This window comes from Hydra vulgaris, chromosome 14, assembly GCF_038396675.1.
Source record: "Hydra vulgaris chromosome 14, alternate assembly HydraT2T_AEP".
Taxonomy (NCBI): Eukaryota; Metazoa; Cnidaria; class Hydrozoa; order Anthoathecata; family Hydridae; genus Hydra; species Hydra vulgaris.
Genome location: NC_088933.1, coordinates 38,748,330 through 38,867,058, shown reverse-complemented (window position 1 = coordinate 38,867,058; position 118,729 = coordinate 38,748,330). Strand labels below are relative to the sequence as shown.

Below are 118,729 nucleotides of genomic sequence, written 5' to 3'. Positions count from 1 at the left end.
AATTTAGTGCATTATTATTGCAGATAATTAATCTTCCAGGTTTGTTACGTATTACTCCTTTCTTTTTACTCTGTGTTTATAATCGATCTATTATTTTTTGTCTGCAAAGAACATTTGTATGCTTTTTTAAGACGAGGAAGATGCATTGATGCAATATTTCGATCTGTTTGGCAACTTTTCAATGATTAAAAATGATCTTACAACAGCTAAAAACACAACTTAGTAAAAGAAGATTTAAATATTTTCATAGCATAAGCAACTCAGTTATTATAGCTTACTTTATAACTAATTCAATTAAAACTGCATATGCAAGAAACATTTATTCATATATAAATAAATATTTAAGTTTCAAGAACTTTACAGGAAGAAATACTAGAGATTCCTAGTTACCAAAATGAGGACAATAATAATTTACCAAGCTGTTGGAATGCAAATCAGTTGAAGGAGTTTAAAATTAAATATGATGGGCTATTTGTCAGTAATCAGAAATTGGGATGTGTGTATTGTTTAAAAATGGAATTAAAACTAATATCTCAGGAATGGAAAAAATGTAACGTTACGACATCGGGGAAAGACAAAATAGTGCAACAAGCATCTTTAAAAAAAAAAAATGAGTGAACATTTTGTATCAAAAGCACACAAACTAGCTGTTGAACATGCCAAGATACTTAAAAAACAAACTTTTACAGCATGCATTGATAAGATGAACGAAAAATTTATTAGTTCTACTACAAGAATCTTCAACACTGTTTACAGTCTAGCGAAAAGAAATCGTCCGTTTTCAGACATAGAAAGTGTAATAGAGCTTCAAGTAAAAAACGGGTTGGACATGGGAACCGGACTTCATTCTCGACATAGTGCAAGTAAGATAGTAGAGCATATCGCGCAAGAAACTAAAAAAGAATTGTTTATATCAATTATTAATAATAATTTAAAAATTTGTACTGTTATTGATGAAACTTCCACCATTTCCAGTAAATCAACGCTTATAGTTTTCATCAAAAGTAGAATTTTCTACAGTAGCATCTTCTGAAATATTCCCAATAAAATTCGTAGATATTGTGGAACTTGACGCACAAGATGCGAATACTATTTTTCAAAGTTTGTTGGGTGTATTACTTGCTGTTGGATTTGATACAAATTATTTAAAACTGAATTTAATAGGATTCTGTTCTGACGGTGCTAGCGTCTGAGTCTGTCTAGCTATCTGGAGTCAGCGTACGAATAAAAGAGATGTTTCCAAATGTTATTATTTGGCACTGTCTCAATCACCGCCTACAACTTGTTTTAGATGATTCCATAAAAGATATCAAACAGGTTAATCATTTTAAAGTTTTCATGGACAAAATATATTGCATTTTTCATCAATCTAATAAAAACCATGATCGGTTGTAAATCTGGAGTCAGCGTACGAATAAAAGAGATGTTTCCAAATGTTATTATTTGGCACTGTCTCAATCACCGCCTACAACTTGTTTTAGATGATTCCATAAAAGATATCAAACAGGTTAATCATTTTAAAGTTTTCATGGACAAAATGTATTGCATTTTTCATCAATCTAATAAAAACCAAAAAGAACTGAATGATATTTCCCAGGAGCTTAGTTTGGATATAATTAAGATTAGAAGAGTGTTAGGACCAAGATGGGCTGCCTAAGATCTGCACCTGCTGTATGGCGGAGCTACCCTGCTTTGTATACGTTGTTCTCTTCTAACCAAAAAATATCTGGAATGGCAAAACGACTACAAAGCAAATGTTTTCTAGTAGATTTAGCTCTAATGATTGACATCCTACAGGAGTGCTCTCTACTATCTAATGCCCTTCAAGCTAGAAATATAAATGTTGCCAGGGGAGATCAACTGATTAGAAGAACAATTAACGCTTTTCAAATGCTCAAAGATTGTCGCGGTCATTACGAAAAAAAAGTGGATGAAGTTATAACTCTGAAGCATTCAAAAACATTATCTTCGTCGAAAACAGAATTTATGGAAATCTTCCCAGAGATTCCCTTATTGACAGCATCATAAAAAATATGAAATTAAGATTGATGGATTGTTCTCATCTAGGATCAAATAGTAACAAAAAAAATATTGATAGATAAATATTTGCTAGAGCCGAGCACATGGAAAATTGAAGATATTGTAGTTCCGTGGATAGAGGCCGAAAATAATTTTGATAAATTTCGAAAATTTTTTAATTTTGATATCGATAAGAATGATTTCCGTGATTATGTAGAAAATTTAATAAACAATGGCCATCAACAAATTAGTAAAATTGCAGAAAACATTCAAAAAGCGAAAAATATGGTTAATACGGTTGCCGTTAGCAGTGCTGAAGCAGAACGAGGATTTTCATTGATGAACATCATAATTACTGATATAAGAGCCAGATTAACAGTGCAGACAGTATCAAATTTGATGACATTAAACTTAGTTGGAAAATTGGAACGCAATTCCCTATGTAAAAACTTGGTTGAGGAACCATAACTCGGCAGATGATACAAGGGTTAAAAAATCTAAACCGAACGATTATACTGAAAATCAATTAGCTATTTGGAAATATTTTAAATAATATAATTACTTTATAACAATATTTACTAATATATGAAATTTCACAATTTTTTGTTATGTTCAGTTTCTTTTTGTGTAAATTTTGTATCTCTTGAAATGAATGAATAAAATAAAAGTGATTTTCACCTCCTTGAATAATTTTTTTATTCTCTTTTATCCTATTACATTATTGTTGCAAAGAATATGAACGATAGTTAAATATTCTTGACTTAGTCTGCCACTCTGACAACCATAATATTTTGATGGAAATATTAATATTAAAAAAATAAAAAAATTTGTAAGAAAATATCACTGCGAACCGGTTGATAAATTTCGGGAAAGCATCTCTGTATATACATATATATATATATATATATATATATATATATATATATATATATATATATATATATATATATATATATATATATGACGTTTCTTTTATATATATATATATATATATATATATATATATATATATATATATATATATATATATATATATATATATATATATATATATAAGGTCTTACCACAAAACACCGAAACGAGGTCGGCAATTTTTTGCCGACCCCAAACACTTTAAGGTTGCCGACCTTAAAGTGTTTGGGGTCGGCAAAAAATTGCCGACCTCGTTTCGATGTTTTGTGGTAAGACCTTATATATATATATATATATATATATATATATATATATATATATATATATATATATATATATATATATATATATATATAAATGAAAGAAACATCATATATATGTATATATGCAGTTAGGTCAGTTAGGTCGACATTGCCGAATGCCGACCCTAATATATATATATATATTAAAATATTTTAAATGAGAAAATACAACTTTATAATGGAACTTGAAGTTTCATGCTATTCGGCAATCATCAGCCATATTATACAAATATAGAATAAAAACCGTTATAAAAAATGCAAATTTAGCGTTGCAACGGCATCTGACGTCAAGTGTACGTGATCCGATATTTGCTAATCGCCAGAATCAAAGTTAGAAAGTAAAAATTTTTTCCTATGCCTACAAGCAGAAACCAATTCACTTTTTTTACTAAGTAGTAAACCACTATCAAAATTCATAATAAAATATTTTTCACTAATGCAAAGGTTATACTTTTTTGTAGATGGATTATAAGATTGGCATCTTTTAATTATGTTCCACTTAATTATAGGCATGTTACCTGCGTCTATAATATATATATATATATATATATATATATATATATATATATATATATATATATATATATATATATATATATATATATATATATATATATATATATATATATACATATATATATAAGAATATAATAAATATATTCGTATGCATATATATAATATATATATATATATATATATATATATATATATATATATATATATATATATATATATATATATATATATATATATATATATATATATATATATATATATATATATATATATATAAGAATATAATAAATATATTCGTATGCATATATTGTTATATATATATATATATATATATATATATATATATATATATATATATATATATATAAAATATATGCATACGAATATATTTAATATATATATATAAACTGCGTATATATATATATATATATATATATATATATATATATATATATATATATATATATAAGAATATAATAAATATATTCTTATAATATATATATATATTATATATTATTATAATATGTATTATATATATATATTATATATATGATAAAAAAAGTACATATAAAAAAAAAGTGCAAAATAAAATTGAGTGCTAAGGTCTGAAAAGAGAATAAAATACAGAGAAAATTTATCTAACTATTTTTTAAAAAATTAAATAATTTCTACGCTCAGATATTGAGATAACTTGTTTTTAAAAGTTTAAACAAATGACGCCATTTCGCGACGTTAGAATTATCTTGTTCTAAGTCCATGTTTTTGCAAACTGAGAAAATCGATGTCAAAGTTTGAGTTTGTTTGCTGCTAAGTTGAAAAAATTATTTGGGAATTAAAGATTTTCTTTAGATTTATGATTGTTCCGTTGTTTATTTATTTCCGTTGGTATTTTGTAAAATACAAAAATGTTATTTTGTTACATCTTATATATTAAATATATTAACTACATTTTTTAACAAAGACATGTTGAAAATCGATGAAATTTTGTTCTAGGTAGTCATTTTTCTTACGCAGTGCTGTTGCACCCCCACGCCCCTAAATTAGGGTTGGTTGGGACCCGGCGAATCTATGGGAACTCTTTTTAAAGTAAAAGGAGTTTTTTTTTTGTAATGCCTAAAAATAGAATTTTTTTAAATTTATTTTGGGAGGGGCTCCGACCCACTAGCTATTGCACTGTTCTTACAAGTTTGTTTAATACCTGTTCGCGCCGGCTCTGAACAAGACTAAGACATCTAATTTAAAACAGAACACTTCGCTACATAATAAAAAAAGGGTCATATATAGCGTATAGGAAAGGGATGAAAAATATTTATCAAAGAAATAGCTTTTTTAAAATTTTCTATCAATTATTTAAGTCTTACAGATATTAACACAACAATTAAACAAATCTAATTACAAACAACATGCAAGATGAACTTGATTTTATTTTTCGTATACCTGTGATTCAATTACAAGAGTTTAAGTATTTATTAAAAACTATTATAAATAATAAGCTAAATAAGGAATTTTATTAAGATTTCTAAATAATAATAATTATATGTTTTATATATCAATACTAAATAAATAACAGAGAAAGTCATATATAAAATCACTTCATTAATGCTTTGTAAAATGCAATATCAATAGCAGGCATATATGAATACATGGAAATGATATCATTGGCTTTTTCAGGAGATAGAGACTGATAAGGAGCACGTAAGCAAGCTGCCATTGGTATATTTGTCTTTAATGGTTTGGTAATAATGCTTGATGCTGCTCGCTTGACAAACTTATTAATACGAGCTTGTGAATAATTGTCTGAAAATGAGGTTTTAAAAAAAACTTGGTATGGCAGTCCGTTTCGATAAACAAGATTTTTAACTCTTGTATAAGGCACTAACGTATAACTTGAAAAACCAGCAACAACTGAAAAATTCTTCACATCTATTAATTGCATTTGGTAAACAGAGAATGGTTTTTCACGGTTTACATTTTTAATAGCTCTTTCTAGTCCAAGCGGACTAAATATTTCTGCAACAAAGAGAGATTTTTCAATTTGACTATGAATGTTATCACATTCTTGAATGCTGGAGTGACCTGGCTCGCAAAACTTTTGCTCAATGACTTTAATTTGTGGGTATCGTATAATAAATTCACATAAAGCTGCTGACATGAAACTATTGCGGTTTTGTGGTACACATGAATCGAACCAAAGTATGAACTTATTTATGTCAAGGTCATCCATGATTTTCAGAAGCAGACATGTTACAGCACTGGCAAGATCATTTACTCCACGACCAGCCATACCTTCATGCCAAAGGACGCAATAACCTTTCTTGTTTAGCGAACAATGACCAGTTAAGTTATAATTTGAAAGTTTCCGTTTGTAACAAAAGTTTACAACATTAGCCCAAGGCTAACTTAAAACATTTTCAAGATCAATGCAAACAACTGCAGTTTTAGGCATTTTGACGATCTTTTTCACGTTCAGTTTTGGTATCATTCCTTGATGTTATGTGCTTATTATAACCATCTGTCTGCTCATTGCTTGCATTAACAATGTTGCAATATTCATAGCATGTGTCACATAAATCTTTCTTTAATTTTTGAAATTCTATGTTGAACTCGTGATTGAAGATATAACGATACATATGTTCTTTTACTGGTATATAGTCATTTTCATCACAATGTATTTTAAAAAGATCATACAGTTTACCTATATTGAGTGATCCTTCCATATACTCTTTAAATGTCTTTTTCCTGCAATAATGGGCCTCAATTCTTGGGAAAAGATTTATATGGTCTCGTACAACTTTTTTAGAATCTTCCGGTAAGCTTTTTTTTACATGTCTTCCAAATTTTGATTGCATTGGCGTTCCAGTAGTTAAGCATTTATTAAATTTGTGAAAGTAAAATATTCTTTGGCTACTAATATTCAATGTTGAAAGATAGTAGGATTTACAAACTCTATATTGTGTATTAGAAACAAAGAAGCTATAAAAATAAGACATTTTTCTTCTCGAATTTTCACCAGCAGCTGTCCGACAGCGTTTTTTCTCTAGTTTTTCGGTAGTTTTTGAATAAAAATGTTTTTTACCGTCATCATCTAAGGTCCAAACTTTATCAAATATAACTTGACGCTCGATCTCAGTTATATTAGTAGAGCATTTGAACTTACAATTTCTGCAACTTTTTAGCGTTGCGATAGATCTTTCAGGCACTTGTTTACCTTTTGAATTTTTAAAAGCTTTACCCATTTTTCTTATATTTTGTTTCCATTTACTCGTATCAGCTTTACGTTTTCTAGATATTCCACCATGGGGTGACTTACGAGAAGGTGTAATACCAAGCGACTCTAAAGATTAGACAAAACTCCATTACCTTTTTTACTTGATTATCTAAATGCATAAATAATAAATTATTTTGTTTTTTATGCATTCTGGATAATAAAAATAAAAAATTAACAAAATTATAACGCTAATTAAGTGAAAAAATACCTTCGTTTTGATTTAGAGCATGTTCCATTTTTTGATCAATATTTTTAGTTGCCATTTTGAAAATTACAATAACAACAAAATTATTCCGTGCAAATATGTAATTGTAAATATATGATTGGTTGATCGGAGTTAAAATAAGATAACATTTTCAAATTTGCTTATTTAGGAGATAGAACAATGCAATATGGCATGCAACACCGTATTAAAAGTTTTATATGTTTTCAATATAAATATAATAGAAAAACATAGTGCAAAACTATTCAAAAACTATAAAAACTCGATTTTTTCAAAAAGTGGAGATAGAACAAGATAATTCTAACGTCGCGATATCTAGAATGGTAATATTCTTAGAAAAGCACAACTTTAAATATTTTGATATACTCTTGGTCTTATTTCAGTTATAGAAAAATTTAAAAATGTTTATTTAAATGGAAAAGAAGATCAATAAAGAGTACCACAACTAAAAATACTTTGTAGCTACGATCCGTAGCCATTGTTAATATCCTAATTTTTTCTTACTTCTATTGCGTTTACGTATAATAACTTGTTGCTTCTAAACGACCGTGAACAGGAATCAGTATAATTAGCTTAAATTTATATGCAGTAGATAGCGGCTATCATCTAATTAAAACGCTGTTAAATTTTTTTACGTTGTTAAAATAATATCGTCACGCATGAATAAATCTGTGGCGCGAAATTTTGGTACTAAAATAATGAAATTATTTTCTCATAAATAAAATGTTAGCTAAAAATCTAATCCATTTTTGTTTAAAAAACAGTGAATAGAAACATTTAGTTTTGACTTCATTTAAAGACGCCATTTTTGTGTTATATGAGCATGCTTAAATTACCCAGAGTTTTTTATTGAAATTACCTAGTTTAAAGTCCTAAAATAGCAGTGGTTTTAATTGCTTTTTGAATAAAAAAATAACATAGTAAAAAATTTTAATATTTCAACAGTACTAAATATTTTTCTGTCATTTAAATTCAAAAAATTTGAAAAAATAATGAACTAATTTTTTTTTTCTTTTTGCGGAAAACATAGTAGTATTGTTTCAACAAAAAGTGACTTAAAATTTGATCTTTTAATTATAAGTTTTGTAAAAAACGAATCATTATAATTCAAAAATTAATTCTAATTGTTAGGTTGGTATTTTTTTACTTAAATAATGTTATTTTTTGAGCTAATTTAAAGTACTCATATTACCAAGTGGTCTGGTTAATATGAGCACTTTTGGCAAAAGTGCTCATATTAACCCAAATAGTAGGCAAAAGTGCTCATATTGCCCAAAATATTTTTTGTTTAGTTTTAAATTTAGTAGTAGATAGGGTAGATTAGGGTAATATGAGCACCTTAAGTGAAACTTGGAATATTTTTAAAAATAGTTATGCTGGATCAAAAGTTTTTGCAAATAAACGATTTTTAGGGATTCAAACTCATGATCCACTTTGATATTTGGGCACCCGAAATTTTTTGTAAAAGTACAAAAAACTAAACAAAATATATTTTGGATCACATAAATCACACATAAAATATCCTGAAACTATTTGGCAACATTTTTAATTAGCTGGCTTATTACCAATATGCCAATGTAGAGCAAATTCTAATATGCCATATATGACATATTATAAAAAAGATCAATCATATATAAGAAAGATCAACCATCCAAAATAGGATGAAGCGCACTTTTAGCAGCTTTTTGAATTCTTAGTTCCTTTTTACTCACAGCTAAAACTGCGTTTCATCCTATTTTGGATGGTTGATCTTTCTTATATAATTTCTTACCATCGATGTTTACACTAAACACAATAATCGAAGTTAAGTTATAAAAATAACAATTTCTTTGAATTTATCACTAATATAGCTTTTCTAAATAAAGAAAATAGTATTTTAGATTAAAAATAAAATCATCAAACTGTAAACAGCATCACGAAATGGTAGTTTTACCATATTGTTACGATATGCCCTACAAAAGTCATTTTAGTGATTTGGAGTTTATCGCGAATCACTTAACCTGGAAAATAGCAGAAACAGTGCTAGCTTTATAGACTTATTTAAGTTGTTATCCAAATATGATCTGACGCTAAATGAGCACTTGCAAAAAGTTAATGAAAAACAAATTGCTCAAAATTATCTGAGCCACGACATTCAAAATGAATTAATTACCGTAAACCGGGGTTACTTTAAACGTTTTTGAGATATTTTTACTTGCTCTTCCTTCACTATTGACAATATTTGAAATTTAACAAAATGAATATAGGGGCTAAGATTGACTCTTACATAATTCAAAACCAAAATAATATTTAAATAAAAGGATTTTGTATAATATTAATTTAAATAGTCTTTCAAAGTTACATACTTGCACCTCTTTTGTTTTTAATATACATAAACGATCTTCCTAAAGCCTCAAGTAAATTAGATTTCATAATGTTCGCGGACGACACCAATTTATTTTATGCATCCTCATCAATTACAGAACTTTATGAAACTACAAATACTAAACTTGAAAAAATAAACAATTGGTTAAAATCTAACAAATTATCGTTAAACACAGAAAAAACCAAATACATTCTTTTTCATTCTAACCTTAAAAAAATTCCACCCGATTTACCTTCGCTAAATATAGATACTAAAGAAATAGAGAGAACCCAAGCAACTAAATTTCTTGGGATACTTATTGATGAGAACATCTCATGGAAATCACATATAGATATATTAAATACCAAAATATCAAAAAACATTGGTATCCTCTACAAAACTAGTTCTATACTGTCTCCTGATAATTTAAAGTTTCTATACTTCTCGTTTATACAAAGCTACTACATATACACTAATGCTGCGTGGGCGAGCACTCATAGATCCAAACTAACCACACTATATCGAAAACAAAAACATGCTGCAAGAATAGTTTTTGATAAGGATAGACTCTCGCATGCTGAGCCACTTTTAAAAAATTTGAAAGCATTAAATGTATATCAAATCAATATATTCCAAAATTTGTTATTTATGCTCAAATATAAACTTGGACTTGTTCGTTCTCATTTTTCAAAGAATTTTTTCCAAAGTAGCAAAAATAGATACCATACCAGAGGAACGGGAAATTTCAACGTACCTTTTAAAAAAACTAATCTCTCGCGCTTTTCCATTTCGTACCGTGGTCCTTGTATACATAACAAAATAATATCCAAAAATCCTCAACTAGAAAAATCGAATAACATAAATACTCTGAAAACGTTATTAAAAGATCTCATTTTAAACACTAACAACTTTATGAACTTTTATTAACCCAAAAACATTTAAAACTATGTATAAAACTAACCTTGTTCCGAAACCAATGTAAACTCTAATAACTCAAAAAACTCTAAATAACTCAAAAACAACAGCAATAACAAAAACACAAAAGCAAATAATAGGCTTATTTATCAACACTCAAACGACTATATTTTACCTATTTAGCAAATCGTGTACCTACTTATATTAATGTGTATTGAAATAAAATTAAAAAATTAAAAACTACTTTTTGTTTGCTTTCTTTGTTTTTTATGCATTTTGGATTTTTATTCTCATTCTGCCGAAAACCGATAACATTTTTTTTTTTTTTTTATAAAAAAAAATTTATATAAACTTATTTTAAATAAAAGCATCCATAAATATTAGTGACGCATAGCGGTTTCTTGATGACAAGACCGTCGGTCTTCTGCAAGTTTTCCGCGTTCTTTGAAGTAATTTCTAATACTTTACAGTTTTACATTATATATTTTTTTGTATAACGTAACTTTGTAATTATTATTACTATTATTTTTTTTTTTAAATTTTACTTATTCTGTAAAGATTCTATTATATTTTACGAATTTGTAAGGATTAAAGAACAAAAAAATTGAATAAAAAAAAAAATATATATATATATTGTTTCTCACACAAACTTTAAATCAATATTGTGTAAAAGTAAAATATAAATGAGTGATGACAAAACTGGGTACAATTAAAAGTATATAAAAATATTTTCAATTGAGAAAGTTACTTTTTTTAGTTTTCTTTTGAACATATAATAATTCCATTCATGAGAAAAATTAAAATTTTTTAAAATTATTTGGTTCCATAAAAAAGCTCCACGAAAAGAAATGCAAAATTTACAAAAGTTTGTTTGAAATTTTGGTTGTTTAATAAAATTATCATTTCTTAAAGAATATTTATTTTTTTCTTTTAAAGAATATAAATCAAAAAAGGAAGCTGGAGATGAGTTGGTTTTACATTTAAACATAAAACAAAGAACATTATAAACATTTATTTGATATATATTAAAAACATTCATGTTAAATAAGAGTGGCCTTGAGTAAGTAAAACGATTTTTGAAATTTATAAGACGTGCAATATGCTTCTGCTGACAATAAAGTGGCTTTAATTTACTTTTATGGGTACTACCCCATGCAATATTAGCATAATTAATATGACAGTGTATAAAAGAGTAATATAGTTGAGTTAATGAATGTTTGTTTAAAACACTTCTTGCTTTATATAAAACTTCTTTTTGCAATTTTGTTGCATAAATGTCCGATGTGATTCTTCCATGATAGATTTTCATCTACAATGATACCTAAGAAATTTGTGAAAACTACTCTTTTTATTTGAATATTATCAATATGAAGAAGAGGCATATTACTTGGAAGTAAATGTTTTTTAAATTGTGGATGAAAGAAAATCCATTTAGTTTTATCAATGTTGAGTGAAAGTTTATTTGACTTGAACCAGTCTGATATTTTTGATAGCTCAATGTTCATATCATAAAAAAGTTCATTGATGGTATTATTAGATAGGAATAGGTTTGTATCATCAGCAAACATTATAGTTGTTAATTTTGAGACTTCATGGAGATCGTTAACATAAATCAGAAATAATAAGGGCCCTAATATAGATCCCTGTGGAACTCCATAGGTTATATTTAGATAATCTATATTTAGATAATCTTGTGAAGAAGATCCGTCGACATAGACAAATTGTTTGCGATGTTTTAAATAGCTTTTTAGTAGTTTTAAAGCATTACCGGTAATACCATAATGTTCAAGTTTCTTAAACAGTATTTCATGGTCAATTGTGTCGAAAGCCTTAGATAGGTCTATAAAGACGCCTAAAGAAAACTCTGACTTTTTGAATGAATCAGTTATACTACGAGTAAGATGAATTATTGCATGTTCAGTAGAGTTACTTCTTTTAAAACCGTATTGATTTTTGTAAAGTATATTATTAGCAGCAAAATGATTAGATATTTGGTTGAACAGAATTCTTTCTAAAATTTTTGAAAAAACAGAGAGGATAGATATTGGTAGATAATTACTGACATTTGATGGTTCACCTCCTTTAAATATAGGCTTTATTTTGGCTATTTTCAATTGATCGGGGAAAATTCCTTGATTTATAGAACATTTAAAAACTTTAAAAAGAATACGTTTTATGGTATCGCGTGAATCTATGACTATATTACAATTTATACCATCAGGACAAACTGCTTTATTAGTTTTAAGCATTTTAATTTATTAGTTTTAAGCATTATATATTTTATGTTGTTGTGGATGAAATTTTTTTTCATTTTATTATAAAAACGACAATACGAGGCAATATGTATATATATGTATGTGTGTATGTGTCATGTGCGTAAGCATATACACATATCTATTTATACATTTTATATCTTTCTTAACTTAAGTTTACTTTTAATTTTTTAGTACTTTTTTGTTTCTTAACTTCTTATACTTGACGTTTGTAAAGATTTTTTAATATTTTACGGACTTGTAAAATACGATTGTAATGGGGCTCGGGGATAAGGCTAATTGCAAATATAAATATTTCAATCTAAATTTTTAAACTTATAATTAAACCTAATATTTAAATATTAGGAACAAATAAGTGTAAATACCTATATCAAAATTAAGTGTAAAATAAATGTTTAAAATAATTAACAATAACAGCTCTGACTTGTGTTTATAACTTGAAATAAAATATAGTGCTCAATAACAATTCAAGCGCGGAGATTCGGTCAAATCAAGGTTTGTTTTCATTAGTTAGTTTTCATTTTTTTTTACATAAAGGGGCCTCGCAAAGATAATTTCACTGACGCTCACGATTTACCTAGCGCCGCCACTGACTGCAGGATTTTCATGCATTGTTATTTTAAAGTACATAATAGTAGCTATAGGGTTTTGCAATGAGCATTTACCGTTTGACAGCAAGATCTAACCTTAATAAATTGACTTGAAGAATACCAAGGTATTAGCTGACATTTACAAACAAAAGTTTGTAATTGTTCCATATTTTGTGTGAAATACATGTGTTTTAATAAGTTTATAATTTAGAACTACAAACTTAAGTATTAGAGAAGAATTCTCCGGGATTTTTTGAAAAAATGTAAGTGGTCTAAAACTTATTCACAGCACTGTATACATATACATGTCATATATATATACCTGACATATATATATACTTGACATATATATATACCTGACATATATATATATATATATATATATATATATATATATATATATATATATATATATATATATATATATATATATATATATATATATATATATATATATATATTTAATAACAATATTACCTAAATTATACAAGCGTAAAAAAAGCAATAATATTTTTAATTAAAAAAAAAAAAAAGTGTTTAACACTTTAAAAATCTGTAAAACCATTAATGAGAAACCATTAAATAGCAGCCTATCGTATGAAGAAATATATTTCTCCAAGTCGCTTATTTTATGATTATATGCGAATATATTATTGTTTGTATTTAGATGACTATTTCAAGGTTATTTATTTATAAATTATAAATCGTTTATTTTCGGCAATCCACAATTCATCTTGGTAATAATTTATTTTATTACTATGCTATATGTTATTACTTTTGCTTTAGTACTATGAAATAAAAAGTTTATTATTTGTTTTAATTAAATCATAGGCATTGTTTTTAAAGAAACAAATGTAAAGGATTGGAAAACTGTAACGCTTTACATTTGTTTATTTTAAAGTCCATATGCTTATAAATCGATAATCATATGGACTTTTATTTTGCATTTTTGAATTGATTTTTTTTAATTATTATGCGTTGTTAGTTTTTTATATCATAAAAAACAAACAATGAAAGAAGGTTTGCTAAAATTTATAATTATCTTTCGTTAGTTTTTCACGATATAATTATTGGCATGAAAAAAAGTGTAAAGTGATGCCACTAAGAGAAGAGAGAAAGCTGCAACCAGGCAGAAAATCACAAATTACCCCAAACTAACACATTTTTTAAACCAGTAGTTCAGCCTGAAAGTGTTTCGATACTAACAGAAACTACAAATAATTCTGATTGTCATTATTTGAATACTAGAGTATAGTCAGATAGGTTGATATGTGAGTCTTCGTCAAATGGCATAACAATTCCACCTATTTTTCTCAGTGATGATCCTTCTGAGTGACCTGATAATGTTTCTGACGCACAGAGGTGTGACATTGTTAAACGTGGTTTCAAAAAGATTAAAATTGATTTTCCATACAATTTAGAAAAAAGACGATTTGACTGAATTATAATAAATGCAAGATGAAAAATGGAGAAACCTTTGAACGCACATGGCTTATATATTCTTTGAATAGCAACAAAGTGTTTTGTTTCTGTTGCAAACTTTTTTGGACAACTTCTTCACCATTCCGACAAGGAATGAACACTTGGGAAGGCTTATTAAAAAACTTAAAAAACACGAAACATGCAGTGCATATTTCAAGTGCTTTGAACAATGGATGACTTTACGAAAAGGTTAACTGATACTTCTTTTAATTTATTGCTTTGTTACTTTTTTTTTCTTAATTAATTTTTTTTCCCTCAATTTTGGTAATGCAGGCATTGCAAATCAAACTACCATAGACAAGCAACAACAAAAGTTGCTTCATAAAGAGCGGATATTTTGAAGGGCTGTATTAGAAAGGATACTGGACACTACCTTATTTCTTTCTGCAAGAAATCTTAAATTCCACGGTTCAGACATAGTCATTGGTTCAAAGAGTAATGGAAACTTTTTTGGGGTGTTTGAATTACTGGCTAAGTACGATACCGTTCTTAAAGAGCTTATGCAAAGAATTCAGAACAAAGAAACCAAGGAACACTATTTGACTCACAGAAAGAGTTCATAAAACTTTTAGCCAAGGAGATTGAATCCAAAAACCTTTCTAGGGTAAAAAAGGCGACATACTATTCTATTATTTTATATTGTACGCAAGACGTTTTGCACAAAGAACAAATGGGCATTATTCTGCGATCAGTAATATGTACATCTGGAGTAGGTATCGACATATCCAAAAATTTCTTGGGATATCTCACAGTAAATGATACCACTTGAAAAGGGCTTTTTGATGCATTTTTAAATCAGGCAAAAAATTGAAATCTAAATATTTTAGATTGTCGAGATCAATCTTATGATAATGGTGCTAATATGAAAATAAAAATAAAAGGTGTTTAAGCTAGGCTTCTGGAAATGAATCCTAAGGTCTTATATGTTCCATATGCTAACCATTCACTCAATCTTGTTATTGTTGATGGTGCACTGTCATCCATCAGTGCAATTACTTTTTTTGGTGTTCCTTCAAGGTTATATACACTCTTTTCATCGTCTCTTCCTCGATGGGAAATTTTAAGATTGTGCGTGGCAATTTCTGTCAAACCAATCAGATACCAGATGGGAAAGTAGAACAAACTGTGTTAAACCACTTCGCTATTATTTAAAAGAAATCTTAGAGGCACTCGAAATATTGGAAGAACATGCCTTAGAAAAGAGAGATAGGGCAACAGTCACAAAAGTACGATCGCTGACAGAATATATTAGAACATGGCTTTTTTTATTATCAATCATTATTTGGTATGGCGTTTTATTTCAAATCAACAAATCAAGTAAGCTTCTTCAGTCTTCAGCAACCTCTTTTGACATATTAGCTAGTGAAATAAAGGCAACAAAGGCATTTCTTTTTGAGCATCGCGAAAACGGGTTCTTCAACGCACGTATAAAGGCATCAGAAGTATTGGGCATTGAAAAGGTTTTTCCGATAGTGCGTTCACGAAAAAAAAAAGTCGATTTGCTCATACAAGTGTGTTGATCACATTCGGCAACTTGAAAATCAGTATAAAGCAGATTTTTTTTGCCACTAATTGATATGTCAATTGCATCAGTAAAAGAGCGCTTTGAACATTTTTTTTAAACGCAGATTTTGATTTATATTATTATAAGTCTTTCTTTTAAAAATAGATCAGATATATAATTTAAAAACTGAAAAACAAGTTAATTATTCGTATTTTCGTAATTATTCGGAAGAAAAAAAAAAAAAAAAAAAAAGGTTAAAATTTTTTGACAATAATCATTATCAAAAATCACATTTTCTCGCTTTTTATTTTACTTTTTGTGCGGATTTATATATATAAAGTTATTATATATTCACTTTTACTTTTACCTAATCTAGTTATGATATTTTACTTTATCTTTTATATATTTTACTTAAAATATATATAAAGTTTTATATACTACTGTGATCAAAAAGTAAGGTGAATTTTTTTATAAAATGAAAAATCTTTATTTATTCTTCCAAATCTGTATAGTCCCCCTCAAAATAATCCCCCCCCCGGCCCCAATGCACTTTTGCCAACGTTTTTTCCAGTCTTCGAAGCATGCCGAAAAGTTCTCGGTAGGGATAGCCTTCAATGCGCGTGCCGATTCACGTTGGATCTCTTCAATGGACTCAAAACGATTTCCCCGAAGTGGTCTCTTGAGCTTTGCGAACAGCCAGAAGTCACACGGTGCTAAGTCGGGCGAATACGGTGGTTGTGGAGCAACATGGGTAGAGTTTTTGGCGAAAAACTCACGAAGAACCAGTGTTGTGTGCGAAGGCGTATTATCGTGGTGCAAAGTCCAAGAGTTATTGGCCCATAATTCCGGTCTCTTTTTACGAATAGCTTCACGCAAACGTCGCATAACGCTTAAATAATATTCCTTGTTGACAGTTTGGCCAGTTGGAAGGAATTCGTAGTGCACGACACCACAATAATCAAATAAAACAGTCAACATGACCTTGATTTTTGAGCGACTTTGACGTGGTTGCTTCGGTCTCGGCTCGCCTTTTTCACGGTATTCACTCGATTGGTCGGTTGTTTCAGGGTCGTATGCGTAGACCCAAGTCTCATCGCCAGTAATAATTTGTTTGTAGACGTCTTGATAGTCAGAAAGCATTGCTTCACACGTTTTAACGCGACGCTCTTTTTCAAAGAAATTGAGAAATTTCGGCACCAAACGTGATTTGAGTCTTCTGAGGCCCAAATGATCCTTCAAAATCGCTTGCACCAACCCAAATGATATTCCAACCATGTCAACAAGGTCTCGAATGGTTAACCGACAATTTTCAAGCACCAATTCTTTGATTTTGTTGATGTGGCGATCATCAATCGAAGTCGATGGTCGTCCGGAGCGTTCCAAGTCATCAACACGTTCTCGGCCTTCTTTGATGTCTTTGTACCACTTGTAAACATTTTTTTGAGACATAGTCTCTTCACCGAAGGCCTTTTGCAACATTCGATACGTCTCAGCAGCAGAAATATCATTCCGCAAACAAAATTTAATAGCACTTCTTTGCTCAACAAAATTAGACATCGTGAAAATCGCCGAATGCACTTTTGGTACTTCAGAAAAAATGCTTAAACAAAAAAAAATAATTATGAGTTTGACATGTAATTTGGCGCAAATGTTAATGACATTCCTACCAACTTAAAAATAAAAAAGATTGGACGATTCGAATAAGGCGGGAAGTTTAAATTAAAAATTCACCTTACTTTTTTATCACAGTAGTATTAACACTTACTTTTACTCAATCTATTTATGATATTATGTATTAAACGATATTTTACTTTATTTACTATATATCTTTTGTAAACATTCATTTAACTTTTCTTTTATGTTATATATTCTTGAAGCAACTTTGTAAAAATTGTAAATTGTAACACGGTGCTTGGCGATAAGGCAAATTATGCCTTCTTCTTGCTCCGGCCATTAACTTAATTGTAAATTTATGGAAACTGTTAAATTTGTTAAACGGCAAAATAAAATAAAATAATAATAATAAATGAAATTAAACAAAAAATTTATATTAAATATTTAAACTCAAAAACAATTGAGAGAAAGACCATTTATAAAAATTACGCAAGACTATTTAAATGCCAAAGGAAGATTTCAAAATCAATATGCTACACTAATTTACTTGTAAAATACAAGTTAAACTCAAAACGCACTTGACAACTAATAAACAAAGTTAATGGTAACACTAAAAAAATATTGCTATCTTTGCCCTCAGTTATTAAAATAGATGATATTTTTTTCTTGATCAAAAAACAATTGCTCCCGAATTTAATAAATATTTTGTATCTGTAGGACTAAACCTTGCCGAAAAAATTCGAAACCCTGAAAAATTAATAAAGGCAACATATGACCCTCTAAACTCGTATCAAAGTTTTTTTGATTTGTCTACTATTTACCTTAGTTAATTAAGTTTTGCTTTTAACAATATTATAGGAATTTAATATTGTAAAAAACATAACTAGTACAACGGTTCTTGATGATAAGACTTAATGGTCTTCTGCAAATTTCCCGCGTTTTTATATATTTTTGTATAACTATCTCTTATTATTTTGTCTTTGATTTTTTTTTTATATTTATAACTGGATTATTTTTGAAAGAATAAGAGTATCTTGTATTATATTACGGAATTTAATTGTAACAAAAACGGAAAATTTAAAAAAAAAAAAAAAAGCATTGTCACAAAGCTTTATGACTTTCTTTACCGATCTGAGAGTCTTATCAAAACCTGTTATGGAAATTCTTTGTCTGTATATTGCAAAAGTTTGCAGATGAAGCTTGATGATATAGGTTTTAAAGATTTGGAAATGGAGTTAAAACAATTTTTCATAGTTATAAAGTAGGAAAAAAATACTCTCCTAAGTTAAGAATCATTCTTACTTTACCAGTTACTGTTGCAAGTGCAGAACGTAGCTTCAGCAAGTTAAAACTAATTGAAACTTTTCATGGGTTAGTAGAAATAATCTTGCTTCATTAAACATAAATACATGTAGCTATAGTTCTTTGTATCTTCAAATAGGTCAACAATGGTCGATGAACGTTTGTCTTCCTTAGCAATCCTGTCGATTGATAACGAGGTTGCAAGTAAATTAAACACGTCGCAAATCCTTTTTTGATGGTTTACGACGTACTTATATTGTAATTGTGTAATACATTTACAGTAGTTAAAGAAACTCTTCACTAGTAAACTCTATATCAATTTAACAATTATAAAATATATTTAATTGAATTTGATTGTTTTTAGTCTTACGTAAAAATATATCAGGTACCTAGAGGTTTCGGGGTAATCTGCAAATTTTATCCACTTTTTTAGAAAAAAAAAAGAAATTGGGGCCATAATCGCTAGTTTTGGTGGGAGGGGCCTAGACCCACTCGCCACGGTACTGTATGTATATATATATATATATATATATATATATATATATATATATATATATATATATATATATATATATATACATACAGTGCCGTGGCAAGTGGGTCATATCTACCTATCAGCTAACATTTACACAGAGTTTATTTAGCTACTTGGCAATTTTGCAAATAACTGTTGTTTATTGTTATTATTTTTCTATTTGATATCCTTTGAAACTGCTTTAAAAGAGCACTTGACAGGTTTAAATAACGTTTTTTGTATTCGTAAATTTCTCCCTACCGTTGAAGTATTATAGGAACTGAAGAAATTTACGAATACAAAACTGCACTGTTTTTCAAAGTGGCCTTACAATATTCAATCATCTTCAATTCAACACTAAACGTTTCGCACGCAGATCAACTCATTTTTGTTGTTCGATAAGTAATGATGAAATCAGTGGAACGTTTTTTTGTCATTCAATCCAATGAAAGGTCACGGGCAGCTGGTATGCTTAATCGCGTCTAGAAGGCATAGGAGATGCACAGCATTAACATTATTGATTGATGTAGGAAGTTGTATGACAATGCCTCCATTATGTCTATTTTTTACACTGGTTTGCAAGCCCATATCATGGAGCTAAATCAACTAGCTGAAAATGTTAGGGTCGAAAGAAAAATGCTTCGGGTATTCTTTGAGTTTGATTGGTTTTGCAGCAGCTAAATCTTGTGTGATGGCTGCATTTTCACACATATAAACACACACACAAACAGATTTAAAAATATTCAAACATTACAATACAATATATATACTTTTAAACCTATATAACTTTTTTATTTTTAAGAAAAAGATATACATTTTTAAGATCTATTGCAAAAGTAACTAATTTTTTATGCAATTTAAGTTCTATTTTTAATTTGAAAATAATAATTTTTTTCACAGACTTTCTTTTTTAAACAAGGTTTTTTATGGACTCTGCTGTTTTTTCCCCGGTAAAATGTGTTTTATTATTTTTTTTGTTTTTAGATATATTAAAAAGCTAAAACATCAATTATTTTATATTAGCTTATAAATAAAATTAGGCTGAAGCTATTTTTACCAAACATCCTCCTCACTGTGACCTAATATTGACAATGTAATAGTCTTTGGGATCAAACTAAAAATATTTTTTAGTGTTGACAAAGTTCAATTTGTTATTCATTCTAAGGTTAAAAAAATACCTATATAACTTTACCTATACAGACAGTGTTAGATTAAGGGGTGCTAGGGGGCTAAAGCCTTGGGCCCCGCAAATTTAGAGGCCCCATATATATTATAGAGGGCCTTTTTTTTTTGAAGTCACTTATAGGCACTGGAACATTAAAAAGGCCTCTAATATATATATATATATATATATATATATATATATATATATATATATATATATATATATATATATATATATATATATATATATATATATATATGTATATATACCCTTGGGTTCCGAAAAGTCTTAATCCGTCACAGTATACAGGTGACAAAAAGCTGTAAGCAAAAACAATTATTTAATGCAAAGTTTCTTACCTGACAATAAAGGGGCTTTAAAATTTAATGAATTACAAACAATAGAGAATTTTTTATAAATTTTATTCTCATATCTTGACTAATAGTCACAAGATATATTCAATATCTTGTGATTATTATTATATAAATTGTTGTAAATTAAGTTTGAAATAAGAAACATATTACAAGATTATAAATCTTTCAAGAAACAATAAGAAAAAACAAATTGAAAACAAACTTTAAATCAAATAAGAAGTCTATTTATTCTTCATCTTCAGAATCAATATTTTCATGGAATGTCTCAACAACTGCCTCCTTGTATGACAAAGAATCATAAAACTGAGTATTGGATGAAAATCTTTTTAATACTTGTTGGTCTCTGTACTTCCCCTCAGAGATGCTAAGTTTTGCATTATATAAAATAGGGATCTCACTATTGATAGTGTACTTCCTATTATTTTTTAAATTTGTTTTTAACAATAATCCATTCCATGAATCACGATGAAATATAATGCCACCGGAGTCTCCTCTGAAACACATTTCACGAAGTGGACGAGTTGGAATTGGACATTTATTCTTATAAATTGGTCTCATAAAATCAGTTACACTTTTAACCATTTCTTGCATTAATTCTATAACATGAAATGGAGTCGGTCTTTTACAAGCATTTTTGAATGTTTCAATCCAATCTGATGGCATACTAGCGGGTGTTTTGCAATTAATTAACCCCATTTCTTTATCACATTCCATATAAGAATGGCCACGTTCAGGAAATGTAACTTTAATAAAGTCAAACCTTTTTTTTTCATGAATAAGAAAATCCATAAAATGAATTAATGTATAATTTTTGTTTTAGCCAGCGCATGAATCACAAAATAGCTCTACAGATCGAATGTCTTTGTCTAAATGTTTTAAAAAAAAATCATATAACATGGAAGTTACCTCGTCAGCCCCTTTTTAAGCTATAGTTTCATCATAACAATACAAATAAACCTCATTGCTTGAAAGCACATGAATTTAAATGAATTAAACGAAATTAAACATGACTTAAACGAAAAAAATGCTAATTTTCGTTTGTAGTAAAAGTTGTTGGTTGATTGATTTGGTAGGTTAAGATTTTTTTGGAAATCAAAAGCAATTGCTTCAAATTTGTTCTCCCTTTGTGCTTTAAACCGAGCATTTCTTTTCCTAACATAAAATGTTTCTGCATCCTTGTGGTGCTGTTCTTTCTGTAGTTCTAGCTCATGCAGTTGTTGTCCAAGCTTTGTACATTCTGAATTAAAAGATAGTTCAATTTTTATTGCATCAATTTTAATTTTAAACTCATCACATTTAAAACACGTGTCAGTCCTTAAGTACCCAAATGAAATGTTAAAACTAGTGTTAAATATGTTGCGATAAGATTCATATGACAATTTATCATTCGCATATTTGATTTTAAACAGGTCGTACATCTTGGTAATATTTAATTCTTGAGGAAGATATAGTTGTCTAGTTTTTTTTTTAAAAATAGTGGGACTCTTGACCTCTGAAAGAAGAAATGTGATCACATATTTTATTTTTTAGTTCAGGAGTAAAAGTATTATACTGATTCTTGTGTTGACCTCTACTATCCTGGGGAGAGTGACCTGTAATGAGAAAAAACATAACTTTTATATATATGAAAACTTCCAATAAAAAAATTATTTTATATTCAAAGAAAATATAAAATTTACCTGTAGTCAAAAGGCTTCTTTTAATGGTCTCCAGTCTTCCCTTCTTTATACCAAAAATTGAAATAAATGCAGAAAAGCAAACATGAACAAACGAACTCTTACTCGTAAGTATTTCGAGATTTGTAATAAAAATTTTATATTTGTAACTGCTATTGTAACCTTTTGAATTAATGTTTCGTGGTCTTCTTCTTAAAACGTTATTTAAAATTATTAAGCTAGCAAGATACGAATCTTGAGCATCCTTGCTTGATAGAGAGTTAAAATATCTCAATAAAACTTTTCTATCTTCTTCTTTAACAATTTCGAAGCATTTTAATCTTTTACAATTACATTCAAGTCCTGTTTTATGCGATGCAAGTCTTTTTTTTTTTTATACTTTCACGCAATCTTTCCTTACTTTTTCTTTTCTTGGATTTCTTTTGCACTAATGGTATTCCAAGTGTCGCCATTTTTATTATTTTATTTACATTAACCAAATCACCAGCGATATTTTTAAAAAACAAAGACTTAAAATATTATGAATGAGTCTTGATAATTCAAAAAATAAATACGGTAAACTTGGTTTATGTCTAGTAAGTTGCGAATATTATTTGAGTTCATAAAAACATGCCTTTTCGGGGAGATATGTCTTGTATAATAAAAGAAAAGGATTTAGTTCAATCAAACTTTAAAAGTACATTCAATCGTTTATTTGATTTGAATTCAAATAAAAAGTATAGTAATATTGTTTATAAAGTTGGAAAGTGTAAAATGTCAAAATTTTCAAAATGTGACCCTGCCGTTTCTTCCCGTGGAGTCTTCATATATATATATATATATATATATATATATATATATATATATATATATATATATATATATATATATATATATATATATATATATATATATATATATATATATATATATATATATATATATATATATATATATATATATATATATATATATATATATATATATATATATATATATATATATATATATATATATATATATATATATATATATATATATATATATATACTTAAATTTTAGAAAAAACAACTTTTAATGGAACTTAAAGTTTCATGCCTATCGGCAATCATCAGCCATGAAGTACAAAATCAAAAATATAAAAAACCGTTTAAAAATTACAAACTACGGTAGAATGAGTTCTGACGTTATAGTACAAGAAGACGTAATGGAAAACTAATCTCCGCTATCAAATAATGAAAGGAGGAATTTATTTTTGTGTCTGCATTTAGAGACTAATTCGCCTCTTTTGTTTATTAGATTGTTTCCATTGTAAAATAATATTTTGAACTTCTCATTTAAACAAAGCTTACAAATTTTTGACGCAGGATTGTATGATTTACAGCGTTTAATAATACTCCATTTGATTGAAGTTGTGAAATTGTTTTCTTTTAATCCCCATACTTCCTTAGACAACTCAGTGTCGTTTTTGTATTTTTTTATGTTAAAAGATTTTTGATGGTTCGCATAACGTAGCTTAAATGAGGCTTCGCTTATCCCAATGTACACTTTATCATTGTTATGAGGTTTATTTGAGCTTACGGTGGCTTGGTAAACAATGTTGTTAGACAAGCAATCGTTGTTCAGTGGACAAAGAGATTTTTTAATGCAGTTGCAGGCTTTTTCTGATAATTTTACATCACCACATAAAATATTTTTGCCGTGCGAGTTAATGATAGACTTGACGTTTGGCATACAGGAGTAGCCTATCCCAACCGTGTCTCTGTTAAATATTTCGTGCACTCCGCGGTTTTTAGGAAAATGCTTGTCAACCAGGGTCAAAAAGCGTTGACCAATTTTGGCCGTAACATTTTTACTAAATGGAGGATTGTACCAGATAATGTTTCGTTTGTGGTTATTTTTTGGAACTTTTTTTGTGCTTGATTTATATGTCAACTTATAAGTGTATCCCGATTGCTTTAATGCGTCTTCACAAAGGTTTATTAAAAATAACTTCACTTGATGAGTTGGCAGACAATCTTAGCTCGATATTTTTTGGAAGATTATTTATTATGCTAGGTCGATGGTTAGAATCAGCATGCAGATAATTTAGGTTATTTTCAGGCTTGCAGTATGGTTGAAAAGAATTTTGAGTAAGATTAAAAGTTAAATCAAGGTAGTTAACAATTTTAAGATTGCAATTGATAGAGATGTTGAGATTGTTACGTTTGAAAACTTGAACAACATGCTTTTTTATTTTTTCCATTTGATGGCCATTTTTGTTCTTAAAAACAGCTAACCCGTCATCTCGATGTAAACCAAAATCATTTTTGTTGTAAAACTGCAAAAGTTGATCTAAAAGAAAAATCCCAACTAGTTCCCAAACTTCTTATATATATATATATATATATATATATATATATATATATATATATATATATATATATATATATATATATATATATATATATATATATATATATATATATATATATATATATATATATATATAAACACTAAACTCTTGATCGTTGTAGAGTGCTCAATATTTAAGAAAATATATATTTTTTCAAAAACAAACAAATTTTTTCAAAAGCTGTTTAAACACTGTTTATACTTTAAATTTTATGAAACAAAAAATATTTATACATAATATGATGTAAATAATTCCACTAAATTAATTAGGTTTAACCTATTTAGATGCAAGCTTTGGGTTCATAATTGTCGTTGTCAAGATCTCGATACAAAATCATGTGAAGAACTTAATCTCAACTATATTATTTGTAGTGAACATCTTAATTCTTCCCAATACTGAGTTGTCTAAGGAAGTATGGGGATTAAAAGAAAACAATTTCACAACTTCAATCAAATGGAGTATTATTAAACGCTGTAAATCATACAATCCTGCGTCAAAAATTTGTAAGCTTTGTTTAAATGAGAAGTTCGAAATATTATTTTACAAAGGAAACAATCTGCTAAACAAAAGAGGCGAATTAGTCTCTAAATGCAGACACAAAAATAAATTCCTCCTTTCATTATTTGATGGCGGAGATTAGTTTTCCATTACGTCTTCTTGTACTATAACGTCAGAACTCATTCTACCGTAGTTTGTAATTTTTAAACGGTTTTTAATATTTTTGATTTTGTACTTCATGGCTGATGATTGCCGATAGGCATGAAACTTTAAGTTCCATTAAAAGTTGTTTTTTTCTAAAATTTAAGTATAAAATGCTCTGTTTTTGAAAAAATATATATTTTCTTGAATATTGAGCACTCTACAACGATCAAGAGTTTAGTGTTTTTAACACTAAATCATACAACAACAATATATATATATATATATATATATATATATATATATATATATATATATATATATATATATATATATATATATATATATATATATATATATATATATATATATATATATATATATATATATATATATATATAATTTAAGCGACATCTTTAATAGTATGTGTAATAATATTATAAGCATTAAAACATCATATACGGTATCATACTATTTATTTATTTTTTAAGTAATATTTCAGCTCATATAGTGAGAGCCATTATCAAACTGGTTAGCGATCTTTAGTACGCTTCAAAAGGAGGTCTCGCAAATTTTGAAAATTGCAGACTCCGGAATGCTTTTTCGCAAATATTCGCAACCTACTTTTGAAGCATAATAAAATGTTGTTTACTGAATGTCTCTTTTATTATCGTATATTTTGGAGTATGGTAATTCAATTAACTTTAATATTTAATTAAATTATCTTATAATGAAAAGTTTTAGTTTTATTGTGAGTATACTAATAGTTTTTTTGTTTTTATAAAGAACTTTGTACAAAGAAATTATTAGTTTTTTTATAAAAAAGTTGCTGTATACATATGTGGTGTATATCATAAAGTAAATAATATAACCAATTATATTATATAAAGACATCATAGCATTACAAAATTTAGCAGTACGGTTTAGATAAGTATAGATAATTATTAGAGATTAGAGAATTTATATAAAAGAACAAAGACTTTATCCTTTTGCATAACACTGCAAACTCTAATAACTTTAACAACCTCTAATAATCTCTCTACTAACTACCTATACAATATAAGTTTTTTTCTTTTTATTAGGTATACTATTCTAAGTAACTTATCCTCTAATACTACTGTGCTCAAAAACAGTTTTAGAATAATTTAAGGCTCAACAATATGCTTATCTATACTTATATTAAGTATAGATAAGCTATACTTATATTAAGTACAGATAAGTCTTTTTTTTCAATACAAAATCTGAGCTTCTTTTTTGTTATTAGAAAAATATTTATATATCTAAAAAAACGTTTATTGTGCTTATAAACACGAATCCAAAGACTGTCCAAATGGAAACTTTAAAAAACTGCATTCATTGCTGCAGAAGAATTAAATTTATTAATAAATCTTATTATAGCTATTAAATCACTATTAATAGTAGTATTACAATTATTATAATTAAACCATTATTATTAATACAACTGTAATTATTATTATAACTACTGTTATGAATAATATCATTACTTTATTATTATTAGTATAATTATTGTTGTTTTTATTTTTATTATAATTATTTTACAATAATTGTTTTACACAATTGTAGGTCTTTATGCATCATCAGTCTGAAACTGTTTGTAAATGTTCCTCACTATTGTTTATATATTATTAAAAATGAAAATATGTTGATTGATTAATTGAGCTGAGTGAAAAAGTTCAATATGTTAATGTGGTAATGGATGAATCGTAAAATTATAATTGTAGAAGATATACAGCAAAGAAAAGCTAAATATAATGTTTTCTATGTAAAATAGCTAGAAATACTCCTAAATTAACTAAAATACTAGTTACACTTGAAGATCTGTATTAGTTAGAACCCATAACTCAGAATTAAGTTAACTCCACTGATCACAAAATTGTTGAAAAAAATTAACCTCTGGATTAAAAGATGATCCAAAACAAGTTTGGTATACATGGGATGAAATCACTCTATGAGCATGGTGTGGACATAGTGTGGACACAATCTATCATCAAAAAAACTTTTTCTGGTCTGGTTTAGTAGCGTTTACTACTGTGATCAAAAAGTAAGGTGAATTTTTAATTTAAACTTCCCGCCTTATTCGAATCGTCCAATCTTTTTTATTTTTAAGTTGGTAGGAATGTCATTAACATTTGCGCCAAATTACATGTCAAACTCATAATTATTTTTTTTTGTTTAAGCATTTTTTCTGAAGTACCAAAAGTGCATTCGGCGATTTTCACGATGTCTAATTTTGTTGAGCAAAGAAGTGCTATTAAATTTTGTTTGCGGAATGATATTTCTGCTGCTGAGACGTATCGAATGTTGCAAAAGGCCTTCGGTGAAGAGACTATGTCTCAAAAAAATGTTTACAAGTGGTACAAAGACATCAAAGAAGGCCGAGAACGTGTTGATGACTTGGAACGCTCCGGACGACCATCGACTTCGATTGATGATCGCCACATCAACAAAATCAAAGAATTGGTGCTTGAAAATTGTCGGTTAACCATTCGAGACCTTGTTGACATGGTTGGAATATCATTTGGGTTGGTGCAAGCGATTTTGAAGGATCATTTGGGCCTCAGAAGACTCAAATCACGTTTGGTGCCGAAATTTCTCAATTTCTTTGAAAAAGAGCGTCGCGTTAAAACGTGTGAAGCAATGCTTTCTGACTATCAAGACGTCTACAAACAAATTATTACTGGCGATGAGACTTGGGTCTACGCATACGACCCTGAAACAACCGACCAATCGAGTGAATACCGTGAAAAAGGCGAGCCGAGACCGAAGCAACCACGTCAAAGTCGCTCAAAAATCAAGGTCATGTTGACTGTTTTATTTGATTATTGTGGTGTCGTGCACTACGAATTCCTTCCAACTGGCCAAACTTTCAACAAGGAATATTATTTAAGCGTTATGCGACGTTTGCGTGAAGCTATTCGCAAAAAGAGACCGGAATTATGGGCCAATAACTCTTGGATTTTGCACCACAATAATGCGCCTTCGCACACAGCACTGGTTCTTCGTGAGTTTTTCGCCAAAAACTCTACCCATGTTGCTCCACAACCACCGTATTCGCCCAACTTTGCACCGTGTGACTTCTGGCTGTTCCCAAAGCTCAAAAGACCACTCCGGGGAAATCGTTTTGAGTCCATTGAAGAGATCCAACGTGAATCGGCATGCACATTGAAGGCTATCCCTACCGAGGACTTTTCGGCATGCTTCGAAGACTGGAAAAAACGTTGGCAAAAGTGCATTAGGGCCGGGGGGGATTATTTTGAGAGGGACGATACAGATTTGGAAGAATAAATAAAGATTTTTCATTTTATAAAAAAATTCACCTTACTTTTTGATCACAGTAGTAATTTAAAACTACAGTTTATGGAAGAAACTTTTTGACTATTTATATATATATATATATATATATATATATATATATATATATATATATATATATATATATGTATATATATATATATGTATATACATATATCTATATACATATATTTATATATATATATATATATATATATATATATATATATATATATATATATATATATATATATATATATATATATAATGTATAAATACAAATGAGTATATATATATAATTATATATATATATATATATATCTATATATATATACATATATATATATACTGTAAACTCCAGGTTATTCAAACCTCCAAGGGGAACAAGAATTTACTTAGAATAACCGAAAGTTCGAATAACTGAAAATCTTCTTTAAAATGACCAATTTCAAGTTACTATTAAATTTTAACAGCAGTAGTATTCCTGACATAGTTGACAGTGTTAAAATCACTGTTGCAACAAGGTAGAAATCAGCCTGAAGGTAGACAATGTTTTCTGTTAATTTGTCAATTTCAATTTTTTAGGTTGATTGATTCCATTGGTATATATATATATATATATATATATATATATATATATATATATATATATATATATATATATATATATATATATATATATATATATATATATAATATATATATATATATGCATATATATGTATATATCTTCTCGTTCTAGAGCTGATTTGCTAACAATAATAACTGATCGATTTTTTCATGCATTAGATAGATCTGGAGAGGTTTAGGCTATCACTATTGACATTTCTAAAACTTTTGATAAAGTTTGACATACTGGTCTTCTCAATAGGCTTTCTTCTTATGGTGAATCAGGTAACATCTTTAAGATTTTTGAATTCTTCCTTTCCAATCATAGTATAAAAGTTGCCTTTGATGGAAAGCATTCTTCTTCATATCCTGTAACTTCAGGGATTCCTAAAGGTTCTATCCTTGGCCCTATACTCTTTTTAATTTACATTAACAATCTTCCAGATATTCTCATATCTAAGGTGGCATTGTTCGCTGATTATACTACCATTTATTCTTGTCTTGATAAGAAGCCAATACTCTCTGATTGCTTGGAGGGGAATTTGAGTTTGAAAAGGATTTCACTTCTGCTACAGCATGGGGCTCACAGTGGTTGGTGAACTATAACTCTAATAAAACCCAATTTTTCAGCCAATCGTTATCGCAATAATCTAGATTTTCCTATATTTGATTTAGATTTTCCTATATTTATAATGGTAATGTACTTGATGAGTCATCTACCCTTCATCTTCTAAGATTAACTCTTACATCCGATATTTCTCAGAAACTATATATCTAATCCATTGCAAAATTAGCATCTGCTAAGGTTACATCTCTTTATTGTGCTCGACACTTTCTTTCTCCGGATTCTATTCTTTATCTCTGTAAATCTCAAATCCGCCTTTGTATGGAATTCTGTTGCCATATCTGGGACAGATCAATGATGCCCTTTCTCTTTCAAACAAGGTGCAAAAACGCATAGTAAACATAGTTGAACCTGCTGTTGCAGCCAACCTCCAACCATTATAACATTGTTATAATGTTGCTTCTCTTTTTCTTTTTTACAAATTCTATAATGGGCACTGCTCTAATAAGCTAGCGCCTCTTGTGTCATCTACAAAAATTCATTCTTGTGTTACTCGTCATTCAGTTAAGTCTCATCCTTTTACTGTGGCTATTCCTAAGTGCTCCAAAATTTCTTATTTGTCTAGTTTTTTCCCTCGAACATCAGTTCTTTGGAATTTGTGTCCTTCATCTTGCTTTCCTGATACATATAATTTGCAATCTTTCAAGTCGTCTGTCAATCGTTATCTTGCTCTATAAATTACATTTTTTCTCTTCCAGTAATTTCCAACTCTAATAGTTGCTTGCAACCTTGTTGGAAGTGAAGATGTTGAAAAAAAAAATTTTTTTAATAAAAAAAATCATTTGTCTTGTAAATGTAAATGATTATTGAATAATGATTAATCATTTGTTTTGTTAAATCTTCGTGAGTAGCGTTCACAGATAGGGGACCAAAAGGATATGATGTCCCAGATAAAATTAAATGTTCTAAAGGAATTAATAAAATTTAAAATAGTGTTATTAACAATTAGTCTTGAAAAAAATAGTTTTTTAAAAAGTAACATTAGTATTTTTTTATAAAGCATATTTATTTAAGTATATTTTTAATAAAGTTTTTTTATAATTTAAAATGTTAGCCATTTCTTCTTCTTGTTGCAGTTTGATTTTTATAAGCATATTTAATTATCATTATTGCAATCCTAGGACAAGTTGCAGCCATTAACAAAATCAAAATCAACTGTGAGTTGCAACCATTAGTTAATTTGTTTGTATTTTAGCCTTTTATACTCACTTAATTTAGCCATTACTAATTTAAAACGTTTTTTTTTTGTTTGTTTGATGTAAATGAGTAGGTTCTTTTACATTTTTTTGGAAGAAATTTATTAATGAAAATATAATATAAAACGTAAATTCAGGTGTATTTTCATTACGTATTTTCAGGTGCAACTGGTGGAATCAAATTTTTTCAAAAATTAAAAAAAAAAATCCGTTCAAAAGCGATGTAGTTGTTGGATATAAATCTAATGTGATTTTTGATAGAAATCTAAGATTTAGGTATGAAATTTTAATTAGTCTTATATGTGAATTTTGTGTTTGAAGATATGCATCTAAAATATAGAATATGAATCTAGAATGAATATGTTTAAATCTTTCAAAAGTGTCTTCTCATGCAATCATTCTCAAATTTTCTTATAATTAATAAATCTACATTTATTTTTGTTTATACAGGTACAGATGAGTGTCCCTTAAAAGTCACTTTTCTGTAAAAGAACGTGTAGGCAGGTATATACTTGCCCGAATGGACCACAACCTTCCTCATCAAATTTTTTTGTCTTAACATTTGTTACATCAAATTGGATGCTTAGGCCATTACAATTCGTAATTCAGTTTACTTTTATAATGAGAGTTTTAGTTAAAATATTTTTATGCATTTAATTTAACGACAAAAGCGAAAAAATAGCTATCCAAGCGAAAAAAATTCCCTAACAAGGCTTAAAAATGAAAGGACTGTTTGATGCATATGAAATTTTTATTTTACAATTTATGTAAAAGACTGATAAAATATAGTTGTTATTTTTTGCTTATTTATTCGTGTTTTTATTCTTTTGATATTTTGTCGCATTGATATTATATTAATAGGACTATCGAAATTCAACCCACAGATTTCAGAAATATAGCTAACATCCATTAACTCTGTATTTGCTCGGCGCATGCTTTTATTAAATTTCAGTTTAAAATTGATTTGATAGAAGTCTAATGCGCTGCATTTTGATTAATACTGCCATTATACAACTATCTATTGCCAGTTTTATTCTCGACTAAAATGTCGATATAATACTTAGTCTGTGTAAACCTTTTGTAATCAAGACCATAATTTTACCCGCAAAACAAACGAAGATGATATTTTGCTTCTTTGGCAAAATGCATAAACGCATAAAAGATAAGTTTGCAAAAGAAAGTATTTAAAAATATTTTGCTTTTGAACCAAACAAAAAAAAAAATCATGGTAAAGTGCATAAACTATTTACAGTTTAAAAATAGATTTAAATGAGTACTATAATTTTGAAGCTGTTGAACCACTAAGTCTCTGTGGCCCGCACAGAGACTTAGTGGTGTCTGATAAAATTTTTGGTTAGTACATCGTGAAATCTTACATAAATCAAATCTACCGTGTACTTTGCAATTGTTCTTGAAATCAAGTAATTATTATTATATTATTAACAAACGATTATAAAACGAAACAAAATGTATTAAATTATACATGGATTACTTGATTTGAAGGAACAATGGCTCTCTTGGACTCAAGAGTTCATCACTGTTGGTGGCGTAAACCTTTTTCAAATAATTTTAACAAGTAAGGGAACCAACTCAAAGCTCGTTTGTGTGTAGTGGGTGATTCCTAGCCGCAATCCTTGAACTGTTATTCCGTGGCCACGGTTTCTTTGAATAATAAAAAGCAAAGTTATGAAAGAAAATTTATTCTGGGATAAGTATTAGTCGGCTTTAAACCCACTTCAACTCAACCCCAAAAAATGCATCTTTTATTAGGTACTTATGAAGGGGTTGAACATAAAATGTTTCATTTGGAAACTCTAAGTAAGTGTTTATTTCTATAAACAATCTTTATAATTCATTCATCTCGGTTTTGCATTTATGTTATGTAAATTATGTTAGTATATTTTACAAATAGAGTGCTCAATGTTCTTAAAGAACAGAGCAATAATAAATTAGTAAAAAACACTTATCTAACTTTGTTCTTCAACTTTAAGTTTCACCATTGCTGGATCATCAGGAAGAGTTACTAAATCTCAAAAAATTCAATTAATAGAAAAAAATATTTCACAGGAAGTTATGAATTATTATAATTAGAAATAAAAATACATTTTTATAATTACTATATTTTTTTGGTAAACAGGAAGTTACAGAAAGTAATTACTAAATAAATTTCTTTAGTATGGGGATAATTTAATTTGGTCATTTGTTTTTATAATTTTTTAAGAGGTAAATTACTGCGCGATAATATTTCTAATAATTATGCAAAAGCACCAAAAAAATTGGAAAACGCCATTAATTTAGAAGCTCAAAACATTGCCAAAAAAATTAATTTAGATGCGAGAATTGAATCAGTTGCACCAGCGCAAGCGTTTGTTTCACTAATAGATCACAAACCAAATTTTCAAAATAAACTCCCTTGAAGGCTGCTAGTTCCTTCAAAAAGTGAACTAGGGCACGTTAGTAAAATAAAACTAGACAAAATTAATAACTCTATTCGGAAAAAATTAGGTTTACATCAGTGGAAAAATACCACTGATGTTATAGATTGGTTTTCTAAAATTAACAATAAAAATGAATGCACATTTATACAATTTGATATTAATGATTTTTACCCCTCAATTACACCAGAAATTTTAGATAAAACAATAGAATTTGGAAAATCCCATTTAGAAATTACTGAGGATACTACTCGTATAATAAGGCACTGCAGAAAAACTTTACTCTATTTTAATAAGGAAACGTGAAAGAAAAAAACCACGCACGAATGCTTTGATGTAACAATGGGAAGTTACGACGGAGCAGAAATTTGCGAATTTGTAGGTTTATATATTTTAAATACCCTAGCTAAAATAATCCAAATTAATCAATTAGGTCTTCATCGCGACGACGGTTTAATAATAATGCATAAAAAATCAGGGCCACAACTCGAAAAAATTAGAAAAGATATTATTAAAGTTTTTAAAAACATTGGCTTCCAAATTGAAATAAACATAAATTTAAAAATAGTGAATTTTCTTGATGTCACATTTAACCTCTTATAAAGTTCCTATAAACCCTACAAAAAGCCTAATGATAAATTACTGTATATTAATGTGAATTCGAACCAACCCCCTCAAATTCTAAAACAAATTCCAATTTCAATTAACAATAGGCTAAACCAAAACTCTTCTAATGAAAATATTTTTAACTCCTCTAAACGTGTTTATGAAGATGCCCTTAAAAAAAGTGGCTTTCGAAATTTCGAGCTAAAATTTGAAAAGAAACTACTTTTACATTTCTCATCTTACTCGTATCATAGATTTTATACTATGTAAAATTAATACAAAATTAGTATATATTAAACTTTGAAAAACTTTAACAGTAGGGCAAACAAAAACAAAATAATGGCAGAGGTAGAACTTAAAAAAGAGAATAATTTAATAAAAAAAGACAAACTTAATTTTTAAAATTTTTCCAGCCTTTCAACAAAAATATTTTCTTAACAAAAAATCCTGACCTAAATAAATAAAACAAAAGTTGAAACAAATAAAAATAATAACAATATTAAAAAAAACCTTAATACAAGAATAAATCTTACTAATCGATTGTTTATAGCACAGACAATCATTAGAAGTAACTACTAAATGCTCTTGTTTTTAAACATAGCATCGTGAAATCAAACGTCGGCTCTTGCTGATCGTCATTGAATATGCTAATCGGACAGGAAACTGACATTTTAGTATCAAGGAGCAATAGGGATCTCATGTAGCAAATAAATTTTATAAACCACCAGAAACATCCCTCAAAAAGTCTGCATCAATGTAATTATTTTGAAGAGCACTAACTTCCATTTAAATGCCATTAAACAGCTTTTAATGTTTTCACGCAACCATTTTTCAATATTAAACAATAAGAAAACGTGAAGGAGTAAAGCTGTTTAAAAAAAAAGTCAATTTTAAATAACCTTAAATTTTACCAAAAATTAAATGTTATATAACATTATCTATCATACCATTTTCCATATATCATAATTCTTACCATTTTTGTCGTTCTATAGTAACGACAAAAAATGGTAAGAATTATGATATATACGTATCAAAATTATGAGATTAAAAATAAGTCCTTTAACTTGGATATGCTTTGATGTGCCATATCATGCGCCTTAGTTGAAAAGTCTCCAATGCTCAAATAACATGTTTTTAAAATTTTATGTGGCTATGAAAATAACCGTTTTTAGAAGTGGTGTCATCACAACTTGTACTAGTAGTCGATCAAGCTCTTTAGTTTCTTTTCTAAATAAAATTTATCAAGTGTTGAAAAGTTAATAGCTGATATGTTGTGATTTTAATACTTAATTTGTTAAAAACTATTCCGAAATGCTTTCCTTGCAGTCCTAAAACAAAAGCAAACAAACTTAAAACATAAATTATATGTGTATTAATTTTTTTTAATGATGTGAAGGCAATTAGAGGTAATAAAAAATTATATATAAAGAAAAGGTAGTGGAAAAAATACCTAATAGGAATACCTAATTAACAAAACAAAAATATATAACTTGTCGTACAAATATCGCAAATTTAATTGTGCTAAACTTTTTTTATACAGCTATTAAAGTTTTTTTCTTACCTTATAATACATCCAAGCAATCTTGACAATTCCAAAGCTCGTCTTTTTTCTCAAATGCACTCTGAGGGATTCTTTGACATTCGCGGTGAAACCATTTTTTACAAGTGCAACATTAAGCCATTTGCCTAGAAAAAATAAAGATAACTTTTTTTAATTGCTTCACTTGTCTCAGTATATTTCTAACCATTGTTAATTTACAATGCACAAGCATGTCAACTTTTGAAAAACTTCTGCATACAAAACAGACAGTTTGTAATAAATAAACTTAAGTCCTTAAATATGATAATTAGATTATCTACCTGTTAATGATGTGTTCGTCTTCATGGGTCCAAAACATACGACATGAACAATATAAAAGAATGCGAAATGTTTTTGGTGCACATCTTCGATACAAAGAAGGATTGACAGTGAGCGGAAAAACATCTAAATGGTTGTTAAATACACATTTTAGGAGATGCTTTCTCATTTCACTTAGTTCAAACATCGTGGTAGTTGAAGGTATAATATTTTTTTCAAGAATCTGTCTCGCCCATGCTATGGCATATAGTCCACAATCAACACCATTAGTTTGTTGTTGAATAGGCAATACTTTTACAGAAACAAAGTTTTTCCTGCAGTGTAGAATAGAGCAAATTTGCCTTTTTGTCTCAACAGTAATAGTTCCATGAAAAAGACTGTCAAACATAAAAATCTCCCCTGTTTCACAACCATGTGTGCTGACACAAACCCAATGAAGATTTCCATCGTGAAGAACTTGAACAAATGGAACGAACTGATGGATATGAAAAGCATTGATTTTTCCTTTTATGGGATCTTGCAGTCCGACATCAATCTCCAGCTGAATCTTCATCACATGTTGGCAAAAGTGAATAACCTTGTCATTAAGCATTTCACAATGTTTAATTGCAAAGAGTTCATCACCTCCAATGAAGGAGGAACTAAGACTTTGAGTTTGCTTTCACCAGCTATAACTTCTTCAATTAACCGATTGTCAAATTGAACATCATTGGTAACCAAAAAACTTGTACAATTTTCATCAATTGAGTGATCTGTAATAATTTCAGAATAACAAGACTCCTTCTTATCAAGCTTTACACAGATTTCTGTGGCAGCTTTACTTTGTTCATATTTAGCACCAAATCGCTTGATCAATTTTCTTTTTCGTCTAACAGGTAGATTAAAAGGTTTTGGTGACTTTATTATGGTTTTGCTCCAAGTTTCTGGTTGAATGGTTGGATGTAAAAGAATACCTTTTTCAGATGGAAGACTTTCAACTAAGGTAGTTTTCACTTTAAGCAGCTCTTCAAATAAATTATCTAATGTATTTTGAGAGTTACATAGATATGTCAACTGTCTAATGTCATTCAACAGTTCTCTACATGCTTCTGGTGAATGTTGGCTATCTTTTAATACCTGACTATTACTTCTTGGGATTGTATGACATATTTTGGTTAACTCAGTATTTGTTTTTAATAGTGTTTCAGCAGAATCATTTTCAGCAGAATTACCCATTGATGTAGTAAACTCTGGAGAATTAACAGTAATAGATGGACCACTTTCTTCTGAAAACAAATCTAGAGCAAAATAGGGAGAATCTCTATAAGCTGCACCCAAATCAAACCAAGAAAGATTTTCTTTAAGGAAGATAGCAAAAAAGTGCTTGCATGGATATGCACTAGTAAACCAAGCTGGGCAAGAACAAGTTGGTAAATGTTCTGCATCACCAAGATAACACTGGTATATAAGCCTACTGTTAAACTGGAATGATGGAACATTGTATAGTCTGTTTGTCAAAGCAGTAACTCCTGATAAATCAACACCATACAATTTGTCAATTATTCTCATGCAATGATTAACCAAAGGTCTTGGACGATTTGTCAAATAATTTGGTATTTTCTCATGATCTTTTTATATGATGAACTTGCTCTTCTGTTTTCATCAACATAGCTAAAAACATTATTAACATTAGTTTTTTAAAATACACAAAATAAAAACTGTTACTATAACAAACTCACAACAATAGTCAATTACTATTATAGTTAGTGTTACTATAAGTACTTTTTTCAGCAATTATATACTCATTAACTAAATATTCTTAAAAGATTTTACAGATTTTAAAGCTCATTACTGAAGGACCAAGATAATAAAAATTTTAAGGAGAAAAGTGAATCACATTATATAAAGATTTACAAAAAATGTCAATTATTTAATACTTTATGGTAGGCTATATTTATTACTGTTATCTAATAATATTAATAATATTTATACTAATACTAATAATATTATTATCCTAGAAATACTATTAACTTAATCAGAATAACTATAAATATTATTATTACTATTATTATCAATAGCAGAATTAAAAGCAGAATTAAATTTTTTTTTCAGTAGACTAATCTGTCATACTTGTGTGGAAGGAACTCTTCAATGCAAACACTAAGCATAGTAGTAAGGGAAGATGTCTTTCTTCTTTCCAAAAATTTGTATTTAAAAGATTGATTTTGACGTTTAATTCCATTGTTGGTATTAATATTCAACAATAGTCTATCTTCTCGGTAGGCAAATAACCATCTCTAAGAATATTTAAAATAGGATATAACTTTGAAAAGTATTAAAAATAATAAAAATTTTAATTGATTTTTAAACATTTAATTAATAAAAAAATCTTGGGTCTTAATAATGACACAACAAGTTATTTAAATCTAACTTATTCTATTTAATAAGTTATTGCCAATTCTTATAAAGAAGATTAAAAAAAATTAAAATTAAGTTTTTTATTTCAAACATAGTTAAAACATTTAACCCTTCTTCCTCATCTTTAACTGTGTTGATAAACTCTTGTTTACAAATCAATGATTTGCAAACTGTTGCAAAATGAAAGTGGATAAATAGGTTTTAAAAATTAGGAAAAATAGGAAAATAATCATCAAATCAACTTCATGTTGCATGATTGCTAAACATGCAAACGCACAAAATTATACTGTCATAGATAAATATTATAAATAAGTTTTAGGCTACTCAAAGCATTAAAAGAAAACTCGGAAGTGAAAGAAAGAAAACTTTCCATAAAACTCAACACTTCACATACCTGTCCAAAAAAAGCTTGATCTAAAGCATTACAAAAACATATTTCATAACAAAAATGTATCTAAAAGAAGTTTAGATGGAGAAATTGAAGGAGTTTTGCACACAAAAAATTTGGTAGAAATACTACGTCTATAATTGAATACAAAGAAACATATTGCACATAAGTTTTCTCACAACTTCCAAGTCAACAATTTTACTTTAGGACAGGATAAGATACAGATGTTCAAAATATTTAACAAAATACCTAGACAGAATATATTATAATTATAATATATTATAATTAATCATACAAATCATCCCCATTTATTTCAATATCGTTTGAAAGCATTTTGAAAAATGTTTGAAATGTTGAAATCCAAAATTTTAGAAACTGGTTAAAAATAAAAAATCATTTACCAAGCTACTGTTAAAATTTATTTTATCGAAACCACGCTTTTCTAAAAATTTTTCGGCTGATATGGAAACGACCTTTACGTCATTTTTTATTTTACAAAATTTTCTGTAGTCTGCAATTTTCAAAATTTGCAAGACCTCCTTTTGGAGCATACTAAAGATCGCTAACCTATCAAACTAATAAAACCGTTAAAAAAAAAAAAAAAAAAAAAAAAAAAAGTTTAAAAATTAAAATAAACGTAACCAAATGATATCATTGCAGCGTCAGATATTCAACATTTTTTAATTTTACAAAAAATGGTTTCCAATGGTGAGTCATCGCCAAATTGCCATTGTCACGATTTAAAACGTTTTCTTTAGGTTTTGAACATTGTACACGTTGTATTTCAATGGCCTCCCAAATTTTTCTTGTGTAGTTGTTTGAAATAACAGAAAGCGCTTTAGGGTTCTCCCAGTTTGTTTTACCATTGCAATGTTGTGAATGTTCTACTATTCCAGATGTATCCCAGTTGGCTTTTGTAACATTATTTTTATGTTCTTGAATTCGTGTGGAAATCTTTTTTCTTGTTTCACCAATATAACATGCACCACATGTGCAATTAAGTTTTTACTGAAAATGGACATTCATATAAACAGTATTCAGATATTGCTAAAAGTTTTAATACTCCACAAATAAATCTAGTTCTCAAAAAATTGATACCAAAAATCTTGTTATTTTACCATGGGTCCCAAAATTAAGCCTTGTTCTAAGAAGAGAGTTTCGTAAAGTCGGTGTTAAAACAGTCTTCCGTTTTGGTAATCTCTTGATAAATATACTCTGCCGAAACGAGTCTAAACTGCCTCCGAACAGTCATCCAGGAGTGTACCAACTTAATTGCACATGTGGTGCATGTTATATTGGTGAAACAAGAAAAAAGATTTCCACACGAATTCATATATATATATATGTGTATATATATATATATATATATATATATATATATATATATATATATATATATATATATATATATACATATATATATATATATATATGTATATATATATATATATATATATATATATACATAGCACTATCTATTATCTAAAATTTACTAATATACATATAATACTCTTCAACTAAGTTTTCGATCGCAATCAAAATTATGGAAGACGCTATTGAATAATGAGTTAAAAAATAATTCTTCCCTTGACTAATTTCAGAACAAAGTCAAACAAAAACTATTGATGAAACTATAAATGAAAGTGAACTAAATTTTTTCTGAAATTTTAAAATAGGAGAAATCGCTTTTATTTTACAACATTTTGATCCTTTTTTTTTTTTTAATCATCTGAAATATATCGAATTGAAATAATATGTGTTATAAAATATGTGTTAAGAAATGTGTAAATAAATGAGTACGTATATATTTCTTTTATGTTCTTTTTATATTGTTATTCAATTTTTAAACTATCTTTTTGTGTTTTGTATTATAGACTAAAATAGTTTTATTAGTCCAAAAAATTGTTCTACATGAAAGTATATATTATAAACATTGTTCATAATGTTAGCTGCAAACTTTTTACAAATTTTTTTGTTCATGTTTTATCTGATTTTATATTTTTATTCGCAAAATAATAATTTCGAAATCTTAATAAATTAAAGATAAAAAAAAATATATATGTATATATAAAGTCCTCTTGTATTTGGCTTTTTCTATGTATATTTTGCATATATTACATTGTGATGTTCGACATAACGTTTCTGATTTTTTATTTTTACGCGGATTTTTCAGGGTTTGGCAATAGGGTGCAGTGATTTTTAATTCTTTTTTAAATTAATTTAGCTTGGATCTTACAAAATTTGTCCATTCTTATCAGAAATACTCTGAAAAATATCAATGTTCTAGGAAATTCATTTTCAAGGGGATTCATTTTGTTTTAATGCGTACGTGCGTAGAAAGAGGGGAGGGTCTAAAATCAGATGCGTAAAATGGGGGTGGAGAGTCATAAATCAGTTGTTTTACTGCGTACGTACTTTATAGATGCCCATAAGGCATGTACGCAGACACATTGTCTGCAAGCTATTAGCAGATGGTAATAAACTAATTGCCATAATCAAGAACTATAAGATCGAGAAATTTCTTTTTGGTAAAATAGCCTGAAATCTTTTCTAAAATACATATTGTAAATTATCTCTCTATATCACAAACAAAAAAACAAAAAATTATCTCTCTAAAAAAACATAAACAAAAAATATAAGAAAATTTTTCAACATTTTTGATCTAATGCTAGAAAATTTAGTACAAAGTTTGGAAAACAGATGTTCACATTAAAATGTCTTGATAGCAAAATGATAGAGGAAGAATAAAAAACCTAGGCTGTATTAAAGCATTTTGCTTCTACTTTTCAAGGAAACTAGAAGGTTGAAAACTATAAATTTATTGATAAGGCTGTCGACGGGTACCCAGGTACCTTCCTGTTGCTTACTGCCCGGGAAGCATATACCTAAACTCGTATGTATAGAAAATGTTTTGGATATCCGGAAAAACTAAAATTTGAAAAAATATCCGGAATTTCGGAAATATCCGGAAAAGGATAATCTAATTAAACTAAATTAAAAGAGGTAAGAGGGGGAGAAAAATGGTGTTTTTTTGTACTTGAAAAAATGGCACTCTGTAATTAGGTTTCATGATAGTCTTTATATATAACTTTTTCTAGCAAGTTTAAATTTTCTCATAAAAAAGCGAGCATGTAAAACTAAAGTTCAACTAGCAGTACAGCAATGCATGTAACGTGAACTACTTCAAAAGACCTCGGTCATATGAAGAAATGTTTTTCATAATTAAAAAAATAAGCTCTACAGGTGCAGATGCTCCTGGTAAACAATAAAGGTATTCAATAACTTTGACCAGATTAGGTACACCAATGTCTTTTTATTGAAAATGCTTGAATAATTGAATCCATTTGTCAACATAAGCGGTTTGGATTTTCAATGAAATCCATTCTTCATTTTTTGATGCAAAAAATGTTTTTGCACTTGACATCTCATCAAAAAGACATGTCAATATTAATTTTTTGTTGATCATCTGAACCATGAATATTGTTTATAGCTTCAGCAGATTGTTCAATATCCTCCCACTTTTGTACGTGATCAAGTCCAATCCATGCAAATATCTCAGCCCCTCCAAAAATATTTTCCCACAGTTCCATATAAAAGATGCATTGATTATAAAAGGAGTTTATCTCTATATATTTATAGTTATAAATGTATTAACAACCTGAGCACTAAATTTTCTAAGCAACTGTTTTTCTTTTTTTTTGTAGAAAAGTTTTTATATAATACATGCAAAATATTATATATACAATATATAATACATAATAATATAAAATAATATATTGTAAATAGAAAAATTTTATTTAATATATACGATTTTCTTTTGACTTGCAACGTTAGCGTGGCCGAGTGGATTTCGCTTCAGGCTACTAAACCAAGGTTCGGTTCTCGGTACAAGAGTTTTTTTTTTTTTTAGTTTGTGCACAAAGGTTGTTTTTTTTTGTTGATGCCCATTTTTGTGCACCAAATAAATAAAGTTCTGCACTTGGACCATATAAAATCAAAGCGCAAAGAGTGCACTGCACATAGACTGTTACAGCCGTAACAGGATGTAACTACTCCGTTAACAGAGTGTACACATCGACTAAGTAAGATTTAGGCGTAGTTGATTTTCTAATCAACATGTAGATACATTAACTGAAGGTTTGGTCAGAAACTCTTTTAATTAAAAAAGTCTTGATCTGAATTTAAAACCAAAAAAAAGAGGTTGCGTCTCAAAGTTAAAACCCCTCCCTTCCCTACCTAGCAAATTGTCACAAAATCGCCTACACCATCCCCCCACCCCACCCCTCCTACAGCGTGACGTACCTAGTTGACAACCTCAAAGCAGAAATCCTTCAAAAAGTAGTTTTCGTTGGTAAAGACCAGCAACAAGGTCTTGAGTATATTGAGCTTACTGCATAGGTGAAATTCAAACAATAGTAAAACCATGAGGTGTTTGGTGGTGGCGTCAGCATCTCTTAACCGAGGTCACAATATAAAAACGGTAAAAAGTATTCAAAAACAAAGGGAGGTCAGAAAAGATGTAAAAACGGGATTGAATAAAAGCTAAAATCCTTCTGAAAGCAGTTTTTGTTGATTAAGACCAGCAACAAGGTCTTGAGTTGTAAATTTCACCAGGCTCCTGGTTAATTTTTGATATTCCAGAACATAGTTTGAAAAAATGCTTACGGAAGAGACTACTCCCTCAGACTTTTTCCATACAATGAATTCCAAAACTATTAAAATGGTTTAAAGTTGCTAACAACTCATCAGAACTCACATCAAAATCATAAATCTAAAGACCATAGATTAAGAAATTCATATCTTAAAACAAGTAATATACTTCTAGTTCTTTTAAAAAAAATTGCAGAGTAGGATATATATATTTCTTAAAACAAGAAACGTACTTCTTGATTTAAGAAAAAAATCTCGTTATACAAATTCAATTTTGCTGTGCTAACAGAAAAAATTTATTCAAGATAATGTAGAGCATGTGATAAGCTTCAAAAGCTACTACAGAGGTTCATATAAAAAATCATTAAAAAAGAATAGTGGATTCAAGGAGCAACTCTGAACCTTAAAAGTACATTTAAAAATTATATTTTACGCATTTTCTTTGAGATGTCTTAAGCTGAAAATTTGTGTATATTTATTGTACATTTGCAGCGTTTAAACACTGAATTCTTAAGCAAACTTGCTTCAGAAAGAAGAGGTCTGTAGCAGTAACGGATTCAGCAATTTTTTAGTTTGATTGGAGGCTGGGAACAAGTTCTAAAATTTAATCCCCTCTGCCCCAACGCGAGGGCAACAAGTTGACGAATTAGATTTTTGCTCATCTCAACTAAATTTATATTCATCGATAAATTATAAGTGTTGTTTTACAAACTCGAAGCGTTTAAAAGTTGAGCATATGAAATTTGTGAAACCCTTAAATTTAAGGAATGAAGGGGGAAAAGTTTTAAATTTTTATGGCCATAATTTACGAACGCTGAGAGATAATACCGTGATAGTTAGGCCTGCAAATATCATGACCTACCGAGTTGTTTTACACAAAAAGAACATCTACTAAAAAACGGAACTAATTTTCAAATTAACCTACCGAGGCAAAAACTGTTTACAACCGATTATTGTCTTTTTATTTTCAACCGATTTATAACTTTTTTTTAATTAATCGCTGTATCAATTAAATGCAAAAATTACTTTTAGTTTAAAAATTAAGTTTATGCTTTACATAAATGTAGTTTACAAGATTTTAACATTACATAACATACACGATTTTAACATAACAAAACAAATTCACCAATAAAAAACCCATAGGATTTGAATAAGTTAAGCTAAAGAGTCATTATTACTATTATTACGCTCAAAAGTTATCGAGATAGCAATTAAATTATTTAGATTATTTGAAAGCTTTTTAGATATTTTGTATTACTTTATTGATTTATAAATTAGATGTAATAAGGTACATTAACTCAAAAGAGAAAATATGTAAACACTTACCGCATAAATTTTGACTTGTAATAGTTGTGTTAACTTAATGGTTTGCGGTTTCATACATGCTTTGGACACATGATTTGAAAGGTAAACACACACCTTGTGGTTTAACTATCAAAATCATTTCTAAAAGCATACAGCAAAGCCCTTGGCTGAATGTCCCTAAGAAAAAATCAAGTAGCTATTTAATTTTAATTTATAGTACATAAAAACTTCAATTTATAAAATGTATTATAAAAAGTAATACTACATACGATGTATTATAGAAAATAAACACAAATTAACATAACCATATTAGATAAATTTTGAAACATAGACATGCACATAACGTGAGACTTTAAGTTTTTAAGAAATCATTAACTAAAGTTGCCTAATTTAATAAAAATTAAAGTTAGACACACTATTACACGCTACATACATAATACTGTAAAACATCAGTTAAGACATTCAGCAAATTACTATAAATAGCAACTCAGCCCGCCCGTCTTAGTTGTCATCAGATGTTTTAGTATGTATAAAAAAATTACAATTAATTTTGTAGCTTCAGTTTCTTAATTTTGTTTCAGAGACAAGGTCTCAAACGAAAGATGGTAATAAAATTATTCATCAAAAGCTACTGTAATTAAACATGAAAATAAAATTACACTAGTTACATCAGTTTATGGGTGATGGTGGAGATAGTAATCATAAATCAGAAACCATTTTCACATCAGTTATAACTAGCTAACAAAAACACTAATTACTGTTAAATTCACGAAAATTGAAATAAATTATCAGATAGGGGCGAAATAAAGCTCAACATCTTTATTCTGATGAACTATGCTTTAATTCAATCATCATTTAATACTAATTTTGTTTATAATTTAAAAAATGTTTCTTGTATGGTTTTTCTCCCCAGTAATTGCTACATAGTAGCTGTGGGAAGCAGATGGAATATACAGTAATTAATGCTAACTTAATAGCATAAAATTAATGTTTGACACTGCAAATGAAATATACTTCACTAAAAAGAAGCTCCAGCTTGCACGAACAGAGCTATCAAAATCGCTAATTTTGATAGTTATTCTGTGTCAACATAACGATAATACATCAATGAAAGAAAACACTAAAAACAATAATTCAGCACAATAAAAGATATAGTAAAACTACACTTCATAGCCATGGAAGTTTAGCAATTCATCATTATTTTTATGAACTGCGCTTAGTACTAATCACTAGCATAATTTATGAAACTATTTTATTACTTGTATTTTAACATTTATCAGAGTAACTATTTGACTACATAAGCTTTTCAGAGCGATGCGGTAAGTTATCATCAAGTAAACATGATATTGAAAATTCTTCATTAGGAAGGCAGCAATATTTTCAACATTATATTTTGCATATTGCATTAATCATTAGAAGGTTATTAAAGTTACATTAATATAAAACACCACCTACAATCCTTATGATTAAATAAGATAATACTTATACCCATCAAATGTATAACCTTAAAACATGTCGCTCAATCTATTCCATTGCATCATTACCTAAAGGAAATATAAAATTTTGAAAGATAATTTGATTAAATCTTTGTATTCAGCTTAAATAAATAATCATTTATTCAAAGAACTCATCTGTCCCTATTCTTATGTCATCATCATACAAAGAAAATAGTTTGTAAAATGTTCATGATCGAACGAACACACAGTAATATCTTAAGGCTGAATGCTTGAGGACCAAAATTTATTATTGGAAATCAAGACGACACCCTATTGCTAGAGATTTGGATGCTTGATATCCAAGTATTCAAGTGCATGCTTATAAAAATATATTTAAAATAGTTAATGCTCAGTTGTAAGCCTATCATCACTCCACAGTTAGACTGGGGCGGCATCATTTATCATCACAGCATTACTTTCAAGGAGTACGAACAACATTCCTGTTTTAAAAATGAATAAAATAAGACTTTTTTCAGACAAATGCCTCAATATAATCTCGGTAATCAAATAAAAAGAAAACCTTTATAGATGATATTTCATATCGTCATCGGTGTCATCAATAAGTCTTTAGTATTTGCACTATAATTCTCAAAACATCTCCGCTAAGTAACACGTACTTTGAAGTTAACTGGCGCATCACCTCAGTAAAATTATTTCATCAGTAGTCAGCCCCGAAAGATGCAATGTTATAAATGGGATAAAGTTAATAAAAACCACGTATTTAAGATTATCCGTAAAATCTAAAGAACCGTAAAAAACATTGAAGATGTGTATACTCATAAAAATGTATAAATATATATAAGTAATAAATTTATTTAAATTTTTTATTTGAAATAATCATATAAATAATCAATCATTAGATAATAAAATTATAATAAGAAGTTTTATATTTTTTTAATTATTTTTAAAAATCATACTTGCTTTTTTAATCAATTTAAACATATTTGCTTTTATTAGACCAGTTAGGTACTATACCTCATGCTAAAAGTATTTAAACTGCGAATGAACAACACCATCCTCTCAACGCTTCTAGGAGTAGCTGTGCTAATATATGCCTGTCACTGCATTCAGGCGTAGAGTGCTTAAATGTGAAAGACAACTAGTGCGTAAGTTGATTTCTTAGATATGTTTACGTTATGTTAATATTGTGTCTACTAATTAAATTTTGTCAACCACCAATGATGAATTATTTATCATCTTTCGGGGCTGACTACTGATGAAATAATTTTACTGAGGTGATGCGCCAGTTAACTTCAAAGTACGTGTTACTTAGCGGAGATGTTTTGAGAATTATAGTGCAAATACTAAAGACTTATTGATGACACCGATGACGATATGAAATATCATCTATAAAGGTTTTCTTTTTATTTGATTACCGAGATTATATTGAGGCATTTGTCTGAAAAAAGTCTTATTTTATTCATTTTTAAAACAGGAATGTTGTTCGTACTCCTTGAAAGTAATGCTGTGATGATAAATGATGCCGCCCCAGTCTAACTGTGGAGTGATGATAGGCTTACAACTGAGCATTAACTATTTTAAATATATTTTTATAAGCATGCACTTGAATACTTGGATATCAAGCATCCAAATCTCTAGCAATAGGGTGTCGTCTTGATTTCCAATAATAAATTTTGGTCCTCAAGCATTCAGCCTTAAGATATTACTGTGTGTTCGTTCGATCATGAACATTTTACAAACTATTTTCTTTGTATGATGATGACATAAGAATAGGGACAGATGAGTTCTTTGAATAAATGATTATTTATTTAAGCTGAATACAAAGATTTAATCAAATTATCTTTCAAAATTTTATATTTCCTTTAGGTAATGATGCAATGGAATAGATTGAGCGACATGTTTTAAGGTTATACATTTGATGGGTATAAGTATTATCTTATTTAATCATAAGGATTGTAGGTGGTGTTTTATATTAATGTAACTTTAATAACCTTCTAATGATTAATGCAATATGCAAAATATAATGTTGAAAATATTGCTGCCTTCCTAATGAAGAATTTTCAATATCATGTTTACTTGATGATAACTTACCGCATCGCTCTGAAAAGCTTATGTAGTCAAATAGTTACTCTGATAAATGTTAAAATACAAGTAATAAAATAGTTTCATAAATTATGCTAGTGATTAGTACTAAGCGCAGTTCATAAAAATAATGATGAATTGCTAAACTTCCATGGCTATGAAGTGTAGTTTTACTATATCTTTTATTGTGCTGAATTATTGTTTTTAGTGTTTTCTTTCATTGATGTATTATCGTTATGTTGACACAGAATAACTATCAAAATTAGCGATTTTGATAGCTCTGTTCGTGCAAGCTGGAGCTTCTTTTTAGTGAAGTATATTTCATTTGCAGTGTCAAACATTAATTTTATGCTATTAAGTTAGCATTAATTACTGTATATTCCATCTGCTTCCCACAGCTACTATGTAGCAATTACTGGGGAGAAAAACCATACAAGAAACATTTTTTAAATTATAAACAAAATTAGTATTAAATGATGATTGAATTAAAGCATAGTTCATCAGAATAAAGATGTTGAGCTTTATTTCGCCCCTATCTGATAATTTATTTCAATTTTCGTGAATTTAACAGTAATTAGTGTTTTTGTTAGCTAGTTATAACTGATGTGAAAATGGTTTCTGATTTATGATTACTATCTCCACCATCACCCATAAACTGATGTAACTAGTGTAATTTTATTTTCATGTTTAATTACAGTAGCTTTTGATGAATAATTTTATTACCATCTTTCGTTTGAGACCTTGTCTCTGAAACAAAATTAAGAAACTGAAGCTACAAAATTAATTGTAATTTTTTTATACATACTAAAACATCTGATGACAACTAAGACGGGCGGGCTGAGTTGCTATTTATAGTAATTTGCTGAATGTCTTAACTGATGTTTTACAGTATTATGTATGTAGCGTGTAATAGTGTGTCTAACTTTAATTTTTATTAAATTAGGCAACTTTAGTTAATGATTTCTTAAAAACTTAAAGTCTCACGTTATGTGCATGTCTATGTTTCAAAATTTATCTAATATGGTTATGTTAATTTGTGTTTATTTTCTATAATACATCGTATGTAGTATTACTTTTTATAATACATTTTATAAATTGAAGTTTTTATGTACTATAAATTAAAATTAAATAGCTACTTGATTTTTTCTTAGGGACATTCAGCCAAGGGCTTTGCTGTATGCTTTTAGAAATGATTTTGATAGTTAAACCACAAGGTGTGTGTTTACCTTTCAAATCATGTGTCCAAAGCATGTATGAAACCGCAAACCATTAAGTTAACACAACTATTACAAGTCAAAATTTATGCGGTAAGTGTTTACATATTTTCTCTTTTGAGTTAATGTACCTTATTACATCTAATTTATAAATCAATAAAGTAATACAAAATATCTAAAAAGCTTTCAAATAATCTAAATAATTTAATTGCTATCTCGATAACTTTTGAGCGTAATAATAGTAATAATGACTCTTTAGCTTAACTTATTCAAATCCTATGGGTTTTTTATTGGTGAATTTGTTTTGTTATGTTAAAATCGTGTATGTTATGTAATGTTAAAATCTTGTAAACTACATTTATGTAAAGCATAAACTTAATTTTTAAACTAAAAGTAATTTTTGCATTTAATTGATACAGCGATTAATTAAAAAAAAGTTATAAATCGGTTGAAAATAAAAAGACAATAATCGGTTGTAAACAGTTTTTGCCTCGGTAGGTTAATTTGAAAATTAGTTCCGTTTTTTAGTAGATGTTCTTTTTGTGTAAAACAACTCGGTAGGTCATGATATTTGCAGGCCTAACTATCACGGTATTATCTCTCAGCGTTCGTAAATTATGGCCATAAAAATTTAAAACTTTTCCCCCTTCATTCCTTAAATTTAAGGGTTTCACAAATTTCATATGCTCAACTTTTAAACGCTTCGAGTTTGTAAAACAACACTTATAATTTATCGATGAATATAAATTTAGTTGAGATGAGCAAAAATCTAATTCGTCAACTTGTTGCCCTCGCGTTGGGGCAGAGGGGATTAAATTTTAGAACTTGTTCCCAGCCTCCAATCAAACTAAAAAATTGCTGAATCCGTTACTGCTACAGACCTCTTCTTTCTGAAGCAAGTTTGCTTAAGAATTCAGTGTTTAAACGCTGCAAATGTACAATAAATATACACAAATTTTCAGCTTAAGACATCTCAAAGAAAATGCGTAAAATATAATTTTTAAATGTACTTTTAAGGTTCAGAGTTGCTCCTTGAATCCACTATTCTTTTTTAATGATTTTTTATATGAACCTCTGTAGTAGCTTTTGAAGCTTATCACATGCTCTACATTATCTTGAATAAATTTTTTCTGTTAGCACAGCAAAATTGAATTTGTATAACGAGATTTTTTTCTTAAATCAAGAAGTACGTTTCTTGTTTTAAGAAATATATATATCCTACTCTGCAATTTTTTTTAAAAGAACTAGAAGTATATTACTTGTTTTAAGATATGAATTTCTTAATCTATGGTCTTTAGATTTATGATTTTGATGTGAGTTCTGATGAGTTGTTAGCAACTTTAAACCATTTTAATAGTTTTGGAATTCATTGTATGGAAAAAGTCTGAGGGAGTAGTCTCTTCCGTAAGCATTTTTTCAAACTATGTTCTGGAATATCAAAAATTAACCAGGAGCCTGGTGAAATTTACAACTCAAGACCTTGTTGCTGGTCTTAATCAACAAAAACTGCTTTCAGAAGGATTTTAGCTTTTATTCAATCCCGTTTTTACATCTTTTCTGACCTCCCTTTGTTTTTGAATACTTTTTACCGTTTTTATATTGTGACCTCGGTTAAGAGATGCTGACGCCACCACCAAACACCTCATGGTTTTACTATTGTTTGAATTTCACCTATGCAGTAAGCTCAATATACTCAACTCAAGACCTTGATGATCTGAAAAGTGCGAGTTAAAAATAATGCAATGTAGTTAAATTAAGGTTTAAAATAACACTGCTAAAAACTTATTACATTTAATTTTGACAAGATAAAATTTAAGTGATATTTCTATTGATTTCAATTTTATTATATTTCTACTGATTTTAAGAAAAGTCTGTCATTGGAAAAAAAATTGGTTTAGAGCGAGGACTACTATACGGAAGGACGCGCAAAGGCCATTATTTTTATCAAAGTTGTAGTGTTCTTTTACGTTCCAGTAATAATTTTTGAAAATCTTTTACTTTTATTAAGGTGAACAAATGTGGCGTTGTAAATTGTGAAGGGAATTATAATAAATTTTGATAAGTGTCGTGTTTTTAAATTACCTAAAGATGAAGTTGAGAAACAGAGATGGATTAACGCGCTTCCTTCACGTAAAAATTTTATTATGGAGCCATCTAAATTCTTTATATGTGAAAAACATTGGCCTGAAAATACAGAAATGATCAAGGTGCCTGGTGGCTATACTCGACCAGCATGTGCACCAAGTATTTTTAATGTTCCTTTTTCTTGTTTACCAACACCAAAGCCTGTGCTTCGCCAATCTAAGCCTGAGGATCAGCAATTGAAATATTTCATCAAAAAAGATAGAATAAATTCGTTTTCTGATTTTTATCCTGACACTGAATTACACAAAAAGTATGAAAAGATAGTAACATCTCGACAAGAGGATAAATTCTTATGCATTTTTATGTCAGAAGATTTCAAAGAGAGTTTTATGACAATTATTGTTTATGATAAGTGTACCTTGTGTTCACCACTAACTTTTTCTGCTTTTAAACGTGGAATTAGTGTTTCATTAGGTAATATATTGAATCCAAACAATGGCTTAATCTTCTACTCTCAATTTTTCGAAGCAATTAATTTAGTTCATAATTATAAACTCCATGTTAATGATGTTATTGAAAAGGTGTCAAATACTCATTCAGAAAATGAATTTGAATTAGATGATGATATTAAGCAAAAGAAATTGAATTTCATTACAAGACAACTTAGACTCTTGCGTAACAAAAGTTTCTCTATAGCTGATTATTGCTTTGCAATCGCGTCTTTTTATAACTGCAACTACCGTCAACTTCGTGATTTTTTAGTCCTTCCAAGTAAAAGAAAGCTGCAGTCTATAATTTCTGCCACTAACATTGATCAGGTTTCACAAAAAACATTTGAAAAAGTAAAGAATAATTACCAGAAAAATGTTATTTTGATAGTTGACGAGGTAAAGATTAGACCAACAGTTGCTTATTCATGCGGAGTTTTAAATGGGATGGCAAAAAATGATCCAGAATCCAAACCAACCTCTATGCTATGTGTTATGATGAAATGCTTACATGGCGGACCTAGTTTAATGATTTCTGTTACTCCTGTTCGAAAATTAACATCATTGTATCAGTTCATTGTTGTGAAAGAAGCTGCTATTATAATTGAAAAACAGGGTGGAATAGTTTTAAGATCTTTAACTGATAATCATAAAATCAATCAGCAATACTGCAAAATATTTAACAGAATTACTGACTATCAGGCCATTCATCCATTAGACGATCATCGTGTTTGGTTTCTTTTGTTTGACACAGTTCATCTACTTAAATGCTTACGAAATAACTGGATTTCTAAAAAGTGTCAAAAGATATCTTTAGATAATAAAACCATAGCTTCATTTTGCAGATGTGAAAGGTCTATATCAATATGAGAAAGAGAACATTTTAAAATCAGTTCCTTTATCCTATGTCGCTGTTTATCCTTCGAGTCTTCAACTACAGAATGTGCAGCATGTTTTAAGAGTATTTAATGAGAAAGTAGTAGCTGCCCTAAAAATAAAATGGAGCTTATGAAACCTCCTCTTTTATTCGGAATATTTTAGATTGGTGGAACATTGTTAATGTTTCTGCAAAAGGACAAGATATTAGGCTGAGAGATCACAACCGATCTGTGCAAGATAAAGATTCAAATAATCTTCAATTGTTTATAGACATATTTAAATGTATGAAATCAGGACATGGACCTAAACGAGTTCAGTGTGTTACCCATGATACCAAAAAAGCCCTTGTGCAAACCACTGAAGGGTTGATAGCTATCTGCAAGCATTTGTTTTCAGTTGGTTTTGATTATGTTTTGCTTCGTGAGCTAGAAAGTGACAGAATAGAAAGAGAATTTTCTGTTTATAGACAATCAACAGGGGCAAATGCTTTTATGGCAGCTGGTGATGTTTTCTCTGCTTTTAAAAAGCGTTTAGCTCGATTTGCTGCATCATTTTTAGAATCAGTGGAAGTAGGGCAACCCAATAGAAAAGGTCACATATGCGAGGGTCCAATTAGTATTGAAGTTGCAATCTCAATTGAAACATGCATTTATGATGTGAGTCTTTCTGAAACTGAAGAGAACTCTGCCTATGTGGCAGGGTGGCTTGAGAAAAAATGTGAAGGTGAACTAGTTTATCCAGATGATGAATCTAAACTAACAAATGAAGCTAAAGACTTTATTGAGGAAGTTTCAAGGGGATATTTGACAGTCCCACATGAGTGTACCTATCAGCTAGTTAAAATTGGTTTATGCTTTGTAAAAGAAAAAAAACACAGAGCATGTTGTAGAAAAAGACTTATAAACATTCTTTCTGTAATGAACACATACTATGATTTAGGTTTATCTTCAAAAAGCCTTTTCAGACGTTTGGCAAATGTTCTCCTGCATGGAATGCAGAATTCGGATAAAGACCAAACGAAAAATGCATGTCTTTATCAGACATCAATTAAGAAGGCACGCCTAGCTGAATAATGTCATTTTGATATATATATATATATATATATATATATATATATATATATATATATATATATATATATATATATATATATATATATATATATATAATATTTTGTTGTTTCTTTTTTTAAGAAGTTTATTATATTAAATTCATGTTGTTTTTTTTAAAGTTTTCACTTTGTTAAAAAGTCTCTAGAGGATAAAATGTTTACGTTTTTTCATAGAGGAATTTTTTTATATTGATCTTTTATGCTTTTTTAAATAAGTTTTTAATTTGTTATTAATTTTTCTTAACAATAACGCAAAATTATTTTAATAATATTTCAGTAATTTGATTTTATAAAACATTATTTCGGCCAAATTTAGTTAAATAAGAGTTTAGTTAGAAATATTGAATGGCCTTCGCTAGCGGAGTCAGGAAATCGACTTAGCGCGTCCTTTTGTATTCCTTAGTCCTTGTTTAGAGTTATTTTTTTCGTATTTTACATCTGAATCCAAACCATCACGCTGGTAAATTTGAGTTAAAAATCTCCCACATCATAGTCCAAAAGAACGTATTTTCCGCAAAAATTTGCCTGAATTTAGTAAAAACAAGTACACTTCAAAACATTAATTATGCAAAAATATAACTTATTTTGTTGTGGATTTTTGAGAAGATTTTCAGGAAAGAGATAAAGAAAAACATTTTAATTAAAAAACACATAACAATAAGTGTTTTTAGGCGTAAATTTTACTTTTCCATTGTGTTGTATTAATTTTGGAATCAAAAGTGGTATTCGTTAAGGAGATTGCTTTAACGAAAAAGTTAAAAAACTAGATATTGCAATAATTGCTATAAAATTACGTGTTTTGAGTTTGCAACTTTTGTTTTAAAATGTTAGTAAGATGCTAAAAGTTTCGTAAATGTGTCAAAAAACATGTATTTTTTGAGCTTTTAATGTTACAATATGCAATTTGAAAGCAATAAAAAAGTTGTAAAGACAAAATGTAGTTTTAAGTATATACAAGTCATTCCCAATGTATTTCAGGAAATGGTTGAAAACCTATCTACTACGAATATGTATTTTGATTCTCACTATTTGTGTTTCATGTTAATTTGACTTTGCGCCCATTATGGATTTTTGTATCTTTTTATATAAACAATAACAACGATTTTTTTTAACAAATCATAATATAATTTTTAGAATAATATACAAATTGAAAAATGTTGCATGCTTAGCAATATATCTTTTTAACATATGTTTATTTATTTATACTTGTATTCTATACTTGTAACATAATTGTATTATAATTATATTACAATTAAGATTATAATAAAAATTCTAACTGCATATGTTTTTTAAAAAATCTTTTTATAGTGATATTTAAACTTTTCCCTCAAATCTTTTAAACTTTTTTATCAAATCTTTTAAAGTTCAACTATCCAAAGAAGAAAATAACAAATTTTAGTACTTAAAACTTTAAATCGCATATCTTTCTTATATTATTTTATATATTTCTTATATTATTGGGTTTGCTACTAAATATATAAACTGATTTTTTTTTCAGAGTAGTTTAATAAATCAATGTTAACAAAGTTTTAACTTTACATAATTTAAACTATATAGTTTAATAACTAAGAGTTTAGTATTTTTAGGAATTAAAAGACAATGAAGATCAATCTGAAGATCTCAAATATTTCCTAGATAAAAAAGGTCATGTATGGAAGCGACATGAAAGTAATTGTACAAGCTTTGATATGATTAATGACTCATCAAATTCAACTCGTTATAGACGTCGTGAAGAAACAAAAAATGTTCTTGAATATGTTTATGGTGGAAGAAATGGATCAATTAATGGTGCATGGGATTGTTTAAGAAGTATTGCTACAATATCTGAGATGAAAAACTTAATACTTTCTTATAAAAGAGGGAAGTTTCTTGAAAATTTTGTTGGTAAAATATCAGATGTTCATATAAAAAGTGACACTTGTTTACGAAATGCAGTTCTAACAAAATATTTAAATTATATGTCAAGGAGAAAGTATACCATGCTGTGTAAAATACAAAATAATTCTTTCACTGAACACAATAATGAAAGTAATATAATATCTTACGGAGAACATAACATTTTATTGAAAACATCAAGTATTTCTGATAGAGCTATTGAAACTTTTGTTAACAATCTCGATATTGGAGATATTCATTTTATAAAAGGAGGTGTTTCGCGTACAGTGATAGCATTAGTCACAATGATTGCTGATCTAAATTTGAAAGTAAAAACAATGAAAGATAAACTTAGGTGGTTTAATGGGAACATAAATCATTTTGTTGTTGAGTTTTCTGATGATAGCGTACCTGAGTCAAAAGAAAAAACAATGACTATAGCTACAATGTCATTATGGAACTATGGAAGTCGTATTCGTAGTCGTGAATTCCACTTTCCCCTTCATATGTTAACAGCTGGTGAGATAGATGATGTATGTGCAAACTTATGGAGACAGCATAGTGAGGAAACGGAGTTAATTGAAGGTAATCTGTTTTATATAAACAATGAAAAAGTAACATTTTCCTTTGTTCCTGCTGGTGATACATCCTGGTTGTGTTGGGCAGCAAATGTGCTTCCAACAAGTGCTACCTACACCCATCCACTTTCTGCAATGTTCACAAAAGTGAACTTACTTTTATAGACGGATCAATTAGGTATTCAAATTCTGACAAGAAATGGAAGATTTCTGATAACACTTGTCGAAAAAATGATCTTACCATGTTACAACAGTTTCAAAATGGTTTTTCAAATGAGTTGTCAGAAAATGCCAAACATCTTAAGTCTCTGGATTTTATGGCTGAGAATGGATTGCGTCAATTAGGTGAATCAAGAATTGGTATATTTTCAGACAGAATAAAACCAGGCCCCCTACATTTAGAAATAAACAATTGGACACATTGCCTAAATGTATTATATTTTGAAGCAACAAGACGAAACAGATTTGTTGAGTTTTGTAAAATTATATAGTACAGTTTGGACTATTGGTTATGTTGTTCCATTTCATGCGGAAGAAATTTTCAAGGGTTATAGAGTTGGTTATGGGATTCTTTCTATGCAAGGAAAAGAATCCAAACATTCATCCATTAAACAAGAATTAAACACTTGTAGCAACAGATCTACAAAACAAGACGAAAAAGGTAAATGGTATCAACTGATGCGGTCTAGCTATGTACGAAATTTTTACTTGTCTTATCATTTTCCAATACCATCCATGTATCAATCTCATTTTCGACCTCGTAAACCTGTTACAGACAAAGAATGCTGTAACTGTTCACGTTCACTACAATCTGAGCTTTTATGTCAAGTTTGCATCGAGTCTGTTTCAATTTTAGATAGTGTCCAGAAGAAATATTTGACAGAAGATATTTTATTCATAATAAAGCCTGTTAAATGCAAAATATGTAGCAAAAGATTTACAGATGCATGTTCGTTGAATAAACACACAGCAAAAAATGAATGCAATCTGTTATTACTCAACTTATTCCTCAAGCATTAACTATTTACCAGCTTAGAAATGAGCTGAAAGAGTGTTATTGGTTCAAAAAAAGATTTGATAAGACGTCTTGAGGGCTTGCTGTAAATATAAATGGTCATGAAATCTCGTATCTCATCTCAAAAATTAGGCTCTCGTGACTTCTGGAGAATCTTTAATAATATCAATAATAAGGGCAAATCTATAATTCCACCTCTCTTGTATGGTTCAGACTTTGTCACCTCACCTAAAGACAAAGCCGAACTGTTTGCTAAAAACTTTTCATCAATATCATCTCTTGATTCCACTAATTGCGTTCTACCTGATATTGCCAACAAACAGGTTGATTCATTGCTTGACATTCATATCACTTCAGCATCTGTATCTAAAGTGATTTCCTGTCTAGACTCTTCTACAGCTTGTGGCCCAGACAACATACCTGTTATTGTCTTGCAGAAGTGTTCTCCAGAGCTGTCGTCTATACTCTCAAAACTATTCAACAAGTGCTTATCAGAGTCTTGTTTTCCAGCCTGCTGGAAAGCCGCATCTGTTATCCCTATCTTCAAAAATTCTGGGGAGCGATCTGATTTGTCTAACTACCGTCCCATAAGTCTTCTTCCTATCATAAGCAAGGTTTTTGAATCTTTAATTAACAAACACTTAATTTCTCATCTTGAATCTAATAACTTACTTTCTGACCATCAATATGGATTTCGATCTTCTCGTTCTACAGCTGATTTGCTAACAGTAATAACTGACAGGTTTTATCGTGCATTAGATGAAGGTGGAGAGGTTGAGGCCATCGCTCTTGACATTTCAAAAGCGTTTGATAAAGTTTGGCATGCTGGTCTTCTCCATAAGCTTTCTTCTTATGGTGTATCCGGCAACATCTTTAAGATCATTGAATCCTTCCTTTCCAATCGTAGCATAAAAGTTGTCCTCGATGGACAACACTCTTCTTCTTATTCTGTAACTTCAGGGGTTCCTCAAGGTTCTATCCTTGGCCCTATACTCTTTTTAATTTACATTAACGATCTTCCAGATATTCTCACATCTAAGGTGGCATTGTTTGCTGATGATACTACCATTTATTCTTGTCGTGATAAGAAACCAACACCCTCTGATTGCCTGGAGGGGGCATTTGAGCTTGAAAAGGATCTCACTTCTGCTACAGCATGGGGCTCACAGTGGCTGGTGAACTTTAATTCAGATAAAACTCAATTTTTTTCAGCCAATCGTTATCGCAATAATTTAGATCTTCCTATATTTATGAACGGTGATGTACTCGATGAGTCACCTACTCTTCATCTTCTAGGATTAACTCTTACTTCCAATCTTTCTTGGAAACCATATATCAAATCGGTTGCAAAATTAGCATCTGCAAAGGTTGCATCTCTTTATCGAGCTCGCTACTTTCTTACTCTGGTTCTATTCTCTACCTCTATAAATCTCAAATCCGGCCTTGTATGGAATACTGTTGCCATATCTGGGGCGGATCTTCTAATGATGCCCTTTCTCTTTTAGAAAAGGTGCAAAAACGCATTGTTAACATAGTTGGACCTGCTCTTGCAGCCAACCTTCAACCATTATCACATCGTCGTAATGTTGCTTCTCTTTCTCTTTTCTACAAATACTATAATGGGCACTGCTCGAAAGAGCTAGCGTCTCTTGTGCCATCTACTAAAATTCATTCTCGTGTTACTCGTCATTCAATTAAGTGTCATCCTTTTTCTGTGACTGTTCCTAAGTGCTCCAAAAACGCTTATTCGTCTAGTTTTTTTCCTCGAACATCAGCTCTTTTGAATTCGCTTCCTTCATCTTGCTTTCCTGATTCATATAATTTGCAATCTTTTAAATCGTCCGTCAATCGTTATCTTGCTCTACAATCTTCATCTTTTCTCTTACAGTAACTTCCAACTTTAATTAGTGGCTGCTTGCAGCCTTGTTGGAAGCGAAGATGTTTAAAAAAAAAAAAAAAAAAAAAAAATCATATGTAAAAGTTTTTTTAATAATGTTTTTTAAATAAGTTAATAATGTTTTTTAAATAAAAAATTTACTATATTTTATTCATATTGGTTAGTTGATGTTTTATAAAATTCAAAAATTAATAATATTGACATATGAACTTATTTATTTATTTCTATGGAAGTTCTAAACAAGTTCACATATATATGAATATGTGAACTTATGTAAAACTTTCATAGTAAATTCATTTCTCGAACTGAATTTCAGCTTGCGTTATGTTTTTTTTTAAAGTTATTTTCCTCTTTATTTCAGAAAGTAAGAACAGAAGAACCAAGAGGGGATTACTTCAGCATAATTAGTAAATTTAAATGATGCTTCATAAAAACGGTTATTTTCATAGCCACAAATCTTAATAAAAACATATTATGATATAAGAACATTTAACCAGTTAAGAAGAAAAAGAATTTAAAAATGCATTATTTTATACCTCGAAGAATTGGTTAAGTATATTTTTATTATTTTTGCTTTAAATTATTTTGTTAATCATCAAAATAAAATTTATATAAATTTATTTGCTCATCAAAATAAAAAATTACTCTCACATAAAAGTATAATTACCTCAATATCCACATTCGCATCCACACAATTTTGAAATTGCTATTTTCATGCTATATATAGAGTTGATTCATGTGTTGTGTTTTTTATTGTTTTTATAGTGTTTTTTATTGTTTTTTATGTGCTGTGTTTTTTATTGTTCAACCAATGTCTAAAGTCATTCGAACTTGAGTTTTTGTATTTTTCCTGCTGATCCAAAGAGAAAAAGATTGTGGCTTAATGCTATATATAGAATTGATTCATCTTGCAAAAACAAACTCTGGTCGCCAAATACAAAACATAACTATGTATGCTCAAAACATTTTGTATCTGGTAAGTTTTGTATTTAAATCATCTAAATATTTGAACACAAATTTGTCTTTAACTTATTTTTTTTGTTTTTATATTTCTATTCATGTTTTTCTTTCAGGAAAAAAAGAGAATTTTGAAAAGCATATTGACTATGTTCCATCAGTCAATATGTTAGGTGCTTAAAAAAAATATAGTGGAATCATCCCAATGACATAACCGATTGTTGTCACGAAATGAAAGGAGAATAAATAGGTTGAACAATTCTCTTGGTATATAGTTTATCTTGTTGTTTAAAATGTTTTTGTAAAAACTGTTTATGTAACAGTTGCAATTTATTTTTGTTATGCATTAAAACTAAGCATTTATAAATTATGCGTTTGTTGCTCTTTTTTTAGATAATTAATGTTAAATAGCTCGTAGAGCACAAATTTTATTAATATGAAATATCAAATTTATTTGTATAACTTTTGCTTGCTAATAAAATAGTTGAATCAGACCATATTTTTTTTAAATGCCTGTGTTTGTATTTACTATATACCTGAAACATACAAAAAAATTTTTTAGAATATCGTTTACAAAAAAATCTCAAGTTAATGAAGTCTGTGAACAAATAAATATTGACAATGCGTTGACTGGAGTGGAGAATGTTAGTGTCTTGAACAAACAAGAAACAACAACTGAATTTAGTGAAGACATTGGTTTTAATTTGATTAGCAAAGACATTGGTTTTAATTTGATAACAGATTCACCAAAACAGAGTGCACAAATAAATTCAACAACAACAATTGAGAATCCAGAAAGAGATGCAATATATGTAGAAATGAATAATTTATGTGAAGAAACATATTATCTTCGTTTAGAAGTATCAGATTTGAAATTAAAGACAAATTCTCCATTTAGTTATGCAAACATTAACATGTATAAAGAAAAGTGTGTAACATTAACAGGTTTAGAGTTTGATGTTTTGGAAAAACTTTTACTATATTTGATTGCAAAAGTTAGCGATGGGAGAAATTCAAAGGAAGAAATGTATAATCAAATCATGGTATGTATAATTAAATTATAAATACTATAATTACAACTTTGAAAATATTGCTTTCACATGCAACATTGCAAAACAAACAGCGATAAATTATTTTTGGAAGTGGATAGATATGTATTTAAAGTTAAATTGCTTAATCAAAATGCAAAAACGAAATCACTTGTTTGGCACTATTCTTGCAGTTTTCAAAGCAAAGTTCCCAAGTGTAACATCAATGATTATTAGATTTGATTATCACTACATCTAATCATTCACTAAAAGCTAAGAATCATGTTTTAAACTAAAACATATTTTTGCATTTTTTTATCTTTAGGGTTGTTCTTAGGTCACAAAAACAAAAATCTCACAAAGTAAGTTTCTTCTTTATTCAGTCACATTTTAAATTACTTTTTTTTTTTTTCTCTTTAACATAATACATAAGAAATTGATGTGTAAATAATGTTTTCAACATTAAATGGTTCCATTTTCTTTAGTAGAGTTTCTGCTGTTATCACTGGTTTTAGAGAGTACCTTCATGAACGAAGTTAAAAAGTCCTTAATGTTAAGCATTTTCTAAAAGCCAAGACGGAATATCGTTAATCCTCATAGCATTTACTATAAACTTTATAAATATTGTTACAATGTTATAATTCAAATTGTTATAATTAGTAATTTTGATCATTTCATTATTATACTGTGAAAAATATTTTTTATTTATAACATTTATTCCACATATATTAAAAATATGCAGAATAGATATTACACTGTGGAAAATTTAAAGCAAAATATATAGTTTTTAAATATTATTAGAAATCAATATGTAGTATTTTTGTTTTATTTATTGACTAGTCTGTAAACTGTGCAATAATTTCAAAACGATGAATTAATTGAACTCCATGATTCCTTTATACATATTTGCACAGATTAATTGTAATTTAACGCTAAATTTTGTTCTAAAAAATCAAGTAAGATCTCTTCAGCCTGTAAAATATATTGTTCTGTCTAATCCCAACAGATTTAAAAAAGAAATTTTATATTATAATTTCTTTTTTACATATTTAGTTACATATTATAATCAGTATTAAAATGTAAAGTAATTGTTGCGTTTGAAGTTGTTGTCATTAAGCAAATAAACAGTCATCGCCTGCTACTTGAGGTTCTTTTTTCGGACTTTCAAGTGCAATCCCCGTGTAATTTATGTATTACTTATTGACATAGGTATTTTATATTATTTATAATGAGTATTTATAATATAGTAACTTGATCAAAAGTACGTAAGACAAGTAATTTGATCTATTCCCTCAGACCGGTTGCGTGGACACTGGGGCAATTGTAGCAAGTACTTGAAGTACACATTTATGACTACGCAAAAAAAATTTCTTTCTTTTAATTACTATGAAAGTAATTAACATCTTTCAAAGAGATCGCAGTTAAACGGACTACTTAAAGGTTTAAAAAAGGCTACGTATTAAACACACTATTAATGTGTTTAAAAAAACTATTAATGTGTTTAAGTAAACACACTATTACTGTATTAGTGTGTTTACTTAATTAAGTGAACACACTAATAGTATTAGCGTGTGTAATATAATGTAACCTAATATAAAATTTCCTGTAATAAACTTTATTAGTTGTATAAAAAGCTTATCTATTAAATCTAACTTATTTTGATAACGTTCAGTTGCCTCTTTTGATAGTTTTTCTTGATAATCATAAGACATTTTCAAAGCGTTTAAGTAGTGATGTACTGAAATCAACGCGTTTGTTTGCCCCCATATCATAATGGTAGATACTTTTATTTTTTAATTACGCAACGATCACGTGGTTTTTTCGCCGCAAGAATTGGGGTATTTATGCTGACAACAACATTTGATTCCCCAACATAAGATAATTTTGTTTTTGATATAACATGATCTTTTATTTTAGAATAATTTATTTTTTTAAGGTAATTTATTCCATTAAATCTTGATGGATTAAACAGTTGAACTGCTGTATCTTGTTTTTCTATTAAAAAAGAGGTTTTTCGTGTTATTTCTTGGTGTTAGTAACTCTATGCTTCCTCCATAGCTCTCAAAAATAGCTGCCATAAACCTCATTATTTGCCATGGAATGTATAATTTAATTGATGAAACAAGACCTGTTAAATGACTTCTGGTGAGTTTGGAGAGCATTGCAATTCCTATTTCTTTTAAATATCCATCTAGCATCGGCCCAACCAATACCAGGTGTTTCCAACATTCTTTTCAATTTCTGAGTCCATTTCACTTCCCATTGAGTAGTCTTTCGGAAATTTTATTTCGTTTTGCAACCACGGTCGCTCAAATGATGAAAGTCTCAGCTCAGTTTTTATCCAGAATTTACCACTTCTTTCAGTTTGGGAGGACGCCATTTTGAATGAAAAACTACGATGGCATAAATATGCGGGATTTTTTTTTAACCCAAATTGCTAATTTCCATATTCTAAACTACTAAATACTAAAATTGGTGGAAACGATATAATTATTTTAGATCAAATGTTTAGCTAAATTTAATTGCAAGAATATCGACAACCGGTTCTTTTTTCAAATAAATCCGCAAGTGGGAAAAATTACATAAGATTATTACCAGCGTGATTGTTTTAAACAATTAGTCACTTTATGACAAATTATTTATAAATAAAAAGACTAAAATATCAAAACTTGTGAAATTAGTTTTAAAAATTGCGGAACCAGAGTAGTCGCAGTTCAACAACCGCAATGCACTGAAATGAGAAATGCACTGATCTCAAAATATATAACTGGATAGCGTATACGCAAATTTTTTGAATTTATTTTAAATTAGAATTAAAAAAATATGAAATATTTTTAATCAATTTTTTAAATTATTTACTTTTTTAATTTTTGTTTAACTATAAATTACCTGTTTAATACTGTTTGTAATACAATTTATGCACCTTTTAGTTCTTAACTACCCAATGCTGTGTGCTAGTAGGTTAATAACACAACTGTATGATATCACAAATTTACAAATGCTGCATGAACTATTAGCTGAGCTCTGTGAGTACACACAACTCAGGGGTTCCTTCTAGAATTTTTACATATGTGACGCATCTGACCAAAACCAGTCGGATGTCGCGTTATGTTATATTGAGAAAACCATCAAAACATCTCAAAAATTCAATTTTTATCATTATTTATTTTTTTGCATAATTGTTTACATAATTAACTTTTCTTTGCTATTCAAACTTAACTTTTAATAAAAAATAATTTTTTGATGGTTGATTTGGTGATTTTTGTGAGGCTATTGTCTTAAAATTTCTGTGATTACTCATTAAATTGTATATATAGATGTTACATTTTTGCTCATAACTTTGGCTAGGGTCAAGCTATAGCAATAATTTTTGCATCATTTTAAAGCAGAATATTATACCTTTTTAAATATGTATCACACTCAAAACTTAAAATTTTATGCATGTCACTGGTTTTGTTTAGATGGGTCATTGATAAAAAGACATTATTGATTTTTAAATAAGACAAATTAAGAACACTTATGGTCGGTTTAATCAAACCTCCTCTGTCTTTTAATTTTAAAAAGCTATTTTGTTCTAAATGAAAAGGGAGTACTAGTGCATTTTGACATTTAATACAGATATTTTTTTAGAAGTCATTTTTGCTACATATCCAGCAATATATGAAGTTGAAGCTTTTTTGTATTCAGATAGGTTACTGAAATTTGGAATATCTGCATAATCATGATCACTACTAGTTAGTTTTCTCTCCATCAAATCATATTTTCTTATTAATTCAATTTCAGTCATAGATATTTTAGTGCTGGAGTCAGCAAAAGAATCGTCTAATACATTTAATATATGTGTTTTATCTCTGATGCTGCAGTTACCATTTGAACATTGAATACTACTTCGCATCAAGAGTCGTTTATATGTGGCTGTAAATTGTTGGCAATTGGGGTTGTTGTTAAACATTCCTGCAGATTTTACAGCACAGAAAAAGAGCTCTAGATGGTCTTTACTGAGCTTATATGTCAACAAATAATTTAGTGGTGAGTCTTTTTTTTCAACCCAGTCAAGATATATGCCTTGAACAGATTTAATTGCGACCAAAAATCTAATAAAACCAGTTTTTCTACTAGACAGGATCATTTGCATACCAGTAGTATCTTTAAGACTAATGATATAATTATATGCCATGTCAAGAAACGGAAACCAAAGTGATTTGTTACATGTATGCAATGCTGACTTGTACCCTTTGGCAAATGGGTTTCTTGAATTTAATATGTCATATAATCAATCTAGTATGCAAATAAACTCAATGGTTGCACCACATCCTTCAAACTGTGACAATTTAAGATTTTCTGAACAATAAAGTAAAGCATTAGCAACACTTGAACTGAATATTTAAGCAGCTAGGTTTACTTTCATTTTTTGCTGTCTAAATTCTATTTGGGCTAATTTCAACATGTTTCCCATTCTAATTCCTTCTTTGGATTGCAATTTTTCCAGTTCAACTAAATAATGCCACCTAATTCTATTATTATTACTGTCTACTATAATACCAAGATCTCCCAGTGTATTTCTGAGAAGTTTTAACATGTGGCATACATCTAACAATATATACACTTTTTCAGATGACTTACTTGGATTGGGAAAACTGGGTAATAAATTATTTGGTTTTAAAATTGCACCAAGTTTGGAAAGCATTGCAAAGTTGTATGATGGACCATTGCAAGTTAGCGAAACAATTTTTACACCAACATCAAAAAGTATCTTCAAACTATTTCTAATTAAATTGGCACGTTCCGCTCCATTTAGTCCATCAATAAAAAAATAACCACATGGTACTTTCCAATTGCTATTTATTGAAACCACCATTAGAACAAGTGCATCTCTTGCCAATGGTAAAGAATCATCATTATTATTCCCATTTCTAAAATCAACAAATCCTCTAAATTTCTTTCCATCCCATTGTACCTGCTTCTTTATTGCCATCTCATCAAGTATAAGGGAGCACAAAATCTCACGACCTATTTTTTTTGATGCACATACAGCAGCTTGCAGAGCAATAAAAGCAGCTTTGGTCAATCCAGGTTCGGCTGTTACTTTGGTGTACCAATGTCTTATTTGAGATTGATGTGGTAGTGCCAATTGAAAAGTCTTTCGAACAAACTCGTAAGCTTTTGAAGAATAAAATTGCAAAGTCATTGCAAAAGATCGCAGTTTGTTTGGAAATTTATTTCTGATACAATGTTGATTTTTTATTGATGAAACTCTTTTCATAATTGTTAGAGGTACTCCTGAAAATGTTGTTGTAAGCATTTCTTCACATTGAGATGAAATTAAGTGATTACTTTTAAGACATTGAACAACCTTCTTTAAAGACTTGACTTTAGATTTCAGGCGGTGATTCTTTTGCTGTGCACTTTTTAATTTTGATTTTAAATTTAAAATTTTATTCTCTTGCACTTTAAATGATGAAAAGTTTCTATTCGCATCATTTAGTAAACTTTCCACACCTTTATTTTCCAGAGAAGTTAAGCTTACAGATGGTGCTTTTCTTTTTCTGTTTACCTAGCAATCCAATATTAAAATTATGCAAACTAATTGTGATTTTAAAGAATGGGAACACTTTTGTTGACAATATTACAAGTTATTTGAAAAAAATTGTTGAGTTATTTTTGATTATAAGTTAACTTATACAAACCTTTAAAAATTGTTTTGGAAATGTAAAAACTGTTGGCTCAGAACTTTGCCTCTGTCCAGTCTTATCAAAACAAGATTTTTCAAAATGTTCTGAGCAAAGTGTGACATTAGAAGAGGGTATGTAATTTTCTTGCCCAATGTTATGTATCCTTATTTTTTTCTTTTCTATATCTTTTGGAAATCTAAAGTATTTATACTATTAATTCTGGTTTATTTATATTTGAATATAAATTTCTTTATTCAAATAAGAGTTTCACTTACTTGTGAAAAGAAACCTTTTCAGTCAAATTGTTTTTTGATCCAGTTCTATTTGTACATCCAATGACACAGCAACTTGGCATGTTTTTAAAATTATTTAACTGCTGCTTTATAGCTCCTTAATATAAATAAGTCAGAAACCTATAATATATAACCAAAATAATTAACAGCAAGTAAACAGTGTGTATAACTTTAGTTAAAAAGATATTTCAAAGCAAAGTTTTGAATATTTCTATATTATATATTTAATAAATACACTTTTCCAAACAGTGGAAAAATGACAATTCAGAATATTTTAATAAAGGATTTATGCAATAATAACATTTGAGTATAATATAGTTCTAGAAGGAACCCCTGAGTTTGTGTGTACTCGCAGCACTCAGTTAATAGTTTATGCAGCTTTTGTACAAAATTGTATCTTGTTACAAAAAATTGAAAATATAAAATTGTAGGTAGACATGATTGCCGCTTACCGTGCTGTTATGTTATTAACCTTCTAGCATACAGCATTGGGTAACTAAGAACTAAAGGGTACATAAATTATACATGAAAATTAAATAAGTTTGGAAAATTCTCTAATGCCATTTAATATTAAATTTATGTAATTAATATTAAATTTAATATATTCAAAAAGATAACTTCTTTTTTATCTATAATTTTTAAAAAAATAATTTTTTTAAAATTATTTTTCTATTTTGTATTTCGGTAAAGCCATATAGAATGTTTGTTGACTTAAACCGCTAGAAATTAAAATCGCCGCCATCTTGGGAGGCCAATTTTGGCTTCAACTTTTTTTGAAAAAAAACAATAGAACCAGCTATCCAGTTATATTTTGAGATCAGTGGAGAAATGTAGCCTGCCGTTCTATTAATCTTTTTGATTATTTTATTACTCAGAATAAAAACCTGTCTGATTTTAGAGAAATACAACTTAAATTTCATGAAATTCAAGACGTGTGAATAGCTCAATATTTGTTAATTTTCACGTAACGGTCTGATTTTTTTCCCGTAAGTTTACAATGATCTCTTTACTTCTCAAAAGTCTTAGTTTCAATAATTTTAAAATTAGAAACTTTTACATTTTATTTTTGCAAAATTGCCACCTTTAATAATAATAATAATAATAATAATAATAATAATAATAATAATAATAATAATAATAATAACAATAACCTTATTAAATAGCCAGGACATGAACTGTATGCGATTAAAAGCATCTAACAAATTTCTAATTGTTATGTATTGAGTCTCTAGGCTATCTTGTTTAAAAAACATTTTTTTAATTTCATAACAAATTAGTGCGTTTTTAAAATATCTCCAATTGACAACAACATTAATAATAAAAATGCGCTCAATCGGTATAGAAAAAAAACCTTTAATTGTTTGTAATTGTAATGACGTTATTATATAGTTAATGATTCGTAAAATTTTATTTGCGCAGATTGTATGAAACTGCCATTAAAAACTCAAAAAATGTTAAACTTTAAAAAAGTGGCGCGATTATAAATAGGGGAGAATGGGGCACCATGACACACTTTTGGTTTTTGCTTCGTAACAAATTTTTTAATACGTCTTTTTTAAAGCAATTGGTTTAATTTTAATTTTGTAATTTATACCCGCAAAATAAATTCTATAAGTTACCAAAATATAACAGGTTAAACTTGTGATACTAATTAAAGTAAAATTAGAAATTTGTTTCAATTTTTATCAAGGTACCCCACCCGTGGGGTACCTGGTACACACTACGAGTATCATTAAAAAGGAACATAAAAAGTATAAAACATAGAGGAAAGGCAGATTTTTATTTGAAATATAAACAAATTAATATTTATAACCCAAATAATGCATCCAATGGTCCAAATCACATTTCAGAAGACCAGATATTACATTGTTTTAGGTGTTATTCTTAAGCGTCTAGAAGTAATGGCTTTGTATCGAAATGGGATCTCCTTGAATTATTTACATAAATCTTTTTAAAATCAGTTATTAATATCAAAAGAAATGATTTTTAGAATTGTTTATAACACAATGGAGTACTATTCTACAGTTTTATGGCCCCCCTCAAATGCTGTATCAAGTTATCCCACACTTGCTAATAGAAAACAATCGCTTTGTTTTTAATATCAACTTGTTTTCAATGATTTTGTTTAATGAAGTAAAAAGCTTTAAAATACTTTAAAACTTATGAGCTTTAAAAACTAATAAATTTCTTTGTCATCAAAAAAACACAAATTTTAACCCCTCGCAACCCTCATGATGTCAAATGATATAACTTTTTTTTCAAAACATAGCTTTAGTAGTAACTGTTTCACTATATGAAAGTGATTTTCACAACTCTTAAGACACCTCCACAACTACAGTGTTTCATGGTGCCCCATGTATCATGGTGTCCCACTCTCCCCTACATCTTCTATTACGTTAGAAGACGTTTTACAGTAATTTTTGATTCATTTGTAAAAGAGTTTGTTTTTACGGTTTTTTCTAACGGTTTTTGTATTTAATAGCTAATGATTGCCGTGTATGGCACGAAACTTTAAGTACTATTAGTCACAACTCTTAAGATTTATTCCAAAGATAGCGTGCACGATATGCAATACGAAACTGATTAAACTTGGTTCGACAAAAGGGCTCATATAAAAAATTATTGTTTTTAAGTGTATATTTATTTATTGGTTTTAAACAAAAGAGATATTTGAAAACGGGTAAAGATATGTCATTTTTTCACATATACATAAAGCGCAAAACATCAAAAACGCTAAACTTTCATTTCAATAAAAAATTGGTTTTGAATGAGTGTGTTGATCCGCAAAATTAATTAAACGATCGCATGTTTCTGATGGTGATAGAGGCATTTCAACTTACTTTTTTAAGTGCTTCCCCATGCAACATTAGCATAATTTGAATAACTATGATTTAATGAGTAATAAAGTTGAGTTAGACTTTTTTTACATAAATACGTTCTGGTTTTATATAAAATTCCAATATTTTTCAGAAATTTTTGTACCAATATAGTTGGTATGTGTTTTCCATGTGATGTTTTCATCAAGAAAAACACCTAAGAACCTTGTTACATTATGTCTTTTTATTTCAACACCATCAATAAAAATGTTAGGCAAACTTCGGGGTAAATAAGCTTTTTTTTGAGACTGGATGGAAAAAAAACTCAATTTGTTTTTTTAATGTTAAGATATTTTAAGTTCATCATTCATAGTATAGAAGAATTTGTAAATGTCATTATCGGAAAAGAATAAGTTCGTGTCATCAGCAAACATGATACTCATTAAATTCGAGGCTTGGTTTAGGTTGTTTATATAAATCAAGGACAATAGTAGTCCCAAAATGAAACCTTGTGGAACGCCACATTAAGTATTTAGAAACTTATTTGGATGATCATTATTGCTGAAAACAAATTGTTTACAGTTGGATAGATAAGCTTTGAAGCATTTCATAACTTTGCAACTTATTTTATAATACTTTAGTTTGTGTAGTAAAATTTCATGATCGACAGTATCGAATGCTTTCTTAAGGTCGATGAAAAAATCTAATGTATATTTAGACTTTTCAAAAGAATTAGAGATTTCACGTACAAATTGGATAACTGCATGTTCTGTGGAATCATTTCTGTGGAATCATTTCTTTTAAAGCCTAATTAATAGTTGTATAAAAAATTATTAGAATGAAAATAATTGTCTAATCTATTGTACATAATACGTTTTAGTATTTTTAAAAATGTGGAGTGGATAGAGATAGGGTGATAATTACTGATATTTGTTTGATCACCTTCTTTTAAAATTATAGTAACTTTAGCAATTTTTAGTTGTTCAGGAAAAACTCCTTGGCGTATAGATGCCCCATAGACTTTAAATAGGATATCTTTTAAGTATTCAAAACATTCTATGATTATATCACAGTTTATGTCACCTGCTCCGGTTGATTTTTTTTTTTTAAGAGTTTTGAAAGCTTTTTCAAATTCTTGAAAAAATAGTTCAGAAGATAATTCGTTTGAGCCAGTGCAATTATCCACCTGTACTAAAAAATCTCTAAATGTAGTATTTTTATTAGGAATTTTGTTGGCTAGTTTGAGACCGATGTCAGCAAAGAACTTATTAAATTCATGAGCTATAGCTTTTGATTCGCATATATGTTTTTCATCAACTATAATTGTTTGGGGGGAGGGAACCTGAGCATCTTTTTTGTCTATCACTAATTTCATTCATTATTTGTATATATATATATATATATATATATATATATATATATATATATATATATATATATATATATATATATATATATATATATATATATATGTATATATATATATACATATATATATATATATATATATATATATATATATATATATATATATATATATATATATATATATATATATATATATATATATATATATATATATATATATATGAATATTGAATTATGTAAATATATATGAATATTGAATTGTGTAAAGTAAACAACTGGTTTAAGGCAAACAAACTCTCACTTAACGCTGAGAAAACAAAGTATATACTATTTCACAAAAAAACACAAGAAGAAAATCTTCCTCTCAAGTTGCCTAACCTATCTCTAAATGATAAACTAGTAAATAAGCAATCCAATATAAGATTTTTAGGAATCATTGTTGATGAAAAATTATCCTGGCTTCCACATATAATATATATCCAGTCAAAAATCACCAAAATAATAGGTTTGATGTATCGAGTTCGCTCCTACGTCAATAAAAATAGTCTTAAATTAATCTACTTTGGGCTAATTCATAGCCTCATCAGCTATGCAAACATTTCATGGGCAAGTACTCAAGCGGCAAAGATTAAAAAAATTTATAGTCTTCAAAAACATGCCTGCAGAATCATTTACTCAAAAAATAGGCGTGAACACGCTAAGCCCTTAATGAAAGATATGAAAATGATGAATGTGTTTGAAATAAATATCTACCAGCATTTAATTTTCATGTATCGTTATAATCACAATATCTCTCCTATAAGCTTTAATAACAAGTTTAAAATAAATAAGAATGATAGCTATAATCTTAGAGCGAATATGTCCAACACATATAAACTGCCTCGGATAATAAACAAATATTCAGAGTACAGCATTCTATATCGAGGTCCAAAAGTATGGAATACTTTTCGAAAAGGATTCAAAGGTACGGTAAATTCGTTAAGTTCATTCAAGTTTTTAACAAAAAAAGAAATTTTTAAAATATAAGAAACGTTTTTGGTTAATGATACTTTGAATAATTTCTCATAAATCTGTTTTTGTTTTATTTCTACTTTTGTTGGTTGCTTATCAATTTTATTAGCGAATTATGCGTTTTATTACGATATTTTATTGAAATTTTATTACGCATATTGTAACATATTACGATATTTTTTTGAAATCTTGTTATAGGGGCTCTATGAAAAGATTGTGATAACGTACTGTCATCCTCATCTTCTTTGAGCCCCTATCTGTTTTACTTATTTTATTTATTGAAATTTTATATTACGAAGTTGTAAAATCTTACATTATATTAAAACAGAGAAAAAAAAAAAAAAAAAAATATATATATATATATATATATATATATATATATATATATATATATATATATATATATATAGAAACAAAGAAGACAGTAAAATCTTGTCAACAAGCACCGTTTTTGTATATACAATAAAAAATAAAAACTGTTCTTTTTTACAATGATCTTTATATAATAAAGAGTTAAACAGTCAGGGGCTCAAAGAAGATAAAAATGACAATACGTCATCGCAATCTCTTCATTGAGCCCCTTTATACATTTCTAATAGAATATAGATATTAAATTAAAAAGCCCTTATGGGCATAAAACTGCTGCACTAATCAGTAAATCAAAAAAAGATCAAATAAAATAAATACTAAAATAATTAAAATTACTTGGTGATCCCTTTAAGCACAAATGATTCTCAAATTTTAAAAATTTCCTTTTTTATTAGAAACTTAAATGAACTTAATGAATCCTTTTTGATAACTAATCCATATATTTGGTCCTTGATATGCAATGCTATATTCAGCATATTATTTAAAGTTTTGAGGCAGTTTATATGAATTACTAATATTTGCTCTTAGATAATAATTTTCATTTATGTTTATTTCAAACTTGTTATAAAAGTTTGCAGGAGAGAGATTATTATTGAATTGATACATAAAAATTAAATGCTGATAAATATTTATTTCATAAACATCCATTATTTTCATATCTTTCATTATAGGTTTTGCGTGTTCACTCTTATTTTTAGAGTAAATGATTCTGCTAGCATGTTTTTGTAGACTATAAATTTTTTTAAGTTTTGATGGTTGCATACTCGCCCATGTTATGTTTGCATAGCTGATGAAGCAATGAATTAGTCCAAAATATATTAGTTTGAGACTTTGTTTATTGATATATGAGCGAACTCGATACATCATGCCAATTATATTAGTGATTTTAGATTGAATATATCTTATTTGAGGAAGCCAGGATAAATTCTCATTAACAAAAACTCCTAAGAATCTAATACTGGCTTGTTTTTTAATTAAGTTATCATTTAAGATAAGGTCAGGCAACTTAAGAGGAAGGTTTTCTTCTTGTGTTTTTTTATGGAATAATACATAGTTTGTTTTCTCTGAGTTAGCCCTAAACCAACTATTTACTTTATTTAGTTCAATATTCATATCTAAGTATAATTTCCTGATATCATTGTTAGTAAGAAATATATTTGTATCATCAGCAAACATGACTGAATTAAGTTTTAAAGATGCGTTGCAAAAATCATTAATATAAATTAAAAATAGGAGTGGACCAAGGATAGATCCTTGGGGGACTCCACATAAAACATTTAGGGTGGAATGCAAGAAGCGAACTTGAGTCAAGTTCGACTTAAACTTTACATTGTAACCAATAGCGGCAGAGTATGGATTTTCCCCTCAAAAAATACTTAAAAGCTTCGTTAGTGTCATGACATCTATACACGTTGGACCACGTCTCTTGTTTTAGTCTAATCGATAATTCATTAGTATTACTTGCTTTAAGATTGCATTTTTTCAAATTTATAACTTTTGGTTCACAATCAGACATGGCTTTCAAATTTCTTACTTTTATAAATATCGGAAAGTGATCGCTAATATATATAAATATCCTTTATATATATAATTCATAAATATCCCAGTTTCAAATTTAATTTCCAGGTAATTATTAATTTAAATATTGTCTATTGCCGTTGCCGAGGTTTTTGACACTCGTGTTTGCTTATTAATTGCTGACAAGACATTAAATTTAAGAAGCATATCATAAAAGGATTTTGTTTTTGGAGACTTTGAATAAGTTAGAGCATCAAGGTTCACGTCTCCAATAACGTGTAAAGTTTTAATTTCTTTATTTATTTTTGCAATTGTATTTTTTATAAAAGTTTGAAATGATTTGATTTTACCACTTGGTTGGCGATAAACGCATCCAATTAAAATATTTCAAAATTTTTTATTTACAATTTCAATGAAAAGGCTTTTATGATTATCGTTTGAGAAGCATAGTATGTTTTTTACCTTAAAATCATGCTTTTTTGAGACATAAAGCCCTTATCCTCCACCTTTTTTTCCACTTCCTCTTGTTTGACTAATAAGTTTATAAGATGGAAAATTAAAAGTAGAATTTAATTCAAGAGAATTTTCAAAATCATGCCAAGTCTCTGAAAAAGCTATGACGTCGAACGTGTAATTTATAATATTTAAAAATTCTTTTAGTTTCTCGAAATTTTGCTGCATGCTTCTAATGTTTATATGCAAAACTGAAAAAGAACAATGATCGTTTATTATTTTAAAATCAAAAGGATCAATATTTGGTGTGTCAATTAAGTTCATTTGGGTTTCTTGAAAAATATTTATATTTTCTTCAGACAGGTTATCTAAAAAGTTACCCTCAAAAGAATTTAAATTTTCAAAATGCGTAGCCATTTTTAACGAATAATTAAAAAGATCAAATAAAATATCCATAAATAAAAAACAATGAATTAAATCAAAACTTTAAAAAAATCTTATTCGTTTCTGTGCGTCAAACAACCAGCTGCGCTGTGGCCAATTTCTTCATTTCCGTTCATTTTTGCCTTACTAGAAGTGAGGTTACAATTTAATTAACCATTATGCTTCCCTAATTGATTATTCGTAATATTTTTTCATAAGGTTATCAGCGTCAAAAAAAATAAAGAAAATATTGTTTTTCGTCATAAAAAGTGATTTTTTTAAATCGTATTCAAATATATTTTTATTTAGATGTCTGTATGGGTTAACAACAATTTTATTTTAAATTTGTAAGTGTTAGGTGTATAATATAATATATAATTTTTATTTGGCTGCAATTTATACAGTAGATATTGCTATCAATATGTTACCTATACCTATTGGGGTACATTGATCTTTGACTATGCGCGGCCCATTGATCGGAGGATCAAAGTGCCCCATAGAAGACGAAGTGCCCCATGTTTTTGTTTATAAGCAATACAGTTAAACGAATGGAATTGTATTTATAATTTAAAAAAAAACTATATATAAACAAACAATAGCTTTTAGCATTTCATTTTTTAAATCTACTTATGTTATAAGCTAGTAATAAAAATACTATTATTTTATAATATCAAAAGAATAATATTTAACATAATAATTAAAAAATATTTAACATAATATTATTATGTTAAATATTAGCATTTATTAAAAACATGTTTTTATTGATATATTTTTTTACAGATCTTAAAATGGTTAGAAATAGAATTAAAAAAACAAATAAAGTTGCTATACCAAGTGAAACAATGAAAGTAGCTGCTAATTAAGTTTTAGAAGGAACACAACTGAATGTTGTAGCACGTCAGTTTAACATAGATAGAATGACTTTAAAAAGATATTGTCGTAAAAAGAGGCTTAATCCAAATGAAGCTTTCAAGCCTAACTACAACAATAGACAAGTTTTTACAGCAGAAGATGAAAAAAGTTTATCAAGTTATTTACTAATTGCATCAAAAATGAACTATGGCCTTTCAACTAGGTCAACGCGATTATTGGCATATGAATTTGCTTTAAAAAACAATAAGATATGCCCATCATCATGGATCAAAAATAAAATTGCAGGCATTGATTGGTTGCAAGGTTTTATGAAAAAACAACCAGAGTTGTCTCTACGAACACCTGAAGCAACGAGCTTCGCTCGATCAACAGCTTTTAACAAACACACTGTAAGAGAGTTTTTTCAAAATCTTAAAACGGTAAGAAATCGATATAAATATAATCCTAACTGTATATATAATGTTGATGAAACTGGTTTAACAACCGTTCAAAAGCCGGTAAAGGTTTTAGCTGGTAGAGGAAGCAAACAAGTTGGAAGAATCACATCTGCAGAACGAGGAACATTGGTAACTGCATGTTGTGCCTCTAATGCTATTGGAAATTCCATTCCTCCATTATTTATTTTTCCTAGGGTAAAGTTTCATGATTACATGATTAAGGAAGGACCTCCTGGATGTGTGGGATTTGCAAATCCTTCTGGTTGGATGAACTCAGAAATTTTCATAGAATGGATTAAACATTTTGTTAAATATTCAAACTGTTCTCAGGAATCTCCAGTTTTGTTACTTCTCGACAGTCATGAAAGTCATATTTCTGTTAAAGGCTTGGAGCTTGCAATTCAACACGGAATTACAATGATAAGTTTTCCTCCCCATTGCAGCCATAAATTGCAGCCATTAGATAGAACTGTTTTTGGACCATTGAAAAGGTTTTACAATTCTGCATGTGATAATTGGATGGTTTCAAACCCAAGACCAATGACCATTTATGATATGAGCTTTATCACCATCTAATATATGAGCTTTCTCACCATCTAATATACACACAGGATTTAGAGTAGCTGGCATTGAGCCATTCAATTCTGAAATTTTCAAAGATGACGAATATTTACCATCATCAGTTACAGATAGAGCTGCTCCAGATACAGTTACTATCACTCCTGTCAACAACATGGAATCTGAAATGATACCAGCACATGTTAATCACATAGAGTCTGAAATAACTATAGTAAATATTGAAACAAGTATTTTAAACAAAGTGTCAACAAGTGTTGCTTCTATAATCTCACCTGAGGTTTTAAAACCTTACCCAAAAGCATCTGAAAGAAAAAAAAATGTTAAAAGTAGGCAGTTAAAAACAAGGATCTTGACTGATACTCCTGTCAGAAATGAAATTCGTTTGTCAAAAGGAAAGAAAATTTTGAAGCAAACCAAAAATCAACAAAAAGTCTCCACAAAAGATAAGAAAGAAACTAAGAATTACTTGCTTAGGAATAAAAAACAATGTAAAGCAAAAGCTGCTTCACAACTTGACTTTCACAAATGATGAAATATTCTTAATCAAAATATTGTACTTTTAACAAGTTTTGTAAACTTAAAAGTTGTATTCTTATTTCAGTCTTTATATTTCAGTTCTTATAAATTTCAAGTTGTTGTAAAGTTTTAAACGTATATAAAGCGGGTAGCTTATAGCTGCTGTGATTTATACATTTTTTAATTAAAAATTAGACTAGTGGGTTTAACTGCTATATTTAAAAAATAATTAAAAAATTTAGATGTATTATATGTTATACAATATTACCCTTTGACTAAATTATTTACAAGATTTAGTTATAGAAGTGTTAAACGTTTAGATAATATTACGCATATAAGATCAATGTGCCCCAAGTCGGAGATCATAGTACCCCATAGTTTGGGGTACATTGATCTTTTGAGAGGGTTGTTTAAAAGTTAAAATTATTCATGTTTATCATTTTTTTAAATCAAAATATTTATATATTCCAAAAGCCAGATAGTTCTACATGTGTTTCGTAGTTAATAAGTTTTCACATCTCTTTCAGGTTCTGCGCAATTTTCAAAACACTGCTACGGCGATCAATGCGCCCCCATCTCCCCTACTTTGTGGATGTTTTTTTTAAATTCGTGAACAATAAGTTTATTGTACACGACTTTAGCGGAATGACCGTTTGTCGATGAAGCTTGGCCTGCTCTAAAAGTTCTTTTCGTATTTTTCGAGTCGTAAAACTATAATTATTTATAAAGATATTGCTCCCTTCTAACTTCATTGCTTTTTCTAAGATTACCTTTTTATCTTCATAATCACGAAGCTTTAGAACAATTGTTCGAGCTCGTTCTACTTTAGCTAGTCCCACTCGATGGGCTCGTTCAATCTTAATATCTTTCTCTATTCCAAGTTGTATGTTAAAAAGTTGCTTTATTTTTTCTTTTGTTATATCCCAATCTTTTTCTTCGTTTGTTTCAACTACCCCGTTGATTCGTAAGTTATTTTGCCTGTTTCTATCTTCATTATCTACGCTCTTTAGTTTTAGTTCGGTATTGTCCGAAGATATTTTTCCCTGCATTTTTCTGACATTTGTTAAATCTTCACAAATCTTATTTATTTTTTTCTCCTACTGCTTTAACTTTGTCTTCGCATACACCACCAGCAAAATTCAATCCTGATTTTATATCGCGTCTAGTTCGCGTCGAATATCTTGAAAATTTGTTTGAAAATTATCAATCTTTTGATTCATGCTTGAAATAGCTTCACGAAAAAAAGATAAAATCGTTTCTTTTTGTATATTCAGCATTTCGCTCATCATAACAATGGAAACAAATTCGTCCGATTTAGCCTTTAGATAAATAATATTTCGTAAAAATAATATGGTATTTAATAAATAGGTATTTGTATTCTTTATATATTTTTTCATTTGCAGATGATTTTGTTTTAAGATATTTCATATAAAGCTTCTGTTTTATTTTTGATGATGTTTTAAATCCCCTGGCCACCCATGGGTTGTTTATATTTTTTGGATTTATTGTTTTTACAATGATAGGAAAGTTAGCGTCATACACGGAATAAAATGTTTCAAAAAAAATATCGTAAATTTTGTCTGCATTACACTGCCCAACAGTGATTTTGTATCGGAACCAAAATTAGTCATTTCTTATGCATTTCCATCTGCTGAATTCGAAAATGACATTAAAAATGACATATTAGCTCTAGTCTAAGAAATAAAAGCAAAAATTTTCTCTCAAGGCAAGGGTTGAATTAAGTGATCGCGAAATGAAAAATCCGGAAAAATATCTGGTCTTCAAAATTTAAGTTTATGCAAAACCGTGTACTTTGTTTTTATAGGCGAATCAATTTAAATTTGTTAGCGAAAAAGTTATAAAGTATAAAATAACAAACTTACGACTACAAAAGTAATAACGCTCTAGTAACTTCATTATAAAAGTAATAACACTATATAAGTGTAATACTTTTACAACGCACTTATAACTTTTATAATTCATTCTTAGTTCAAACAACATAAGTAATCCCAAATTTTAATTGAAGTAGAAAAGCATCTAGAAAAATAGGGTGGATATTTAAATAATATTTATAACGTAACAAAGAACTTAAACAACTTTATAAAAACATACTTTATAAAAAGTTTAGCATTACGAAAAAAGCTTCTAATGGTCCGTAAAAGCGCGCGGTTATTTTTAAAATCAACCAAAAAAAACTTTTTATTGGTTGATTTTTAAATTAGCGCGCGTTTTTTCGGACTGTTTGTAACGTTTCATAATGCTAAACCCTTTTATAAAGTATGTTTTTATAAAGTTATTTCAGTGTATTGTAGAAGTTCATGAAGTTTTTAATAATATTTGATTATCCACTTCATTTTTTCAGATGTTTTTTTACTTTGATTAAAGTTTGGAATTACTAATTTTATTTAAACAATGAATGAACTTTAAAAGTTATAAGTGCTTTATAAAAATAATAATACTATTATAGTTTTATTACTTATATAATGCAGTTAGTGACTGGAGTGTTATTGCATTTGTTATCGTAAGTCTATTGTTTTGTTTTTTATAACTTTTTCGCTAACAATAATTTGGTCCTTAAAAACAAAGTAAACGGCTTGCATAAACTAAAATTTTAAAGACCAGATATTTTCCCAGATTTTGTAAATCGCGATCGCTTATTTAACCATTACAAAGGTAGAAATTTTCTTTTTTTTTTTTTTAAATTTTTGTTTTTGACTATCCAAAATGTTTTGTTCATGTTTAAAACTTGTGATACTAGTTATGTGTGTTTGCTAAAGTTTCTGGTCTAATCTATTCTTAGTTTTTATTTTTTTTTTACTAGTGTAAAATTTTACAAATCAACATGCCAAGGAAACGTGTAAATTTAGTGGACAATTTTTGTTACATTTGTGGTGAAATAACATTTTCTTCACAGAAAAGAACTATGACACCTCTTGTGCAGAGTGCTTACCAGCATTATTTCAATATGAAGGTAGGGGACCAGGATAAGTCATGGGCTCCACATATATGCTGTAGCTTTTGTTCGGTTACACTACGAGAATGGTTGAAAAATAAAAAAAGATCTTTGGCTTTTGCTGTTCCTATGGTATGGAGAGAGCCTAAAAACCATACAGATGACTGCTATTTCTGCTTGACCCCACCCATTAAAGCAGGTTTGTCAATGAAAAAAGTAGGAACAGTTAAATATCCGAATCTTCCATCTGCCATTCGACCTATTCCACATTCAGATAATTTACCAGTTCCTACTCCACCACATAGTTGTAAGTTAGAAGCAGAAAATGAAGTAGAAATAGAAGAAAACAAGCCTTCCACATCAAATGATCCTGATTTTGTGTTAAAAGATGTTGTGCCACACAGATTGAGTCAAGCAGAATTAAGTGATCTTGTTTGAGATCTGGACTTGTCACAGGAAAAGGCAGAACTTCTAGGGTCAAGACTAAAGCAGTGGAATATTCTCCAACTTGATATCAAGGTTTCACATTACAGAAAACGGCAGCAGAATCTGCTTTCTTTTTTTGAGAAAAGAAATAATCTTGTTGTTTGCATTGATGTTTTTGGATTAATGTATTGTCTTAATTTGAACTATGATCCAATTGAATGGAGATTATTCATAGACTCATCTAAGCTAAGCTTGAAAGCTGTATTACTGCACAATGGAAACCGTCTTCCTTCTGTTCCTATTGGCCATGCAGTTCACATGAAAGAGGCTTATATAAACATGAAAGTTCTCCTCAACGCAATTAATTACAATAAACACAAATGGAAAATTTGTGGTGATCTAAAAGTCATTGCTATACTTTTAGAAATGCAATAGGGTATACTAAATACTGCTGCTTTTTGTGTATGTGGGACAGTAGAGACAAAAGTTCACATTATATAAAAAAAGACTGGTCCGCAAGAAATCTCAACACAGAAGAAAAAAATGTTATTGCTGAACCACTTGTGGATCCAAAAGATATTCTTTTTCCACCATTACATATTAAGTTGGGTTTGATGAAAAATTTCGTTAAAGGTATGAACAAAGAAGGACAGGCTTTTAGGTATTTAAGAAATAAGTTTCCAAAAATAAATGATGCAAAAGTCAAAGAAGGTATTTTTGTTGGGCCACAAATACGTCATCTTATGAAGGATCCTGCATTTGACGAAGTTTTGACGGGGCCCGAAAAGGAAACTTGGGAAGCTCTTAAGGGAGTGATTAGTGGAATTTTAGGCAACAAACGAGATTATAACTACATTCAATTGGTAGCAGTACTTCTGCAAAAATATCATCAACTTGGATGTAACATGTCCCTCAAGATTCATTTCCTCCACTCACATCTAGACTTCTTCCCCTCCAATTGTGGAACTGTTAGTGATGAACATGGGGAAAGGTTTCACCCTATTAAATTGATGATCATGATTTCTTTGTTTAAAACTATTAGAATATATCTGTAATAAAAAAAAAAAAAATGTACTTTAAATGTTATTAGAATATGTAAATTATGTCATATTGCTCTGTTGCAAATTAACTGAAATAAAAATTTATTGCTATTGTATATTCCAGAAACTAGAGCTAATAAAAAATTTTCGTTGTCATATTCTTTTTTCTCAGCCTGAAATTAGTATAATTTGAATAAAATTGCTTGAGATACAAAAAAAAAATATTTTTTTGTTGCCCAGTGTTATCAATAAAGTTAATATGCTTCCATTGTAGGAGTGTTAATTGGTTTTTAAATTGTTTTAAATTGGTTTCGTTAAAAGTGCGTATTTTAATTTTATTTGATTTGGTTATATTTTCAGAGTTTGATTTAAGCAAAAAAATATAGGAAAATAATCAGATAAATCCAATTTTTTCCGACGATGATATATCTGTTGTAATGACATTATCAATCAAAGACGCTGAGTTTTTTGTTACTCTTGTTGGACGATTAATCAAGGGGATTGCTCTAGTTTCGAAAAAAGAATAGTAAAAGTTTTTAATTTTATTATCTTCACTGTATAGAAAACAATTCATATTTAGGTCCCTAAGAATGAAAATCTTTTTTTTTCTTTAATAGCTTTCTTTAAAATACTTTGTCCTAAAAAAATGGTCAAGTTCTCACTCACACCGTCAGGTGGTCGATAACAACAGCTTAGGGGAGAGTGTGTATGAAAGAGCCAGGTTTTGAAGGAGCCACTACCATTATTTCTAACTTACTGGCATCTGATCCTTGTTGTATTTAACTCATTGTGTAACAACACTGGATACCTGTAACCCACAAAAAATGTACAGTTCTACTAAAATAAATAGCGTCGTAGGGGGGCACTAAAGATTTTGAAAATGAAAAGTAATTTTTTGGTGGTTTACTTATTTATTTTTAAGATTAAGTGTAATGTTTTATTTGATAAAAGAAACATGCTGCATTCTTATATATATATTTGCCCTTCATTTACACAAAAAATATTAGATTAAAGCTTTTGTCAAAATTGTTTAATTTAAGGTTATGTATTTAAGCAAACAATTTTTGAAAGAGCCGACTGTTTGTGCTATGAATAAGCCGAGTTTTTTATTTACTTTTTTTTTATACTTAAATAATCGTTTTGCGCTTTAACGACTTCATACATTTTTCGTAATGCTTCAATGAGCTTATTATATCGAAATTAGTTGTTTTAATGACTTTTCCTGAAGTTCTAAAACATAGCTCCGTTTAAATTTAAAATAATATTTAATAACATTTTTAAAAGTCAAAGATCTGAAAAAGTCATTTTTTTTTTAAAGTGTACAAAACTTTTTTTGTATTGCTTGATTCATTTTATTATATTCTATCATATATTCTATATTATATTCTATGTTATTTCATTATTCTCATTCTCATTTAATTTTTTGATTTTGAATAATTTGTAAAACTATTATTAAAGCTGTTTTATCATTTGTTTTATCATTGATTATCATAAAGTTATAAAACTTTAAGTACAATCTGATTTTGAGAAGCCTATTTAACAGTTTAATATTTTTAAAAGACTTAATAGTGTTAAAAAAAAGTTACGGCTGATAGTCGTTCGAAAAAATTTACGGCTTATTCATGGCACAGAGGTGGCTCTTTCACTGACACAATGCTATGAAAGAGCTGTTTTCTTTCTTTTTTTAAAACAGGTGTATGATAGATTATTAGCATTGTTATCCGATTTATTTTAGTTTTAAAATATTACCCAATAATGTAATTATTGAATTAAAAAAAAAAAAAAGAAAAAAAGTTATTACAATTAAGTTTTTTTCACGCCATTTTAAAACTGGCTCTTTCATACACACTCTCCCCTAATAATAAGTTTTTTGAATCATCATTTATAATTTCAATAATTAAAATTTCTTTATTGCCGTATATTGCCGGCATATTAAATCATTCCTAACATAATAAACAATGTTTTCGTTCCAATATAAGAACTCCTCCGCTGCGTTTGTTTACTTGACTTTGGAGAGAAATTAATTTAAAAAGAGGAATATAAAAGTTTGAAGTATTATTTAAATTATCTGAAATCTTCGTTTCAGTCAAACAAACTATATTAAAACAATTTTTTGTTTCCTCTAACAAATTGAGAAGTTTTTCAAAACTATTATTAAGGCTTCGAATGTTTACGTGGAAAATTCTCATTTTATTTAAATTTTTGTTGCAAACATTGTTAAAAAGAAACTCTTCTTGTATTTAATTCGCTTGTATATGAGCAATCCATAAACGCGTCGTGGGAAAATTTATATCGGGTTTTGTATTTTCATTATTATTTATTTTAGAAAAGTTGGAATTTACGGATTCAAAATCACTAGTTAGGGTTGCCAGATGTCCGGTTTTTACGGAGGAGAATACAGCGCCAAATCTGTAAAAATAATTTTTTTTTACTGTGTTCTCCTCCGTAAAAACGGGACATATGGCAACCCAAACTAGTGATTTTGAATCCATAAGTTTCAATTTTTCTGAAATAAATAATAATGAAAATAAGCTTTGTCAACATGCTATACCGAACGAAAAGAAGCAGAAGCACTCGGGCTATTTGTACGAGTTCACAATCTAACATTACAACAATATTAATGCTCTTAGATGTGTTTGAAGCGATTCGCCCACTTGCGCTAGAACTATAAAGTTCGCAAGTAGGAATTAGTCTCTGCGACATTCCAACTTATGTCAATCAAGCTAATCATAGTTTAGATGATTTAATTTCGGGTAATCGACGAAAGTATTTCACGGGAAAAATTTTTATTGAAATGAAATAAAGCCAATTTAAAAAGAATAAAATTTTGATCTAAGTGAGTTTGAGTTAAACATTTTTAGATCTTTTATCTTTTTAAAAGTGAACTAAAAAACGCTTTCGCGCAAATGGAATTTTGGCAATCGCTTTCGATTTTTGACCCAAGACGATTGCCTAAAACACTCAGCCAACTGTCTAGTTATGCTAATGAAAACTTAGAGCAACTCATAACTATCTATGGCAGACCAAAAAGCAGTAAAAAATTTGGAGCATCACACATTCAAGTTCCAGATATCTCAGAAACCGAGACAAAAAACAATTTTGAAAGTTTCAAAATTATGTTATTTACTAAACGCCGAGAATGGGAAAACAGTTTCGGTATACGTATATCGAAAGAAAAAGATCAAGAAGTAGTCAATTATTTAATTTAGTCAAGAAACAGCTTTACGCCTCAAGAGTTATGGAAAGTGATTAATAATGACCCTGTTTTGATAAGTGTTTATGCTAATTGTATGTTTTTAACTAAGTTACTCATTATATTTCCTTTGAGTGTAGCTTGCGTTGAAAGATTTTTTTCAAAATTAAAAATAGCTAAAAATCGTCTTCGAAATCAGCTAAGCCAAAGCACATTAAAAAGCTTGATGATAATTGCAACAGAAGGTTCGAACGAGTGTTTTGACGACGATTTGTTAGAGTACTTTGTCAACGAGTTTAAACGCAAAAATCAAAATATGAGAATTACGTTGTAAATTGAAAATTTACAACGTAGATCTCATTTTTATTTTTTTTATTTGAGCTTACAGACAATTAATGAATATTTAATGTTTGTAGTTTTTTCACAAAATATTCACGGTGATTTCTTGTATTCCAGCCGTGTTTTTACAATTTTTGTTTGTAGCAGTTTACTGAGTTTTTATTTGTATACAAAATAAAAGCTTTTTGTTCACACAGCAAGTGCTAAGCTTTACAGCTAATGGTTTTAATAATCATTGTCTTGTGCATTAGATATTATTGGACAACGAAACTTTCTTCATGATCACCTAGTTTTCTTATCGCTTTAAACCCAATCGTTACCTAAATAAACAAGCTCGTATGTCGAGAAACGCTTGTTTAAAACGCGCACGGCGAGCTAAATTTATCTGAAAGCTAATGATATAAATAATTATTTTTTCTTATCACTGATGATGTTTCAGGCAAAGTTTAAGGGTGGAGTGCAAGAAGCGAACTTGAGTCAAGTTCGACTTGAACTTTACATTTTAACTAATAGCGGCAGAGTATGGGTTTTCCCCACAAAAAATACTCTGCCCGCTATTGGTTAAAATGTAAAGTTCAAGTTCGCTTCTTGCATTCCACCCTAAAACAATAAAGACGTTTAAAATATTATAAGATTAGCTTGCAAAAATATATCTGTGTAAATAAAAAAAAGGTTAAAAAAAGGTTTTAAGTATTTTAAATAAACTTTCCTTATAATGTATGTGGTTTTAAAAGACAGCCGTCATTTAAAAAATAGTTTTCGCTACTAAAAAGCAACATAAACGTTAAAACTAGAGAAACATAAAAACTGTTAAAAAAGTTTTGTTGTAAAAATTTTACAACAGAACTTTTTAAGTGAAACAATTTTAAACTTATAATAAAAAAGTAAATGAATAAGAAAGAATTTCTATATTTACAGACATACACGCTTTAAATAATCGTTTAAACATTTTTGAAAAATATAATATATTTTTTTATCATATTAAATATTACTTAAAATAATATTTCTTTTAATTATTATTATTTAAAAGCGAATTACCCAATTAAAGGAGATCAAAGTATTACATTAATTATTCATTTGCAAATAAAAGATCATTGTTGTTTTCTTTCCAGCAAAGAAAAGACATGATTGCTAAGAAACAAGTTGATAATTAATCTGTTTTAAAATTTTTCATTTATAAAGTATAAATTTTTTGTATTTTCATTATATTTTATATATATTTTATTGGTACTGGGTATGGGCGCAACAAGATTTGCCTGGAAAATTTTGATATGTGTGACCTTTTTTTTTTTTACTCACCAGCCAACAGCAACCTAAATTCCCAATATTATGAAAACGCTGTATAATATTTTTTCCTGGCTAACACCCTGTATATATATATATATATATATATATATATATATATATATATATATATATATATATATATATATATATATTATATATATGTATATATATATATATATATATATATATATATATATATATATATATAAGTATATATATATATATATATATATATATATATATATATATATATATATATATATATATATATATATATATATATATATATATATATATATATATATATATATATATATATACTGAAATTACCTAGTTTGAAGTCCAAAAATAGCAGTGATTTTAATTGCTCTTCGGTTAAAAAATAAAACATTGTAAAAAATTTTAATATTTTAACAATACTAAATATTTTTCTGTAATTCAATTCAAAAAAGTTGAATTTTTATCGTTCAAAGGTTTGCGTTAATAAAATTGAAAAAATAAAGAATTAATTTTTTTTTTTTTTTTTTTTTTGTTGCGGAAAACATAGTAGTATTGTTTCAACAAAAAGTGGCTTAAAATGTAATCTTTTAATGATAAGTTTTGTTTATAACGAATTTCTAATTGTCTGGTTGGTATTTTTTTACTTATTTAATGTTATTTTTTTGAGCTAATTTAAAGTGGTCGTATTACCAATTGGTCTGGGTAATATGTGCACTTTTGCTACTTTTTAAAAAAATCTCTATTTTTAAGAAAAAATTTCGGGTGCCCAAATATCTAAGTGAATCCTGAATAGGGATCATGAGTAGGGACATGAAAATATTTCAATTTTTGCTTAAGGTGCTCATATTACCCTAATCTACCCGATACTTTTTTTCACAAAGTTACGGCCGATATGTATATAAAAAAAAAATTAAAAAGCATTATTTGAATAATGATATGAAAGATTTAATAAAATGAGTTATGTTGTTACTAGGGAACTAGTAGAAGACTGAGATTGTTCCAAAAATAATGTTTTTTTTTTTTTTGTATTATTCTAAAAGCATGTTTTTGTCATCGATAAAGAAACATTAGTTTAGTCTTTTGTGTGCTTCCCAAGGCGTTGTGTTGCGTTGTTGGTGTGTGTATAAAGTAAAGTATGTAAATAAACTATGTATAAAGCATAAGATTTTACTTTAAAACTATAACAAGATTTTTTAGTGTTGATGACGTTTAAGTGGGCTGACCATGAAACATTTATGCGAATAACCACACAAAGAAGTTTAATTTTTTCTTTAAATTTTTTTGTAATAGAGAGTAGAATGGATAAAAATTCCTTTTTTGTTGCTTTGAGTGAACTAAAATATTTTTCGTGCGTTTGATGATAAACTTAGCACTAAACCATTTTTGAAGCTCAAAATTGACTCGAACCATTTGTAAACACCTGAAAAAAATTAATTTTTTAAACGTTGCATAACTTAAAACTTTAGTTATTGTAGATTCCAAAAATATATATATCTTCTTACAAAATAAATTATTAGACCTAAAAATTTGGCCTAAATTTAGACGTATAGAAAAAGCTTACAATACTTCAAAAATTGAAAACATAAAAAAAAAATTTTTTATAAAAGGGCATCAACTTAAAAGATATACATCTGTAAAATATTAGGACTTGATATATTTTAAGATATCTTTTGTCGAAGAACTTTGCGTTTTTTGGGTTGAAAACTACTTAAATTTGATAAATAATGTTAAAAAGAAATTTTTTTTTTAATGTTATATATTTTATATTATATCTTTTTATCTTTATTTTATTATATCTTATTATTACATTATATCTTATTTTTTTGTCATTATATATTATATAATATTATAATAGTTTATCGCATTCAAAATGAGAAAATTGATAAGAATTATGTTAGATATAATTTTTTTTTTTTTTTGCAGTCTACCACCATCATTTTGTTTTTCATAGTTTTATTTTTTTTTACCATATCTTCTAATACTTTCAAGCAGAATTTTATGGTTGACTGTATCGAAAGCTTTTCAATACTATCAGCCAAGCTTATCCAAAGCGCAAGGAACCGTTAACATAAATCGGAATAAGTCTTTCATTTACAAATTTTACGTTCAATTTATTAATTTGCTCTAAGACACATTTTATTAAGTAAAATTTATTTACCGACTTGTTAATAAAAAACTTTCGTCATTCTGAATATAACTTACTGTGGCACTTATTAATTCGTTGTCTTTTGATTGTTCAATGTCTCCAACAATTGTTACTTTGCACAGTTCCACACTTTCCACACGGGATTTACTTAAATCTTCTATTAGAACTATATCACCGACTTAAATTAGAGGTGAATTATTACTCTTTGAGCCTTTTTGTTGTTCATGCAAATTGTTTAAATACTCGTTATTCCACCTTAATCTGAAATGTGTCAATATTATTATAAAATACTTTTTACGTTGCTTTATACTTATATTATAATGATTTATTGACATTTTAGGTATATATTCTAAATTCAACTTCCTTCCGAAAAAAAATAGTTCAATGTTATCACCGTGTTTCAAGTAGAAGTAGTAGAAAACTTATTTTCGATTTTTTTTTGAAGTAAATCTACTGTGAAATTTAAAGTAAATCTGCTGTCTGGATTTTTTTTTTCAATATGCGCACTGCAGATTTACTTCAAATTACTTCACACCAGGTATTTTGGTGAAATCAAAAGTTTAGCTGATCATAGGATAATTTCTTAAAATTTGGTTGGTTTAAAAAGCTTATTTTTTATGACGGTCTTATAAGAAACATATCTTTGTTAACTTTTGAATATACGAGTACTTGGGTTTTTGGATTTAATTTATTGGTAATTATTTTGATCTATAGCTTACTGTTTGTCAATAACTACAAGTTAAAAAGTCAGGATATGTTTTTTGTTTGTTTAAAATTAATTATGGGCAATTTTAGAATAACAAACTTAACATTTATAACATTTAGCAAAAAGATTATATTTTTTTAAAAACTTAAGAAATATAAAATAAAGAACATCTTTTATTGTTGAATATTAGATGTAATTATCTTTGATTTGTTAATGTAAGCCTTACTGTTTTATTTTATGTGGAAAAATTTATTTACGTTTTTTGATTTTTTGTGCAGCAATTGAACTTCAAGTTTTAAAATGTCAAAAAGAAAATGCAAAAGTGTTATTTTGAATTATCTCCAGTCCATTTACAATGAACTGCCTATTTCTGAAAATTTGACTTCTTATCAGCTATGTTTAAATAGAAATGTTATTTATTATTCAAAATGGATTTTCAACAACTAAAACAGCAAAAATATTTTTGAAAGATTTGGTCTTCCTACAAGTAAAAATCAAATTAGACATTTAATAGGTTGCAGTATCAATAAATATAAAAAAACAATATAAAGATATATGAAAAATTTTCAAAAAATTTGCTCAGAAGTATTTTTGGAATCAATTTCTTCAACTATTTTACCTGACTTTGCAGCTGTTACAGTGCCTACTACAGTCTACAATGCATCATTTACATCTAATTCTTTGCATTGTTTAACCCCCATTGAACCAAATAGCTCAGCTAAATCATGTGCTGATTCCTTTTCAAATTCTGGTTCTTCATCTCTTGATTCACAACTACTGTTCCCCAAGTTGAGAGATGACCACCTGACTCCAAGAAAAAAAGTCCTTAATCAGAGGTTATCTATATTGGCAAACGAGGTTGCCACAAAAAGGCTAAAACATAAAGAGGATTTGAAAAGTTTGAGAAAAAACTTGATCAAAACCATATAGGCTTAAACAACTTAATCAGACTATTGCTCAAAAAGAAATAACAATTCGTCAACTGCGTGAGAAGTTAAACAAAAATTGTTCTAACTTAAAGTTAAAGCAACTTCAAGATGCTAATCTTTATTTGAAAAAGCAACTAGTGTCAGCCAAGAACCAGTTGTCTTCTCTAACAGCAATATTACAAAAGCAACAATGTTGACAAAAACGCAGAGATTCAAGTTCTGCGGAATGATATGTTGATATTACGGGAGAAATTGGAATCTATACAGCAAATAGAGCAAATCTTAAGACATTCCAAAATTTAAAAGATCTTACTTCTGGAATTTTTTTGGTAAAGACTGTGCTGCTAACATTGTTGTTTAGCTGAACAAACCTGTTACAAGGATGGTTAAGATATATACATATATATATATATATATATATATATATATATATATATATATATATATATATATATATATATATATATATATATATATATACACACACATATTAAAAGCAGTTTTTATCATACTTACTTTATTGCAGTGTAATTTTGTTAGTGTAGTTATTGTATACAAGTTTTAAAAAAGGGAAGTGCTTCAAATTAGCAAAAGACTTCTATACAGAGTTTTTATGTATATACTTTGTATTTTCTTATTTAAAGGTGACCTGAAAGGTTTTGTTACATTTTTGGGTAACAACAAGCTTTCCAGAGGACTACTACAACGCTACAGTTGAAATCGACTACACATCCTTTTTCACACGTGTGGAGTCTTAATTCATTACTACGCTTTGTTGAGAACTTTCCTGCATTCTGGTGTGTTTTCATGTGAAGGACTAAGAAATAGCTTTGACTATTTTTCTTGTGTTGAAGTGGTTAAAGAAGTTTGCAACATTCTTGTTGAAAGCCAGAAGAATGCTCTTTCTTTTTTGAACAACAGACTTTTTTGGTGGTTGTATTATTGATCTGGTGTTTGATTCTATTGTTAACTCCAAGGACTGATGAAATGAGAGAGGCATTAGCCTGATGTTTGAGTGCTGCTGTTAATGTCATTGACCAGCAATACCAGCAACTGTTTAACCTGAATACAACTGATAAACTTAAAGCCCAGACATTATCAGCACGACTTCACAACATTAATTCAGAAGAACTTATAAGTATGTTTAGTGCTGCAAAGCAAAAAGCTTCAAATGGTACACTTTGTTTCTTATCAGCAAAACTGCATGCATGCAAAAATAAAAACACTGATTTCCTCTATGAAAAACCTAATGATGTTCAAAATAAGTTGATATTATGGGCCATCTCCACTGCTAGAAAAAAGAGATTTGCAAACATACAAAAACATGAGGAATTGAAGATAGAACTGATTAAACAAATGGCTGCCAAACTTCAAAAAAAGGAGAAAAAAGAAAGAAAAAATTTTGAAAGGATTTTAAAAAATTGTGTTACATTAGATTCATTTTATTTAGGTATCATAGCAAAGTTTTGATTCAGAACACAGAGCTTTAGTGAGATGATAAAAGATCAATGCTTTAACGAGATGATACGCATCTTTGGACTTCTTTCTATTAGGCAGCTAAACTCTTCAAAAAAGAAAACAACTTATTTCATAGCCACAATTCTCTTAAGAATATTTTTAGGCAAATAAATGATTACATATTCAAGATATTAGGTTTATTTGGGGTAATAAGTAGTTAAATTAGGCAGCCGTGGTGTAGTGGTTAGAGTTCTGGCTTCAGAACTGGAGGTACATGGTAGGAAGTCGGCTCTGGCCTTATATATACATGGTTGATATGAAATAAGGCACGAAATTTCAAAAAAATATGAGTTTTTATCTTAATACTTACAAAATGAGGGGGGAGGTTAATCTTCCCCAGTTGCCCTTTATGAAATTTTGATACGTCTTCACTGTATCTCTGAAAACTTTTATTTGGTACCAATTTGCGTGTACTTAGATAAACAAAAATAACAATAGGACAGTGACTATTTTAAATAACTAATAAGATTTTTCATCATATTAAAAATTAATAAACTTTTTATGCTAAAATGTAAAAACGATTTCTTTACCGATTTTCTTTTAACAACTTATGGTAAAAATATTCAATAAAACTTGAACAATCTTGAAAAATCTAATATAAAATACACGGTTGACTCGTATTTCATATACGCAAACTTATTAAGTAAAAAATGTAACTCGCAATATTGTGTATTAAATAAAAAGTTGTAAAAGTTGTAAGTAAATAAAAAAATGTGATTACCACGAGCATTTCGTTCTATTGAGACAAGAATTATAGTAAAAGAAAACAAATTGCAGCAAGGCTTTTACAAGCTTCATTTATAAGCTATTTACATGAGTTTGTTGGGAGAAATTCAGTCACAAACAAAAATATAACTTTTAGTGATTTCATTAAACTTTTCAAATCAATTTATCAGGTTTGAATATAATAAAAAGAAAAGATAAAAGTTTCAAAATATTTTTAAAAAACGGATTTTTATTTTTGGAAATTGTAATTAAACAACATTTTAAAGAATGCCAAGGCCAAGGACCGAAATTTGGAATCACTTTGATGAAGAGGCCAGTACTACGCCTGATGAAGAGCGGCTTGTTACTGCAAAATGCAAGTATTGTTTTGCAATTTGCAAGTTGACGGACAGAAACATATCTGGCATGAGATCACATTTGACAAGGAAGCATCCTGTTCAGTTTGCAGCCCTTGAAAAAAAGCGCCATGTTCCTTTTGATGAGTTAGAACAGGTGCAATAAAGTTTAGAAACGTTTTTACTTTTTTAATTTAAATATTAACTTTTATTTTTATATGTATTAGTTATTAGTACTATTACAATACCAAGATTTAATAAGATATAACGATAAATATCAATAACTTTCAATAAATGCTGATGAATGTTTCAATATAAGTTGTTTTAACAGGTTTCATACTAATTTTTAGACCTACAATGAAGACGAGGCTTATGAGCAGGTCCGAGATGATAAGACCCCATTAGTGTTGGGCAGTAAAGTTAAACAAGGAAGACTTTCCGGACCATCAGCAGAAAAGGTTCAAAATCTAAAGCATTGGGTAAAATACAAGCCACTAGATCGTGAACAGTTTAGAGGAGACATTGAAATTGTGAAGTTTTTGGCCCATTTAAATTTGCCATTCTCTTTGGGTGAACATGAAGCTTTTAAAGATTTTGTTCACTACTGGAACCCAAAAATGAATGTGAAGGCTGCAACAAAATACTCCCGGCTCAAGTATACAAAATTTTAATTGTTTTAAATAATTTTTATTTTGGGGTGAAAGTTTATTTAAAACAATTAAAATTTTATTTGGGAGTCAATCAAATGGGAGTTCCAAGAGAACTAAATTTTTTAAAAAGCTACTTTTTTAAGACCAATCCACACCAATTTTTTTTTTGGTTTTCTTAGTAGGTAACCAAATTGATTTATAACGAGAAATACCAATAATAACTAATTTTTTATTTTAATTTTAGTTGTTGTACGAAAATGTGAAAATCTGTGTGGATGATATTCTAAAGGAGGAATTGCCAAAGACCGCTGGATTTGCAATCTCAACTGACCTCTGGCAAAGCATAAACAATGATGCATACCAAGCTAGTACATTGCACTCCGTGAGTGAAGACTTCCGGTTAAAGATGTTTGTGATTGGAGTTTTTCCGTTTTCCGGACAACATACAGCTGAAGCCATTGCTCTTTGTCTGGATAAGTATGTTTTAGTATTTTATTTTTATTTGGTTAAAATTTGTGTAAATTAAGTTAACCGTTTGAATTATTTAGATAATTATTTACAAAAAAGCAAAACCCGCCATTTAGTTTAAAATTAATGGCACAAATTATTACTTTTATTAATATCTAAAATAATAACAAAAGCATTAGTTTGTATTTTGAAATATCAAAAAGCAAACAACTAATTTTACTTTGCTTTTCAGGAATGTCTCAGAGTTGGCCGGAAATAATGGAGTTTCGTCCGTTGTGTGTGTCCATGATTCAGCCGCTAATATGAAGGCGGCAATTAACAAGTGCAATTTTGTAGATGCATCTCTTTATGTGCTGATCATCTTTTGAATTTGGCAGTTGAAGCAACTGTCAAAGAAACAAAAGGTTTTGGCAGTTTGGATCTTCACGAAGCAATCCAAAGAGCAACTGAATTAAGTTCAAGATGTCACAAGTCATCTTGTCTGAGCAAAGAAATAAAAAAGAGGTAACTAGTTTTTAGTTTAACATCCTTTTTAGCTTTTATAGCAATTTAGTTTATAGTTTAATACAATACAAGCGCAATATAAACTTCTCAGTGCACTTTGTGTGACAAAATTTTTCTAATGATAGCTATCATTAATAACTGATAAAATGTTAACACTTAAAAAGTAAAAACATACAACATAGTTAATATTAGTTTTTAATAATAGTAAATAGTAATAATCACCTTTTATGTTATGTTTTTTATAATTCTATTTTAATTTTTAGCTAAAGCTGTTGCTTGATGACAGAGATGTTGTTAGCAAGGATAAGTTTAAACTTGTGAAAACCATCACTCAATTTTTACAATGCTTTCCAACATCACATCAATTCAACTTTTGTGATGTTGGAAAGCATTGTAAAAATGCGTCGTATCCTCAGCTCCATTAGAGACATTTCTGGGAAAGATGACACCAACAGCACAAATGTTTCACCATAAATTGGTGGAAAACTTGGATGTTTGTTTTCCGGACACTGGTTGTCAAAACCTTTTTTACTCTGTTGCCAACTTGCTTAACCCCTTGTACAAGGGAAGAGCTCTGAAAAAACTGGGTGGATTTGATGAAGCCTATGAGGCACTGATTACTCAATCCAATGCTTATCAGGAATGGATTGCTGCAACAAGATTATTTAATGAACGGTTGCATGCTGAAATCCAAGGTCATGTTTCAGAAGATGATCCTGGTCCTGCTCCACCTGCAAAGTTGGACATGGTCACTGAATGGGAAATATTTCAAAAACTCCCAGGGGTTGTTGGTGTGGACGTGCTGGAATTATGGAGAGCAAGTATGTACAAATTTCCTCTCCTTGCTCAAGCTGCTAAAAAATGGCTATGTGTATCTGCTTCCTCAGCATCTTCAGAAAGAGTCTTTAGTACCGGTGGTGGAATCGTCTCTTATAAAAGAACAAAATTGCAGCCTGAACAAGTTGAAAAATTGTTGTACATTTAGCAAAACTACCCTAAGATCCAGATCAAAGGATGGTTTCTAACCAGTCAAGATGAAAAAGAAGAGTTGTTTCTACCAATGACTTTGAGAATTCAGCTGCTTTAAGTCAAGGACCTTCTACTTCTACTCCTACATCAGCAGTTGAAATGGATGAGAAACTTAAATTGGTTCATTGCCTAAGTGGCGTCATTGGTCTATTTCACAGCTTAGAGTTTATAAAATTTGCCATATAGTCATTTAATGATTTAAATAAACTTTGTCTTTAAGATTAAATTTTAATATTTTTCTAATATTAAGTGACAAGCACAAACCTTAAAATTTTAAACATGTCAAGCCAACAATTTATCAAGTAAAACATTGTTAATTTTTGTTTTTAGTTGTTTTTTGCTTCAGCTTAAGTCTTAAATAAATTTAAAAATCAAAATTACAAATAAAGTTTTGTTTATTTCTTTTTTTACATTAAATAGTGCACTTGTCAGTAAGTTTAATAAAGTTATTCAGGTTTTTAAAAAAATTATTTTTTAGTCGGAAAAAGTAATACCGCAATGAACCGATAAGTATCGTTATCGTTTGAGTTTCGATATGAGTTACGATATTTATGGTAATTGAACGATAAATATCGTAATGAATCGATAAATATCGAAACTTTATCGTGCAAGTTTTTTGGTTACGATATTATCGTAATGTAAAAAAACTTACGATACGCACATTCCGATATCTTATCGTATCGTAGTATGAAAAGTTTCGAGACGCAGACCCTTAATAATTAGCTGTATCCCTAGTGTTTTCTGCCGAAATGCAAGACTAACGCGTGCAGTTTTACATTCCTTGTTTATGGCTTCAATTGGACTTTCAGACAAAAAACCGATTGGAGGATACTTAAAATGTCCAATAAAAGAAGTACCATGAATTATCATTTTATGTACAGATTGTGACATAATCAAAAAATGTTTTATCTTTAGCAAGAAACAACTTTTTTTTTCCACAAATTTTGTATATAAATTAAATAAAAAGCAAAACTTTCAAAAACGTTAAAACTCACTGTGTAACTAGCATAAAGTGATAAAAACATGGAATGCAAAAATATAGTACATGCAAATACATTTTTACTTGTGAAAATATGCCTTGAAAATGCCATGTGAAAATATACTTTTGAGGAATATCATCAAACTAAAGTTTGCTGATATTGAAAGTAAATAAGATTGAAAGTAATAAAGATTTTATGAAAAGCCCGTGTTTTTTTACCCCTGAAAATCCTGCACTTAAAATGCTAAATTTAAAAAAATTTGGAATAAACATTTCTTTATTAATTAATGCTAACTTGTTTCGGTTAAAAAGTATTTAAAATATTAAAATTAAAGATGATCGAAAATAATATATTTTTCGGAAACGTAAGCAAAATCCAAAATCCTTCCGCTTTGCGACGCATAGTGCGCTTCACTATGCGTCGCAAAGCGGAAGGATTTTGGATTTTGGAAGGAAAAAAAAGTTATGTGATAGTTCTAAGTAATTAGTAATAGATTAGGTCAGTAGTGACCTCCCCTACCTCCCCTAGATTAGATTAGTTGTAAAAATATTAAGTTAACAGCAATGTAAAACTTGTAAAAATATTATTTTTACAAGTTTACAAGTTAACTTGCTATTTGTGGGCCGGGCGCAGCTGCACCCATACGCCCGGTTTAATCCGGCATTACATGCACCATATGCTAAGTTTATTTTTGAATGAAGGTTAAACAAAAAGCATCGAGAGTCAAAGTCAAATAACTAATAAGCCTAAATTTAATACAGCATGTTATTTGAAAAAGAAGTAATTTAAATACGCGCTTGCCTTAGAAGCTAGAGATCCGTGGTTCAACGCCACCTCTGGACAAGTTTTGAAGCATCGGTAAGGAAGAAGGCGTGAACTTCTTTTCAAATGCTCTTCCGTGGTGCTCTGTGATAAAACCGTAAAAACTTCTTTGAACACCTAAAAAATTAAAGAAAAAATTGGGTGTTTAAAATTGGTATGGAGTTTAAATAAAATTTGAAAATGCGATTTTTCGCCTCTTAAAAATGACCTCCTTCCATCCTTTCTTAATGGTCTGCATTCACCAAACCAAAAAACCTGAAAAATCATCACCCCTCTTCTTACTAGATAGTATGGATCCGCCCCTAGCTTAGCTCTACAAAACATTACATGATAATAAAGATAGATTGTCAGTGAATCATTGATCCTTTTACCGACAAACATGATTAAATCTAGTTTGAACTTGAAAATTCAAACTAGATTTGGGCAGAAAATTTTTAAAGAAAATATTACTTCACAGGAAAAGGTTTAAATATTACCGAGTCCTTGAAAATCAGCCAAATTTTTTTGGATTTTGACTCACAACGCGCTGGCTAGCCCTAACGTACTTAATGCAAATTGCGGCATATTTTGCAACACAGCAATAACTCACGTGTTATTCTACCCATGTGCGTAATTTGTGCATTATTATATAACATATAATATAATATATTATATAACATATAATTAAACTTTTTATGGTATATAATATTTATATTATAGCAGGTTCTTAGTCTTGGACTCTCATTAAAGTTTTTCTTGTCTTTTGTCGTGCTTTTTAACACTAAATTTAAAGGTACTGCAATATTGATATATTTCAAGTTTTATTTATTACAAATTAATTTAAAAATAATTAGTTTTTTTATATTTAAATAGTTATTCCTAAATGATGTATTTATGTATTAATGATAAATATAACAAAAAATCTTACAAAAAACATAGCGAGAAAATTTTAGAAAAAAAAATTTTAGAAAAAAAAGAAGAAAAAAAAAAAGATGAAAAGGAATATATTGTTGGGCTAAACCCATTACCACATACCTCAAAAAATACAATTTTGTGGTTTCAATACTTCTGAATTGTAATTTATCATGCATATGTATCTTCTGTTAAAGCTAAAAAATTTAAAGAATTAGAAAAAATAGTAATTCTGAGTTGTATTGAATTTTGAATTTTTATAATTGTGAATAAATAAATGCTAGATATAATGCTAAATATAAATAAATGAGTCTTTAATCATAGCATCAGTTCAGTTTTTGGCTTCACCTGAGAGCCCAAATTTTTTGAAGTATGTGGTAATGATTTTAGACCAACAATATTATTTGCCTTTGAATCTTTTTCAGCAATTTTTTGTTGTTATTTCAGCTCAAGATGTCATGTTTTCTTATCGAAACCTTGATGGAAATAGTCAACTTAAGAAACTTCTGGGTTATACTTCTGAAGATTAGAATCAATTTATTTAATGATACATTGCAAGATATTGCAATAGGTCATATAGTCTTTTGATTTAATAATTAATTATATTAAGTAATATATAATTTAGTCTTGTCACCTCATTTAACATAAGTTTTCTTATGTGATTTAAATCATTAAGCACAAATTTGCGTTAAATAAGATCACAGACAATGACCAAAAAAATGACAACTGTCTAGAAATTCAAACAACTTTTAGTTACAATTTTTTTTGTAAAAAGAGGTGATAGACTTTTTTAAGTTTAATAATCTATGTTTCATTTGAATTTCATTATGTTTAATTTGAATTTCATCTTTTTTTTGAATTGGTTTTGAATTTCATATTTTTTTCAAAGTTAATTTTTCCTTATGAACTTTATTAAACAAAATATTAGAAATATAAAAGTTAAAAGAATAAGATAAAAATGAAAAGGTATAAAAGATATAAATATATTTTTAGAAAGTTTATTGAGAAAATTAAGTACTTGTAGTAAATTATTGAGAAAATTAATTAGTAAAGTATTGAGAAAATTAATTAGTAAAGTATTGAGAAAATTAATTAGTAAAGTATTGAGAAAATTAATTAGTAAAGTATTGAGAAAATTAATTAGTAAATTATTGAGAAAATTAATTAGTAAATTATTGAGAAAATTAATTAGTAAAGTATTGAGAAAATTAATTAGTAAAGTATTGAGAAAATTAATTAGTAAAGTATTGAGAAAATTAAGTACTTGTAGTAATACGGTTGTAAATGCAAAGTATCATGGATATTTTTTGAATTTATTTTTAAAATGTAAATTTGTGATTTTTTAAAATTGTTTTTATTTAATTTACCACAGATTACAGATGTTAAATGTCAAGGAAAGAAAAAAAAGCTATTAGTTCTCATGATGGAAGACCACCACAATTAACTTTAGGTGACTTTATGTTTATTAAAAGATCAAAAAAACAGTCTATTGATAGCATACCAAATGTACCAAATAGTACATTAAATAGCACAGGTGAAGCTCAAAATGAGAGTATTGAAAATTTTAATGTAACAGCTTCTACTGCAACTGTTAACCAGTGCAATAGTGTTCTTAATACATGCAAGCTTTCTAAAGATGAAGATAGTCTTATAAAAGTAAATCATTATGAAAAAAATCAATGCAACTTTTTTGTTAGTCAAACAAAAAAAGGAGGAGCACCTATAGAAGTTCAAAACCGTGCAAGTGGTAAAAAAGTAACTTTAATTGAAAATGTTTATGGAGATGCAAACAGTTTGCTAAATGATTTGAAAACAAAGTTTGGCACAGGTGGTCTATGCCGTGCTAATGTAATTGAATTGCAAGGAGATTTTAAAGATAAAGTTATAAAATACTTGACTGAAAATAAAAGCTTCAAGCCATATGGAAGCAAGAAATAATGTTTAAAGTACTTAAATAAATTTTTATGTATTTTCTTATGTTATGCGCAAATATTTATTAGTTTAAAAAATTATTTAAATTTCAAATTTTTGTCTCACTGTCTAGTCTAGTTTTATTTGGTATAAAAATGTTCTCCCAGACTTAATTCTCTGTCAATTACAGTAAAAAAAAGTGACATTTAGTTTTTTCGGCATTAAAGAAAATGGCTCTTAGAGTCCAATGATAAGATTGAGCAAATTAAGATTAAAATTCTGGTTGCAGATGTATTAAAACAGCATTTTTCTAACATGTATATGGGAAGAGGGGTAGCGTGATCCAGGGTTTTCAGGGGTGTACTAATGAGATGTATTAGAAAACTTTTTATTTTTTTTTGTTGAAATAGTTACTAGCGCTAAATTGAAGTTATTGATTATGAAAAGAAAAACAAAGGAAACAAATGTTAAAGCCAAGCAAAACAATGAACCAGAAGATTCACGAAGAAGATCATCAAGGAAGATAGTGAATTATGCAGAAAACAATGAAGAAGAAAGTTCTGAATCTGATTTTGAGCCAGTAAGTAAAAAAATAAAGGCTACTAATACAAAACCTCAACGAAAGAATAACACAGCGACTATAAAACCTGCTTCAGAACCTTCAGCTAATGTTCAAGTTTTAAATATAACTAACTTACATACTGCTGTTAACCTTTCAGAGGATGAAAGTTCTTCAGATGATGATGTCCCACTTTCAGCAGTCAAATCTTGTATCCTCCCAAAAATGAATGAGGCAAATAAATCTTGTATCCTCCAAAATGTGAATGAGGCAAATAAATTTGAAGCTGTGAATAGTGCATTCTTTATAGAACCAAAAATAGAAATAAAAAATGGAATAAAAGAAACTCTTGAAGATAATAAGGTTTTGGATGATAAAAAAAATTCTTCAATCACTAAAAAGTCTGACAGTTTAAAAAATAACAAAACAAAAAAATCTATACCTATAGAGTCAATAGAATCAAAAAATGTTCTAAAAACAGAAAACAACAACACCAAAGTATTAAGAGCTCGTAAAGAAAATAAAGTTTTAAAAATAGAAACTAGTAAGTCATCAATTGAGAAAAATAAAAGTAAAGTAAGCACTAGCTTGAATGAAATAAACTCTGTGAACAAAAATAGTTCAAAAGCGAATAATATGAAGTTTCAGAGTGATACATCAAGCTTAGGTGATAGTGAAGAAGAAGATTGGGAAGAAGTAGAGGGTAAGAATGTTTAACTTTCATGATCATTTAACTTTGACAATTTGTAATGCAAACACAACATACACTTTTGTTTTATTTTAAAGAGATTGAAGTAAAGTCCAAATCAAAGAAAATGAAAAAGGAAGAAATAAAAGAAGATAACATAAAGTTAAATGATCTTGAGATAAGCGTAGGAGTCTCTTCTATCCATAAAAAGTAATTTTTTTTGTGTGGCATTTTTTAGTATGATATTAAATTAAAGTTCATAATTTGTTATATATTTAAATTATTAAAATAATTAAATTAAAGTTTGTAATAATCTTATATTTAAAATCATAGCAATGCAGTTAAAATAAAGATTTCAATGCGATTTTCAATGCATTATATATAGTTAAAATAAAAATTTCAATGCAATTTTCAAAATTTACTTTGAAAATAATTTAAAATAAGTGTTTAAAAAAAAAATTGAAATTAAAAAGAGACAAACAATTAAATAGTTATTTAAATATTAAAGTGTAATATGAAATGTTGCTTATTTATTTTATATAAATTAAATAAATATTATTTATATAAAATCAATAAATTATTAGTTATAAATTAAATAAATATCGTTTTCAGTTTAAAGATAAAATTTAAATAAAAAATGAAAAGCATAAGCAACATTTTGTTAAATTTCCTTTCAATTTCTTTTTCAGGAAGTTAACAAGACAAGAGAAATATCATAACTGGGTGAGACAGTTAATTGGTCGCTTTCAACGAGAGTTGCAGCAACATATTCATAAAGTTCATCTATTATGTTTGTTTGCTTGTGAAATAAAAAGAAACATGGTTTGCAATATAAAATCTGTGCAAGTGAGATTTATTAGATTAAGTTATTTGAACATGTTTTATATTATATACACCATTTGTTTTTTTTGTTTTTTTTTTATATCTTCCTGTCTTACTCTATTTGATAGTTTTTGTCTTTACTCAATAAAACTTCTTCTAAAACCTTCTTTTACTTTTACTTATTATTATTAATCTTATTTTTTTAACTATTGCTATTATCAGTTGTATTCTTTTATTATTTTTTTATATTAATTTTTAACTGTTATTATTATTATTATTATGTTATACAAAACATTATGTTTAATGCTTGTATCTGAAAAAAATACCTATTTTTGTTTATTGTTGTTACTTTTGTTGCTGTTGTTGTTCTTATTTACTCATACTATGGTTTTTCATGGTATATTTGATTAATTATGTTATGGTAGGTTGGATTAATTACCTTGATCTTTATAAATTTTGTTTCGTGATAGAACCATTTACAACATTAAAAAATTCATTTAGTACAATTTTCAGAAATTACATTAGAGTTTACAATTATCCTAAGTTTACGATTAAGATCTTTTTCAAGGTTCCTTTTTTTAAAAACAACTTTATATAAAAAAAGTATTAAAATATTTAATTACGCCAGTTGGTGAGCGTTAACAGCAACTCAAAAGTATATTTTTATTTATTTTTGGTTAATATTTTGATTCTCAAAACCTCTTTCTGGTCATTAGAAACAGTTAAGTCAATCCTATTAAAAAACTGCAGGTTTTCCTTTATATAAATAAAAGTACTGCCGCTGCATTTTTTTGTTTTACCCTCCAGTGAAATAACAAAAATTATCGTTATTTTACAGTTATCAAAAGTTTACGAATATTGTAAGTTTATATATATCGAATATATATTGTAGCTTACAATATATTTTTCATATACAAGTATTGTTTTTTTCTGCAGGCCATTTGTTTGTCATTGGTTCCTTTGGAATTTACAAAAATTTTAATACGACAATGGAACATCAATCACTTGCGCAAGTTCATAGACTGGTATCAGAAAGAAATACCTTCTACTGAAGAACTGTTACTTTTTACTGACAAGGTATAAGTGCTTTTTATTTATTTTTAGTCTAGATGAGGCTTCTTTGCTGTGATTGACATTTTGAAGATGCTTATATCAAGGGTGGTGGTGTGGTTAAAGCCAAAATCTTTTTATGCAAATGCTTTACTATACAGCCACTGCACTGATGTACATGGGTGTACACTGGTGGTAATGTATTTTAAAGTTTTCAGTAAAATCTTTCAGTAAAAGTATTTTATTTTGATATTAAGTTGGTGCATTATTTTATATTTTTAAATAAAAATCACTTTTCTCATAATTGGTTTATTGTTGTTGGTTTCTTTCTATAATCTCTACAAGAAACTCAGCTGCATACTGTTTTTTCATATTTACTACATTCAAACATGATTAACATTTCATAATGATTAGCATTATATTAATAAGCATTAATATAAAAAAACATTTTTTAAATATAAATGCTAATTATCAGAAAAGAAATTTGTTGATATGAAATATCTTGTAAACTGATTCATATAACTTTTATTTTTTATTAAAGAAAGTTTTTAAACCAGTTTTAATCCTGTCACCACAAGATTTTACTTCTTTTTTAGGCAACACAAGTATTAAAACACATGCAAAGAGAATATGTAATTTTTTTATTTTTCATTGTATATGCTAAATAAGTAATTATATATTTTTTTACAAATGGTATAAAATTGTTTTTAAAATATTACTTTAAATTTAGATTCTTGTAATCATTTTGCGATCTCTTGGATTTATGTCCCGAATAATTTGTTCTTTACAAGTAAAATAAGTTTTGTTTATTTTTATTTTAATATTTAGTTCAAAGATTTTCTCCTTGTTGTAGTGCAGACTGGTGCAGAGAAAATTGAAAAAGAATTGCAATTCAATTCAGATCTCCTCCTCTCCATGAAATAGTTCATATACTTTTGATCTACCTTCCTATATATATATAATATATATATATATATATATATATATATATATATATATATATATATATATATATATATATATATATAAGGGTGAAATTAAAAAACAGAATTTTTTTAAAATTGCCTTGTAATAGCTCTAAATATATGCTATATAATAAAATATTACTGAATTAACAAAATATATATATATATATATATATATATTCCAATTTTTAAACTTAGGTTACATTTGCAACAACCAATAACTCTAATATATATATATATATATATATATATATATATATATATATATATATATATATATATATATATATATATATATATATATATATATATATATATATATATATATATATATATATATATATATATATATATATATATATATATATATATATATATATATATTAGGGTGCATTGAAAAACAGATTGATTTTAAAATTGCCTTGTAATAGCTCTAAATATATGCTATATAATAAAATATCACTGAATTAACAAAAAATTTCGAAATTAAAATATTTTTAGTTGCCTCTAGTCCTTAAAAAAAATTCTTCAAAAGTAGATCAACCTGGTACTCAAAAGAAGCAAAATTTTATAAAATGTTTGAAAATAATATTTGTTTTATGTAAAAATTATTATTTTGAATTTCATTGCATAATAACTATGGTTTTTTAACTAAAAATAAAAAAAGTGCATTTTTACAGGTTTTTCGATAATATATATTTTTTTTAAAGTTTTTTTATAAAACAATTATTTTTGAACTTTTTATAAAATTTCACTTCTTTTGAGTACCAGATTGATGTACTTTTGAAGAATTTTTTTCCCAGAATATTAGGGGCCCTAAAATGTTCAAGGGACTAGAGGCAACTCTAAAAATATTTTAATTTCAAAATTTTTTGTTAATTCAGTGATATTTTATTATATAGCATATATTTAGAGCTATTACAAGGCAATTTTAAAAAAATTCTGTGTTTTTCAATGCACCCTAATATATGCATATATATATATATATATATATATATATATATATATATATATATATATATATATATATATATATATATATATATATATATATATATGCATATATATATATATATATAATATATATATATATATATATATATATTAGAGTTATTGGTTGTTGCAAATGTAACCTAAGTTTAAAAATTGGAACACGCCATATAGGTATTTTTCGTTTTTGTTTCAGCCTTGCACTCATAAAGTATTTTCATCAAAGTCAGCAATGGTATGTATATTTTGTTAAGAGGTCTGAGGCTATGTTTCTTTAACAAAGGAGAATAGAAAGTTGGGATGGAAAATGTGTACCTCTATATTAAAAAAAGACTTTTCCCCCTGAAATTACAGTTTTCACAGTACAAACTCTGTTGACATTCTAAAATAGAATCTGTTGGTTTGTATTTCGTATCTTATAAAAAGAAAATTAAAATAAGTAACACGTGAATGTATTTTGAAATTTTATAAGTAATAAAATTGTTTTTACTTATTTACTTAACTTATTAATAAAAGCACTTAAAATCCACTTTAATTTTAAAAATATTTTAAAATGTTTTCACCCATAACACCATATACCCATAATATCATCACTTAATTAGTAAAATCCATCTCTAACAGAAATTTAACTGTTTAATAGTATTAATAACTATGTATTATATATATTAGTATTAATAACTATGTATTATATATAATAGTATTAATAACTATGTATTATATATAATAGTATTAATATATATAATTGTATTATATATGTATTTTTGTTTCTGAAATTATTTTAATAACTAGAATACCAATTAGAGATTATGGAGATTATAATCTTCAGGAGTTAATTAGAGATTATGGAGATTTTAATCTTCAGGAGTCAATTTTAATTTGTAGTATCATGTAGTTTCAAATTTATCTTAAAAAAAATTTAAATTTTTGTTTTTGATGTCATTGTACGATAGGGTGCTTGGTACAATAACTTATAAAAATCAGTTTTTTGCAAAGCACATACTCATCCTTATGTTAGATGAAATTTTAATTTGAGTTTCTTTTTTGTGTTTTTGAATTTAAAAATGTTTTTATAGTACAATTGACACTTTTAGTTGCAATATATATATATTATTTGTAACAATAATTTTACAATAACTCCAAATTTTTTTATAGTCAAATATTCTTTTGTCAGAAACCAGTTAAACTTTATTAATGATTAGAGCCTGGAAACCATTCTCTAACCCTGTCACCTAACTCCAAACAAATGAATTTATGTCATCATTTATAATCTAGCAGAGTAGGTTTTTAATCAAAATAACTTCACCTTATATTGTTTAATTTTCAAATAAATTTATAATTTTATTAAAAAATTATTTTTTGTAAAATATTTTATTAAAAATGTAATTCTCATTTGAAGCGGTTCTAAATTTTACAAGTTAGATTTTTGAATGCCTGAATTTGAAAACCAAATAACTGATACCTTTTTTTTAGGAGAAAAAAATTTAACTTGACACCAGTATAAACACTAAAATTTTAAAAATACAATAATTTAATGATTACAATATTGGTATGTTAAAAAAAGTTAGAAAAATAAAGCAAAACAATAAATGATTAAAATACAAAAATGTACAATTTTCCTAGTTACATTATTTCAAAAACATCTTTCTTTGATTAAAAGATAGGAAGTTCTTCCCTATGTATCATTCTTGTTATAACAAATGCATCTCTTCTTTCTTGGCCATAAACAATAGCAGATGCTTCTGTAACAGTCTTGTCGCAACGTTCTTACTGGAGTGTGAATGCTGCAGGAATTTTTAATGGATTTTTAATGAACTTCGAGATCTCCGCTTGTTCCTCTAATTTTTAAAATCTTATCTACATCAAACTTACTTTTAATTTCGTTAGAGCTAATCAATAGTGAAATCTGAATACACTCACTATGGCCCTAACAAGCCCCAATTCATATATATGGTGTGATAATATTAACAACATTGACTGAGAGTGTCTTTAAAAAAAAATTTAAGTTCAAGCAAAATGTGCCTTGGTGTATTTAAAACTTTATTTTGAAATTTAGTAGATAATCCTTTTATGCCTTTCTCATTAAGTTTTGGAAGTTCCTCTCCGTCTTGCAGGGGTGTAAAATTATAATTTATTGTCAATTTATTTACATACAAGATATTCTCAATTGCCAAAGAAAAGTTGTGTTCAGTTGTGTTCATCCTTAAAAAATAAGTTTCATGTTAATTAAACTTTCTAAAACAAATTATCAAGATATTAACGAACAAATTTATAATTTTTATATAATGGCAAAACAAAAAATGTTTTTCGTTAATATATTAATAAATAATTGATTTTTGTAATTTTAATAAACTCAAAACTTATTTTCTAATGTTTATTTATAAAATAAACATAACTTGAATGGTACTTAGGATTCCTTTTAAGATTTTTGCAAACTAATCCTGTAAATCCATCCATGCTGTTCGTTGAACAATCAAGTGATGTAATTAAATGTCTTAGCTTGAGTTCATTTGTACTTTTTATGGGAATTGCCCAATAGCATTTGTCCTTTTCTTTTTTCAAGATAGACATAAATACACCCTGACCATCCTGGGTTGGTATCAGTTGAATCTTACCTAACACTATGCATGATTCAGTAGCATTGTTTTTTTGAAGCAACTCATAGAGTGCCCAAGGTATCTTTGGTGCAGGTTTTTCCAGATAAATTGCATGTGATGTGAGCAAGATAATCTTGCTCACATCACAATCTAGCGTGATGTGAGCAAGATAATGTCCAGTTGGTAACATAAGTTACTTTTATATGCTCCTCTTTAATGGCAGTTTTAATTATTTATTAATCTTTTAAGCAGTTATAATTATTTGCATAGTAAAAGATTTAAAATCTTTAACTATACAAATGATTATAACTGCTGCATCAACATTAGAGTTATTATATCTTATTACAGACTTGGTTTTTCTAAATCCTTGTAAACAGTGATGCCAATTTTCTGAGTTTTTCATGAAGCAACTTGTCGACCAAAGTTTTTGCTTTGTTCTTTAGTTGTGTAGTATATATATTGTATATATCATCGTTGCTGTTTTCTTCTATCAGATCAAAACTAGTTCAGAATTCTAAATTACTTTAAAATGTTATTTCCATAATATATATCATTACTGACCAATATTAAACAATAAAAAGTTAGTTTCAAAGTCTTTTTTAGATTGCAATAAAAAACATTTAGTTTATTATAAATTAGCTAACCTTAAATTTATCAAACTTATTTTTTCTTTCATTTTTTTTATTTTTTACCTTTTCTTTCAGCTTCTTCCTGTGTGTTTTTTTTTTACTCTGTAGGCGAAGCAATTTTTTAATTAAAAATTTCATTACAATCAAATAAAAATTAATTTGCATTGCAGAAATCTCTTTCTTTTTGAGTCTCTGATTACAAAACCAAAAGAAGATCAAGTAAAGGAACTTTTTGTATAAGAGGACATGAACAATAAACATGTGTGCCTATCTTGCACTTTTTGAAATTATTGCAAAATGATGTTGCCTCTGTGTATATATTGATTGTATGAGTACATGCAACAATATCAAAGATTGTAATTATAACTGGTGGTTTAAATTGATTATTTGTTTTAAAGTTTTGTTTTTAAGTTGTCACCAGTTTAGCTAGTTCTCAACTTATGTTTTCTTCATTTTTTTATGTTTATGCTTACTATGTTTATATATTTTATTATGTTCTTCTTTCATTTTCTACATTCAAACTCGATTCCTTTTCTTGAATTTTCAAGCTATACAATGTTATATCGAAGCATTTTGTTGGCTTAGCATTGGAACAGCCAAAAATAGTCATTAAGACTAAGTAGTGTCTGTTATTGACCAACATTTTTAAGTACAGAAGTACTACTCAAGTGCTGAGTTGGCAGTGGCAGGACTTGAACCCATACCATACAACAGTCCAGGTTTTAACTTTTTTTTTGATGCTCTAACCAACCGAGCTATTCAGCCACAAATATATAATCACATTCTAACAATATTTTTTAAGTTTAAAAAAAAAGATGAAAAGCTACCTTTAAGGAGAATTCCAATTTGATTTACTAATCTTTTTGTGGATACCTCCACAAAACAACCTCTTTATCTTTCCCAACAAATTTAGACAATTTATTTGCTAAATTATGTCTAGTTTTCACATTTAATGTATAATTACTCATTGTTAGTACTTTTATTAAAAATAACAGAAATTATCACATTTAATATATAATTACTCATTGTTAGTACTTTTATTAAAAATAAACTGATAATTTTTTAGGATAAAAATAGATAAAATGCACAACTAAAAGTGTCCTACCAAGACATTTTTAAATTAAAAAACACACAAAAAAAACTTAAATTAAAATTTAATTTTACATAGGAATATGAGTAGGCCATACTATTTTATTCAAAATGATTTTTGCATGTATCCTATTATACAATGTTTTATGTTAATTTATAAAAAGCTAGCCCTTGCACTTAAAGCTGGCATTATTTATGTTTATCTTCATGTTTTATAAGTTATTTAAACTTCACTGTCACTATGTCACATCTACACAGATTATGTTATTTTTTCTTTGTCACAATTGCACTCTGAGTAAGTTCTGTAAACTTAAGTATGTAAAAACTGTCTTAATGATTTAATACTTCTTTTTCATTAAAAAATGTTTTATGCATTTAGGAATCTAATGAAAAACCCACAACTGCTAATTCCAAACCTCCTGCTAATTCCAAACCTCCTGCTAATTCCACAAAATCTCCTTACTTTGACTCAGACACAGAATCATCAAAATTGCAAAAGAAATCAAATTTAAAATCAAAAAATACAAACAAAAAATGTAATGATGAGTCTAATACTTCAAACACTGTAAAAAAAAACACAACTAAAAAAAAGAAAAGAAAAGCAAAAAGTTCAGAAGACGAAGAAGATGAACCTAAACAAATCAAATCAAACAAAAAATCCAGTGTAAAATCATCTGTTATTAAAAGAGGTTTTAATATATATATATGTATGTATGTATATATATACATTTATATATTTATAACAAAAATTTTTATTCCAAAATTTAGGTGCAGATGTTTGGATTGAGGTTTATCTTCTAACCGTGCAAAAGTGGATTTGTTAGTTAAATTAACTTATTATTGTTATATAACTAATATAATTCTTAATAAAAGTATATAGCATCCAAAAGATAAATATTTATTGCAAGATTAATTTTTAATTGAAAGAATTTTAAAATGCTGAAGTAAAATATTTTATGATTTTTTAAATAATAATGCATCATCATCATCATCAGTAGTTATGAATACATCATCACATGCACTCTCTCAAATATGACTCAAATAGATGTGACACTCTCTCAAATATGACCTAAATAGATGCGACTTTCCAGAATGACCATGGTAATATTAATAGAAAAGAGCAGGAGAAGCAACCTTACAACAACATTTACAAGTAAAAAGGTGTTTAAAAAAGTAAAAATTAGCAAGTAAAGCCACTTAAGTAGAGAGCCACTGATGTATCCATCAAGAACAATTTTAACAATGCAGTGAGAAAAGATTAAATCATTTGAAAAATCAATATGAAAGCTCTCCAAGATCTCACAATATCTGTATGAGAAGATCATCATGTCATCAATTTATTTAAACTCATTAACATATCTATACAATATATATATATATATATATATATATATATATATATATATATATATATATATATATATATATATTTATATATATATATATATATATATATATATATATATATATATATATATATATATATATATATATATATATATATATATATATATATATTAGTAGTAGAAAATCACTTAACATCTACTACTAATATAATTGCTCTGTTCTTTTAAGAACATTGAGCACTCTATTGTGTAGAATACTTTTTAAAGTTGTTTAAATATATATATATATATATATTTTTTTTTTTTTTTTAGATTATTCTTTAGATTATTTTTTTTAGATTATATATATATATATATATATATATATATATATATATATATATATATATATATATATATATATATATATATATATATATATATATATATATATATATATATATATATATATATATATATATATATATATATATATATATATGTAAAGATTTATATATATATATTAGGGGTGTCCACTATGCAAAAAATTTTCAAAAGCACCCAAATTGAATTTTTTCCCTTTCTAGTGTTTTTGTAGAGTGTAAAAAAAAGTTTTACTAAATTTTTAATGACATTCTAGAGCCCCCTCAAAGCCCCTAAAGATAAGCCCCAATTTTCTGTTTAACCCATTAGTGCCTGAGTTTTTTGTTACATTTTATGATTTATAGAGATATGACGAATGGGTTAAATTAGTAGCACATTTTTGTATTGATTACAAATTTCATAAACAAGCAAATTAATATTATGATATTGACACAATTTAATATGTTATATTGACTGTTATAATTATTTTGCTGTTTCCTGTTTTAGTTAAAGAAATTAAAACTGAAATGTTGACAAGAAGTGGTAAAGTTGTAGAAACTGAACTCAAGTCTTTGCCAAAAGGTTCTAGTTATTTGTAAGACACAACCGACCAGCCTTCACCATCATCATCAACAACAAGGCCTGTTACTCGTACCTCTACTAAGTTTTGGTTAATTGGACACCCATCACCATCAATAACTGGTTCCAAACTACCCGATTACAGACAGGTTTTAAAATTTTTCTTTTTTTATGACACGATGAAGAAAATGTCCGAAATCTTGTAACAAATCAAGAAATTGGCTATATAGTAATCGACGCTGTTGTAACTTTCTGGAACATGGCATGCATCAAGACAAAGACAAGACAAAATTCAGTGTTAGATCTTATGTGTCTCTGGAATGAGTGGAACCGCTTGTTGAAGAACAAGAATCGCGAAAGTGATGCTGGCGGAAAACGTGTTAACTTCTTGGCCAAGTTGGATAGTCTTTTTGATATTGGATCACCTGATGCCATACAGGAAATCATGAAATCCAGGCTACTGAGTGCCCAAAAGAAAGATGATGATGTTGCATTCTATTTAGATAAAAAAAAGACAGAAAGGCGACCATGGATGGGCATGACAAAATCTTTGAGAATAAAGCAAAAATGAAAGAAGTCAGATATAATCGGAAAGTCATACTTAGAGATGAAGAAAAAGAAAGAGTAGAAAAAGAAGGTAGACAGGATGATCAGGATGATGAGGACATGGAAGTTAATGACGAAGAACAGAATATTAATGAAAATATTGCTGTTGCTGAAGTAGATATCGGTTTAGGGTGGGACTTGAATTATGAACCTCCAATAAATAGACGATCAGAATTTTTTACTCTTCACCTCCCCAAAAGAATTATGCAATGCGAGGAAATCACTTCTGCAGCAGACAGGCTGAAATTGTCTGATAATAAAACAACTATGATTGTGTCTGCTGTAATTAAAGCTGCTGGTGGAAACTTGGACGATTTTGATATCTCCAGATCGACATCTCGTCGAAGTAGAATGTTAAATCGACAGAGGATTGCTGAGAGTGTTATAGATAATGTGAGGCTCAACCCACCCCAGTTTGGTGCCCTTCACTGGGATGGAAAATTGCTAATAGACATACTAGTCGTGCAACATGAACAGTTAGCTGTGCTTGTGTCGGGTGTTCCAGAATACAGTGAGGAAAAATTGCTTTGTGTTCCCGTTCTCGTTGATTCGAAAGGAGAGACTCAAGCAAATGCAACATTGGATCTCCTAGAAGCTTGGGATCTAAGCGACAATGTTGTGGCATTGGTATACTTGGATATAAAGAAGCTGAAAAATTTGTTTGTGCGGTAAAAGTTGTAAATGATACCGCAGAAAGAGGAGTTAAACTGATTTCAGAATTCGCCACCATCATAACCAGTGATCCGGAACAAAGAGAATGGTTGCTGCAGGGCGTTGAAAATCACAGGCAGCAATATCCTGATTTTGGCAAAAAAACTCTTGGACAATGAAACAACATTAATAACATTCAGAAAGACAGTCTTAAATTTTAGTTTTGGGGTTCCCGTCTGATACTTTGACTATAACTTTTAACCAAAAATGCAGAACTAGCTTGGTTAAACTGGATAATTTAACATATATTATGCAAGCTGCTTTTGCTTGATTTCTGTGATTTAATTTCTAAATACTTGAAAAATGAGATTCACAATAATTATTTCTCTGTGTTTTAGCTAAAAAAGATACTGTTTTAAACAGGAAATTGGGGCTTGTCTTTAGGGGCTCTGAGAGGGCTCTAGAATAGTTATTAAAGTTTGATAAAAAATTTTTTTACATTATACACAAACACTAGAATGGGAAAATAATTCAATTTGGGTGGTTTTGAAAATTTTTTCCATAGTGGACACCCCTAATATATATATATATATATATATATATATATATATATATATATATATATATATATATATATATATATATATATATATATATATATATATATATATATATATATATATATATATATATATATATATATATATATATATATATATATATATATATGTATATATATATATATATACACATATATATATATATATTTATATATATATATATATATATATATATAATATATATACACACACATATATATATATATATATTTATATATATATATATGTATATATAGATATATATATGTGTCTGTGTGTGTGTGTTTATATATATATATATGAATATATATATAAAGATGTTTATATGTAAAGATATATCTCTATATATTTATATATATAAATATATATATATAAATACATACATGTAAAGATATATATATATATAAATATATATATATATATATATAAATATATATATATATATATATATATATATATATATATATATATATATATATATATATATATATATATATATATATATACATACAGGGCCTCTTCTAGGGAAAAAATTTGGGCGACGGTACCCCCTCATTCTAGCAAACTTCAGCGGAAAATCGGCATTTGTTTTGCAAAAAAACCAATATTTGCTATAAAAAACGTTAACAAAAGAAAAAAAAAAAGGTCCTCAAATTTTAATTTCGGTGGCGCCCAAATACAGTTGACGCTGTTGAAAATGGTCTAGAATAGCCCCTAATATATATATATATAATATATATATATATAATATATATCTATATATATTATATATATCTATATATATTATATATATCTATATATATTATATATATCTATATATATATAATATATATATCTATATATATTATATATATATATATTATATATATATATATCTATACTTGATAACGAGGGTATCAATATTCCCCTTAAATAGAAGTTTTTAACAAATAGAAATTAATCCATAAAAAGAAGTTTTTGTAAAAAGTATTTATGCAAATAAAATCTATTGAAGATGTCAACATTTAAAATGTATATCTATATATTATATACATAATTATATATCTATATATTGTTTTTATATCTATTTATTATTTATATATATATATATTATTTATATATCTATATATTATATATATTATATATTGTATATATTATATATATTATATATATATATATTATATATATATGTATATATATTATATATATTATATATATATATTATATATATCTATATATATATATATATATATATATATATATATATATATATATATATATATATATATATATATATATATATATATATATATAATCTAAACATTATTGCGCTCTTTTTCTTATCAAATTGAAACAATTAAATATCTTACGTTAAGGTATAGAGCTAAGTGGAAAATCAATTGATGAACCAGATAAATGCGAGTTATATGCTACAAACCCTCTTCAATATGTTATTGGCATTGATAACTGTATGTTTGTTTTTTTAATTTTTTGTGTATTTATGTTTTAACTAAAACATAACTTAATGTTTTGACTTTTAACTTTATGTTTTAAATAAAATAGGTAGATAATTAAGAATTTATTTTATACGTATAGCTAGAAACCTTCAAGGTAAAGATTATATTTTCTAATAATGATTTTCGACCTTTATGGTAGAGATTTGATCTTCAAATGATGAATTTACACCATATAGTGGAAATTTCAAAATTGCATTAATAAATTTTTATCTACAGCTATGCACAAAAGTTTAATTGAAATGGTTCAATCAATCTTTTTTGGGTTTTTCAACTAAAAATATCAGAAAAATGAATTTAATTAAATTTTTTTATTTTTAAAAGAACAATCTATTAACTATACAATTTATTGTATTATTATACAATTTATTGTATAATTTATTGTATTATTAATTATACAATATATTAATACGCTAATTATATAATCATAAAATGGGTTGCATAAAAGTTTAATTGAGTTAAGGTTTAGAACACAAAAAATTAAAAAAAAATACAAAATTAATATTTAAAATGTCCTCCTTTGGCTTGATAGCAAAGAGGAACCTGTTTCTGCATTGATTCCACCAATTTCATGCACATCTCATGTGGCACTTTTAACCAGTACTCATTCAGAAGTTGCTTTAAATGCTCAGCTGATTGATTTGAGGGTTTACCAATTGAATGTCAATCCATGACCAAATATTTTCTATTAGGTTAATATCTGGTAATCTAGGGCACCAAATAATAAAAATAAATAAATTTTTTGCGTCAGTCCATGATAAAACAGATAGGCTTTATTATTGCAATGTAAGACCCAATACCTTTTTTTTGCGAATGTTCTTCTAACAAGTTCTTTGCTTACATTTTGATTAGAATAGGGTTGGTTAAATATTTGAGCTAGCTTTTTGTTGCTGAGCCTAGGATTTTTTCTGCTTGTTCTGAATATGCTATAAACTTTTTTTTTTTTTTATAAACTTTTATGTCATCAAATACATCATATAACATTTAATTAGTTTTATGGAATTAGCGTAGTATAGGTGAATATTTTTTTTTGTCTATTTTATCAATACAAACATAAATAGCAAAACACACAAAAAAACAACTACTTAAAATCTATATCCGTTAAACTTTTAATGTCAGAAAAATTGGCACATAGTTATGAAAAACTCCATCTCGATTAAACTTTTGTGCATAGCTGTATACTATTTTGTTTTTCTGTGTTTTTTTTATTATTTTGTTTTTTATTTGAGGCAACAGAATTATTAATTAAATATTTACGAGGCAACAGAAAAATTGGCCAAAAAAAAAGTTTGTTTGTTTGCTTATTTTTATATGCAATTAAAATCAATTAGATAGAATTTTAAAATGTTTGATATTAAATAAACAACAAGCTTTTGCTTAAAAAAATTTATGTTTAAATTTTTATTCTAAATTGTTATAGGTTACTTTATGTTTTAAAATACTAATCAATATACTTGTATCAAAATAGCAAATCAAAATATGCAAAAATATGAATTTATTGTCATCAATTTCAAAAGTTTTTGAAATCAAAATGTTTGAAGTGTTTGTAGCTTGTTTATAACTTATAATCATGAAACAGAATCTAGAAGATGGTTTTCAGTGAAAATTTAACATGCAATTAATAGTTAAAGGTTTATCAAATGTATTTTTGGTGTCAATAAAAATTAGTGACTTGTTTTCGTAAACTTGTTTGCACAGAAAAATTTATGTTCTTTTCGATTACCACAACCAGGGTCATAAAAAATATGCAAACAATTTTGTCACTTGGATTTACAAAATATAGTTTTTCTGAGTTGCTGACATGCAGAACAATATGACTTCAATATCTTTAAAAATAAAATTTAATATTTTGATTTCAACAAATACTTATTGTAAAGGAACAACTATTTGTTTCTTTATAGTTTTGTTATTGGTTTTGTAGTGACATTTTATTATTTTTTTAAATTTATTATTATTTTTTTTTAATTTATTTATGGCACTTTGTTAGTGTGCATCTTTGTATGGGTCTTTGTGTCCTTTAGCATGTATTTGATGTTTAAATAAATATCAATCAATCAATCAAAAATGAGTGTTCTTGTAAGAAATAAATTTTAATTTTTAATTTTTTTCCTTTTTTTATTCTGTTAAGTAAAAAACAAATTATTTTAACTTAAACTAAAAACTTGCTAAGAAAACATTGTTAAAAGTGAAATTGAATTTTCAAATAATTTTATTGTCAGTATAATTTTTTAAAATTTTTGAAAAGTTTCAAGATCATTCAATGATGACCTGCATAAAAGTCACAAGTTCATTTCAACAAGTTTTACTTTTATTTATTTTATTTAAAAAAAAAAACTGTTAATACAAAATAATATAACAAAAATTTTTTTATATTTATATAAAAAATATATATATCTTTGTTTTTTGGGATTCAATGATAAATCATACTAAGAAATTTGCTTGTTGGGGGTAAAGAAAATGTTGTGTATTTTTTTAAAATTTTAGTTTTTAAGA

At 27.9% G+C, this 118,729-nt stretch overlaps 3 protein-coding genes, 1 long non-coding RNA gene and 4 other non-coding genes across 10 annotated transcripts in view; 5 read left to right on the top strand and 3 right to left on the bottom strand.

Moving 5' to 3' along the window:
- Positions 1 to 21,463: 21,463 nt before the first annotated feature.
- Positions 21,464 to 23,470, bottom strand: LOC136090730 (uncharacterized). Its single transcript, XM_065817603.1, has 2 exons — positions 22,997 to 23,470; positions 21,464 to 22,909 (listed from the first exon to the last, which is right to left on the bottom strand). The coding sequence occupies exon 2, from the start codon at positions 22,104 to 22,106 to the stop codon at positions 21,543 to 21,545; it is 564 nt and encodes a 187-aa protein (XP_065673675.1). The 5' UTR covers positions 22,107 to 22,909; positions 22,997 to 23,470; the 3' UTR covers positions 21,464 to 21,542.
- A 6,525-nt stretch (positions 23,471 to 29,995) lies between these two features.
- Positions 29,996 to 32,554, top strand: LOC136090574 (uncharacterized). 2 transcript variants are annotated; one of them, XR_010643526.1, is made up of 3 exons: positions 30,038 to 31,709; positions 31,911 to 32,024; positions 32,199 to 32,554. It is a non-coding gene; the product is annotated as an uncharacterized LOC136090574 (long non-coding RNA). The 2 variants fall into 2 exon arrangements; XR_010643525.1 differs by having other exon boundaries at positions 29,996 to 32,024.
- Positions 32,555 to 46,167: 13,613 nt separating this feature from the next.
- Positions 46,168 to 46,251, bottom strand: LOC136091264 (small nucleolar RNA snR60/Z15/Z230/Z193/J17). The gene has a single exon (XR_010643851.1). It is a non-coding gene; the product is annotated as a small nucleolar RNA snR60/Z15/Z230/Z193/J17 (small nucleolar RNA).
- Positions 46,252 to 46,270: 19 nt separating this feature from the next.
- On the bottom strand, positions 46,271 to 46,476 carry LOC136091263 (small nucleolar RNA SNORA73 family). The gene has a single exon (XR_010643849.1). It is a non-coding gene; the product is annotated as a small nucleolar RNA SNORA73 family (small nucleolar RNA).
- Positions 46,477 to 49,165: 2,689 nt separating this feature from the next.
- Positions 49,166 to 49,371, top strand: LOC124806117 (small nucleolar RNA SNORA73 family). Its single transcript, XR_010643848.1, has one exon. It is a non-coding gene; the product is annotated as a small nucleolar RNA SNORA73 family (small nucleolar RNA).
- Positions 49,372 to 49,390: 19 nt separating this feature from the next.
- On the top strand, positions 49,391 to 49,474 carry LOC124806119 (small nucleolar RNA snR60/Z15/Z230/Z193/J17). Its single transcript, XR_010643850.1, has one exon. It is a non-coding gene; the product is annotated as a small nucleolar RNA snR60/Z15/Z230/Z193/J17 (small nucleolar RNA).
- Positions 49,475 to 56,266: 6,792 nt separating this feature from the next.
- On the top strand, positions 56,267 to 62,857 carry LOC136090665 (uncharacterized). Of its 2 annotated transcripts, none has more exons than XM_065817496.1 (6): positions 56,267 to 57,817; positions 60,430 to 61,044; positions 61,142 to 61,292; positions 61,588 to 62,068; positions 62,379 to 62,415; positions 62,542 to 62,857. In XM_065817496.1, the coding sequence occupies exon 1, from the start codon at positions 56,392 to 56,394 to the stop codon at positions 57,319 to 57,321; it is 930 nt and encodes a 309-aa protein (XP_065673568.1). In that variant the 5' UTR covers positions 56,267 to 56,391; the 3' UTR covers positions 57,322 to 57,817; positions 60,430 to 61,044; positions 61,142 to 61,292; positions 61,588 to 62,068; positions 62,379 to 62,415; positions 62,542 to 62,857. The 2 variants fall into 2 exon arrangements, with proteins under 2 accessions (XP_065673568.1, XP_065673567.1); XM_065817495.1 differs by having other exon boundaries at positions 62,539 to 62,857.
- A 36,237-nt stretch (positions 62,858 to 99,094) lies between these two features.
- Positions 99,095 to 118,729, top strand: part of LOC100208477 (DNA repair protein complementing XP-C cells homolog) — a 73,733-nt gene continuing 54,098 nt past the window's right edge. Inside the window, exons 1-12 of the mRNA XM_065818247.1 lie at positions 99,095 to 99,204; positions 99,771 to 99,894; positions 100,696 to 102,496; positions 102,580 to 102,691; positions 103,171 to 103,327; positions 104,240 to 104,380; positions 104,950 to 104,985; positions 105,084 to 105,143; positions 106,505 to 106,543; positions 111,000 to 111,309; positions 111,389 to 111,439; positions 116,099 to 116,191. Of these exons, the coding sequence (XP_065674319.1) occupies positions 101,674 to 102,496; positions 102,580 to 102,691; positions 103,171 to 103,327; positions 104,240 to 104,380; positions 104,950 to 104,985; positions 105,084 to 105,143; positions 106,505 to 106,543; positions 111,000 to 111,309; positions 111,389 to 111,439; positions 116,099 to 116,191 (1,822 nt within the window). The 5' untranslated portion in view covers positions 99,095 to 99,204; positions 99,771 to 99,894; positions 100,696 to 101,673. The remainder of the gene's footprint in view (positions 99,205 to 99,770; positions 99,895 to 100,695; positions 102,497 to 102,579; positions 102,692 to 103,170; positions 103,328 to 104,239; positions 104,381 to 104,949; positions 104,986 to 105,083; positions 105,144 to 106,504; positions 106,544 to 110,999; positions 111,310 to 111,388; positions 111,440 to 116,098; positions 116,192 to 118,729) is intronic.

Excerpts from the sequence above, each read along its gene's own strand:
- LOC136090730 (XM_065817603.1), bottom strand. The coding sequence starts at position 22,106 with ATGGATTTTCTTATTCATGAAAAAAAAAGGTTTGACTTTATTAAAGTT.
- LOC136090665 (XM_065817496.1), top strand. The coding sequence starts at position 56,392 with ATGATTAATGACTCATCAAATTCAACTCGTTATAGACGTCGTGAAGAA.